Source organism: Patiria miniata, unplaced genomic scaffold (genome assembly GCF_015706575.1).
Source record: "Patiria miniata isolate m_02_andy unplaced genomic scaffold, ASM1570657v1 HiC_scaffold_10, whole genome shotgun sequence".
Classification (NCBI taxonomy): Eukaryota; Metazoa; Echinodermata; class Asteroidea; order Valvatida; family Asterinidae; genus Patiria; species Patiria miniata.
Window position 1 is genome coordinate 5,937,398 of NW_024037048.1, and position 144,179 is coordinate 6,081,576.

General features: G+C 38.1%; 2 protein-coding genes across 2 annotated transcripts; both read right to left on the bottom strand.

The window, feature by feature from the left end:
* Positions 1-436: 436 nt before the first annotated feature.
* On the bottom strand, positions 437-71,127 carry LOC119736275 (uncharacterized secreted protein ARB_06907-like). The gene is made up of 18 exons (XM_038210323.1): positions 70,814-71,127; positions 68,989-69,103; positions 68,020-68,076; positions 67,479-67,503; positions 67,033-67,129; positions 65,672-65,741; positions 64,339-64,526; positions 62,138-62,189; positions 60,804-60,851; positions 59,307-59,368; positions 59,082-59,168; positions 40,243-40,552; positions 32,854-32,961; positions 12,545-12,620; positions 9,982-10,092; positions 5,662-5,883; positions 3,217-3,386; positions 437-1,521 (listed from the first exon to the last, which is right to left on the bottom strand). The coding sequence occupies exons 1-18, from the start codon at positions 70,984-70,986 to the stop codon at positions 1,387-1,389; spliced, it is 2,106 nt and encodes a 701-aa protein (XP_038066251.1). The 5' UTR covers positions 70,987-71,127; the 3' UTR covers positions 437-1,386.
* A 1,056-nt stretch (positions 71,128-72,183) lies between these two features.
* On the bottom strand, positions 72,184-104,701 carry LOC119736285. The gene is made up of 11 exons (XM_038210334.1): positions 104,512-104,701; positions 102,839-102,943; positions 101,310-101,374; positions 100,099-100,220; positions 98,861-99,018; positions 97,266-97,355; positions 75,782-75,845; positions 74,062-74,128; positions 73,492-73,558; positions 73,180-73,207; positions 72,184-72,314 (listed from the first exon to the last, which is right to left on the bottom strand). Exons 1-11 carry the CDS (start codon positions 104,593-104,595, stop codon positions 72,184-72,186), a joined length of 981 nt encoding a protein of 326 aa, XP_038066262.1. The 5' UTR covers positions 104,596-104,701.
* Positions 104,702-144,179: the final 39,478 nt, after the last annotated feature.

The window sequence follows — 144,179 nt, forward strand, 5'->3', positions numbered from 1 at the left end:
ATTACAAGATTTGTTCAATCTTGAAGACAATAAAGGCGGTTCTGAATTTTAACACCGGGTTACTCCTCCGCTGATGAACCTTCATTAACACTATACTCAACGCTGTTCGAGAGCTCTGCAGAGAAAACAATTCACAAGCTTCCTCGGGCGAGACTCAAACCACGGGCGAAAATCCGGGGTACGTATGGTATAGCAGTAGGGCACAGGTTTCATGATCGTGAGGTTGTGGGTTCGAGCCCCGCCGTGGCCATGCGTGTTGTGCCCTCGCGTAAGGCGCTTCACCTCAATTACTCCTCTCAACCCAGGTGTTAAATAGACACCGGCATTATTCAATGCTGGGAAGGTAACAGACTCGCTGTGGAGGTGTGGGAATCCCCCCACAGCAGCATACGAGTCTGGCCCAATCAATAATGAAAGAGAGATGGGCACTCCGCTCCTGTGAACACAGGTTTATTTATTATTTATTTATTTATTAAATAAATTTAATAAGGGTGCGTCCCCTTTACCTTTAAATCCGGGGTGACAGAGGATACATTCCCCACCTTTTGGGGATGGATAATTGGATCATTCCACTATAGATTTGTGAGCTGAACAAAAAACCAAACAAAACATCGTTGAAACTACTCAAGAAAGTAAGTTAAATTTACACAACTAAAAGAATTGAGTGAAGCGCTCATAATGTACATATTATGTATCCATATATGACTAGACTGCTTGTACACCGCCGCTAGCGAGAGTTATGAAAGTACCAATTTGGACCCAATTTGGGATCCAACTCAGCTTGCGTAGTGCCTAGTAACCAGTTTTTCTAATCTTCTGTCACGTCGACAGTGTTGTTCTCGTGCCGTGTACACGTGCTAACACTCATCTCGTACATTCGTGAATGACAAATGCTGTGTCAGTCACATGGAATATGTTGTAGTTAATCTGTAAACTTGTGATTTTCGTTCAGTCCAAGGCTGGACAGATGTTTCCGCATGAAAGTAACTCGCTTTTGATTACCCTAACAAAAGTTTAAATCCTTTGTCTTACCGATTGCTGAATCCCAAGGCACAACAGCCCAGCAAAGTTTCCGATTAATTTGTTGCCAATTTGACCCAAAATGGCATCCACAAATCACGGGATCACAGAAAAAAAAGTACTTCACGTCGCAGCTCCCTCTATATACGGCTCTGAACAGACTATGAACAGCATCAGCTAGTAACAAGTGGTGTCCAGTCCCCCAATTCCCCGCGCTTTTCTTGTCTAAGAAAGTTTCAGGATTGCAGCGCATCATCCCCCACTCCAACCCCCAGTCGTCGGCTTGGATTTACGCCACTGATGACTCGAACCCATCATACCTCCTGCTTTGATAAAAGTGCAGAGGTTCTAACCTCTCATTCAGATTCAGCACGTACAGGAAACCAGTTCTTGTCTGAAGTCCCAATGGTTTCCCCAGAAGCCTGTGCATAGGTATCCGCCGGGTCCCTTGGATCCAAACCCTGGGCCGGTCAGGACAAAGTCTGGGATCAGGTTTGAGAACTGTAAACAGGTAAAGAATGTATGGTCTTGTATTAGAATCCCATGTGTTGTATCCTGGGAATAATTTAAGCAGCTTTGTAATAAGTCAATCACAGGTCATCCTCCCAGGTGAATTATTAGTCAATCACAAGGCACTGCAAGTCAACTGCGAACCAATCACAAGCCAACACAAGTCAATCGCAAATGTTATCATAAGTCAATCACAAAGCTTATTGTAGACCGGTCACAAATCAATCTCAGGTCATCACAAGTCAATCGAAAGCCAGCACAAGTCAACAGCTCCGTCACAAGTGAAGCACAAGTCATAGATCATAACTCATCATACAGGTCAGTCTTAAGTCATATAGATAAGTTCAGAAGTAACAGAGGGTGAACTATAATGAGTGTCTGTACCAGTTGATTGGAATTGCTGGTGACTGTGACAGTGGCGGATCCAGCATTTAGGGAAAGAGGGGACACCGGAAATGAAGGCGAAACACGAACATACAAACGGGCATATATTTGCTCATGAGGGTGAACATTTCTGTCTTTGAAGTGATTAAATAACAAGATGACAGCAGGAGAAACAGGGAAACAAAGACAAGACGTACATGTACCTCAAGAAGAGGGGGGGGGGGAACTGTGACAATGGGGGGAGGCCGCTACTGCTTGACTTGAGACTGGATGACTTATCACCGAGATGTGATTCACTTGTAATGACTTATGACTCATCCAATGCAACTCTGACAAGACGGACACAAAACTAACAGAGGGTGACCAATGACAACAGAGTGTATTTCCATTCGAATTGCTTGTCACTTGACTTGAGACTGATATGCAACGGAGGGGACACCCCTTTTTGTGTTGGTCATTGTGTTCCCGGAATCTCAGGAAATGTTTTGAGATATCTAGGGGGACGTGTCTGGTAACAATAGTCTAGAGTGTGTTTATAGGGTATATATAGGGACACTGGGGTACCCCTCTGTCTCACATCGTGCGTCATGGTATATTAGACGGGATGTCTTGCCACTGAGCTGTGATTCACAGTTTGTAATGACCTGTGGTGAATTATGTCTCCTTGATTGCAACTTTAACCAGCAAGGCGAAAAAAGGAATGCAAGGGGCATGTCATTTACTGTCAACGAACCATGCAGTGCCAAAAATGAGTAACAGGTCACAACACAATGATTGCAATTTGACCAAACCACTTAATTGATTTAATATTAGGGTTTGCCCTTCGCTGACAATTTGTACAAGCATTATATACTCAGTGGGGGCTGAGCTTGGACGAACAAAATCACGAGCTTGCTTGTGTGGAACTCAAACCCACTTAGCTTGGAGTGGCTTAAAATAAATATTTGTAGTGCATACGCTTTTAAACTGAAACCCACCAATAATCTTTAAGCAAGACATGCAAAGGATACCAAAGTATTAAAACCAGCAGGGCACAATTTCATGGCTCTGCTAATCACAGAATTCCGAGCTTACGATCACCATTTTGTGCTAATAACCATGCTAGCAAAAAAATCTGTGCTAACCCTGTAAGCACAGAATCCTTAGTTACGGAATGTACGAATGCACAGAAGCCAAAATTCCTCGCTAGCACGTGAAATAAGCTTACCGTAAGCACAGAATTTTCTGCTATAGTGAGCAGGGATTTTTCGCCAACGGTAAGCAGAGCCAAGACATTGGGCCCTGATTCCAGCTGTTACTTACAGGGGAGCGTGTCATGGGTGGGATGGTGGGGCTAGCCAGATGCACCACATCTTCGATTCCTTGGAGGGAGTTCCCCATCAGGACCAAGGCAAGTCTACCGTCGTGATGGGGAGCCAGAAACAGGGCCCCAGTTCTCTTCTCTTTGAATACACAATCGCCAAGCTCAAGGCCTAAATATCATGGATGTAAAAAAAAAAGGCCATCTTTTAGTGTTTAGACTGGAAGATTTGGACAAAAAATGGGGGGAAATGCTTAGTCTCAATGGATTTTTTTCTAAGAACCTTCTCAGATCCTCTGTATTCCTCCACTGTGTTAAAACTACTTTTGCTTTCAAGGTGCATCCAGCTTCATATAAAGTCAACTAGTCTGGGCTCTACCTTTCCGAATCTTGCAAAATCCTCACGGTGGATTTCTAAAGCAGAAATCTGGAAGGGTTAGAGTTACAGTTTATCAGTGCAGTAAAATTCCTTTGCTTTGTTTTGTTCAAGGATGCAGAATAATAAAGCTGTACAATCAGGTGAGAGAATGTATCAGTAAAATAAAATTAAAAAAATTGGGGGTGTGTGTTTCAGTAATTTATCAACACTCGAGAAGAAAATATTTACTTGTGCCATCTGACCACACAAACACACCCAGTTTTGATTGTGTGATTTGACATGGAATATGACCCAATGACGTGTATGACGAATGTCATGTGTCCATTACATCAACAGTATGCCGAGTGAAATCACGTCATCCAAAACCCTACATTATCTGTAAAAAACGCACATCTTTGTTTTGAAATTTTGAGTTATCTTTTGGGGGAATGTTGATTAAGGTCAATCAAGTTGTTTTCTAGCCTAGATCCTGCCTGTTTCTTTTATAAGCAGCACTTTTTTTTTCAATTCATGTTGATCAGTTCCTGTCTGTATCATCAGGGCTTTACTGTGACGGCAGTACTGTTTCATAGATTCAGAGTCTTGTCTGACCAAGGTAATGTCATTTCATGGTTGGGGAAACAGGCAGTGATTTCAGCAACAACAAAAAATTGCCAGTCAAAAGATTCATTAAGTGTTCGGCAGAGTGCAAAACCCGAAGATTAGGTCGAGTTACTGAAAATACTAAAAAATATGGCAGGCACATTGCCATGATGAGCATCACATATGTGATGTTTACAAAATACAAAGACTAATCGAAATCCGAAAGAACAAAAATCCAAACCTGTAAGAATGGAGCCCCAACTAAAAAAAAAAGCGATCCTGAATTTGCCTAGCCCTTAATTTTTTTTTTTTTAACAAGATCAATTAAGTCTGTTTGCCCATTTACATGTAATTAACAAAGCATATAAAATACACCACTATCCCTTAGATCGAGCACGAGGAATATGAATTTTATATATTTTTCAATGACTGGTAAGTATTTATTATTTCGACAACTATACAATGTATGCAATTGATTATGTTTGATTCCTTCAATATGCTGAGATCACAGACCATTTACGCAGTGCCTCTCCTACATACAATCATACAATCACACATACACTGCAACTTTATGAGGTCTTTGGAAGGCCCTTGTTAGCTAAACGTTCAGGAGTTTGAATGGTGCATGACACAATCACTAAATAGTCACAAAATTAAACATGTGCCCATCCTTACTGAGCGCATACTTCCTACCTATATGTTAAATTCTTATATGAAAAGATGTCGAGATGAAGTCATACACAATTTGACAACAGCAAAACCACACAGACGTTGTATCTTGGCACACCTGGCACTTGTGAGTGGCAAAGTGGCCGCTCGTTTGGCTCCCCACGGGATGGGGCTATTGTTGATTCCTCTCTGATGAGAGCGTAACGCAACAGCAGCGTTAGAAATTTCTTATTATGAGGGGGGGGGGGGGGGGGGACGACGGGGGAACCTAATGAGTTGCATGCAAATGTCTAAAGGAACATCTCTGACTGAATTCCATCAACACAATGTGGTGAAAGGCAGCATATGTGAAGGTCGACAACACATACAAGCACTCATATCACCCCCGTGGAGATTTGTATGGTTTTAGTTTGCGCCACAGTGGTGGAACTTAGCTTTGAAAATGGTTGTGCATCAACAACAAAAATGCAAAAGAGAATAAGCTACAGATATGGGTCCATTTTCGTGGTTCTGCTTACCTCAGAATTATGCAATTGTGATAGCCCTTCAGTTTATGCTGTTTTATGCCAAATTGTCCAAGATTATGTCTACAGTAGTAGGACCCCGACTAATGAAACCTCATTGGAACAAGGTGGGGGATGGGAATTAATAGTTCTAACCACTTCTTGGTTTAAGACTTGACTGAAATAGACCAATAGGTTTGCGGAAGCACCATGAACTCGAGTGTCTTTTGTGGTTCTGAAAGGAACCAGTTTGGAAACTCAATATTTGATCATGCAAACATCCAAGTCTTATTAACAAAGAAAAAATTGCTAACCATTTTCAGTTGCTGTCAGAGGTACCATGTTCAGGAACGTCTGTGCCCATGAATTTTCAGACGGCCCACCAATGACGATCAGATTGTGTGAAGCTGCAATCTCCTCGCTCAGCGTGTGGTCCTGCGTTACCATGGCAACCGTATCCGAGGTAAGGTAGAAGAGGTTTGCGACGTAAACGGCCAACTGCAGCAGTTTGGCACTCAGAGATTTATCCCTTGTCCCTGAAAGACGGAACAAATTTTTTTGGAAGTAAAAACTCATTAAAAACATCATACACTGTAGCTGAACAGGCAATGAACAATTACATTAGCCAGTTTGTATAATAGAAACAAAAAATTAGGTGCAAACATTAGGCACTGCATTAATCTTACTGTACAAACTTTCATGTCTTTGGATATATGTACGTTTTCATTTTGGAATTTTTACCCTATAAAGTACAAAATTAAATTAAAATCCATTCAGAGTTTGCTACCAAAATACAAACTGCCATGGTCAGTTATGAATATTAAAAAGGAGATAATTTAATGATGATTTGATATCTTAAAAAACTGCTTATAATGAACTGCATTTATGTGTTTCAAATGTGAAATAACATGAGTAAACTTTCCCAAGATTCTAATTCGGTTTGAATGAAGACATCATACCAATTTGTTTACACCCGAATGAATCTCAGGCAATTCAAAAGCACGCATTTTATTGCCGAAGGTGTTCAGGCTAAGACGACAGTTTCATCTTGCTGCATTCCTGCAAAGCACCAAATGCAAGTGGCTTTTTTTTTTTTGCAACAGAAATTCCATCATCACGAGTTGAAGATCTTATCAGATGTAATATATTCACGCTTGGGGTGCATATGTGCCTTGTGGTTCACAAAGAGCAATGGGTCTTTCTAGCGGCCCTCGGAGGAAAAAAAAAATAATGGCGCAGATAAACCACCCACCCTACAGCTGCCAAGCCTCCCCGACAAATTCAATTCCCGGCCCTTTGACAAATCTAATAGATTCACTGGATGCGATAAGGGTGCTCGTTTTGCTACATTCAGCGGCTATCGACATGGGAGTTTCCCCACACAGTGAGGGAGAGAAAGTCATCTTGTATTTGAAGCAATCACAAAAACATGTATTAATGCTTCGTTTATGTAGGGGGTGATATAAACATTGATAACAAAGTTTTAATTAAAACATCATGCCATTTTTATATTGTGCCTCAGTAAGTTTTCAGCTGATTTCTTGAGCATTTTTTTTCTCAATAAATACCAATTTTACAAAATCTTAGACATACCATTTATGTAGAATATAAAATTTCAGAGCAGAGTGGCATGAACTGTTTACTTTCTTTCACTGCCCAATGTACGCAATAATGCTCATTCACACACTGTAGTATGAGTTATTTAAAGGGAATGTACATCATTGGCTTTTGTTGTAATTTTCAGAAATGAACTATTTGAGGGGTTAGTATAATAGATCAAATATTGTTACACTGACATGTTTGAAGTTTTGTGTTCGAAAATGCTGGAAAAACCAAAAAAAACAAAAATGTTCAAGTAGTCTGGTTCCTTGACTCCACTAAAGATAAAATGGATCAATTTATAGATGCCGGAAAATTGTAAGGTAAGGGAACCAGTCTAGCTGGCCTGCACCCGTTCATGAACATAAGCAATAGCAAACAAAATTTGGACTGAAAAAAGTGTAAAGTTGGAGCAGTAGTTGAAAAATAATTAGGTTTTTCCAACGGTGGTCGGCCGACCACCGTTGGAAATGTATACAAAAATACAATTTTCTTGAAAATGACTTCACACCAGGTGCCATAATTTTACAGGATGCTTTAGACTGTCATTTACCAACATCCTAGTAAGGTATTTCGTAAAAACTTGGTAGTTTTATTTTTCGATGTTTGCAAATGTTGTATATTCCCTTTAAATTGAAACTAATTACAGTCATTTGGCCTCGAATTGGACATAAAACTTGACACGACTATTGGTCCCAGAAGTGTGCAGCTTGTAATGTTTCTCTAAAATGAACCGGTCTCAGTAAAAAGTAGATTGACACAAGTACAGCACATGGTATTGATGATGAGCAAATATGAAATGTGTATTGCTGGTTGAACAGGTATACTCAGAATAGCCTCAGTTGTGCTTATCGTAGACTTTCTCATGCTCACCGTAAACATGGCAAAGCAAGAACATCATCAATGCTCACAGCGCCTCAGGAAATAAAGGTCACTGGGTTTAGAATTACCCCTAGATGAGCATAGAAGAAAAAAATGCCCATTACAAGGGATTCAAAGCACATAGGAGTGTAAGATGATCACAGCATCACACAGGCGTATACCCAAGACAGCGAAATGTCAGCCAGAATATATACTAGCAAAATATAGTCCATGGGCAGCTAAAATCCACACTGTTGTGGCTATACACAAGGAAGAACTTGATCTACTAAAGCTGTCATGTGAAAAAGATATGAAGATCTTAAGATATAAGACTCGTTTTCCCCCCGAGTCTGGTGCTTATGGTGTAGCCCTCGGTACAACACAGCGGTATTTGTTGGGTGCAATTAGAAAGCAAATTAGGTTTTTGCCCTTCACTGACGTTTAAACACTGTATACTCAGTGTGTTACCTCCTGAGTGAAAGTTGGAAAAATCACTTGGGTGGGACTTGAACCCACGACCTCCTGCTTTCTAGTGCAGATGTCTTACCACTCGACCACCGAGCTAACGGGATCGGTTGGCTGGTTCGAATCTGATGTACATAGCAGCGGGTACTGCATAAACTATTACATGTAACTATAAACTAAGATGGTAACACACTGAGTATACAGTGTTTAAACGTCGGTGAAGGGCAAAAACCTAATTTGATTTATATCATCCCGACGCAAAAAGTCCATCTTATAATAGCAATTAGAAAGCTTGAGGGATATTAAGAAAAGGCTCTTGGTGTACTGATTTTGACCTTAAATTCCCCCCCCCCCCCTCCAAAGTAGTGGGGATGGGAAGTTGGGGATTGTATTGTTTTTCCAAGTAAATGACAAAATCGGGCTCCTCAATTCATATGAGCTGAAATTTGACCCATGAAGTAATTCACCACTGTAGTCTAAAAGGTAAAATCCTGGACGATTGATGGACCACACTTCACTCTTAGCATGTTTGAACTGAACAACAAGACAGAAGCATAGATTTTTGCTGTTTAGATCATGTTAGTTTAGATCATATCATGTTTAGGCATATCCCAATTGAGATTTTTAGTTTTAGGAAATTTAAGCAACAGCACAAATACCCTTCCTGTTTGTAACCATTTTAATGAACCCACACACAAAAATGGTTGTTTTTTTGCTACCGACATGATTTAAAAACATACAAGTGGAAGTCATACTTGTACTTTCTACATGCTTCCATATAATGAACTCACGATCAGTAAAATCACGGAAACAAATTGCTCTTACGGGCTCCATAGGCAGTAGCGGATCCAGAGGGGGCACACCTGGGGGGGCACAGCTCGCAGCCCCCCCCCCCTTATTTTTCACAGGTTTCCTTTCTTTTCTGAGAGGTATGTCTTGCCTTTTTTCCCTGTTTCTTCTGCTGCCAACTGGTTGTTTAATCACTAAAAAGACAGGATTTTTTTCCCACATGGGCAAAAATATGCACTGCCTGTATGTCTGGGTTTCGCCACCATTTCGGGTGCCCCCTCCCCCTTTCTGTAAATGCTGGATCTGACTAATAGTACAAGAATAAAGGGCTATACAGGGTGAGTAAAAACAACGAAACCCAAATGTCAGGACCATTGTTTTAGTAAAGTTCTGCATGTAGCACTTCCAAAATCTGGGATATGAAAGCCCAATTCATAAGCTTTCTTTTAGTACAAGAATCTTTCAAATCACTCCTGTAGTTTTCAAATTACGGAGTTTTAAACACAACCGCCGTTTTAAGGTTCTGTCCACAGATCACAAAAAAGTTCAGTGTTCTTTCAGCAAATCGAAAATGAATCACACACATCCTTAAGTGAATTGTTTTCGTTTTGCTGAAAGAACACACACATTTTTTGTGATCCGTGGACAGAGCTTTAAAACGGTGGTTGTGTTTAAAACTCCGTAACTTGAAAAGTACCGGTACATGAGTAATTTGAATGATTCTTGTACAAAAAGAAAGCTTATGAATTGGGCTTTCATATCCTAGATTTTGAAAGTGTTGCATGCAGAACTTCACTAAAACAATGGTCCCGACATTTGGGTTTCATTTTGTTTGACTCGCCCTGTATGGCACCTAATGGAACTGCAATTAATAAGAACCGTTTTATATGTACGGTACATTGTATATGATCTGTGCATACCTGATACAATGAGGAACGGATTTTCAGCTACCCTCCTGGCTGGCCCAAGGTTGGCAGGACCTCGGTGTGTCAAAGATGCCAATGGGTCTTCACTGTAGACATCCCACGAACCTAGCAACAAATGAAAAACAGGATGAATGATTAAGGCAATATCAGTGAATTTTTTTTTCAAAGGGGGAGCTGGCTTACACGTAGGTGTTTAAGAAGTCTGTAACAAGTAAATCAGAAGTCCATCCACAAGTCTGGTCGCAAAAGTGGGACAATAACTGAGCAAAGCCTTTGTCACAATATGTTTGAACGGTTTCTGACTTGACTTCAGGACTTGAGAATTAGTGATTATCTTGTGATGGACTTGTGAAGACTTTTGTGGACGTGTGATGGACTCGGCTACAACACTGGCCGATTTGTAAAGTTTCCAGTTTTTTGTTCAAAAATGGAGTGAGTGAGGTGTTGATCAACACAAAAAGCGACCGCTTAGTGGGAAATCGGGGGAGAGGGGTGCTTGTGGGTTGCACCCTCTTTTCAGCCTCTGACTAATGCAATACTAGTAAAATGGGACCAGAAATAATAAATGAAATGTTAAAGTTCCTAAATTTATTTACAAATTGCCTTAGAATGCAGGAGAAAGCATCGTAGATTTCAACATTTTCTGGGGATTAAATGCCCTCAGACCTCCCTGGCAGGGTGTGCCTTTACTCACCCTCCCAGGCGCGGATCAAGGGGGGGGGGTCCCAAAAATCCCAGGTCTGTCAAATTTCTTTTTTTTTTCATGAAAATTCCTTAAATATAATGTGAACCCCCCCCCCCCACACCAAGAAAAATGAAACTGGTAATAATGTCCGCCTGTGCCCAAAATACAGACAGAGCCAGCTTGGTTAGGGGGGTATTTGTACACTATTCTGTAATAAAGTGTTAATAATCGTCGGATTTGAACAGCGCCCCCATTGAAATTATGGTTATTATCTCGATTTAAAACAGCACCACCACCAACCAGCAGCAGTGACACTGTGCAATGGAAGTTCTATTCACCGTGCAATGGAACTTCCATTGCACTGTGCGCTGCGCACCGCGCGCGTCGTGCGTTGGGACGAATAATTCAATAACATGTGATCAATGATCCACCAATCAGATGACGGGGATTTATTCAGGTGTTGTATAATACATAATATTTTTAAATAACCCACATATAGGGAAACTATTTAGGTGCATTTTAAAAGTTGAACAAGGAAATTGACTGGAGAGGGGTTTGAATCTTTATTACTGGTGCTCTACCAACTGAGCTATCCAGCCCTATGTTGGTGGTTCCCCATTTTGTAAATATCTTTGTTCAAAGGCACTGAGCCAGAAACCTGCATATGTCATGAAGCCATGGATCATAATGTCATGATGCAAGCAACATTAGCACTGCTACAAACCTTGGAAATAGCAAACGGGGATCACTCAGAGAGGATACTGTTTTTGTATTTCAAATAATCAACTTTATACAACACCTGAATAAATCCCCTTCATCTGTTTGGTGGATCGTTGATCACATGCCATTGAATTATTCGTCCCAACGCACGGCGCGCGCGCGGCGCGCAGCGCACCGTGCAATGGAAGTTCCATTGCATGGTGAATAGAACTTCCATTGCATGGTGTCACTGCTGCCGGTGGTGTCGCTGTATTATATTGAATCTCAAAACCTATTGAACAGTTTCCATAAATTAAATATGATAACCTTGTCGAACTTTTAAACAGTTTTAGCCTGAATAAATTGGCTATTAAAATTCAACCAATCAGATGACGAGGATTTATTCAGGTGTTATATAAAACAAATAATGAAGGTTTCACGTTCGTGCAATGGAACGAAAAATTTCACAGCTCATGAAATTATTCTTACCATTGCACTCACAAACATTCATTATTTGTATAATAATACCACAAGGGAAACTGACTAGGTGCATTTACAAATAATTGTAATTGTCAGATAGCTCATATTACAGGCTGGTGACAGGGCGTTCTCCATTGCCGCCCCCCCCCCCCCTCCCCTGCTTATGGAATAGCCTACCCATCCCCATCGGAAATTCTAGCAGTTTGTCCTTCAAAAGGCTCTCAATCAAGACCCACCTTTTCCCCAAATCATAGCTGGTTGTCCTCTTTTCTTGTCTTCTTTCCCTGTTTTTATTCTTTGTATCCTTAGGCAATTTTGCCTTCTATAAATCCTATTATTATTATTATTATTATTATTAGTCCTTTGGGAGACACATCGAATATGATTAGGGGGACATTTCAATGTCTCTGTAATTCCATATCCCCTACTTAGAGGCAAAATGTATTGTCGCAAATAGGCTAGATCGTTTGCTCGTTGTCGAATTAGTAAAAATACCCGAAATTCGTGGGGGTCAGGTAAGGTAAAATTGGGATTATTAGGGGTCATTAAAGTTGAAAAAAAAATGTGTGCACCAGTCTATGGGAATGTCTCCCTAATACCCAATTCTCGGTAATTATAATTATCATTATTATTATTATTATATTAACTTAGGTCTGAATCCCTATGTCTGAAAATACTGAAGATTCAACATACCCTTGTCATTCCGGCAAATTCTCATTTCTTGTTTTGGTTCCCCAGTGCCATGAAAGCAATGCTGTTGGCCATCAACCTGTTGAAAAGCACAAATAAAAAGTTTAGTGCCACTATATTTAGACATAAAACAATTTTATTTAGACATAAAACACCAGCTGAAAACTGCTTATTACTGAAATATATCAATTCATACAGTTAGAGGGCTTGAAGTTTTTTTAAGAAGCAGAATCTTTCAAAAGAGAGATCTTAAAAATTTTTTTTTTTTTTAAATCCTTCTGAAATTAAAGCACTATACTCAGTGTTACCTAGGCTTGCGAGAAACATCAACAAGCGTATTTGGGTGGAATATGAACCAACGACCTCCTGCTTGCTGGTGCAGGAGTCATACAACTCGACCACAGAGCTTGCCAGTGTCGGTTGGCTGGCTAAATTCTGACAACACTGAGTATGGGCTCCGTGCACCAACAAAAGAGGGTGCGTTTTTATGACTTTTGAAAGCCCCTTGGACAGGACACCGCGTGTGCGTATTGGTCCGCGCGCAAAGTACGCACGACTTATTTATTCTGAATGTGCACAAAGCTGAGCTGCAGCGTCTTCGCGCGTGGGCGTCGGGCGTCGTCGGCGCACTAATACATTTGAATTTAACTTGCGATCTCCCAGACTAATTCCCGCCCCCAATAACTTTGGATCATTCGAAATACCCAGTGGATGGACCGGGAACCAGTCTAGGTCTCCCCCAACTCTCCCATTCTGGCCGTTGATGGGGTACATATGCACGGAGCCCATACAGTGTTAATAAAAATACTTTGGTGAAGGGCAAAACTCAATATTGAATTCAAATTCCCCCAACACAAATTCCATCCTATAAAAACGCTCACCCACACATTTTTTCTCTAGATAGTCTGTGAATATGTCCAGCAGTGTTTATTGTTCTTACTGCCTTCTACCAAATATCATTCATCACAAAAAAAGCAAGATATCCATAGCAACAACGGAACAATACCCATGGCAACCGCATCCTAGTCTCTGTGCATACCGGCACTTCACAATGGATCAATTAATCCATCTAGCACATACATTGTATGAATACATGGCATGGGTGAAAGTTTTCATAGTGGCACAAAAAGTGCCTTAGGCCAAAAAAAAAAGTCTCCGGTTTCTGGTATGCGCGCGCGTCGCCGTAGCCATGCGCGTCGGCAAAATGAAAAAGTTTTTTTTCAATGAAAGATGATGTCTCAAAACCGCCAAACTCACTGGTTTGACTGGAATCCTGCTGCTGCACAATTTTAACGTGTTTTTAGATGGGGTTATGGTCGAGAATAAGCTTTATGTGGCCTCTCTGGACTCCCATATATTTGCACTAAGTTTAGTCGGGCACCATTTGCAGTCATCAGCCGACATTTGAAGCAAAAAAATCAGGTAAAAAAAAAAAAAGCCGCGTCGCCGCACCACTTTTGGGGCAAGCTCCATACCAGAAACCGGAGACTTTTTTTTTTTGGCCTTAGAGTCAATGGTGTCGAATAAGGTCAACACAAGTGGATTTTGACTTAATTTTTCCATAAAAAGAAGTATTTAGTGGCTATCATCACTTAGGAGGCTACTTTTAAAATATCACTTATACATGTAGCAGTCACTATTTGTATGCTGTATGCTATAGACCAGAGTTGCAATTAAATCAACTAGTCTGAAGTCGAGTTACAAATGATTTGTGACAAATGCATTCCTTGATTGTCGTTGTCCATCTTGTTTTTGTTACCTGACTTTTGTTTTGAAATGTAATTGACTTGTGATTGCATGACTCAATTACAACTGTGTTATGGACATTAGATGCTCTTCAGTTTGTGACCACTCACGCGAAACTTCCGTGTATACACAGCATGTCATGAAATATACACAATTACTACACCTCATACATATTAATGACTGAGATCTGAATTCTTGCTTGTCCATTCACCATCACGTGGATGCTGCTAGTTTTGCTATTTACAAAGCCTGCGTGTGAGGATTCACACACAGAGTACATTGTATGCAAGCAGTCGGCTATTGCATGGGTTACACAATAGTCTTACTACGCATGCGCTTTAATTATAAGCAATCGTGGAACTATTGCACACAGGGGGTAGTGCACACTTGCGAACCTTGCCCTATAGACCTATATCATGCTGCCACCATTTTAGTCATGTTCCCTGTATCCAATAACAGTACTGAATGGTAATTTTTTTGTGCAAAAAGGAACCAGACTATTTTCCCTTCCAGTCTTGCTTTGGTTATGTTGATTTGAATGGGAAAAATCAAGATGGCCGCAAGATAACTGCAAGATGCACAACTTGACAAAATTTCTCTATATTGGTATGAGAAATGGGAACTATTTGTCAACTTCCAATATCCTGAGTAGCGAATATCAACTAGCCAACCTTGCCAAACCATGTTATATTTTGTAAATTGAGTTTATCTTCAATGTGCAAACAACTCTTTCATTGTCACCGTCAAGGGAGATACTTGAGTTCACAAAGCACCAGCAAAAGTAATTTTAGAAGCAGCAACACAGTAACACCAAAAGCTGCAGCAGCAGTTGCAGCAGCATGTAGCAATAACAGATGCTTTACATTGGCAGCAGCAGCAATTTCAGTAGTTGCAATATGCAACACAGAACAGCAGCATCTCCCAAGGCAAAACAACACAAGGCAAGCCAAATAAAGCTGGTCCCTGAGCACACAAAATGCATGCAATTGATTCAGAATGGCCATTCACTGTCTTTTTTGCATGCACCTGATCTATGTGATGATGCAATTCGGGCGATTCACAATGCAGTGCGCCACCAAGAGTTTGCCACGGAGAGTTAATTTTTCCCAGTGCATTGTGGGAGATGGTCGACAAATTCGCAGCGCGGGACATTTGAAATTGTTAGTTTTTCCGGCCAGAAAGTGCGTAAGCGTATGATTCGGGTATCTGTTTGCCCTTTCCTGTTTTTTTTATCAATATGGAGTTTTTTTTGTAAGGCGGCAGCACGCTTTGCCCCATCTATAACAAATTAGCTCAAGTTTTCTACTGACACTCATTCAAATGGGCCATGTTGACCGTAAACTTGAAAAATGGATTCTCCATGGCAAACTCTTCGTGGCGCACTGCATTGTGAATCGCCCGAATTGCGCCCATTCATTGCCATTACAGGGTAATCCTACACAATAGTACTGCCCAAGTAACAAGTGACAGTCAGTCACTCGGTGCAGTGAACGGGATATACAGGTGCAAAGTGGACATTAGGCTGGACTAGTCTGGTTCCCTGACGCCATTTTCCTTTGCATGGACCTCAAAAATGGGTCTGGTAACTAGCGGTGAATCTGGCATGCATTGCCCGGAATTCCAGGTAATGTATGTTAACCATACGACGTCCGTAGGCAATGTCTGCGCCCAACCAGCATGTTGCAAATGACCTGGCCACGAATGTGCATTTTGGGAGGTAATGAGCTTCGATTTTTTGCTGAATATCTCTGGCAAATCAATAAGAGAGAGAGAGATATTGCTGTTCAATATTTACAACCTATCTAGTTGAAATGCTTGAAAGTTGCTTTCATGGAGACACTGTTGATTTTGTGTTATTTTTGTGGTAAGCACAAGTTTCCTGATAATCGTGAGTCCAATCACCAGCGTCGGATTTGCACAAAAGTTGAACAGCGATTCAAAAATAAACAAGCATGATGCGCACGCACAGAGGCGATCCAATCAAAGGCTTTAAAAGGGAGCTAGTTACCGGTCCCCATATCTTGGGGGGGGGGGGAGGGGGGGCAGGAAACAGTCTACCTCTGGACCACCTCTCTTGCTTAAATTTACTTCAACACTAGCTCGTCCAACAGGCCGCACAATATGAATCAATATACATGGACTCATGTTTCACTCATAAAGTCTAGTCATCTTTTCAGTGTCCCCATGCATCATTTTATGATTATGTGCAGGGAAATCAATTTGAATGTAATAAAGCATGCCGCTCTGGCCATCGATGACACCCTCAACAGCACCTAATGGCTACCAGGGATGACAGAATCCTGTGAACTGATGGGGTATTAATTTTAAGAATCATGCCCCAGGGAGTTTTTCTCAAGATATATTGCTGCTGTAGCTGGTACTTTCTTTACCATAGTGTAGAGTGATAAATTGCCCAACACCTAAACAAGCTAGCCCAATGATGCATGCACAAACTTAAAAGATTGGCCCAATATGCATCACCATGCATCCTCTTTTTGTCTTCAAAAACAATGCAGTTCCTCTAGTTTCTTCATGTTTATAGCAAACTCTCTCTGTGTTGGAGAAAACACTATAGGAATATATCACACATGGATTTTTTACTTTAATAATCATTTGTGACCTTTGGAGATACCAATAATTCTAAATATTGCAATTATTTAAATATCTTGATCAAATCTGTCCAGATACATGTATGCAGCTTTGAAGTATCTACGACTAAATTCAGGAAAAGAATCGGTGCTCTGCACTCTTTGAATGGCTGTGACAGAGTGACGAAGAAATGTGCGGTTCCCGCAAAAAGAACCGTCCCCACACAAAAGCGGCACATTTCATTGGCTGAAGTTTTATTAAACCCCATTTGGGATCCAGGTGATTTTTCATTTTACAAAACATAATCCGCCCTTGAAGGAAAGACGCCATTGCACGACCTCGCATCAATGAATTACAAGCCGCGCTGTCCGATAAAAGTCGTAAAAGAAACAGGATATACATGAGTATGTTTTCTGAGTCAACAATTAATTTCTTGAAGTGAAAATGTGGTTTTCCAGGTCTCACTAAGACCTTTTAAAGACAATCTGAGATTCAGTTCAACCCACAAAAAGTTCATTTGAATGCCAATTTTTACCTTTTTCATGAAAGACAAATAATAAGTCTTAATTTTCTCATAAAAGCTGGCCTCGACTCGTATCTCTGACATTCCAAATAAAGCATCAAACAATTGCAAGTTCTCAACTAGAATGCTGTCTTCAATGAATGCTAAGACCTCAACTTTTATTTGCTCTCAAAAATTGGCAGAACAATAATGAAGGTGATCACAGAGCACGGAATCATTCTAACAAATTATTAATCAACTGACCTGCAGATACAATTATTATTGTTAATACCAGTTTGTCATGAATTAACATCTCGCAGCTCAAGTGACTTTCAAAAAGACAAACAAATGATGCATATTAAGCCAACTGAACCAAAAGAACCGACCTAAAGCATAAGCCTATTAATTGGTTGTTCTATAGGCCTAACCTCAGGGTCCAAAGTTTGGCATTTTTCCTGTCTCTACAGCCTGTCTCAAAAAAAAATGGTACAATCAGAGAAAAAAAATGGTTAAATAAGAAATTTCAAAATAAGTCATTCTTACTTGGCATAATATTAAAGAACAAAGACTGGGCTTTCCAATAGTGTTTGTTTGATCTTATTTGCTTTTGTCAATTCAGAGATATAATCAATTTAGTGTGATACACCAAAATCGATTTTGTGCCACTTTTATGCATGGGCAGAGTTGTTTCGAGTACTGTGCCATGCTGTCTTGAAGCTCACAAAAGATTGCAACTTAATTGGCAAAAGAAACAAACTCGATTTTTGTGTTCCGTAGTAAACTGGAGTTATCTCTGGATTGACAAAAGCAAATGAGATGAAACAAAAAGTATTGGAAAGCCTGGTCTTTTTCCGTTAATGTGATGCTCAAAACGACTTACTGATGTTGAGATTAAATATTGAACAAAAAATCGTTTTCGATTGTACCATTTTTTTTAGACAGGCTGTATTACCTCGGTACTTTGTTATTTACAATTCAAGTTTCATTCAGAATGGCTCAAACCGATTTTGTGTTTGTTGGGTAGGTAGTTTGCTACTCAAAGTCACTCTTGGAAGACACCTGTATGAAGAGGTGCATCAAGTATATAAAATCAATATGGCACATGTATCGGTAACAGGGACAGGAAAAAAAGGGGGACCTCGATTTTATGGAATGACCCATACATAAAAATTAAATCAATTAAATGCATTTATGTCCCCAACTTCTGAAAACATTCTGAAGGCAAAAAGGTTACATGTTAAATGACACATCTAACTCTTTCATAATGAATGTAAAAGGCTCCCTTGTGTAAGAGACCTTGTATACTGCACAATAACCAGGTCAGGTACTCATTTTACAGGTGCGTGTGCCTGCTTTTTTTTTGATATTTGTGAACTCATCATTGGTCATTAGAAACATCGAGTGTATATGCACCTCACTAATGTCTTTGGACTGGGGTCACCAGATTAGTAATTAGGCATGTAACTGGGAATTTGGAAGATAAAAAAACCCGGGGAAATTCCAAACCCTACAAGACTTCGTACAGTATTTTTCAATTTGTAATGGCATTCATGAGAAGTAAAAGGTGAGGAGATCAGCGGATCCGTGGAAAAGTAGCATGCCTGAGTAATTAGTTGGTTTATTACTTGTAAAATGAAAAGCCTGAGGATAGAAGTTTTTTCACTTGAATGCTTGAAATACCTGTGTGTGCAATTAACATGTACCTACAATCGCAATCTGAATACATACACATTGTTGTGAACTTACATAATGTTCTTCTTAAAATTATGTAAGTTACAGGTTTAAGGGGAGCAACAGGCATGCAACTGGGAATTTAGGGGAAAAAACAAGGAAACTCCAAACCACACAAGACTTTGTACAGTATTTTTCAATTTGTAATGGCATTCTCATGAGCAGTAAAAAAAAAAGAAGAGGAAATCAGCGGATCCGAGGAAAGGTTGCATGCCTGGAGCAAGAGGCAGGAAAGGCATCCTGAAGAGAAGCAGCATGGGGGAAAGCTATAAGCTCCGTGCATGAACAGCAGATGGCACTATTTGACCACTTTTGAGAGCCCAATGGACACGGGGCACACCGTGTTTGCCTACGCACATACTGAAATATGTATCTTGTGGAGACATTTCTTTGTTCTCGTGTATTAAAGTTTTTGAGTTTGAAAGTGAAGTTTCAAAATGCTCTTATTTTAACCAGAATTAATTTCCTTGTCTGAAATTCGGACTTAATATCCCTTTTATAAAACTCTTCTATTTGCGACCCACCTTGGAAATTCCTAGTTTTTGAGTACAATCCATATATCTATTTTGTGAAAAACTTGTATAGACGTATCTATAGAAATTGCCCTGTGGAGACGTATACAATCTTTTGTTCCCAATTGTGTGCATGTCTCCTGAGGGCCCGATGTATCAGATTCTGCGGGTTCGCACGTGTAACCGTGAAAAATGACACACTTAATAATACTCGTAAAAACTAAAGACTCAATGGGGATTTACGAATAAAACTAAACTAACCTCAGGATCATTGAAGGGGACTGTCGCGAGGAAATTGAATTAACAGAGACACAGACACAAATTCTAGATTTCAAACCAAAAATGACCCCCCAAAAAGAATGTATTTACAAAAACCTTAAACCCAAGAAAATTGAGACTTAAACCCTAAAACCTGAAACCAAAGACTTAAAAATAACTAAAAGCAAAGACTTAAACCGAAAACCAACACAGTGTGAATAGTGGATCTTTAAAGACACTCAAGCAGGAATAAAGTCAAATGACTCCAACAGCAGATTAACTTCAAGCAGAAAACACTCTCCAGGTAGGAGGAACATAAATGTATATAGAACTTGTCTCTGCTGGTCTGCTAAGTAAACTGAATGAAGCTAGAACATGTGGCAGCTTATAAAGGGGGGAAAGTACATGCGGGCTTAAGTAAACAAACAGGGGGACACACTACCAACAAAAAAGGCGGGGGAATCTTGAGTGACTAAAATCTTTTTTCTAAGGGGAGCTACTCCTATACAATACACTTTGCATTAAATACATGAAAATATACAAGATAATCTTGGCTTTGCCACACACGCGTACATACATACATGTACATGTATGCCGTGAAGTTTGCACAACTAATTTTATTCCGAATGTGCACAAATCAAAAAAGGCGTCGTGTGAGCGTCAGACGTCATCAGCAATTTGATCGTCTCGCCCAGTGCTCTCCCCCAACTCTCTCTTTGTAACTGTTGATGAGGGGGTACTTTTGTGCGCGGAGCCCACTTCTGGTAGCTTAGTAATTTCACTCCACCCTTTAATGGCTACAGGGTAAGATGCTGCATGCCGGGCATGGCATTAACCCTAACTCCCCAGCCTAATTTACTAGGAACCATACCCATTCTGGCAAATGCCAACACCCACATGGGAAATTGTACACACACACTGTTGGACTTAGTCTCTGGAGGTATGCCAACCCCAGTGTAAAAGACCATCAGTTTAGGGGTACTGTACCTATCCCAACAGATTTAAACAAACCTGCTGTTGAACTTTGATGGGTTGAGTTCGGTTAGGGTTAAAGGAAATGAACACTGTCAATCTCATCACGCTGCTGAGCATGTTATTTTTGGCTATCTAAGACTCTGAGACATGAGTTAACTCATGAATGTATTCAGACTCAATCGGCATTTGATCTCGCTGGGGACATTTCATACATGTATGCAGTGTCATTCCCCCTACCCCATCCCTCTTGCCGCATGTCCATTGCCTAGGCAACATGCATCCTTCACAGGTAGCTCATTGTAGCAGATATTAAAATTATGTATTACAACATCGATGTAGATTGCTACACAAGAGCTTGCAGCAACATACCTGTATGTAACTCAAATTCAGTGAAGATTATTGAGGCCATCCAAACAATTTTTTTCTCCCGCTATTAGTTTTCAACTTCTATACAAAATTCATATCCTTAAGATTAATCAGGCTGTATTGTGTTGATTAATCAATGTAAATTTTATTTGACCCCACGCGAAAGCCAATCGGAGTCGACTTTAGGAATTCAGACGTCATTTCGATAAATGTAGACTAAGCTGTTGATTAATCAATTTGGCTGACATGTTTTTGATAGAAGGCGACCGCTGAATGGTCAGAATGTCCAGGTCGAGACGCAGTGTTTTGTTTTGCATCGCCGAATCTGCTTGCATATCATAGACCCTTGCTGTGCAAGGGGATATTCCATAGACTACATTCACACCTGGAATCTATACTGTATCATGCTCTACCGAGCAAGTTTTCCATATTCCTTTATTAGCTGTCTCCCTATTTGTTAATGCCTTTGCTAATGACAAAGTAGGTGCTTTAGCCAGGAATCGAGACTCGATGTTTAAAGTAACATTGAAAGTGCTGCAATTCTGAGGAATTCTTGTTGGAATTGCTAGGCCTAAATGATACAGCTTTTTGTTACAAATAACTAAATTAGGCAATAATACTGGATACACCACAAAACAGAATTTAAGCTAAATCATAAGCTAGTGCGCACTGTATGTAAAACTTTGACCGGATAACGAACAGAAAAACATACGCAGCATGTTACTACTGTGCACATAACGTGTGTGTACACAGCACGACTTGTGCCACATATATACCAAGGGTCAATGGACGCCTCCATTGTACCTCAGAGGCAACCTCGTCCCCAGGGTATTGAAAAGTACGCGCCCATCACTACCTGCTCTCTCACCCTGGTATTGGATCATTTGCATGTGCAAGATTTTAAAACACGTATGCAAATGAGGAACAGTCTGGTGCCTGGATATGCGTTACATTAGCGTTTGTTTTTGTATGCGGTGTCTGGGGTAAAACACAGTCAATTCGTCGCAGCGCAAGCACAGCGTGAGTTACGAAAACACAATTTTTAAAATTAAACTGTTATGATCTTATCGAGACAACATGCAGTATCATATTTCATATTAATATGAGCAAATTGGAAAAGGAAATTAGTATTTTCGAGAAGGCGTGGACGAATGATCGCGAAAACACGTACTGCACGTTGTGATTAATAGCACGAAGTACACGATAAAAATCCATTACTAGCCAATTGCGGTATCGAATCAGGATACAGGAAGAAAGTTTCCTATCCAGGGCTTACTATTGGAAACGAGGGTGGAAATAAAGTGAGCAATGGGGACGAGGTTGCCTCAGAGGGATTACAACAAAATGTGGCGCAAAACAGCGCATGTTTATATTACAAATGTTTGAATTTTATAAAGTATTTTGACACTCACTGCTTCTCCAGTACAATTAATGCATTGGTTAGAGATACAGAAACGAAAAACTGCTTTCAATTGGTTAAATACCCCTGTTATAAACAACAGTAAATTGAAGGACTGTATTTCAGATCCCCTTTTCGTATATGGTGTGATCCTACTGAAATTACCACAACTCCCAAAGAGAGGAGTGCCGTGATTGGATTGGAAAAAAGCCCTTCTTTACCCCTCCTCCAATTAAAATAATTCTTATATTGTTGGAAAGAGCATTTCATACAGCATATTCTGCTGTGCAATATGGCTCGGTGCGATAAACAAAACGATTTTGCTGTTCGATTTTAGTGACCCAACCCCCAGGAAAACTGCCAGAAAACGTGTTGACTTCCATAGGAAATCAAGATGTTTTCGTGTTTATTGGCATTTTTCAACTCAAAAAGGCCCATCCTGAACATGCTATATATTAAAAGTGTGATCATCTTGCAGAGTATGGTTTTATGCTGAGCGATATGGTTAGATATGTAACGGGCGAAAGTTCGGAAGAGGTGTACGTGCGTTTTCGTGACGAATTTACTGTGTTAAGTAAGCACAGTGTCATGAGGGCCGTTGAGCAATTTTGTCTGCAAGTTTCTCATATGCAATTTCAAGACTCAGGGGGGATGGAAATTTCACTGAAATCTGCTAGACTACCGGTACAGACGAAATTAGCCATCCGAACATACCCTCAAATTACATGAATTATGTAGTTTGACAATGTACAGCAACATAGTTTGAGCATTCCAACTTACATTGTAAGAACACTGTAAGCCCTAATCAGCCTTTGTATTTTTAACTTAAGCCTTGCCAAATCCTACAAATCCCCTACTTTGCAAAAAAAAACAAAAAAAACTATATTCCCATCAGTATATAATAACTTTCGAGGGGCATTGAGTCTAATGCAAAGTCCTCCAAACTTGAACATACCCTCAAATTACATGAATTATGTAGTTTGACAATGTACAGCAACATAGTTTGAGCATTCCAACTTACATTGTAAGAACACTATAAGCCCTAATCAGCCTTTGTATTTTTAACTTAAGCCTTGCCAAATCCTACAAATCCCCTACTTTGCAAAAAAAAACAACCAAAAAACTATATTCCCATCAGTATATAGTAACTTTCGAGGGGCATTGAGTTTAATGCAAAGTCCTCCAAACTTGAACATACCCTCAAATTACATGAATTATGTAGTTTGACAATGTACAGCAACATAGTTTGAGCATTCCAACTTACATTGTAAGAATTAACACTGTAAGCCCTAATCATCATTTGCCTTTTAACATAAGCCTTGGCAAATCCTACAAATACAAATACAAAAAAACTATATTCCCATCAGTATCCAATAACTTTCAAGCCAGAGCACTGAGTTTAATGCAAAATCCTCCAAACATAACCTCAAATTACATGAATTATGTAGTTTGACGATGAACATGTACATACATGTAGTTTGAGCATTCCAACTTACATTGTAAGAACACTATAAGCCCTAATCACCCTTTGTATTTTTAACTTAAGCCTTGGCAAATCCTACAAATCCCCTACTTTGCAAAAAAAAAACCCAAAAAACTATATTCCCATCAGTATTTAATAACTTTCGAGGAGCATTGAGTTTAATGCAAAGTCCTCCAAACTTTCTCATGAATTTTAGTAGGCACAAAATAGTTCTATAACCAAATACCAGTTACATATGTACAATGTGGGAACCTTTCATAAGCTTTTTAGCTAGCCGCCTGTTTCTGCTAAGCAACTCCATGGCATTGGTCGATGCAGAAAAGACCTCAGCACATCAGTTACAACAAACCTCTTGGTGTGCTAGAGTTGTAGTTCCCCTTAGGCATGTTAGAATAATTTTAGTCTTAGTTTAGATGTCCCCTTCCTATTCTTGGTAGTGTGTTCCCCTATTTGTTTATTTCAACCCACAAGTCCCCCCTATATAAGCTGCCACTTATAGTTCAGCCAGCAGACCATAGAGACAAGTTCCTGTCTCCTTTGTCCCATCAGACTTCAAATATGGGGACAGGTAGCTAGCATCCTGGCCAAATCTTGCTGGGCCCCAACCCCCCGGCCCCCTGTCAATGGTGTCTCTCATTGCGTGCTCCATCAGCTGGAGAGAACAACAGGGGTGAGTGGGTGACCGCGTGGAAGGCTAAGGTTATTTCCAAGAGTCCCAACTATTTTGGCCGGGATTGTAGCAGTGAATCTGACTACTTTAGGAGGCATATACCTATTTAATGTAGGCTACTTCACTCAATTTTGAGCAAAGTGAGCATTGCACGATTGTAACAAAATGCAATACAATACAATTTTTTAGCATGTGAACGACTAGGAGCGTGCACGACGCAATAACTTGAATGCTCACGAAGTAAGTAATTGGAACGATGATTGACAATCATCTTCTTCAACCCTAAAAGTAGCCTTTAACAATTTCCGATCAGATTACGTTTTAGATAATTAGTTAGACCACAACCTTCCTTAATAACACTTTTATCAAGGTCATGTGTTGGTGCTGTTTTGTATTTTAGTTCAAGAGACTCGGGTTCACTGAATGAAAACAGTGATTTTACACACAACACGGTGATTATTCTGCTAAAACTACAATAAAATCCTAAAAAGTGCTGGCTTTCTTTTACATACAAATTCATTATTTTATATCAGAGTGAAGTAGAATTATGTTCTTTTCCTTATATTCTAAGAAGGCAAAGCGCTTTTCCTCTTTTCAATGGTGTACAAAAATGAAACCGAGGCGCAGTTTTTGATGGCGGAAAAATCAGCGACTGCATGGACACTTGAAAAGAAGCACTAACAAATTGATATGGGGGTTTTTACTGTAAACATAAAAACAATTTCTGAACCTAATCGTTAGAAATTCATATTTTTAAAAAACTTGTTTCGACTTTATGAATGAAAATACAGTATGCGGGTTGGCCGGAAGTTAAACAAGTATGGATTAGCTGCACCAGCACCGCCATCGCACGCGCGTAAACCACATGTGAATAACTCGCGCTGTTGAGCCCCCAATGCCGGACTCTTGCCAGCTCTTTTTCAATTTTGTCCTTTGCTGTAGAAATTTGTCTGTTGATTGTGAAGGAAGATCGTCGTTTGTGTAGCGAGTGCGCATTTACATTGTTGTATTATTAGCATTGGAACGTAATCTCTTCGCGGTCGTTGTCCTTTGCTTCAAAAATGACGGAAGATACGTGTAGTATTCACGTAGTCTCTTCGAAGCCGTTCGTTCTTCATTGTCAGTTCTTCTTTAGGAAATTGGTTCCTCGTTGCGAGTTTTGTCTTTTGTTACTGTAGTGTCTTCTTTGTCCTGTGACTGGTGATGTGTTCTTTGATGGCTGCTAACGTCTTCTGAATATTGTTTTTTTTTTTTTTTTTTTGTGTCTCTTGCTGTTTGTTACTGTACCTCGATCTTTGTTAATTCCATGTATACTTTGTTCTTTACAAATTTTGTTTCTCGTTTGTGTGTGGTTTAGTTATTCTTTGGTAGTGTTTTATCGCTGCGTGTCGGTGTTTGTCCTCTGGTTGCTGCTTTTAATTTGACCTTCAATTCTTGGTGTGTCTTTCGTTGTTGTTATTGTTGTTTGTCCTTTTAGCATTTGCTTAATTTTGGCTCTTTTGGCCACTCATATTTAGTGCGTCCTGCTTGAGTCTGCCTGTACTTGTGGGGTCATTGATTTTTGTCAGAGTGTGCTTGAAAGTCAACCTATTTCACACTATGTTCGCTTCAGTTTTTTTTTTTTTACCTGTTTCGATGTACACACCGAAACAGCTCTTGTTTTTGTTGTCTTTTTTTTTCCCTTTTTCTTTTTTTCTTCTTTTTTTTCTCCACCTTTCCCCCATAGGATAACACGTGTTTTCGTTCTACACAGGACTTTGGGACTTTTTTTCACATCCATTCGACTTCAAACTTGGTACACACTTAGACCACCATCTGAAGATTCAGGCTGAATCATGACGTCATTCAGTGACGTCATCACGTATCACGTGACGTCGTCCGAAAAGTGCATAATTATTTTAAGGCTAGTGACTGGCTAGTGAAGTGACTGGGGCAAGTTGATGTCCACTTCAGAGAGAGCCCTGATTCTAAGTCCGCTTTTTTTCCTAGTAATTGATGACGAGAGAAAGCGGGAAGGCAGCTTAATAAGAATGGCAAATTTACTGACCAAAGTGCAAGTGGCAAGGTACACAAATGTGCTGCACCAAATGAAAAATGAGTCTTAATCAACATCTGCTTTGAATACTATCCTAGAGCTGGGGGAACTGTATGCATATTCACCCTTTCTGGGTTGGAACGCCCTTCTGAGCAGTTTCTCTATTTCGACGAGTACAATTGTGACGATAAGTAAATACACCTTATGCATACTTCCCATGAATTCATAATACATTGTTGAAGTGTACACGCACTTGTATATGGACAGGGCACTGTACAATACTATAAATGTGCAGGTCATGCATACAATGTATCGGCACATGTACATGTACATGTAGGTAGAAATTCATACAATGTATATATGTGACCCGCTCTGCAAAAATGAGTCTGATGTCGCATAGCTTGAATTCCAGCTTTCACCACTTTTAAATGGAAACAGTGAAAATTTGCTCAAAATTTGGATTTTGTGTTTTTGTTTTATTTTGGTTGTTTGATAGTTTTAGTTCAGATATCTTACACAGAAATTTAAATGTTGTAAGAAAAAGACTAACAAATTTATGATTTTTGGTGATTTTCTTGGTTAGTAACAGTGTATTTGTAATTTTTAAACCCTTTTTTCTTCATTGAGACATTTCTTGCTTTGCAAAAACTTGACAGAATTAAAAAAAGGCACAACAGTGCAACCAAACGCCCTAGAGAGGCCCATGATATACCAAATGAAAGCTTATTTCATTCCCATTTTATTAATGTAGTTAACTCAAAATGTCAGTTTTGCCACAACAGACTCATTTTTGTGGAGCGGGTCACATATGTACATGCACGCCATTAAAAATTTGTTATTGAACTACCCCTGAATGTATTTGAAATATGTCAATAAGTTAAAAAAACAAACCAATTACATAATTGTATAGTACAAGTGTGAATAGTTAATAAAAATATATATTCATATTTCAATAATTAATTAAAATTTGAAATATCTAAATAATCGGCACACTGCCCTAGTATTCAAGTCCTTTGATTTCTCCTATGTGGCCTGATACACATTTGTGCCTTGCAATTAAAAAAAAAAAAAAGTCTTACTGTTCTGAGGCTTCACTGTTAAAAGTTCCAGGCTTTCACAATGCCTTAAAGACCTGAAGTGCTTTATCAGTCTTTTTAAAGATGCGTTCCCCGTGCTCTTTTCGAGTTTCACCTCGGAATCTAGATTTGTTTTTTTCAACTGCAATTAAATAAGGCTTACGGTTGAAAGTTTATTGTAAGCTTTCACGATGCTTTCACTTTGCCAGTCTATTTTAAAGCATCCACATGTGAACAAAAGACACATTTGGGGATCAGGTTGGCGCAGTGGTTACTGTGCTCGCCTTCCACCGCAAATATAACCCGATTTCGAATCCCACCTGGACCAACATGTGGACTGAGTTTTCAGTCCCTGCCTTATTCCGTGGGTTTTCCCCAGATTATCCTAACTGGGGTTTTCCTCCCACCTCTAAAACTGTAATTTCCTCTCATTGTCTCCTCTCTAAACCCAGGTAGGGAATGAAGACAGATGGATCTTATACTGCCAAAGGCATATTGCGCAATATCATATAAAAAAGCACCATGAAGGAAAAAAAACCCTATGAAATCACCCCCCTCCCAGGTACAATAAACATAAAATTCAACAGACAGCATGAGATTCACTGTCACAGGCCAAGCACCATTAACGAAAAAAAAAAGTTTTTTTTTAAAGGAGGTAGACCAAAAAATTATGGTGTTTTTTTTTTTTTTCGTCAAAGTCTCCTGGAAAAAGTTTTGGAAGCAGTTTTGACAATAACCGCCATATCAAATACATCTTGTTTACAATATGTCATTACCCTGGCTGGTTTGGAGTGTTTTACATGTAAAACCTTGTTTTCTGTCCCTCTATCTCCTCTCTCCTGTCAAACTGTCCAACCCCCCCCCCTCCCCCCGCCCATTCCTTCTCGCATCATTCAGTCACGTCAGTCTTGTCTAGTCATACTTTTCTTTTAACATTATTGGTTCCTTTTCAAATCAGTTCTTGTTTACTTTATGATATACATGTATATTTGCTTTGTCATTGTTGGCCGAATAAATAATAATAATAATAATAATCAAAGGGGAAGAAATAAGTTTAATCAATGATTCATAAATACCTAAGACAGTTTACGCATTCCTATTGGTCGACAGCCCGTCACGTAGCCGGTCTTAAACAGATGATAAAGACATGGCTAGCTGGTCTTAAACACTTTTCCAGTGTCACATGAAATTTGGACTCCCATGAAATCTGGTGCCTTTTAACGTTTCATTGGTTGAATTAACGTTCACATTCCTCACGCATGCATGCCCAATGTACTACCAGTGAATCAGTATTTCATTGTCCGAATCGCGAAATTCACACTACACCAGCCCAGCTGCGTTTTGCGCGACATCGCGCAGTACGCGCAAGCCAATGTCCTTATAAGGTAACAAGCTGTGGAGGGGCATTCCATATTATAGTCAGAGGGGTGTTTCGTAAAACATGAAGTAAAAATTGTTGAACACAAAGGTTGGCAATGTCTAGTTTTTGACATGTTTTGATTTTTGGACCAAAAAGATTTTTTTTTGACATAAAAGGTATTTATGAATGGGAATACATGTAAATATGTGTTTGGTCGGTATTAAACACTCTGTTTAAGACCGGTGGGGAGTCTGGATGGACTGGATTGTATAGAGTGCATGCAATCACATTTAGTAGGTCTGCATGTGTATTTACTTTTTAAAAATTCAATACCATTCACTTTTTTACAAAACTTGTATGCATGTTATTGTTTACCCTAAGTTTTTGATTTCCCTCAATTCCATGTTGTAAATAAAGCACGACCTACATGTACATTGACAAAAGTGCCATAATAAACTATTTCATGTTCTATTTGTTGACAAAACTCAACCTACATGTATTTGGTTAAGAGTCTACCTGATTTATGGAAAATGGTGTTCATTAAAACATTTGTAAAAAGGGATCTTGTCTTCAAAACCTGCCCGAAAATTATGCAAAAGCCGCAGTTGAACATAAGAAAAACAAAGACAAGAATTGGAAAGAATAACGAGCGAACAATTAGTGCAAACAATGTTTAGCCATGTTGCATTTAATAGTAAAAATTAGTACCCTACTAAATACAATGCCATGTGCTACTTGCATTGTTTTCATATGTACATGTATGTAATTGTACAATTTTTTTCTGTTTTTAATTTCCACCTGATTCTAAACAAAGCACGACCTATATTTACTGACATGGGAAGTTTTTAATTTACTTTTATGCGGGCTGTGACGACAAACGTTGCTCTATTTGCTTCTGTGTCAAACTAGTGGGGGTTTTTTCCGGACCTTTCATTAAATATGTTAAAGCTACAGTCCATCATTTGCAGCTCTATCCAAAAAGTAATGATTTAATTATTGTTGAAAAGCATAGTTGGTATACAGATAGTAATGGGACTAAACTCCCTGTGAAATTATTCTTTCTGGCAACAGTCATGTTGAAGAAGTCAATGAAAGCAGGCCATTCCAACGGTGCCTCTACAGACGCATTCTTGGAAATTTCCGTTGTATATGTGTACATGTTTGATTGGCTCAAACCATCACATTTGTACAGTCTTTGTACATTTTGGACTGACTCCCCTAATGACTCATTGACTGACTGACTGACTAACTCCCCAGCAGCAGTGCTATCTTGTGGTTCAAGACCAGTAAATAAACTTCCATTGACCCCAAAGATAAATGTTCCCACGTCAGAAATTCGGGAAAAATACTCACAACCCTCCTAGGTGTTCGAGACACACATCAAATTAAAGCTTATTTCATCCTCTTTCATTTTTTTTTCAATTTACCTGGGGTTAACTGATGCTTTTAGGAGAAATTTCCATCCGAAGATGATCACCCCTTAAAATAGTCCTGAAGCCGATCGCCATTTTGAAAAACGATGCCTACACTCCATTGCAAAATAGAGCGCTTTTAGGGCCCCAATTTCATCCAAATTGAACGGAACTACAAGCTCACAGTCCTGTGCACGGCTTCCACCCATATTTTTTACAAACCCTCCAGTTCATGGCCCACAGTGTGCTCAAATACTGAAGATTTTGAGGGCATGCAAATCGTGATTTGGCCGGCGTAGGCAATTTCGGACCAATTTACTGGCCGGCAACCTTTATAGGAATACTGCGTAACACCAATGAATGGGCAATTTGTGTACACCAAATGCGTGAAAAGAAGTTTAAGTGAATAGCGGCACTGAACAAATAGAGTTTTGTGCACTCTGGGACCAGTTCTACTAGGCTTGGCATGTCTTATTTAAAATTGAAGATAGTTTCAAAATCATATCCTAGCATATCGAGCCTGTTGGATACCACTATTTCCGTCTTAAAAAAAGTATGAGCTGCTTCGATCATGTGTTAATTTTTAGGGTAAAAAATAATAGGTTAAATGGCCTGGAAGTGTTTTGCCAAAACAGAATCCTGCTTTTTCCTGAAACTAATTACTCTACTGATATGTGAGTTCCGGTATTTAGTTCCTGGTGATGTTGATGATGAGTTACCTTATTTACGCTTTGGTACACACCTGTACACTGCAGCAATGCATGCAGGGTTTTAGTACAAACCATCAATCAATATCTAGACCATTAACTCTACCATCCGGTTCACTAAAAATAACCTGTTTATTTGGTCTGACCATATTAAATGTTTGCCAGCAATTACATGTGAGGGTGATTTGCATGTTTGTTACACAAGCGTTAAAGGGGCAATACCGTACGGCCAGAAATCCCTGAAAATATTATGTTTTGGATTGTTTACCTATCCTACATAGGTAAACAAAGGTATTTCAAAGGTCTGGCTGAAGGAAAATTCACAATCAGGGGTGTGAGTGACCACTTATAAAAATAGCTGAAAAAAGGTGTGAAGAAGCTGAACTTGGGATATCTCCTATACTTTTGTACACAGCAAGTGAGGGAAAAAGCTGAAAAAAGCTGAAATCCAAAAAAAAAAAGAAGCTGAAATCATCTTAAAAGCTGAGATTTCACACGCCTGGAAATTAACATAATGTCTTACCAGTCCTGAGAAACAAACGGAAAAACCCGGTTGTTTACATCGAACCGGCGGACATTTCTTGGCGTACGCATGCGTATTTCCATTCAATATACATAGGGTATACACATTGTGTATGTGTCACATAATAGTAGGCCAGCCAAATGTGGAAAAGTTCTCTTGAGAATAATTTCACGCCATTTTTTTTCAAATCTTTGAACCATAACAAACAAGATGTGGATGGATGCCATCGTTAATTTTGACCCTAAATATATCTAATTTACATAAATCTTTAATAATTTGGGTGTATCTTTTGTTTTTTTGATTTTTTGAAAATTGTATTTTGGTGATTCTACTTAAAAATCCTTACTTCAATAACAATCTCTAACGCAAATAAGCGACTGAATAATAATGAGGATATAGTAACGATCCAAAATGGCTCCTATTATACCCAAAAGTTGCGAGCATTTTTAATTTGTCCCCAGATATCTGCAAATAGTCTTGCCAAACCACAGTATTGGTGAGCTTTAAACTCACCAAGTTGCTTACTGGCACAGTTATACCCTATTAAAACCTCATGGAAAATCATGTGAACAATGATGATGTTGTGATATTTAGCCCAGCAAACAAAAGCGGGGAAAACGAGGTGTCTGTTAATTGGCCTAATTAGTAAAGGAAATTCCCAAAATTATTGGAAAGAAATTTAATGGATAAGAAAACACTTTGGCACTGACATAATTATTGCAAACAATTGGGTTTTCATCGGGGGGGGGGGGGGGGGGTTCCTTGAACTTATTCAAGTTTCTCACTTATTCAAGTCTCCACTGCTACCAAAATTGGATGGAACACTCTGATTGGATAAGAATCAGGAGGATATGAATATTTATATTACACCTGTGCCTGCATTAACCAATCACCTGTCAGAGTGGAGATAAAAAAATACTTTCCAAATTTATTTTCTTAACCTGAAAATTCAAAAACCTTTGGATTACCTGAATCTCTCGTTCTCTCCAAGGCAGCAAGAGACGGCCAACTTCAGAAAAACTAAGAGCTGCCACATTGCCTGTTGTGAGACGGGCCTGCTTGCCACTGAAACGTATCTGCAAAGATGAAGCGATAAGCCCACGCAATTTAAAATCAGCGATCATCACCCCAGGTCAATTTGGGTAACTGTCTTTTGATCTACACTCTGTTTTTCATCTGATAAACAAACAATTTCTGCAATATTGTTTGCTTTAGGAAAGTGGGTTGGCTAATTTTAGAAAAAAAAGGTGAGATGACCAAAGCAGGGCCCATGCATGCTAGTGGGAAATTTCATTAAGACTTTCGTAGTCTGAAGGCCTACAAACCTATTAAAATGCATTTCAACAGCAAGGGTGCGTGAAATTATGCACCAGCTGTGCTGGCCTGGAGCAAACTTAGGATGCAAACTGGCCAATCCTTGGCTACAATAGAAGATCCATGAGGAAAGAAATGCACCAAATAAAACACACTGTAAATGAGGAGAGTGTGAGGTTAATTAAACTGAGCTCATCAGCACCAATTTGAAATTTGATTAAAGAAAGTTCTCGACTCATTTTTTTTTCTCTCACAATACTATGAACTTTACCAAGGGCGTCTGAAATACTTTTGCAGCCATGAACAAAATCTGCAATGTGGTATGGTGGTTTAAAACCATGAAATCCAATTCCAACCTTAACACACGTTGGTCGTCGATCAGAAAATATCATTAATTGTTTCTGCAACAATCCAAAAAGGGGAATCTTGCCACTTATATTAAGCCAGATTGATAAAAGGACTTGAGCTAGAGTGCTTCAATGAGATCTTCCGTTCTCATTTCGCTCAGCAACATATTCCTGAGATGCCAATTACATGTATTATCTCCCAATGTTCAATGATAAGAACTTACTGAAGGTTATTTCCTTGTGTGAACATCTCTGGCAAAAGGGAACCTACATGCATGTCATGTTACACATTTACACAGAATATGCTACTAGAGGTTGCAAAAAAAATCGCGGCATTTTTTTTCTGGTACCAGAGGGCCAGTTTTAAGTGTCCTTTTTGCACTTATCTCACTAACTGACAGTCGTTTGTGACGGTTTACCCCGTAATTAACCTATTGCGGTAGAATCGCGTTAGAGTCGCGTCAACGCAGCGTGTGAAATATTGTCCAATTACATGATATACAAATAGACGCAGAACGCGCAAAATCTGAGACAAACAAAACTTAGTGTACAAAAACTCCATAGGGTTGTCTAAGGGGCGTGGCTAACTCGCAAACGGTGATAGGTCAATACCAATGAATGGGCTAACTCCAGTCCATTGTATAGACCAGATGCATGAAAAGACTTCCACTGAATATTGTGTGTCCTGGGAGCAGCCTCACTAGGTTTTCCTTGTTGTGTTAATAAGCAAATTGTTTATTCCCAGTGAGCCTGACATATGATGACCTATAATTGGTACAACAATGCATACCAAATCAAATAAAACTGATAATATCAAGGCGACATATGACAAATATTCTATAATTGTAAGTTACGGCCAGTTCATATTTGGCACAAAAGCAGAAGCAAACTAAAATTTGGCAACTGTTTCATGGCAACTGTTTCAACTTTGGAGAATGTTAGCAAATTTCTATGCAAATGGTTGAAATATTATTTGGATGTATGTATGCATGTTGTTTTTTTTTCTTTTCATTACACTAGATGGATGCACAGCACACTGTTTCGCCTCAGGTTCCATGCATCCCTTGGGTGAAAAAGTTCACGTACCGTGGTCCAATTGTCAAGAAACAGCCAAAGATTGTTAATTAAACTACTCAGAAATTACCAGGAGGGTAAATACGTGTATGATTACCTTCAAGGATCGCAACCCACCTGTGTCGATGATGACTCAAGAGGAAATTTGGAAAACAAGGACATGACTTAATAACTTCAGCAAATAGGAACATTTACAAGAGAGTTGAAGAGACTGACCATAAACCACATTGTTTAAGTTACGAAATGCACGCATCATTTACACTGTAAATTAACAACACAAATGCATTGATAATAGTCTGGTGCACAACAAGATTTAACAATTTTTGGGGGGATAACCACGGCAGATAAATGCACACAAGTATAGGGGGGACGTGGTAACCGAATCTGCATTCTGTGTGATTTTTCATTCAATTTTAAAAAGATTGAAACTTTCATTTGCACACACATTGGACATACATGTACAAGACACCTAAAACACTTCGCTGTCCAAACGGTTTTGTTTTTTTAAATGCTACTACAGAACACAACAATCTCTTCAATTTTGCTGGTACCCCGCTATGTTTTTGCACGCATACGATGAAACGTTTATCCCGAAAGCAAAATCGTCAAATCTTGAAGTGCAAATGCGCAGTTGGAACACCTAATTTGTTTATTAAATGCTATCTTTATGTACTAGGGTACTGTAAAATAAGGCAGTGGCAGATGTTGAAGTCCAATTGTTTAAGGGAGGGGATATGGTGGGGATGAGGCATTACAGTCAAGCACACAAAATAAAAGACCTGCACTGATGCAATGAATCAACATTTGCAAGAGTGTGTGATGATGTTATTCAGGAGCTTTTAAAAGGAACTTTGGGATTTGTTCCCACTATGGAAATAATTAAGAAGGGGGAGGCAGGGGCTTGTTAGCCATCCCAACCACCCTTTGAATCTACCCTCATACGCATGCATTGTAGTTGGTAAAGCATCCCAGAAGAAACATCACACTAATTACTAGCTGTGCATCTTACATGCATGTACATGGCCTTTTATGTAATGGAATTTGTTTTAATTTTCATCTCATTGAGAACACCTATTTAACAGTGTATTTTCATCCGTCACACAACATACATACTTTGTACAGCTCCTTAGGCCTTTTCACACTATCGTCTCCCCTACCCGTGTACACTGGTACACCGTTAACAGAACCGGGTCCCATTAAACACGGGCAGGCAAGGGTACCGTTCACACTTACATCGGGTCGGCTATGGACTAATCCAGCGAACAAAATTATCAGCTGAATGCCACCAGGTTTTGTTTTCAAAATTCAGGCCTCCAAAAAGTGAAAACAAGGCTTTCAATGCCATGCATCCCTGGCGTGTAAAAATAACTACATATGCACGTTCCACATCAGAAGTTAACATCTGTTTAATAAACTGATGAGAAGTAATTACAAGTACTAGCAAGGCCAGGACCTTCACGGATGGCAATCCAGCTTGATCTAGAGATCGGGAAAAAAATAAGGGCGTGAACGAACCAAAGGGCTTTCACACTGTCCATATAATCTTTGTGTTTTAAGGAAACCTTTTCTCACCAGTAAGAATCCAACATTGCTCCTATGCAATGGTAATATCCAACCCAGGTCTGACCAGTGTTGAGAGGCTCTCCCCAGGTAGAAAATCCAACATGTAAGCTCAACCTGTGTGCACACTGGTGCACAAATGTAAGTGTGAATAGTATGCCTTGCTGCATGTGGTTGATCTGTAGGACCTGGTTCGGCTTACAGAGAACCCATGTTGATTTCAACACTTGCTGTACGTGAGACGATGGTCTGAAAAAGCTTCATAAGACAGCAACATTAAGGGAGACTATGTCACCCGCAGGCGGGATCTCCTATGGCAACTCCGGTCTCCCTTATCCATGATACAGGCAGCCAGCTCTGCTGAGGTCTCCACCCCAGCAGCTCTCTTTAGGATGACGTAGCTCGTCCTCTGTCCTCCCCTTCGCTTGTTGGCCTCATGAGTCGGTTCCCACAGCACCAGTGGGCTTAGCGGCAGCTTAGGATGCCTGTGGCAGTGTTCTGTATATGATCTTCTGTGAGATCCGCAGTCATGGCAGTAGCTTCCTTGGACATGTGGTCTCTCCTGTAGACGTTGAGCACCATCCTCAACATTCTGGTAAAACTCCCATTGAGGGACTTCTGGAGGGTCAGGTTTAGCGTCCAGCCTTAATAACCCCATAGCAGGATGGACTCCACTGTGGGCCGGAAGAAACTGAGCTTGACATCCTTGGACATGTTTGAGCTCCATAGGGTTTTCATTCCATTTAGAGCCTTCCAGTCAAGGCCTTTCCTTAAAGGAGAGGCCAGGTGGTACACCCTGGCCTCTACTTCAACCTCTGAAACAGTTCATTATTCAATGAAAGAGAAAGCATCATTGACATACATGTACATGTACCGGTACATGTAACTACGGTAGGATGAGCAGCCACACACTCCAAGGAAGCCAAGCTAATCCACTGTTAACCTTTGAGCATCCCCCGAATCACTCCTTTTGCACTTTTAAGTGTAGCTGAACAGTGTTTGCCAGGATTTGCTACAGGTGTGTAAAAGGGAAATGCAATCTTCATTTAAATAACTTAAATGACAATTTTTTTTCTGTATAAATGTTGTCCTTGTATGTGTTAGTTTATAGATCACAGACGGGTGTATCGCGGTGTGGTCAGTGTGTGTGGTCAACCACTGATCGATCATCCTGCTGTTAGCTTGGGGCTGAATAAGTGTGTTGTGTACGTACCGTACATACAATCATTTACAATAAACAGCAGTTTTTACAATACATATTGTGTTTGCTCGCACATGATGTATGCACGTTGCTGTCTACGATGGGAATGAGATACGTCCCAATGTTGGTGGCGTTTTTCTGTCGTCACCCAAAGGGAAAGTTTGTTGATGTCTTTTGAAAGAACCAGTTTCCCTTGGAGTAACGGTCTCTTGGCTTTATCATGAATGTATGTTTTAGTTGCCAAGGTGTTGCGGTTAAAATAATAAAACACATAAATAAAATCTTGAATAAATCTTGAATAACAAGATATAACAAATCAGCAATCATAAGAATGTTAACGTACATGTGTAAAAGCTTCTACCTGTTAGTGTCATTTTATGTTTTTGATGTTATTCAAGATTTTATTTAATGTGTTTCATTATTTTAACCAACATTTCTTATCCAATTCCTACATGTAATCTTAATCAATCTTAACCCCACCCCCCTATTCTCTTGCCAACCTCTTCCCTAGCCCCAACATTACCAAGCCCCCCCCCCCCCCCACCACATTCCCTTGTAATATTTTAAAGTTACGTTTTCTGGTGTTTTTACGTTTACCGATGAGATCATGGCTTTTAATATTTTACTTTGTTGATTTTGTTTTAACTTTAATATCTTAAGATGATTTGATACATCTATGCAACTATTGTAAAATGACCGTAATTCAGCCTTCTGGCTGCCATGTGTCACTGAATAATAACACCAGGATATATATACCAGGAGACCAGGGTATACCATAAACAAGAGATCGTTGCAAAGCGCTGCTGACCAACCCATCATAAAAAAAATGGTCTGCAGAGTGGGAGAATAACGATAATGCCCTCAAAGAACTCCTGTCACCTTCTGAATTAAGTACCAGCTGGCTTCGACCTTCCCAGAAAAAGCTGGTGTTGCCTAAACCGCCTCCTCGCAGGCCACGGGCGTACTGGCCACATGCTACACAAGTGGCATATATGAAGCCAACACCTGAGTGGGGCTGCATGCTGATCAGACAGCGAGGCAGTCAATGAAAACTGGAAGGTGGCATTGTTCGTCTGGCCAGCTGTGACCCGATCGCGACACGGTGGCTGTTGGACATGGACCTTGATATTTGATTTGGTGTTGCATACGAGAGAGAGAGAGAGGGGGGGGGGGGGACAGAGTGCCCAATTTATCAAACCATTTACATGTACAGTACATGTATTTGAAGGTAACATCCATCTTCAAAATGTGCATCTGTGTACATGTTTATCATGTGCAACTCTTTATGGGGTTTCTGCTGGTTCCAGAGAGGGCCAGCCTATACATTGTCCTCCTTTAGTTGTACATTACCTATCTGACTACCTAGCTGACAGATCCACTGTCGTGCACCTTTGAGCTGGGCAGTGCTATTGTATAGGATTACGCCATATGGCCCCTAGCACAAGTAACCAATGGTTAAACTAGAACGGCGAAGCCGCCATGGCTCGCTGTCCAAGGCAGGAAGGGAGGCTGAAGGTAGGGTTGGGGATGGGCATGATGGAAGGGGATCAGGATTCTTGTTGATGTGCCTAGGTGTAGGGGTCAGTTTTTAAATGTCAACATAAAAAGTCAACAGATTACCTAATAAATACATGTGTATATAGGTTAGCCGTCACTGTATTATGGGGGAGTTTTCCATTGTTAGGGTAATTAGGACCCAGTTGTGGATTTTTGCAGCCCCAACAGTGTTTTCTGCTCCCCATACTTGTATTACCATGGGAAAAATCTTGTGTAGTCGCCACAAATGCAGAACAAGAATGGGTATACATGTACATGTAGACACAGCACCATCACCACCTCCCCCAAACCTTACCCCATCCAAAAACCTTACCCCATCCCCAACCCGCCCCCTCCCCCTCCCAACCCCCTACCCACACCCATTCCATCCTCCCCTAACCATCCCCACCCTATCACCTACACATCCCAACCCCACCCAAACTCCAATCCCTATCTCCTTCCCCTCCCCTGACCCAACCCCCTACACCCACCTACCCTATCTTGGGGGAGACCACTCGGAAGATCTCTTGCACATATTGCTGAGGCGTCTGAAGCTCACGTGAAGACATCATGGGTTACATTGTAATTTGTGTAGATTCCGAATAAAATATTGTGCATACAACGAGTAATAAGCGTGCTAAGCAGTACATGCACCCAATCTTCCTCCACTGGCGCTCTCAAAAGTGGCAAAAAAGCACCATCAAAAAAACAACACCTGAGGGGCGTGTAGCACCCTCGGCTTCGCCTCAGGTGCTTATATGCGCCCCTCGGGTGTTAAAAATGCCATATCTCACATCACAGCAGTCAACAACTCTTTTGTCCCATCGCACCAATAAGTCAAAAAGATAAATGTTCTTGACTCACAATTCAAGACATAAATTAAATCACTGCAGTGTAACCTTTTGATTACTGTGAACTTTCCTGCCAGACTGAGACTTGACCTGCATCCGCCTCAGCCTCTGTCTTGCAGTTATCAAAGATTTCACCGCAGTGATTACATTTACTTCTTGCATAGTAGGTTACAAACCTTTATCCTTTTTATTTATTGGCGCAATATAACAAAACAATTGTTGACTGCTGTGATGTGGGATATGTCATTTTAAACCCCTCGGGGCGCATAGCACCCTCAGTTTTACCCTATGCATCCCTTGGGTGTTAAAATCACAGCAGTCAACAATTGTCAATTGTTGACTATTGTGACATGCGTTCTTACACCCTCAAGAATGCATGGCTCCTTCCGCTTCACCCTGGGTACCATAGTCCCTCGGGTGTAAAAAAAATACAAGTGTAAAATGGGAAACTGATAAAACAAATGGAAAACTCACTTGCACTGTGCTCATTCTAAATGGCACCTTCTGTCGCAGGACTCGAACCCCAAAAAGTCCCTCCCCCAACGCTGGGTTCACCACACTGAGTGTATAATCTGTCTCCCCCTCTTCTATCAAGTCTGGCACTCCTTTCTGACTGTATCTCTGCTTTCCAATGCTGGGGGCTGAGGGTGACAATTCCCCGGATGTGCAGGTGTCCGTAGTACAAGACGATGCTACATGGGTGCCTTCCCACGACCGCCTGGCAACTTGGTTGGTGAAGTTGCGTAGTTGGGGGTCGTTGACTGCACCCCCATCATTGGTTTTCCTGCCAATCCAAAAAAAAATTGAAAATTAGTCAGGCTCCCACAATAATATCATATACGTGTATGTTTACAAAGACAAGGCATATAAAAAAGACAAAGGCTCTCGGTGCTAAGCCATTGTATGAAAATGAAGACTTTTCTTTTTCAATCCTGTCAACAAAAGACAGCACCGAGGTATTCCGTTTCATTGCCGATTCAAAATTCATCAATGCAAAATGACTACCAATATAAAACTAGTCACATCATCACAAATTGCTGGTGTTAATCAATTGCCTACACATACCAGTTTTTGCTTGCTATTTTTTTTATTTTAGTAAACACTTCCTTCAAAAAACACAAGTCTGATTAAAAAGTGATCCATGGTTGCGGGCCCCTATACTTCATCCCATCTTACTCTAACACGTAATAGGTTGCATGTATGATTACACCCCTTTCCGCAAGAAACATATATATACTAAATGGGATCATATAATGATTTACAGTTATACTTCTTTCTCTCAAGAGAAAAATAAGTTATACTTCTTTCTCCGCAAGTAACTACATGGGATCATATAACAATTTACAGTTACACTTCTTTCTCTCAAATCTCAAAAATCTCTGTTCCCTTTTATTTTGTTTTAATATAAGCCCGAGCGCCATGGGCGTCCCCAGGATTTTTTGTAGGGGGAGGGGGGCCAAAAGGAACTTTTCCCTAAAAAATCCTTGTACTTTCTCTAGCATATTTTTTTGAGGGTGGGTGGGGGTACATTTACCCACCCCACCCCCATTGACACCCCTGCAGATGCCCATTTTGTTAAATGTGTATTAAATCAATAGCAAATATGACTTCACACTTCTTTTTTTCTTTTTTTTCTGTCTTTTTTTTCGGGGGGGGGGGGGGGGGGGGGGGGGGGGGGGGTTTCCCGGGGGGAGGTGGGGGGGGGGGGGCAAGCGCCGCCCTTGCTCCCCCCCCTCCCCTCGCGACGCCCATGCTGAGTGCCTTATAGAGAGAAATTATTCCCCCTGCAAACCATGCAAAATAAAACACAAAACAAAACCAGCCAGTACAAACCAATATGAACATTCAAATTATGCACACTCCTGATCCTAGCTCCCCCCCCCCCCCGGATTTTTTATTTATTTTTTCAATTTCATGTTTAAGAAACACTGAAACTCATGAGTTTCAAATTGTTTTATTAATTAATTGAAAGGTACAACAGCACATGCACGTATGAATGTAACACGAAGTGAGATCTGACATGTTTGCAGGGAATTTTGAGGTATCATACATGTACATGTACAAGAAAAGTAACAGTGCACATGAATGACACCACTACAGGTATTTACTATTTTAAAACGCTTGAAATACTGCAATTGAAGGAGGACCTGCACATATTCTTGATATCAAAAGCCTCCTTAACATGTACATATAACTTTCATTGTAACCTAACTCAAAAACCTACTTGGTGAACCAGAGTTCTCAGGCCATTCAGTTATTATTTATTATTATTATTTATTAATTTTTTTATGGGGGGAGGGAGACAAGAGTAACACAAGTGTACTGTGTACATGTACTAACACAACCCAATTAGTGTAGTCAGAGGTCCATATATGTAGAAAATAAATTTTATTTTTGATGACGTTCTAGGTGATCAAAATTAGAAAGACAAATACATGCCATCTGCCACAATTGTAAGTAATAGGTTTTCAATAAGCATCATGATCAATAAACATTAATACATGGTGCCTACACACAAAATGCTTCAAACCTTTTTAAGTTGCGAAGGAACGTGCCTAATGCAGAAACTCTGTGGTCAGAATGGCACGAATGCATAGAGTAAATCGATTTGAAAATTGTGTTACAAGAAAATTAGTTCTCAATTAGTCCTAATTAAAATGCCATGAAGAAAAGAAATTCATTAAAAGATTTCAATTAAAAGATTTCAGTTAACGATATCACAGATGTATGTATCTATATGAATTGCAGACTGGTGATATCAGATGCTGTAATGTCACATTTGAATATCAAAACGTACAAAACCCCACATCTTTCTTTAAAATCATCCCACTGTCCATGTAAACTTCGGCTTCGAGTGTAAAACAAATGACAGGTCAAGTCAGCCACATAATTAGTAACCTAATTATTATGGGGTGAGTGCGCAGGTCAGCACAAGTCATACACAAGTCATTCCCAAAATCATTCGCAGGTCATCTAGTCTTGATTCAATTGTCAAATTGTTCCTAAGGATTGAGACATTCCTATATTATTGTTCATCCATATTACTTGTGACGTTATTTGTTGTTTTTTTTTTACTTGTGACTGACTTGTGAAAGACTACAAGTGTGACACGCATACATTTCCTGGCTCAGAAATGCACACATTTATTCCATTCATTGTTCTAAAATACATTTTGTATAGGTCCAGTATAGGTTTTCCCGGCCAATTTCATGAAATGTTCATTCATTAGCTGAAAATCGGGCATTCCTTTTCGTCTGAATTTAAATGCAAGTCTTTAATTCCATTTCAATTCAACAAAAGTTTAATCGTTTTCATTGTCCGTGCATTCGGTTTTGAGAAACAGACGGCCAATTACGTTACCAGTGCATTCATTTACGTAAGCATACCTTTTCTAAATTGATTTCAGGTACAGCTAATTTGATTGACGGTATCAGGTGCCGATGGCATTAAACTAAAACTTAGTAAAAGTGAAACAGAATAGTGAAAGTTTGAAATCGCCCTCTAAAGGGGAAAACGAAGGCTTGTAAACAAACCTGAATGGACATAAATGAAAGGTGGTGCTCAATCACTTAATTGATTGAACTGAAATGGAATCGAATGCTCTGGCAGTGAAGAGAAATTCTCGAATTCAGACGAAAATGAATGGCAGATTTTGAGAAGTACATGAACATTTAAGGAAATTGGCCGGGAAAACCTATAATAAGTTTCACACGCAGTGCTTGTACTGGTCTAGAGAGAGGGGGAGGGGGAGGGGGCATGTCCCCCTCGCCCATTCGCGCAACCCCCCCCCCCCCATTACGCCACTGTTCATAGTTAATCTTGTTACATTACTGATTTTGTCAGTGTTAGGAAAACGAATGCATACTGTTTATGCTCCAATAGAAAGTGTGATTTTGCCTTAACATTTGATGCTACATGTTCTTCTGACAATTAAGGTATTCTACATACCAAGTACTACATGTAGGTTTTAGGTATAATGTAACAAAGCTATTCCGGTTGCAAGAATGTTTCATTCTGAGGATATATGTGTGACTGATCACTGATATTAAGACTGAGCAATACACATTTTAATTGTTATTATTCATAATCTTTTACATCATCACTTTTTTCACATAGCCTAATAAATCATGCATGCAACTGGGAATTTAGAAAAATTATGAAATTCCAAACCACGCAAGTTTTTGTCATGTTCGTACAGTATTTTTCAATTTGCATTCATTAGAAGGAAAAAAAAAACGAGGAAATCAGCGGATCTGAGGAAAAGTGGCATGCCTACTATCAGCAGACCAACATACCCAACACTGACAAATCTGTTATGCATGTACAAAGTACCTCACAGTGAGAAAATAGATTTAAAGTTATGTAGAGTAATATTCAAATGCACAGACCTGAATTGCGTCAGTTTCTAAAGTGGATCTTCAGTGAAATTGAATACAGTGAGCACTGTCGAATAAACAGAATTATAAATTCATTCCCTTTGTGGACCTGGGATCCTTTTCCTCCAATTTTGTTGATTGGTTTGCAAAATCTACTTTAACTTTCACAGATGACATTTCCATAGGTACAAAGGCTGGCCTCGATCTGGTTAGCAAGTAAGCCACAACTGATGAACACTTACCATTCACTGGGGAACAGTAATTGATTGAATGCACAAAAGCCGCAAATACCGGTAAACGCAGAAAAGCCGCAAAAACTGGTAAACATCCATCTACAAGGACACCTGGTTAAGTATTCCTTCTAGTTAAACTGTGACTAGAACCGTTCTTCAGAACATTCATGCTAGCGACCCGACCGACTTTAACTGATCAAATTGTTGAGCTCCGGGGGATTTTGATTGGATCAAATGAACAAGTATCAAATTTTCCATTGGGAGGAGATGTAAATTTTAATATTGGGTTTACCCTTCACCTACTTATACTTTGTCCAACTGATCAAGCCCACCGACCCTGGCAAGTTCTGTGGGTTAAATATCTATAGTCTATACAGGCCAATTTTACGGCGCTGCTAAGCACAAAAATTTGCTTAGCACAAAAAAATTCTGGCTTATAAAAGTAGGTTATCAGCCAAAACTCTGTGTGATTTTCATGCTAAGCAAACAACAGCTGAATACTAATCACAAGCAATATACATCACGTGGAGTTTTGGCTGGTAACCTGCTGTTACAAGCCAGACTTTTTTGTGCTAAGCGAATTTTTGTGCTTAGCAGCGCCGTGAAATTGGCCCTGCAGGTCTTTGGTTCAAGTCCCACCCAAGCAGGATTGCGATTTTTTTTTCTCGCGAGCTCTCCGACAGCAGTAACAGTATGTCCCAAAAAAAAGTGTCTGACTGTTTTCAAGATAACTTAAAAACCATGAGGTCAATTACATGTACACGCATGAACATATTTGGTTGTGCAGATACTCCTAAGCCTCAGCCTCAACCCCTATGAGTTTCGTTTAATTTCAGTCATGCATTGCTGCACAATTGTCAATTGAGCACAACATTTTTGGACACTGTGATCATGGAGCTATAAACACAGCTCCATGCTGTGATCAAGTTCTATGCCTTAATCAATCCTGCTCAGTGAGAAAAGAAGGCTCATGAATGCGGTGTGGGATTGGAATCTTTTGCCCTTGAGCCTTACACTGATGTCTTGCCACGATGACTGATAGCCAGGCAAATGATTCCAATCCCATCTGCAGCCCTTTTCACAACATGATGGATTTTACACAGCTTACTAAAACACAGTTATGAAATTGAATAAGGCAATTGGAACTTGGTTACAAGTGTCCAAAATTGTTGTTGTTATCAATTGTGTAGTGATGCGTGACTGAAATTTAATGAAAATCATTATGGGGTCGAGGCCAAGGCTTAGGAGTACCTGCACAACCACAATTTTCAAAATTGACCTCATGGTTTTCAAAAATAGTCAGACAGACATTTTCTTGGGGGCATCCTGCAGATCTCTTTCACTGCAGCAATCTTTGAGGAATGCTTTTCCATGAGGATATAACTGAAAGGACCCTCTTTGAAGTCATTACTACTAAATAAAAAAAAAAAACATGTCAAAGATGGCTGCTGAAAGCAAAGGGTCTATATTGTGATTACAAAGCAATGCTGGTGAAAGACAAATCTAATACTGAATTGACCTATTCGCCGTTTGCAAGTTAGCAACGCCCTTAGACAACCCTATGGAATTTTGTGCGCTAAATTTTGTTTGTCTGAGATTTTGCGCGTTCCACGTCCATTTGTACATCATGTAATCGGAAATTATTTTCACAAGCTCCGTCGACGCGATTCTGCCGCGGTAGGTTAATTCTAATCAATTCACTTCTTCTGCATCACTGCTGACGATGACCTACACCCACGTACATTTGACACCAACCTGCACCATTTTCATCCAGAGCCAAATTTAACGGCCTTACATCCAATTACAGAAATAAAAGTCTGCTCAAATGACATCAACTTCAAGTGAAATAAATGTCATCGGTCTAATGGCCACTGAAGGGGTTCAATGGCCACATAATAGACTCTGTGCACGAGCACCCCTCAACGGTTGCAAAGAGAAAGTTTCTGCAGACCAGCGGGACTAGGGACTCTTGAACACATTTCTAAATGACTCTGGCGATACACGTTTGTGCACATTAAGAATGAAATTAGAATTACATTGTATTGTCAAACCACAAGTGCTACAAACTTTGGAAGGGCAAAAAACACACCCACACAGCCCAAATAAATTTTCAGAGTGAAAAAAACAAACAGACAAAAAAAAAAAAAAACGAATCCCCCAAGTCATAGGCCTTAAATCTCAAACCCAGGACGAAGCAAAGATTTTGAAATATCCCACTCCCCCGACACCCTGCTGTATCCTGGATAATGACTCGTAGTATACATGTTCATTTTAAGAGAAGGAATTCAAGTTTTGATTTGGTAAATAAAAAGTAAGTGAAATTTTAAATACTGTATTATAACAACACTACATACAATGTATTTACAAAGGCTGCAATCTCGTCTCGTCATGTCTCCAAAAGCGTAACATACGGCCCAATCAAACACGGGTAGGCAAGGCATATATTGTTCACACTTTTAACACCCATGTACACAGGTCATCAGTAGATTTTGGATTTTCTACCCAGGTACAAGATCTACCCTGGCCCGACCAGGTTTGGATTTTTCCCCGTGTAGATCAGTGCCAGACCCGTGTATAGATGCACTGTTGCATGGTTTCTTACAAAAGTGAAAGAGGTCCAACACGGCATATTTTGGGGGTTGTACATGGGAGAGGCACTAAGTATTCATCATGGCCCAGTGGCATCTGAAACTTTTGAAGGGCCATTCTTTGGTCACTATGTGACACACAATTGGGCTCGTCTGACTTTTGAAGTTTGCCCTTGTTAACTACATACATGTACATGTACATCTGACATATTACTTTCACTGATTCATAAGGTTCGTAATTTTTACTCCCTACCTCAGAGTATGGTTTCCACTTTCACAAATTGTGTCAAAATATTAGTGAGGGGTCATCAAAGTTTGGTCACGTGTGTGACATCAGACGTAAACATTTTATCGGGCCAATTGGGTTTTGGGATTGGGTTTTCAGTCCCTACCTGATTCCGTGGGTTCCCCCAAAATATTCTTCTGGGCTTTTCCTCCCACTTCTAAAACTGTATTTCGTCTTATTGTCTCCTCTCTACAGGTTTCTTCAGGCTTGAGAGCTACAGTGCCTACATGTAGGATGCTTTTGAAAAAACCTTGGTTTCATTACCACAAATAAATAATAAAAATAAATAATAATAATAATGTCTTTAAAAGTACTTAGATTCGTAACAAATGTGTATGTCTTTCTTAAAACGAATCACACCAGTGAAATTGCTTAAAAGCACCTTAATGACAAACTCAGATTATATTACATCTGTAAACTTGTTATTATTAAATGGGAAGCTTTTCTAATGTATGAGCAAGTATTATTTTGATTGATCTGGTTTCACAGAGTGCAATCTACTGGTCATTTAGCTATCTATTCATCTCCATTACTGCCTTTGACCCATCTCCATTACTGCACGTTGCATAGCACGTTGACCGGCACGTGCTGCAACACGTCAGGTGTGAAAAGCTGGGCCCACAGGCCTGGGACAGAACATCTCATGTTTGGCAGGAAACGTCACGGAAATCAAAAGTTACATTGTGACGATTTAACCCACTATTATCAGCAGAATACCAATATACATGTACAACTTTTATCTAAAGTTGTGCTTGACCAGAAGGGCTAGCCTGTTTCCTCTGGGTGACTGAGTGACTGAGTGACCAACTTACTGACCGACCAACCAACCAACCGACCGCCTGACCGACCAACCAACCAACCGACCGCCTGACTGACAGACTGATCAACCGACTGACTGACAGACCGACTTTAATAAACTGAATAACCAACTGACTCGTTGACTCACTGTGTCACTGATTTAAATTCATGTAATGTCATAAAACTGATACAGAGAAACAGTGGCGCACCCAAGGGGGGGCCCCTCGAGGCTTGAGCCCCACCCCCCAAAAAAGAGGTTATCATTTATTTTTTTAGCCCAACGATTTGACCTTCGTGATATTTTGGCCTATTTTCAAGCAGTAGAATAGGAGTGTAAGTGGCGCCACCAACGTCAAAATAGTCCCCCCCCCCAAAAAAAAAAAAAAATTCTTCGGTGGCCAAAAAATTTTGGGAAAATTTTTGACAAAAAGTTTAACTTCTATTCTAAAATTTGAGAACAAAACATTGTGAGGCCCCCCCCAAGCTAAATCCTGGGTGCGCCACTGAGAGAAAATGCTGTTCAACAATCAACCTTCGGACAGGAAGAGTTAGATTCTTATACCTTGTTTTTGCTGGAACCAAAGAGCTTTTTTCCATCTAACTGACTGACTGAGTCACTGATAAATACGGTAGTGTTCTAAACTGAGTACTTTGAGTCCAGCAGAGCTGTACTAGGCAAGCCTAGACATGTGGGCACATGTGGTCTAGCGGTAGAGCACAGGCCCCATGATCGTGGGATTGTGGTTCGAGCCCCGCCGTGGCCATGCGTGTTGTGCCCTTGAGTAAGGCGCTTTACCTCAATTACTCCCCTCAACCAGGTTTAAATAGGTACCGGCATTATTCAATGCTGGGAAGGTAACAGGCTCGCTGTGGAGGAGGTGTGGGGATCCCCCACAGCAGCAGCATTACATTGAGTCTGGCCCAATCGCTTCGAAAGAGAGATGGGCACTCCGTTCCTGTGAACACAGGTTCGTCCCCTTTTATTATTATCTTTTCTTTCTTTATTTTAGAGAAGTTGACTTATTGGCATGATAAAAACAAAACATATGTTGACTGCTCTTGTGATGTGGGAACATGCATTTGTTTCCCCGGTCCCTGAAAGAGTCAGGCTATGGGCTCTATGCGCAAGTGCTCCCTCATCGGTTAAAAAAGGAGAGTTAATTAGAAAGGCTACTGGGATGCCAGATGCTCACACAAAGATGGCTTTGTGCACCTTCATAATAAAATGAGTCGAGCTTACGACATGAAAACCGTATGTGAATCACAAGGGATTGGTACCTATTGGGGAGTCAGGTTGGCACAGCGGTACTTTCCTCGCCTTCCACCGCTGTGACCCGGGTTCGAATCCCGCCTGGGCGCGTAATTTTTTTTCCTAGGAGGGTTAGGGGCAATGTCATGAATAATTCAGTTTTTCTTTTGAATCATTGCAAGACTTAGGTTCTCGTTCTATTTTCCCCTTAATTTAAAATTATCTCAGTGATAAATTTGGAGAAGAAAAATAGCTGATGAAAATGAGCAGCGACAACGTGGATTCGAACCAGGGATCTTTGTATCCATAGCTCATCTCGCTATCCACTAGGCTACTGTGTGGTAGCTCGACGACAACTGTTCTTTAAAATGCTTTAATGTATTGTAACTAGTTGAGTAACTAACAACAATGCTGTTGATGTCATTGTCCGTTCTCATGGATAAACATGAATTATTCATGACATTGCCCCTAACCCTCCTAGGAATAAAAATTACGCCGCCTGGGCCAATATGTGGATTGGGTTTTCAGTCCCTGCCTGATTCCGTGGGTTTTCCCAGAATATATTCATGTGGGCTTTTTTTTCCACATCTAAAACTGTAACTTCTTCTCATTGCCTTCTCTCCACATGTTTCTTAAGGCTTGCGAGCTACAGTGCCTAGGGCGCGTTTTGTTTCCACGGTTCCAGATAGAGCCAGGCTATGGGCTCTTTTGAATAATCCTTGGTTTCGTTACCAGAAATGACTACAAATAATAATAAAAATAATAAAAGTGTCAGATAAAAAATTTGGAATACGCTACAAAAAAACTTGGGAAATTAAAATATCAAAATATTATCTTCAACCCTCCTATACTTGTAACTATCGCAAACTGTCAAATAACTAAACCCCTACCTCTCTGGGTAGCTTTTGTACAGGCTGGTCACTAACTACCGAAAAATTAAAGAACACTTAATGTTTTACATAAATCAGTCTTGGGATTGGTATTAAATTGAAATAACAAACATTAAATGTGATTGAAATAAATTTTAAAAAAAATTACAACATCAAAATATTATCTTCATTAATATTGAACACTTACTATTTCACATAAAGCAATCTTCAAATAAAAAAAAATTAAAAAATTTTAAAAGCCTGGGCAAAAAAAGGCCATATTTTTTCAGGTTTTCTCTCGGCGTGTTGTACCAATGGGCTAAACTGCACCACTTTTGGCCACAATTAATTGATGGGGATTTTTAATTTCCAGGTCATCGAGACCATCCATGGCAACTACCAAACAGCCAATGTCAAACACAAACCGGTAACCATGACAATATCAGTCCAATTAACACGGTCGGCTGTGGGCCTGGACTTATAGAACCAAACCGCATCAATTATTGCGTACATTGACAGTCGCCTTGCTGAAGACAGCGTGAAAAATTCATATTTCATCTGTGGTGCATGTAAGCGTACTTCTTAATTCCAATCATCACAGAAGCATTAAAACGCGGTGTAGATAACTCATGAGTTTTCAAGACAGCAAATGGAATCTTTGAGGCTAAATGACCAGAACTAATCAAATCGATGACTTATTACATCTTCAGAAAAGTTATTACAAAATATATTATATAAAAAAATATCAAAATTACCGAGGTTCACAACTTCACAGACATCTCACAATTGAAATCCAATATATATATTACACACTCAGTGCATGTGATCTGATACACCGTGCCCTCTGTAGACATGCACACAATAGGGAACAAAAATATTGTATACATCTCCACAGGGCAATTTCTATAGATGAATACGTCTCCACAAGGTTTTCACGAAATAGATATATGGATTTTACTAAAAAACTAGGAATTTCAAATGTATGTTGATGTGTCGCAAATGGTAGAGTTTTAGAAAAGGGATATTAAGCACGAATTTCAGCCAAGAAAATTAATTCTGGTTAAAACAAGAGCATTTTGAACTGTACTTTCAAATTCGAAAACTGTAGTACATGTACATGAGAACAAGAAATGTCTCCACAAGGATACAAATTTCAGTATGTACGGTGCTAATGGCGGTGTGCATGTTTTTCGCTACAGTAAACAGGCATGTACCTGTACATGTACATATGTATATGTACGCACATACATGCATGCATTCTATCTTAGGCAGAACAGTTACTATTTTCAGACTGTAATAAGTGCTCCTGAGACAAAGAAAAGAGACTAGAAATTAAGACATTTCAAAACTACAATAAATGTACACTAATCAGTAGCTTAAAGCCTCCCCATCTTCTCTTAAAGTTTTCCTTTGTTAACGTCATCTCATCCAAATTTCCCCCTTTTTTTATTGAAATTTCTGTCATAATTCTTTAAACGTGTTAAATGTTTGAGCTCAAAAATGTTCAATAATAGTATAACCAAATATTTTCAGAAAAAATATTGAAAACCATTAATTAAACATTGTTTTATTTCTAAAATGAGTGGAGGAGGGAATGAAAAATGTAGCTCTGGTATTTGAGAAAGCTACAATGTAGTGACATCCATGTACTGTCTACAATGTACTAATGAGATTTATGTATGTTTGCCACACTTGAAAGTCTGTGAACTGTTTCTCACTGCTATATACATTGTGTCCCAAAATACCCACAATTTTTTTTTTTTTTTGCGAGGCTCTAGCGTTGGCGTGGAAACACGTACCGGCACTGTTTTTTATGCCATTTTAAAACTTGGAATCTGAACTTTATCCCCGGCGAGTATTGGTTCGATACTTAAAACAGTTTTAAAATTGTTCGTGTTCAAATAAAGGCAATGAAAACAAACTCAACTGATTTCAAGGAAAATCGATGATGCAGTACATCAGATGCAAACTCGAAACACACTTTGAGCGCGCTTTTTGAATAGTTACGTCTTGCATGTGAATTCCAAAAGAGACTCAGAATAAACTTAAAACAAAAACAAAATTGTGAATTTATTTAAGGTGTAGTCTACATGGTGAACCATTTCCACATTAGAAACAAATTTGCATGATTGATTTACCTTGGATTTGGTTGAGTTTGTCTTGGACATGTCTTTATTTGAACAAGAATAATTTCAAAACCCTTTTGAAAATCAAACCAATACTAACCAAGGATAAAGTTAAGATTCCGAGCTTTAAAATGATATAAAAATAATGGCGGTATGTGTTTCCGCGGCAACATTAGAGCCTTGCAAAATAAATGTTTCAAGTATTTTGGGACGCGCTGTACTATTAAGCACAAGAGGTGTGTCCACAACTTGATCGCCCACACAGAGCAGGCAACAGGTGGTGAAGGCATGCACTAACGGCTAAAGCGGGTAAGGGAAAGCTTCGTCCACCTGATCAAGCCAAACAGGACATTCGGATCTACACCAAAAATCGGTGTTTTAAAACTGTATTGGAACTTGGAAGTTGCTGTATTTGAAAAGTCAGCATTTAAATCATCAGATAGAAAAAAAAAAAATTCTGAAATGTGGCAGAATTCTGGGACATACAAATAATGTGTTGTGTTTTACTCCTTTCTAGATAATTTTCCACAAGTATAACAACATATTTCACCTGTTAGTTGATTGCAATAGGACCGATAAAAGCTACTTTTTGAGGTGATTACGTCTGGAGTTATTTTGACATTGGGAAAAACATTAAAACATTCCTTAAATTGCATAACCACAAAATACACTTGAAAGAGTCATTAGAATGTAAACAAAAAAGGCGACTTGCACAAACGCTTGCAAAGACTTTTATTTGCAGACACTGGCTACATCATCAGGCCATTCCTCAATATATCAATTAATATAAAAAGTAGCAACCCCACAAATGTATTATCTACATGTAGCAGCATAAAAGACAGGCCCCCACCACCCCCTTGCAATCAAGGATTGAACAATCCAGCCACTGCACCAAAGGCCTGTGGTCGGCTTCATACTAATAATTTGGGCAAATGTAACAAATGGATTTCCTAACCCCCTTATTTTGTGGTTATTTGTTGATTTCATCAACACATTTGTTGATTTCATCAACACATAACCACAGAATACACTTGAATGATGTTTCAGACACGAGAATGATGGAAGCAGTCATTGGGTTGTGAACAAAAATGCGACTCACACTGAAATTTGCAACGCCTTTTATTTGCAGACACCGGCTGAATCAGGCCATTCCCCAATATTAATTCATATACAAATCAGCAACCCCAACAAAGCTGACGTAAACACAGCCCCCCCCCCCCCCACCAACCCTACCCCCTGCATTTTGCCTTGTTACGAATCAAGGATGGAAATGCTTTCTAAAGGTTTCCTAATACCAACTGGTTTACGACAATGAAACCGCACACAATCCAGCCACTACACCAAAGGTCTGCGGTCGGCCTCATACTAATAGCTTGTGCAAATGTAACAGCCTAAATGGATTTCCTAACCCCCCCCCCCCCCACATCCTGCTTTCCTTTTTACCATTTTTAATTGGAAGCGAAGGCTACGGGCATTGAATGGGACATTATGGCATACAGGTCAGCAAACAAAAGGGCCTCGTTGGTGACCAAACATCATTCAATTAGGTCCCCACAATGCTCGCCGGCAACTCAGCGTAATTAAGGTTTTTATTTATATTACTGTCTGACATGCTGAGGGTAAGGGGGAAAACATACAGCCCAATTATAATAATGTCCCGACAGAATACGTTATCAAAAAAAAAACTAGCAGTATCAGCATATGCACATGGAAACGTAAATGCATTTTTGATGTTATTTGAAATGTGACATACGCAAATTAATGAACACATACGCAAATTAATGAACATATAGGATTATATTACATTTGCTTGCCTTTAATGTTGTTCTTATTAATTTTTTCTTTTGTTTTGTTTTGTTTTTGTTTTTGGTTTTGTTGTTTGTTGTTGTTTAGTTATATTCTGTTTTGTTTTTGTTTTGTTTTGTTTTTGTTCATTTACTTTTCATTTATATATTTATATTAATATTGTATATATTTTGATAAAGATCGATTAGACATTTCGAGCATGGGTAAGCAGGCTGTAGGGCTACAGTGTTTAAGTACACTTTTGCTTACCCTGGCCGGTTTGGAACGTTTTATTGTCTTTGTTTTCTGTCCCTCTATCTCCTCTCTCCTGTCAAACTGTCCAGCCCCCCCCCCCCCCCCCCCCCCCCCCCCCCCCCCCCCCCCGCCCATTCCTTTTCGCATCCTTCAGTCACGTCAGTCTCGTCTAGTCATAATTTTCTTTTAACGTTATTGATTCCTTTTCAAATTTCAGTTTTTGGTGACTTGTATTATATGTATAAATGCTTTGTTATTTTACTTGTTTCACTTGTTGGCCGAATAAATAATAATAATAATAATAATAATAATACGCACATTTATGAACACATAGAACTAAAAGCCATTTAGAATGTTCCTTTGAACTTATTGGGTCAATTTACAATATATTTACACTTACTTGCTTGACAAGGTAACAAATTTTGTGTAACAATTTAAACACATAATTTTTTTAACTAATCTGCAAGGCAGGTATGATATCCTGTTTGTGTTTAAAATGATCAAAAGTAAACATTATCAAAGGAAATTATATTTCACAATGAGAATTAAAGAACGCAATTTTCCAATCCGATTTACATTATTTGCACATATCCATACATGTTTATTCTTAGAAAAGTTATCAATACATAGGCCTAGTGTTTCCTGTGTTAAATATGTTTATAAAACATTTGTGAATTATAGTGAAACTAATTTTAGATACCAATAATTACATGCAGCAGAGCAGGTTTTTCTATTTACATATGTGTACATTGACAAAAGCTTGAAATTGTACAAAGACTTACATGTACAGCCTATTACAGCAAGGTATATTATTTAAATGTTTAAGCAGCATAATTGTCCACATTAAAGGGAATATACATCATTGGCTTTTGCTGTAATTTTCAGAAATGAACTATTTGAGGGGTTAGTATCATAGATCAAATATTGTTACACTGACATGTTTGAAGTTTTGTGTTCGAAAATGCTGGAAAAACCAAGAAAAACAAAAATGTTCAAGTAGTCTGGTTCCCTGACTCCACTAAATATAAAATGGATCAATTTACAGATGCCGGAAAATTGTAAGGTAAGGGAACCAGTCTACACATGTAGCTGGCCTGCACCCGTTCATGAACATGTAACCAATACCAAACAAATTTTCGACTGAAAAAAAAAATGGTAAATTTGGAGCAGTAGTTGAAAAATAGTTAGGTTTTTCCAACGGTGGTCGGCCGACCACTGTCAGGGTGACTGTTGGATTTTTTTACAAAAATACCATTTTCTTGAAAATGACTTTACACCAGGTGCCATAATGTTACAGGATGCTTTAAACTGTCATTTTCCAACATCCTAGTAAGGTATTTCGTAAAAATTTGGCAGTTTTATTTTTCGATGTTTGCAAATGTTGTATATTCCCTTTAAGCCATAAAATCCACACGAATGCTCAAAATAGTTTGTAGGGTTTCATCTCACAAATTCTATTAAAAGTTTTAGTAGCATCTCCACCATGCAAAGCCTCTAATCTTACTTAAATGTTTGAAGTGAAGGGGAAGTTGATAAATATGGCTGGAAGTTCACACCAAGTGGATCCTCCATACTCATAAATATGTTGATGACATTCTGATAGACCTGTCTAATTATCTTGGCAAAAAAACAATTCCAGGGTAAGTCCGAAAGTTATAAAACTGGAATGTTTTTGATAGAAGTTCATCTAGAGGAGGCATTTCAAAGCCAATGGTCAGCGAAGTTACAATATTTCTTTTCAATTTTGAAATAAGTCAAAATCAATGTTATGGCAGATTTTCACTTGGACTAAGTGATCTAGTTTTCATATCAACAAACTGTGTTAACAGGTGGCACAGGACTGGTCCCAGCCCCTACATGTATAATTCCTACTGTTAATGAAGCACAGCCCTAGAATTGGATATATCTTGAATTTTTAATTTCTCCACCTCAGCAGTAATTCTAACACCTAATTACACTCTGTACTTAAAGTCAAAGATTTTTGTCCTGAATGCAAAGTTGAATAATCCAATGGATTAGTTGCAATCAAAGCCAAGCAGGAATATCAGTCAGTAATACAATGAGACTGTCTAAATTACAATTCTAATTTAATGGAAAATTCTAATGTAAATTTTAGAAGCAATTCAAGTTCTGACAGGACAGTCACTTCATGTGTAACAGCTAATCTCTCAACAAAAAGAAGGTGCATCTGAATTTCAAAATACATTTACACAGAGCTTGAATCGCTCTTTCAAAATTCTCAAATTAAATAAATTGTCCCAGCATGATGCATTCAACAAAATGGCTGGACAAAAACTACGAATAGGTTTTGTTTCGTTGTTAGGTTTTTATGTTAGAATTTTGTTTTGTTCTGATTTTTGTTTTCAGTTGAAATTGACTTGTGGTTTAAAAATTTCCAAAAACGAACATCCAAGTCTCCAACACAATGTAACACATAAGAGATACACCAACTCTCCATACTTACTACAACCTAATGCACAATAACAACTACACTGTATGAATAGGTTTTGTTTCGTTGTTAGGTTTTATTTAAGAGTTTTGTGTTGTTTTGTTTTAATTGTGTTCTGATTTTTGTTTTCAGGTGAAAAAGACTTCTGATTTAAAAGTCCTAAATATGAACACTCCAAGTCTCCAACATAATCTAACACCTATACACCAACTCTCCATACTTACTACAACCTCATGCATAATAAAAGCTTGAAAGTCCGGCACTGATATTATTCATTGAATAATATTGATATTTATTCAACACATTTAGTGCTGTGTCACTTGCTGCATGTACTTCCTATCTCATTCTACCTAATGTATTACAGTTACACACAGTCTGTTGTGCTACAAATGCCTAACTTTTCATCAGAATAACACTAACATATTTTGCCTAACTCTGTGTACATGTACCAACTTTTAGTAGGCCTTTTTACTGCCATTTTTTGTTTGGTGTCTACTTCTAGTTACTGCCCATGCAAGCAAGTTTGGTTGTAACATGTAAATTTATACAAGTAGAAAAGTAAATAGGTAGCTTGATCAAAACTACCTTGCCTAACTTTTATTCACTTGACTAATGCAATCTAGTGTTGTGCAAACCTGACCCGAAACCGAAAGCGATCCAACCCGAAACCGACTTTAGGTCGGGTTGTGTCGGGTTGGTTTTTCCATCATTTCAGTCGGGTCGGGTTGGTTTCGATTTTGCGTAAATGCGATTTTTGGGTCGGGTCGGGTCAGTTGAGCTATTTTTAAAAAACCCAAAATATCTTAAACCAAAGCCCACCCCCCCCCCCAAACAGTTTGCAATTCACACAGTGCAATATTCATTGCAGAGTCACTGTGCCCAGTACGACCAAATGTGGTTTGAGGTCTATCCCGCATGGTCTACAACATGTAGGCCCACCAGTAGGTCACGTTGTGAGTACCCCTGATTCAGTTACTGATAGATGACGATTTTCACACGACGCGGGTAAGTTCAGGCACAAAAAGTAGACACAGTTGCCCAAGCCAGATATTTGGGGGTTTTGGGGTCACAATTTGGTTTCAAGTTGGTTTTTCTTGAATTTGTGTCGGGTCGGGTCAGTTTTAGGGAGTTCAGATTGGTTTCGGTTCTGATTCAATTTATATTTATGTTTTGGGTCGGTTTCTCACAGCAAGGCACAACAAGCAGAATATGCCTAACCTTTCTATCTTGTGAGGAGCAACGATAGAATGCCTAACTTTGGACAAACCTGTATGCACAACGAATTGGGTTTTGAGGTATTCTATTCTTAGGTTCATATTTATCCAATCTGTTTGTTTATGTTAACTGTTATGGCATAAGACAAATTCTATCAATACTCAGATTAATATCTCATATTTTACTGAGTGCCATGCTCATTTGCATGTCACAAGCATTCTCTATTTGAGGTGCGCGTGTAATTTGAAAACCCTATTGGTGCAAGGAGCACTGGTCATGTGTGTACCAATTGTGCGTGAGCATAGTACCACCTCACGCAATGGCATCTAATTTTGGTTGTTGGTTCAGTCTAAAGACAAATCCGGTAAATAACAACAACAAAAAAGAAGATGCTGTTTACAAAAACTTGATGTTTGACCATGATGTATGTTTGACTGATCCCCTCTCTACACACCATGCCAGTCTGGGGCAATATACCATGAAAAGTTAGTGGCAGTTGCAAGGGAATAGTTTTTCATGACCACTTGCAACATTGTACAATATAATATGGTTTGAGGGTGGTATTGGAAGTTATTGGAAGTTACTGGAAGTTGACAAACTAGTTCCCAAGGCAAAGCCGATGGAAGTACATGTAGTTTGTCAACTTCAGATACCAAGGTGAGCTAATCTAGGACTATCCACCCAAAATAAACCATGTTATATTTGTTTCACTAAACCTCACACATCTTCACCGAAATTGTCGATAGTCAAGTGCATGTTCATTTACCCTGTGCGTGAATCCTTGCATTCGCACCATAGACATATAATAAAACCTAGACACGACATTTGCTATTGCGCCTGTGAGCAAAATGCTGCGCGTATAGAATAACTAAGAAGTATGCGCGTAAATCGAAGCCATATGCATGACATTCGCGCGTCGCGTAATTAAGCCACATGACGCAGCCCGTTTTGCTCACAGAATTCACAACGTAAAAGCAGATAATGTCGTGACAGTGAATGGACCAGTAAGAATTCGACTCTCGCTCGTGAATATGTATTGAGATAGAGTAAATATGTAAAAGAAAGCACGCTTCATGCTACTTACCACGTATCCCACCACCAATGCTCCTTGCCTGCTATCTCACTGTAGGTTGTGTTCACATCTGCTTCTTTCAGAAGTCGAACCATTCGCCTGAAAGGAATTTTTGAATTTTCAAATTTATATTTTACTGTAGGGCTACAGTGCTTGTACGCTTAAGAAAAAAAGCTTAGATTCATGACCAGAACGAATTGAAATACGTAAATAACCTAATAAATAACATGCCATTACCTTACAAAGTATGGATGCACCGTTCGATCCTGTGCACCAATTCTTGCCAGAACTGGAATTCCCTGACGAAAGAAAAGAATTAAGTTGTCAAGTGAGAATTATGCTCTTTGAGTGGTGATGTACCATGGCCTCATGGCATGGAGCATTGAACCGTGCGTGCGTGTGTTCTTGGGCATACACTTGTCAGTAATTGCCTGTCCCTAACCCAAGCGTTACATGGTTACCTGCAAGAACTAGAGCAAGAGTGTTTGAATTAGCTCTGAAACAAAATGGAAGTATGGAACTGTATATGCCCCAGGGAGCTGTGATGTGGCTTTTTGAATGATTTGCAAGACCAGATGAGCAGGGGTACCGGTAATCTTGGCCGAAGACGTCAGTGATCAACAGTGATAGTTGCAATGTTCTGTAGCGCCCTTGCATAATTGATTTTTTACGTTCTCTCACTAACGTCTTGGTCATTTCGTAGCAATGGGGGCGTGGCCATTTTATGTAAATTGGCCCGTCTGTATGAATTTGAACAAAACGGCAGTTCCCATTTGCCACAGTAGTCCCGCCTTCGCACCCTTATCACTGCCTCGCGAATGTTTACACCCGTTGGGCGAGCCATCGAACCATTCCTCAATCGCTGATTGGTTCCCATTTCGTAGCAATGGGGGCGTGGCCATTTTATGTAAATTGGACCGTCTGTATGAATTTGAACAAAACGGCAGTTCCCATTTGCCACAGTAGTCCCGCCTTCGCACCCTTATCACTGCCTCGCGAATGTTTACACCCGTCGGGCGAGCCATCGAACCATTTCTCAATCGCTGATTGGTTCCCTAGGAAAGCCATATGATATGCTGGGTCACCGTCACCGTATGTACATGTATATAGCCCATACAACTGTTGGGCGAGCCTTTGAACTATTTCTCAATCGCTGATTGGTTCCCTAGGAAAGCGATATGATATGCTGGGTCACCGTCACCGTACGTACATGTATAAAGCCTGTATGTTTACAACCGTTGGGAGAGCCTTTGAACTATTTCTCGATCGCCGATTGGTTCCGTAGGAAAGCCTACAGAGAAAATAAAGAAAAAGTTGAACCGCTGATACGAAATGGCCAAGACGTTAGTGCGAGTAGGCCCGGTGGTCTAATTGTTGTGCCATTAGAAGGCGCACTATGCACCATCCACTATCGCTCACTAGCATCTTGGGCCAAGACTAGGGTACCGGTAGTTTCATCATCAATATCATATCAATATCATATGTCCTCTTTATCAATTCACTTTATCAAGTTTGTAAGTCTACTGATGTTACAGTCGAGTCTTCCTCATTTCCAGATGAGGATGAGAAGGGCCCAGTCTCTCTGAACAATTTTAGAAAACCCATTATTGATTCAATCTCTGGTCTGGTTGAAACATTGACACAAGGTAGTTTCCAACAAAACCAATGACTCAAATGCAGCACATGCATCCAACTACATGCCATTCTTTGCAAAAATTCAAAACACAGTCCTACCTTCAGATTAGAAGCATGTTTGTCTGCATCATTTTCGGCAACACAAGCCTGCAATGGAGACAAAAAGACTACATCACAAATGTGTTATGGTTATATTTTCCCATTCAACTATAATAAATAGTAGAATATTTCCAAATGTGTCCTGGATACTGACATTTGGAGAGTATGTGCATGACTGTAGAACATACAAGATGGAATGTAATTTGAACGATGAGCTCTAAATGCAAAACGAGATTACAACAAACACCAGTGCACAATGAACACAGAATTATAGGCATGGTGAGAAAACGTAGAAGCGTATTCTGTGCATTGTATGCACCGAGCAAAATGAAATGCTCATTTACTGATTATGTGTATCGGTTATGGGCGTATCAGCTTCATTTATGCATCAGTTTCTAAAGCAAAAGCACATATGCAAATAGATGAACAAAACCTGTACAAAGTTTTGAGTTTTCCATAGGTTTGTTTATGTACACAAACATGAAGCAACAGGCTTACTTTGTACATTGTGTACAACGAGTTAGCTCTTGAGTAATTTAATACATCAATGTTTGTTCCACAAAGGTTTAAATCTTCGTTAATCCAAACAGAATACACAAGGCATACTGATGTATCAGCTGGAATATTGTCTTATTTTAACTATACAGGGTGAGTAAAAAAAACGAAACCCATATGTCGTCACCATTGTTTTAGTGAAGTTCTGCAGGTAGCACTTTCAAAATCTAGGATATGAAAGCCAAATTCATCAGCTTTCTTTTAGTACAAGAATCATTCAAATCACTCATGTACTTTTCAAGTTACGGAATTTTAAACGCAACCACCGTTCTGTCCACAGATCACAAGAAGTAAGAAGCAAAAACGAAAACAAATCACATAGGGATGTAGGTGAATTGTTTTCATTTTGCTGAATAACACATTTTTTTGTGAGCCGTGGACAGAACTTTAAAGAGGTGATGGTGTTTTTTGTACAAAAGTGATTTAAATGATTCTTGTACTAAAAGAAAGCTTATGAATTGGGCTTTCATATCCTAGATTAAAAGAAAGCTTATAAATTGGGCTTTCATATCCCAGATTAAAGTGCTACATGTAGAACTTCACTAAAACAATAGTCCCAATATTTGGGTTTCACTTTTTTTGACTGACCCTGTGCAGGTATGCATCACTATAATACATTATCTAGCCTGGATTTAAGTTTTGTTGGTTCAGCACTCACAAACAGCTTGACACTATTATCAAGTTTCAGAAACAATTTTGTTCCTTTTTTTTAATAACACCTTGCCATTTAAAATGCATATCCAATTCCTGCAAAAATATTAAAATACTGAGAAAAATACCTCCATAATTGCTTTGATGGCAGGATCTGTATAGCTTGTACTCAAATCATGCCTAGAAATAAAAGAAAAAAGTCGAGAGCGAATTACAAGTGCTACATTCCATGTCAAGTTTATCAAACAAAGGAACACAACTGCTACAACATCACTTAGTACTGTTCAATATGCAGTAATCATCATGACATGCACAATAAGCCAGTTCGGTATTTCAGCTGCGCATGCATGCGCACAATGATGTGGGTCACAGGTCAATCGGGTTTTATATCAAAGAATTTATATCATCGAAGGCGCATGAATGCGCTAGAAGACGGTCGCCCGACGCTCATGCATTAATTACATGCAAGAATGGTCATTCGCATAACATCACGTCAGCGATTTTATCCCAAATGACCTTTGACCTGGACTACTTCATTGAGAAACTGAACTTGCTTATTGAATAATAGAGAAGTTTTGCAACTGAGGATACTGTTAGTACACCGAGTACATAATCAGTTTGCGTGGTCTTGTGACGTCATATACGCAAATTGCTATCCGCTAGGTGTATACACCATATGTACACGGCACGGTTATACATCGCCAGCTACGCATCTGTGGAAAATGCATGGTGAATGGTCCAATTCCAGCCTCTTTTCTGATAAATAATTTAAAGCTATAGTCCATCATTTGTAATTTGTGCATTTTGTTCGTTTGAAGCAACAAAAGGGTTCAAAATCTAATGAAGGATACTGAACAACTAACCTGATGAAGTTTCAGCTAAGCTTCAGCTGTACATTCCGAGAAAAACAGCATTCTAATAAGATCTCAATATGAAATCAAAAGTTACTGAATCATGTTTTGAATTGCAGCTATACGCGACGTAGCGCACTGATCCGACGAATTATAACAACCGCGCGCGTGTGTGCGTCATTCCAATACTTGTGCGCGCTGTGCTGAATAACAAAACAAACTACTAATTTAAATTTTCCTACGGTGCTTCTTAAGAATTACCGTTGGAAATGCCTTCTTTCGTTGATTACTTCAAAATGACAGCTTCCCAGAAGGAATAATTTCACAGGGAGTTTAGTTCCCTTACTATCTTTCAACCAAGTTGTTTTTCAACAATAATTACGCCAGTTACTTTTCGGATGGCTGCAAATGATGGACTATAGCTTTAACCATGTATGATTTGAATGAAAGAGGATGAATTACTGAACATAGATGTACCATTTGGGGGCGGATTGCAATAACTGGTCTTAAAGCTGTCAATGCGCACTAGACAGTGTTAAAGCTCTGGATGTCAGTCGGTGTCGTTCAAATGACGTCATGTCCTACAGACCAGCCACGTGCATCGGCATTTTGAGCGTCAACTTGTATAACGCGCATCGGCTGCGTCGTATTTCGAACACATTTCGAGCAACAAGCGCACGTGTTTGGAACATTTTCAACTCTGCGCAAATGCGTGCTTGATTGCGTAAAATACGCAGTTGCAGTTCTCCTACAGAGACAGCCATCATTGAGCGAGCCCTATAAGTAAGACCATTGCAATGACACGGTCTAAATGTTAAGAGAGACTTAAAATAGTTAGCCTGGGTTGGGCTGGCTTAAAACAGTCTATAGTTGGGATTTGTTGAATTATTCTTTCCCACAAAGTTTTTTTCTTCAGTTGATGAGTGTTTAATAATCTTAACATAGCAGAATACTTCTTGGAAGGAGGATTTTCCAGGATAGAAAGCATCTTCTAGAAAAATGTAATGACACTGAGTTGTGTTGCAATTTCAAAAACAATTTTCTCAACATAAAGTCTCGGAATTGACAGATTTGATTTTGCATGATTTGAATCACATAAACCGCAAAAATCGTGCAGTCTCCCTGGTATTTGCCCATAACCATGGAATGTTTGTGAATCGTTACTCTAAGCAGGCTTAGCTTATTGCAATGTGTTATGTTTGGTGTCTTAACCAAGACCGTCTTAGAGCAATAGCCGGCTTAAATCTGACTGGTTTAGCCAGCCGACTAAGACCGCGTTATTGCAATCTGCCCCAGGAGCCAACCTTGCGGTACTACTTCCCTAAGGCTACCAACCAGCTGGCAGTCGACATTGTTGCGCACCCGGTGTCTACTTTTCTTTGACCAATGAAAAAAGCGCATTTGACCTATAAATATGTATGAGGTGTAACAAAAACCAACCTATGTATCATATCATCAACATGCTCTTCAGAATTTACCGAAAAAACAAATTGCTGTCACCGTATTCCTCCTTTTTGATCCAGCCAGCCAATGAGATGACAGCGAGGGCCCGGTCAGGGTAGTGGGTTGCTAGATGCCACGCTCCGTGACCTCCCATTGAGTGACCTGCAAAGATGACACGTTGGGCATCGGCCTTGTTCGGTATCCAAGCGGAGTCTTGGGTCAACTGTATAATGACAGGAGAAAAGCCAGATCCTACAAAGTGAGTCCTATGTATTTTTTCACTTTGTGTGAAGGGAATAAATAAGTCTGTTTAAGACCAGTTTGGGGAGTGGACGCGGAAAATGGACCGAGCCAAACGGCGACCAGGCCCCTGAGCCGGTCTCAAACGGACTTGTTTAATACTAGCCAAGCACATATTTATTTCCATTCATGAATACCTTTTTGGTAAAAAGTCAAAACAAGTCAAACATATCATTTCCAACAATTGTGTTCATAGTTTCACTCCATGTTTTTCGAAACACCTCTAGCTACGCTAAGGTATGTACCTCTCCCAAGTACATGTAGTCATAAACAGCTCCTAGGCCTGTTATGGAGAATGGTGCATGTGGCGCGTACTACGCAATGTGGCGCAGAAAGCGAAGGTGCCGGTGTAGTGTGAATTTAGGGCTCTCGAAATATGGACTCATTGGTAGTATTGCACATGCCCAAGGGAAGATTGTGAACATTCAACCAATAAAAAGGTAAAAGAGACCAGACTTCATAGGAGTCCAGATTCATGTGACACCGGAAAAGTTAAACCAGCTAGCCGGTGTTTTATCAAACATTGAATAAGATACGGCGATACGACAGGCTCTCAACAAATAGGAAAGGGTTACTTGTCCTCGGTATTTATGAACATGTCCTCGGTATTTATGAACATGCATTTAAGGAACATCAACATTTTGGTATTTTCATCAAAGTGACATCTCAGTGATGAAAATATATGGACTTTCTTGTGAGAGGAAAAGTTGACATTTCTATTTGATTCCCAATGTGCAAAGATTGACTGCAAGTGCTTGTATCTTCAAAGTATTTGAAGTTGGGTCGGGTTTAGGATTATGAATCCTTATCCATAAATCTGCATCAGAAGATTTTACTAAGTTCTTTTTTTTTTAAATTCCAACTCCTGATCAGCATTTATATTTCTGAGAGCCATTCTAAATCCTCCCATCCAACATCTGTGGGCAAACACAAATGGCACATTCTTTGTCAGTTACAGGACAGTCATGTAGGCCGGCCCTTTATATACAACAAGAAATACATCAATGAAACTGCACCAATTATAAAACCCGAGGTTGCAACCAGAAAACACCTTTGGACGAGCCTCACCTTTTGCAAGATCTCCAATGCTGTCATCGCTGTTAGAGCTCCTGGTCCCTCCCAGTTGTGAGCACCATGCCTGGTGATGAACAGTCAAAGCATAAATGTTTACATTCCATACCAGTAGCTAGTGTGGACATTCCTTTGTTTTTCATGTAGTTATGAAAAACCTGTCAAAAAACTCATTTTACTCACACTGTGAAAACTCTTTCAACCCAATTTTATTACTAAGATTCCCTAACCCCAAAATGACTCCAAATCTGTTTCCAGAGAGGGGGAAACCTTGTGTGGACCAGGGCAGGGAAACCTGGTTTATGTGGACATCTTTGTTTGGAAGTACACACAGTGAATGCAATACTTGTACAATCAACACACTGTGATCGTTATTAGTAAAGTGGCATCACACTCTAGCACATGTACCGCACGTTTTTAATTTGAGGCATGCAATTATTTGAAAAATGTGTTGGTCGAAGGAGTAACGTGAGTGTGCGGGTGCATACCATGTACACATGATCATGGTGCGACCTCCACAATGGCTTCTAATTTGGAATGTCAGATAAGTCATTTGACACCATGCACTATCAGTGGACTTCCCTTTGTGACTACTTTTGAAAGCTCAGTGGCAGGAACACACCACATGCACACCCACTCTTGTTTTACTATACTCCCAAGGACAATGCTTTGTGTTTCCCTTTGTCCCAGTAATAAAACACTTTCACATAGACTAATACAAGCACACAACCTACTACAGAGGACCGTTGTGAACAAAAGACCCAACACCCGAGGACTGAAAGGATTTGTTTGTTCTCCTTTTGTGTGTCGGTCCTCGGGAGTTATGTAGAACACGTACACCAAGTGTGTATTTGCCTGCAATCGGCGACCCCCTATTGTCCCTCTTTTGTCTGTACATTAACTTTTTAGGAAGACCTCACATATGTTTTGTACACGATCGTGCCAAATTGGGGACCTTCAGGAATTGGGGACCCTATTTTCCTCTATCGTTCATCGTCCCCTATTGAATGCAGAAACAAACTCATACTGGTTTGTGTGTGTATGTCGTGAAGCACGCACAACTTTCCTGTTGTAACCGTTGAGGGGGTACTTTTGCACCGACCCTGGCCAACAAATCTATTTCTTCCAGGACCCTTCCTGATTCTGTGGGCTCCACCCAAAAATTGGGGGTTTCTCTCACTCTTCTAAAAATACAATTTTTTTTCATCGCCCTCCACAATTTTTATCAGACTTCTGAGCTACAGTGCATTGGGATTTTCAAAGTACACTTAATATCATAACCATAGACAAATAATAATTACTGAGAAACTATTCTTCTTAAACCTTCACAAGCATGACAAGAGGACTTCTTTCCTTACCTAGTGGGTGCTAAAACCCATGCTGTTTCCAGTCCAAAGATCCATCTACCATCTTGCATTCTTTTATACCCATCAGCTTGATTTTGAGCACCAACTCCTACAACGTAAAAAAAAAAGACCATTTACAGATCAGCAGCCAAATCCATGCAGTTGTTGGGGTATGGATTTCGATTCAGGGTGGTTAGGGTTAATGGTGCTCAGTCATTAATGAATGCAGGGATGAGAGTATATATTAAGGTATTATAATAGAAAGCTGCTTAGACTACATTTTATGATGCCACATTGACAGAGTTCAAGGTCATAACCTTGATCAAACCCTGCAATTGTTTGTGGATTACTTTTGGTGGCTTATGCACTTATCAGAAGAGCATTTCTAGGATACAAGTTACATTCTACGATACATATATTAGAATCTGAATGGCCTCATGATCTGAGAAAAATATTACCTGTGCCATGAAGACTTATTAACACCTGTACGAAGAAAAAAATATTTAAAAAATGTTAGGTCTTGGTATTTTACACCACAATTATTTGGGCATTTCAATACTCATTCAGTTGATTTTGGTTAAGACCAGAGCTGTAATGCCTCCAACTCATGACTTGACGCGAGTCAACTCAACTTGTAATTTTTAGTGACTCAACTCACCACGAGTCATTAACAGCAATTGACTAAACTTGACTCAAGTCACTCACTGCAAGGAAATGCTTGTCAGCTCTGGATTGTATTAACTACTTGACATACTATGAAATACTTGTCAGACCAAAGCTGAAATATAACTCTGTAAGCGTCAAGCTCGGCAATCTCACAGAGCAAATCGCAGGATTAACTGAAGGAAGTTGACCACAAAGTTGACAAGTGGCCTCACATTGTATTGTGAATCACTCTGACTTTGAAAACAGTCTACATGTATGTGTGATTTTAGCACAGTTTGAACAAAGCATGTCATGAATACAGATCAAAATCTCATATTATTGTCAGCATCTTACCGGGCAAACATTATTAGGGCAATCCTCTAACGGTTGAATGGCAGCAGCAAGCTGGACCTACACATACACATAATATTAAACATAAACAGTCATTAAACATAAAAAGAATGTTAAACATAACAAACAGTTCCATGATATAAGCTAATGATTGCATTATCTGCTCCTATATCAGATTTAAACCAGCCAGCACAATCTGGCAAGCTCACTGTTTGAGTGTTGAAAGTCTGCACTAGTAAGCAGGAGGTGGTGGGTTCAAGTTGCACCCAACCAAACTTGTGATTTTTTTTCTAACAAGCTCCAAACAGCACTCAGTATAAATATACTATTCTGAGCATGCTAGTACACTGTAAATGGATGGAGGCCCCCTTCAATGGTGGAAGTATTGTTCAAGCTATGATACATGTTTAGAAAAACTGCACTATGATGGATTATCTAAAGAATAGCTGTCACAGTGCTCGCGCGCTGAAAGAGGTCTCCGTAAGTATACAGCTCAATGAACATGAATACCGTGCTCGGAATTGTCTGTGCACATTTTCTATAAATTACATCAGTGAAGGATACATGCCAAGCCCAATATTTAAAATCACGAAGGCAGGTTCTTCAAACACTGCAACCTCACCAAATAGCACAAAGTCTATTTGACTGAACAGATGTAGAAACTTCCAGGCTGGCATATTCGTGCTTTTGTAAATTACCATAGTAAGACCATTATCACCAAAAAAAAATAAATTTAAAAAAAATATTGCATTCAAATCAAGCAAATACATGTACACCTCCTTCAACGAGAAACATTTACCCAAATGTCAACATACATGTTACAAAGATGAGGCCCAAAGATAAGGAAGAAGTTCTTGGTCAAAACGCTGAGGTTCAAAAGAACATTTTGTGGGGTGAAGATAAAAAGTAAACAGTGACTTGGATGGTATATACCGTATATGTACAACTCTATCTGCCAATCAATAAACCTACTGAGCCATCGTGATCAAGGAAAGTGAAGAGAAAGGACTCTCCCGCTTTGCGACACCTCAATGTAACAGTCAACTGCTTGGAGCCACTTCCCTGTGAAGTTACCTCCAGAACAAATCTACAAATGTAGAAAATTATAAAAATGACATTAAGCCTAAAAGGGCAGGGGGAGGGGGAGACGAATCATAAAATCTAAAAATAGCATTTCGTACAAAATGATAAATTCTCAGAGAACTGAAAAATGCTTTTTCTATTAAAGTCCATTCGCAGATGGAAGTGCGGAATGTTTATGACCCATAATTTCAAAAGGGTTTGTCTGATTACAGAAGCTGATGTCTTTACTAGAACATCATATTTCACAAAAATCGGAAGTTGCATACCTGAATGGATCTTTCCTGAGTGTGATCTTTCCTTATATATGGGTCTTAAGTTCCAAATAAACAATTGGCATGGGACAGTATGAGGGCAACATAGGACTGGAATTAGGTGGCATGGGGTGGCAATGGGGCAGCGTGGCATGGTATGGGGTTGTATGGTATGATATGGGGTTGTATGGTATGATATGGGGTGGCATTAAAGGTATAGTCAATCAATTGTAATTTCTGCATTTTGTTCGTTTGAAGCAACAAAAGTGCTCAAAATCTAAAGAAGGGTGCTGAACAACTAAACTGATGAAGTTTCAGCTCAGCTTCAGTTGTATATTCTGAGAAAAACAGCATTCTAGGATCTCGATTTCAAATCAAAAGTTGCTGAATCAATTGTTTTAATTGGGCTTGAATTCAGCGTCCGAGACATGTTCTCTCTGAGCTGATTGCAGCTACGCGATGTCGCGCACCAGTCCGACGAATTATAGCAACCGCACGCGCGTGTGCGTAGTGCCAAAGCTTGCGCGCTTCGCCGAATAAAAACTTCCAACGGTGCGTCTTAAGATGCACCGTTGGAAAGGCCTTTTTTCGTTGATTTCTTCAAAATGACAGCTTGCCAGAAAGAATCAATTCACAGGGAGTTTAGTCCCTTTACTATCCTTCAACCAAGTGTGTCTTTCAACAATTATTACGTCAGTTACTTTTTGAATAGCTGCAAATGATGGACTATAGCTTTAAGACAGCATGGAGTGGCACTTGGACGGAATGGGTGGCATGCATTGTGCGGCTAAAGGGGGTATGGTGACCACAAATTCGTAGCCTTGTGGAGACTCACACACAATAGTGAACAAAACATTGTAAAGGTCTCCACGGGGCAATTTCTATAGATGAATAGGTCTCCACAAGGTTTTCACGAAATAGATATATGGGTTTTACTCAAAAACTAGGAATGTCCAAGGTGGGTTGATCTGTCGCAAATGGAAGAGTTTTAGAAAAGGGATATTAATTCCAAATTTCAGCCAAGGAAACTAATTCTGGTTAAAATAAGAGCATTTTGAACTTTCACTTTCAAAATTGAACACTTTACTACACGAGAACAAAGAAATGTCTCCACAAGGATACAAATTTTGGAATGGGTGTGGCATTGTGTGCATGGGGCGGTATCGGGTGGCATGGGCTGGCATGGGATGGAATGGTATTGGGTGGCATGGGACAGCATTTGGGGGCAGCGGTTGGGCATGAGGGGGCATAAGGGGGAATGTGGTGGCATGGTACATGTACATGAACCATGAATGTCATGAAGGTAACAAGCGGTGGCATGGAGGGGCGAGGGGGCATTGGAGCGTCATGAGGATGGCTTGGGATGGCATTAGGGTAGCATGGGATGGCACAGGGTTAACATATTGCAAGTTTGCATCTAACATGTGATTGATTCATGGAATTTCAGGAGGCTCTGTACTCACGATGTCTCACCCGTGCATCCTTGAACATCTCGTTCTTGTGTCTGCCATTTGAAAGTCACAGAAACTGGTAGAGTCTGACCGGGGGCTATATTAGTCTGTAGTCCTGACTCCCTCACCTGCTGAACCACCACGGCAGGGCTGTGCCTCTGGCTCACCAGGCTAACTCTGAGCATGAGAAAAGTAACCAATGAGAATCAAATTTTACAGGCCTGCTCAGCAGAATTTCACCTTTTAATGGGATAAGCAAAATTCCGCCATGGACCAGTCATAAGCAATAAGCCATTTGCAAGTTAAATTTGAATAAAATCTGGAACGCCGACTTAATCTAATGCTTTGCATGTTTTAACTTTGCATTCTCCCGACCAAAGAGACTGTTACTATATCACATGATTCGGGGCAAGCCTTATGCTAGCAACCCCCAGCTCCGGCATGGCCTGGTGTCTTTGTGCCACTCTCTCCCATCATGAACAATGTATTGAAGCTGGGAGTCTCTTACGTAACTATGCAAGAGCTTGCCCAAATCCTGTAATTAGCAACAGTGTCTTTGGTCTGGAGAATTCAAAGTTAAAATGCACAAAGCATTCTGATGAGCAAGTCATGAGTGTACCAGATGTTTTTTTGTAAATTTATATCTCAAAGGGTATAGGTGTATGGCTTATTAACATTGCATGACATTGTGGATGATATCCTATTTTTGCTAAGCAGGTATCTTCTGGGTTTTTTGCAGCTCTTTGATGTTAATCCCAGGACATCCACTGGCCAGCCTGCACTCCTGCACAAAAAAGCCATTGGGTCACAATTCCGGGTCATTCATGACAATGATCCAACATTTCAGCAAGTAAAATTGGCCTGTCCCTTCAGTGCCTTACTAAACGGACAGATAGAAGACCCGGTAGTCCTTTTAACCTAGTGCGAATATAAACAAATTTGACAAAACAATACATTTTACAGCAGAAAGTGGTCCAAAGTTGGAATGGGTTCAAGTACATTTACACCACTTATATTTATTGTTGATGCCACTACATTCACTTTCTACGAAAAGTATGAATGAGGCTTTGTCAAGCAATATCTGTTGACCCATGAGCTCCTTGCGCTACCAAAAGAGGGCGCCCTTTTACCTAACAACGACGTCCCATGGGCGGGACATTTCGCTGGTTGACGCGCACCGTTCCTTGTGTGTGACGCACGTACACCAGGGGATTTGTTCTATTTACACACAGTGGCCGCCCTTCGGGGCAAATAAATTGCAGTCAGGCAAGATGGCGTCGGTCGGTCACCCCCAACTGTACTTCCTTTGCCGGTGATGAGGGGGTGCTTGTGAACAGAGCGGATAGCCCTTTGTAGTTTTGTATTTCTGCTCCCAAATCAACTTACCGGACATTCTTGATCCATTTATCAGACTGCAGGTTGGTGACCGGTATAGCCAAGATGTTGCCAAATATGTGTCCTTCAACAAGGTCAGGTAACATGGTTGGCTGGTGAACTTCAAAGCTGTCTGAACCTGGAATACGGATAGTGAAGCAAAACATGGACATGATGGAATGGAAAAAACATTCAAATCTTGATCAGCAATTTTGTCAAGTCCGTAGCAGTGCAGCCCATCAGGGACACAGCGCAAAGTTGTCAGGTCAGCAGTAGCACTGAGAAATGTGTTTGGCATAGTTCAGTTGAACAGGTTGTCACCTGACGTGAAACTAGACTTGCGGTGTGACTTGTATGTGTTTGATTTGTTATCATTTGCGGAGACTTGTGATAACCAGCGATTGAGTTTTGATGACTTACATTGTACATTGTATGATAAGTTGTGATTGGCTTGACTGTAACACAAAGTACCGATATAAATTAGTAAATAACAATTTAAGAAAAATCTAATTAACAAGTTATGATGGATGAGTCCGTGTCAAGAGGCACTATATAATAATAATTTGGTTTTTTTTTCATTCATTTGTTTTTTATTCCAACTTGGAACACACCCCTTAACCCCAAGGAGGGTTACTTCAACATTTTAAACCTGAATATTTAAATATAATGGAGTCTTATATAGCGCACGTATCTGCCAACAATTAGGTACTCAAGGCGCTAATACATATGAATTTATTTTAAAGACCCATTTTATGTAGCACCTTATTATGTGCTACGGCGCATTAAGCAACACTGCTAGAAACACCGGGGCAAACCCCTTCTCTTAGCGACAAGCGTTACTTGGTTCTTTTACGTGCATTACACAACTGTCATAATTAATTTCTTTAAAACTTTTACACAATAGGCTGTCTAAATATATTTTAATGGCTGCTGTGAGGTAACAGCACACATGGCAGTCTTACAAACATGTACTTTTATAAAACTGCATGATGGTGCAAACTTACCGGCTGATTTAAAACTGCATTTTACAACCTTGAAAACACAAAGCACACATAAGAACACAAATTTACAAACTGAAATCTCCTGAGACATTAAAAAAAAAACACAAACTGAATGTCATTTACAGCAAATTGACAGGTCTAGGACGTCGGGTAAAAAAAGTAAGTAGCTTGAGGAACACATCATGCATGCATTAAATTATTCAACTCACATTTTTGCCATAAATTTGGTGATTATTGTGCAAGCAATTTTGACAGACCAACAAAAATAACATTGAGTGGCGATTCAATAAATAAACAAAAACTTTGCCTGCCTACCTGCGTTTGTTTTGCTCTTAATCTGATGTAAACAGTGTGAATCCCAGCTGATAGCGAAACACTAAACCTACAAAGAAACACATTAGAATATTTAAAAATGGAACAGACATGTGGCCCTATGGATGTTCTGTGCAAAAAAATAATGTTAAGAGAAGATAATCAAGTAGACTGTTTAAAAGAACTTAGACCAAAACCTTTAGAAAATGAGTATTCTAATTATAAAATACGTAATGGCATGTACTTTATGATATGTGCACTGTGGCATATGAAGACACATCCATTATACTGAGCTGGCCATTAATTAGAGGCTGTAGACAAAAGAGAACATTAAGTGCAACTTTCCTCATCAACATAGATGCACAAATTAGAAATTACTTTCTTTTAGTTCTGGTAGATTTTTACAATACATGTACTTATCTCTTATACAAGCTTAATTTGTCCATTACCATGACAGTTTGGGTGTAAAACAGTACAATTAAAGTAAAAATGTAGATCTCCCTAGATATCTGAATTTTGTAACAATTAAATGGTCACATTAAACAAAACACATATTGGATGAAAACTACTCACCAGTACTGCTCCCGTCTATAGACATCAGCAGCTATGAACATGTCAGCAACAAAGATTGTGTGTACACCTGTATGAAAGGCAATCGAGAGCAGAATTCAAAAACAAGTCTATTTAGGCTGTGCATTAGACTTGGTGCCAAGTCGCCTAATGTTCACGTACGTACGGTACCGGTTACTAATTCCACGCACGCAAAATATCACTGCAATGCGCGCAGCCTGGTTCCCAGACCAAATGATGCTGACTATTAATTTTCAATAACGGTCTTGGCGAAAATGTTTTCTATTTTGTACACAACATATGGGAGTATTTTGAATCGTTGGCGAATTCTATGCGAGCATTCTGATTGGTTCAGATTCCAGCGTGTATTCTAGGCCGCTACGGAAGGTCATTCTCATTACTTCGAGGGTTTGTGCTTTGTGTTGTGTAACATTCCAAATTTTGTTATAGGGCATGCACGACTCAAATAAATCAAATATATTGATCACAATGATACATTTATTTTTATACACAATTGACCTAGCTGAGTGATTTGGCCGTTAAACGTCACCCGATCTGCAAACATGTCCCGACGTATTGAGAAGAACTCCCCATGTAACGGAATGAACGAATCCTCATTTGCATTGCGGTGCACCATTGGATCTCATCGCAAAAATGCACTGCATATGTATTGTGGTGCAAACATATATGAATAACGGTGCGAGAACGTAACCTTCAAGTCGTTAGATATGTCGCAACCCAGCCGATTAGTACTAGTCTTATACCAGCCGCGCCGATGGAGTTCGACTGAAGTTCTCAGACAAAATACGACTATCTAACGACTTGTCATCAAGTCTAGCCGTGCATATAGGCATTTCTGGAGTACTTTTCTAAGGTATCATTTGGTCCTGATTAAAGGCATGTAGAAACATTAGGCGACAAGTGCCGCAAAAATGCACAATAAATTCAAACACCATTGCAATGTACAGTAAAGGGTTCCCTTCGAATAATATGCCAGCAAATACATGTATGTCTCCAATCACGTAAAAAATATCTATTGTGAGGACCGAAAGTAGTCTTTAAATGTACTTGGGTTCATTTTTAAGCTTTGAGAATTGTTTCATTTGAAGCATCAAAATTGCACAAAATCTTCAAAGTTTCAACTCGTGAAGTTTCAGCTCATACAGTGGACTATACATTATGAGAAACATTTATGCACAATTTCGGGGTCTTGTAAATAGTTTCCATTGCCAACGTACATAAAAAAAAGCCTTCAATGATTTCTTTTCTTACAAACGCTTTCATTTTAATGCAATATTTAACAGGGTATTTGATACTATCCCTATCTTCACTCTGACCAATGTTTTTCCATTAAATTGGTTGGTCCGTTTCTGGGGTATTTTTCCTACCTGCCATTAAGTAGGACCAAATGATGTACCTTAGAAAAATTTGGGTAAACGTTCTTATTTTTATTGTTCCCAGTGACTTGGATCCATACAACAAAGCTGCAAATATTTCAAAGCAAATTTACGCGCTAAGCATCAGATGAGAACCAGTCCTATTCAACATAGCATATTGCATTTTAGTTTTGCTTGTTACTTATTCACAGATTTATAAGCAGCTTATAAATCTGTGAATAAGTTGCTTCCTGAAATTATCACAAGACTGACAGTCTAATTTTCCTGCTCAGTTTCTGACTTTTTAGAAACAACATGAAAATCATAAAAGTCTGGAATCTACTCACCTAGACACTGGACAATGACGTTCTCATCTTTGCCATTCACGGCAAATTCACCAACAAGCCAGCCCTGCCAGAATTCAAATATGAAACAAAAGGAAGAGATAGTCACCTCATTCAATTAGGGGCAATTTTAGACAACAATAATAAAGTGCCCTGGAAAGGGCACACTATGCCCATCATGGCTCTATAATGAAGTTGCAGCCGCACCAACTACCGCTAAAGCTTAAAGTCAGACACACTTTTACAGATAAACTATATGTAGATGCCTTTAATTATCATTTCACACACTTGCATACCGTACGATCTAACAAAGTTAGGCAACATGTAAGTAAAACAATAATGTTGGATCTTACTTTAAAATATTACTAAAATAAAGGAAACACAAGCTTTCTTGCCAAAAAAATAACAAGGAAAGGCTGATTTGTTTCTAAACATTGCTAAAAGTGAACGTACATGTGTTTTTGAAGTTGGTATGAAAAGAGACTTTTTACTGATAAAACCTATATCTGTTGACTGAATCTTGCTGATAATAGTGTAATACTGTTCAGTATATTACAAATGAGAAAACATTACCTTGTGGGTCAGTGGTAGTTTCACTATACTTATCGAGGAACAAAGAAATTATGAAAATCGTCTTCAGAGCTGGATATATAATAAAAAGGCAGGTCATGTAAGCGTCAAAGTGCTCTTTTTTACAAAGTATTGTGGTAAAATGCTTAAAATAACATGTATAATTACATGTACATACAATTTCCTTTTAATCAAAGGGTCAACTTATGTCTACGTACAATAAAAAATGATTTATAAACAGTGTCAAAATAACATTCTCACTTTAGACCCATTTTGTGATTTCTTTAGTAAACGTATGAACAAGCAAAGATGGAACCCTCCTCATCAAAACAGCATGTAGCCAAACAAAGATGGCAGCCTTTACAACAAAATACAGAATGTGGAGTGCCATGGCCTAATGGTCTGGAGCACTGAATTCATGGTCTACGGGTAATTCTCCAGGTTGTGGGTTCGAGTCCAGCCTGGGGTAAATTGGGCACCTGTGAGGGCAGATATGGTTATTGTGATTGATTTTATCTGCTTTGCGCCAAAATGGCAGCATCCTGATGTATACTCTCCAGGGAGCTGAGATGGTATTTGGAATGTTTAATTGGTCCTATGAACAGGGTAACAATGATTAGCGCCTTAAGCACCAACACTGGTGGATATGTGCACTTTATAAATATACATGGTTAGCATGAGAAAAATGTAACGGTTAAAGGTGCATCATGTGCATCTTTCATGAGGGATCAGGTATCTTTCATCATTCTTTGGGATCTCTCTTTGGGGACAAATCTTGGGATATCTTTCTTGGGAATCTTTTGGAGGGATCTTTATAATTGGATATTTCACTTAGATCTTTCTTGGGGGATCTTTCTTGGGTAATCTTTCTTGGGGAGCTTTCTTGGGGATCCCTTTTGGGGAATGTGTGTAACTCTAGCCTTCCCGCTGTCTGGGAGTCTGCAAGTTTCTCTTGAAGTCTAGAATTATCCCTTCAAGTCACTGGGTATCTCTTGATGTCCTGAAGTACCTCTTGAAACTTGAAGGATTTATTGAAGTCTTGAAGAATCTCTTGAGGTCTTGAAGTGTCCCTTGTATAGTCTTGAAGTACATCTTGAATTCTTGCAGTATCTCTTGCGGGCATTACAGTATTTCTTGAAATGTTGAAGTCTTGAAGTATCTCCTGAAATTTTGATGTGTCGTCAAGTCTTGGAGGTTTAAAGTATCTCATGAAGTCTTCAAGTATATCTTGAACTAATGAAGTGTCAAGTCGTGAAGTATCTCTTGATGTCATTAAAATGTCTTGAAGTATGTGTGTTGAAGTTTTGAAGTATCTATTGAATAGTGGAAGGGCCTCTCAAAGTAATGTATCTCTAAGTCATGAAATAATCTCTTGAAGACGTGAAGTATCACTTTAAGCCTCGAAGAATATCTATAACACTTAAAGTCAAATTATTTTGAGCCATCTTCCAGTATTGAAGAACATCTTGAAGTCAGGAAGTACCATTTGAGGTCTTTACTATCTCATGCAGTCATGGAATATCTCTCTAAGTCTTGAAGTATCTATTGAAGACTTGGAGGTTTGAACTATCACATGAAATATAGAAGTTTTGAAGTATATATTTAAGTCATGAAGTATTTCATAAAGCCAACAAGTATCTCTTGAAATGTTGAAGTCTTGAAGTAGCTCTTGAAATCATGAAGCATCTCTTGAAGTCTTGAAGTATCTCTTGCAGTCATAATTATTTCAAGAAGTCTTGAAGTATCTTCTGAAGACTTGACGGTTTGAAGAATTAAGTCACACAGTATCTGCTGACGTCATAGAAGTATTTCTTGAAGTCTTGAAATCTTTAAGTATCTCTTGACGTCGTGCAACATCTATTTAAGTCTTGAAGTATCTCTTGAAGTCATAGAGTATCTATTTATGTCTTGAAGTGTCTCTTGAAGTCATAGGGTATTTTTTTGCACTCCTGAAGTAACTCTTGAAACTTTGCAGTATATATTGAAGTCTTGAGGAACCTCTTGATGTCTTTGATCTCTTTGGGTGTTGAAGTGTCTTTCGATGTATTTACGTCTTGAAGTATCAAATAGTTTTGAAGCATCATGTCATGAAGTATCTCTTGAAATCTGTAAGTATCTGTTAAATCATGAATTTGCTTGAAGTGTCGAAGCCTTGAAGTATCTCTTGAAGTCCTGAAGAGATACTTCAAATCTCTAGAAGTCATGAGGTATCTTCTGAAGTATTAAATTCTTGAAGTTTCTCTTATGTCTTGTAGTATATATTGCAGTCTCAAAGAATATGTTGAAGTCTTGCAGTATCCATTGACATCTTGGAGTGTTGAAGCATATCTCCAATGAAACATGTGTCAGGTCTCTAAAGTATCTGTTGTAGTCTTGAAGTATCTTTTGACACCATGAAGTATTGCTTGAAGTCATGAAGTGTCTGTTGAAGTTTTGAAGTATGTCGTGAAGTATCTCTTGAAGTCATGTAATACCTCTTACAGTCATAGAGGGTTATCTTATTTGAGGTTTCTTGGGGCATCTTTCTTGGAGAATCTTGCCATCTTACTGTCTAGCAAATTTGCCGTTCCAGCAACATTGCTGTCTTGTCTTTCCATCTTGCTGCCTGCCTATCTCTCATAAGGCTTGATGTATCTATTGGAGTGTCTCTTTGAGTGTCTCTCACTGTCTTGCCATCTTTTCATTTTATCGTCTTGCTATCTTGCCATCTTGCAGTCTTGTCATCTTGCCACATAGTTATATTTTTGAAGTCTTAAAGTCGAATTATCTCTCAAAAGTCTTGATTTGTCTCTTAGAGAGTCTCATGAAGTGTCTTTTAGAGAGTTTCTGGGAGTCTGTCTTGGACTTGAGTTGGAGTGTCTCTCTGGGTGTCTGAGTGTTTCTTGGGGTGTCTCCTAGGGTTTCGCTTTGAGCGTCCCTTGAATTGTCCATTGAAGTGACCATTGAAGTGTTTCTTGAAGTCGCTTGAAGTGTCCCTTTAAGTTCTCTTGAAGTGACTCTTCAGGTCTCTCTTGAAATATCTTTCAGTCTATCTTGAAATGTCTCTTGGAGATTTCTTGAAGTGTATCTTGAAGAATTTCTTGAAGTGTCTCTTAAGTTATCTAAAAGTGTTATTTCAAGTCTCTCTTGGAATCGCTATTGAAGTGTCTCTTGACGACTCTCTGGAAGGGTCTATTTAAGTGTTCTGAAACTGTCTCTTGAAGACTCTCTTGAAGTGTCTGTTAAAGATTTCTCTTGAAATATCTCTTTAAGTGTTTTTTGGAGTGTACCTTGAAGATTCTCTTAAAGACTCGTTTGCAGACTCTTGAAGACTCTCTTGAAGTGTCTCATGAAGTGTCTTTTAGAGAATTTCTGGGAGTTTACCTTGAACTTTGAGTTGGAGTGTCTCTTGGGGTGTCTTTGGTTGTAACTCAGGTGTCTCTTGGAGTGTTCCTTGAATTGTCCATTGAAGTGACCTTTGAAGTGTCTTTTGAAGTGATTTTTTTCAAGTGTCTCTTGAACATCTCTTAAAATCTCTCTTAAAGTGTCTATTATGAAGACTTATGAAGACTCTCGAACTGTCTTTCGAAGACTTATGAAATCTCTCTTGAAATTTCTCTTGAAGTCTCTCCTGAAGTGTCTCTTGACGATTCTCTAGAAGTGTCTCTTCAAGACTCTCTTGAAGTGTCTCTTGAAGACTCTCATGAAGTGTCTTAAAGTTATCTTGAAGTGTCTCTTGAAATCTCTCTTGAAGTCTCTCTTAAACTCTTTTGTGATGTCTCTCTTGAAGTGTCTCTTGACGATTCTCTAGAAGAGTCGTCTGAAGATTTCATGAAGTGTCTCTTCAAGTTTTTCTTGAAATATCTCTTTTAAGCGTCTTTTGAAGTGTCTCTTGAAGGTTTCTTGAGTGTATCTTGAAGACTCTCTTAAAGACTATTTTGAAGACTCTTTTGAAGTGTCTCTTGAAGACTCTCTTGAAGTGCCTCATGAAGTGTCTTTTAGAGAATTTCTAGGAGTTTGTCTTGAACTTTGAGTTGGAGTGTCTCTTGGGGTGTCTTTGGTTGTAACTTGTCCATTGAAGTGACCCTTGAAGTGTCTCTTGAAGTCTCTTTTTAAGTGTTCCTTTAAGTTCTCTTGAAGTAATTTTTCAAGTGTCTCTTGAATATCTCTTTAAATCTCTCTTGAAGTATCTCTTTGATTGTTTGAAGTGTATCTTGAAGACACATTTGAAGACTCTCTTGAAGACTCATGAAGTGTCTTTTAAGTTATCTTGAAGTGTCTCTTCAGGTCTCTCTTGAAATCGCTCTTGAAGTCTGTTTTGAAATCTCTATAGAAGTCTCACTTGTAGTCTCTTGGCGATACTCTAGAAATGTATCTTAAAGACTCTGATGAAGTGTCTCTTGAAAACTGTTTTGAAGTGTCTGTTAAAGATCTCAGGAAGTGTCTCTTCCAGTTTCTCTTGAAACATCTCTTTAAGTGTCTTTTGAAATGTCTCTTAAAGGTATCTCGGAGTGTATCTTGAAGATTCTCTTAAAGACTCTTTTCAAGACTCTCTTGAAGACTCTCTTGAAGTATCTCTTAAGTTATCTTGAAGCGTGTCTTGGAGACTCTCCTAAAGACTCTCTTAAAGACTCTCTTATCTCTTCAAGTCTCTCTTGAAATCTCTCTTGAAGTATCTCTCAAGGTGTCTCTTGAAGACCCTCTTGAAGTGCATGTTCAAGTCTCGCTTGTTGAAATTCCGCCTGTAGTCCCTTTGAAGTCTCTCTTAAAGTATCTCTTGAAATTGCTCCTGATGTATTCTTCTGAAGTCTCCTGAACTCTCTCAAACTCACCAGCTGTCTCTCTTGAATTCTCCTGAAGTCTCTAGTAGTCTCTTTTATTCTCTTTACGTCTGTTCAAGACTCTTGAAGTCACTTGAAGTCTCATGATATCTCTTGAAGTCCCTTGAAGTCTCTTGGAGTCTCTTTTATGTCTTTTAAAGTCTTGCTTAATGTCTCTAGAAGTTCAATTGAAGTCCTCTTGTAGTCAACTGACTTGAAGTCTTCTTAAAGTCAATTGAAGTCCCTTGAAATCCCTGAAGACCCAAAAAGATTTTTGAAGTCTTGCTTGAAATCATTTAAAGTGTCTTTAAATTTCTGGGAGTCTCTTTGTACTCTCCTTAAAGTCTTCACGAAGTCAATTTAGTATTGTAAAGTCCCCAAAAGCCCCGAGAACTCTCTTGAAGTGTCTTGAATTCTCGTAAAGTCCCTAAAGGCACACATAGTCTTGAAGTCTCTAGAGGCCCCTTTAAGTCTCTGGACGTTCCTAGATGTTCTTTAAAGTCTCTTGAAGTCAATTGAAGTTCTTTATAGGCTCCTTGAAGTCTTTTGAAGTATCCAAAAGTCCAACGAAGTCGGTTGAAGTCTTCCTGAAGTCACTTGAAGTCTTTTATTGACTATTTTAGTCAATCGACGTCTCCTGAAGTCCTATCAGGTTGCGTCATGTTGTGTGAAGTCTCGTAAGATATTTTGAAGTCTCTTTATGTCTTTTAAAATCTCTTGAAATCTTTGCATGTCTTTTAAAGTCTTTTTAAATATCATCAAGTGCCTTCCAGTTTCTTAAAGTCTTGAAGTATGGGGGGGTGTCTTTCTCTTGAGATCTTTCTCGGGGGTATCTTTCTGGAGGCTCTTTTTTCGGGGGATCTTTCCTTGGGATCTTTCTTGGAGGATCTTGTTTGGGGATTATTCTTGGGATCTGGACCATCTTGCCGCCTTGCCATATGTCTCAGGGCATTGCTACCTAGTCGTCTTGCTATCTTTCGATCTTGCTGTCTTGCATCTTGCAGCCTAACTTAATCTTTTAAAGTCTTGACGTCGAAGTAACCCTCAAAGTCTTGAAGTGTCTCTTGGAAAGTCTCTTTGAGTATCTTGAGTTCTTGAAATCCGGAACTCTTGAATTCTGGAAACATGAAACCATTTTGAAATCTTGAAACCATCTTGAAATCATTAATCCTCTTAAAATTTTGTAACTGTATTGAAATATGGAAACATCTTGAAATCTTAAAACCATCTGGACATCTTGCTGGAAACCTGAAAACCACCATGATATTTTGAAACTGTCTTCAATTCTTGCAAAAGTCTTGAAATTGTGAAACTATCTTAACATCTTGTAACTGTCTTGAAATCTTGAAATGTCTTAAATCCCGATGCTGTCTTGAAATCCTGTAACTGTCTTGAAATCCTGTAACTGTCTTAAAATCTTTAACCATCTTGAAATCCTGAAATAATCTTGACATCCTGGTACCGTCTGAAAATCTTGTTATCGTCTCAAAATTTTGACGCTGCCTTGTAAGTTTAAAGCATCTTCATGACATCTTGAAATCGTGCTGAAATCTTGCAACCATCTTGACATCTTGTAACAATGTTGAAGTCTTGAAAACTTTCTTGAAATTTTGAAACGTCTTGAAATATTAAATCCATCATGAAATCCATAAACCATCTGGACATCTTCATACCATTTTGTAATCATCTTGACATCTTGTAACCGTCTTGACGTCTAGTAACCATCTTGAAATCTTGTTACCGTCTTGAAACCTTGCAACCGTCTTGAAATCTTGGGGTCCTTTCTTTTGGATCTTGCTTGGAAGGATCTTTCCTTGGGAGACTTTTCTTGGACGGTGCTTTGTTGGGGATCTTTCTTTGGGGTTCCTTATTTGGGGATCTTTCCTGATGAATCTTTCTTGGGGTATTTCTTGGGGGATCTGTCTTGGGGGATCAGTCTTGGGGTGTCTTTGTAGGGGATCTTTCAATAGGGAAATTGTCTTGGGGATCTATCAAGGAGAACCTTTGTCAGTGGATCATTTAAATATTCAAGGTTAGCACTTTCAAACTTTAATCTCTTTCACCAATTTTTCACACTGCTCATTTATGTACTGTACACTACTGCTCTGAGCAACAATGCAACATAAATTATGCTTTTGTAAGGCTCCGTGTACAGTTTCTGTACAGCTTTTACAGCCTGGCTTTATATCACTTGCCCAATGTCGATCAGCTCTCTAGCTCAAACAATCTTTGCTCAATGCCGATCCTCTCAGAAAGTCTCCAAGCTGCTACTTGTGCCTGCATCTTGACAACTGCATCTTTGTAGCAGTACTTCACACCTTTAGTCTTGCCTCTGCTGGGCTGCCATGGGTTATTGGACAAGTCAATGTTTCTCTTGACTCCTTTCTGTACTTGGCTCGGGTGAGAAAATACATTAGATGGTTATGTATACATGTACATGTATATCATAAGTATTAATTCACATCTGTATTATGATGCCACTTCACTTGTCACAGAAATTAAGTCAACTTTCCTACAATCAAACACAGGGGAGTATGAAATGGTAAAAAAAAAAAACAGTGAAAGATAATGATCGCGAAGATTACAAACAGTGAAGGGAAACTTGTGGTGCTTCTGCTACACATATGGTACATGTGCATTCCCACCAAATTATCCAAGAATTATCAAATTTATCTAGGCATGGGAAGACAAATACAATCATTGAACAGGTTATAAATGAGTAAGATTAGTAATTAAAATAAATCATCAAGTTTTCCAGATCCTACACTGTCTTTGTACTCTCCAACACTTATCAATGATGCAAAGTATGAAGTTCGAAGTCTTGAAGTCTTAAACTGTGACCTTTTAAAGTTTGACATCTTGGAGTCTTGAAGTTTAAAATCTTGGAAAATTTTGGAAGTCTTGAAGTCTTGAAGTCTTGAAATTTAAAGTCCGGAAGTCTTGAAATCTTGAATTCTTGTAATCTTAAATTGCGACCTCTTAAAATTTGCCTTCTTGGAGTCTTTAACTTTCAAATCTTGGAAAATCTTAGAAGTCTTGGAAACTTGAAATCTTGAAATCTAAAATTATGACCTGTTGAAGTTTGATGTCTTGGAGTGTTGAACTTTCAAGTCTTGAAAAATCTTTGAAGTCTTGAAGTCTTGAAGTCTTGAACTAATCTTGAGGTATTGAAGTCTTAAAAGACTTGAAGTCTTGAATGTTTGAACATTTAAATCTTGGAAAATTTGGGAAGTCTTGAAGTTTGAAGTCTTGAAGTTTGAAGTCCTCAAGTCTTGAAGTCTGAAGTCTGAAGTCTTAAAATCTTGAAATTTTGAATTCTTAAATTGTGACCTCTTGAAGTTTGCCGTCTTGGAGTCTTGAACTTTCAAATATTGGAATATCTCAGAAGTCTTAAAATCTTGAAATTTTGAATTTTGAACTCTCATATTATGACCTCTTGAAGTTTTAAGTCTTGAAGTCTTGAACTTTCAAATCTAGGAAAAACTTGGAAGTCTTGAAGTCTTGAAGAAGTCTTGAAGTCTTGAAGAAGTCTTGAGGTATTGAAGGCTTGAAGTCTTGAAGTTTGAAATTTTAAATTCTTGGAAAATGTAGGAAGTCTTGAAGTTTTGAACTTGTACATCTCGGAAAATTTCGGAAGTCTTGAAGTCTTGAAATCTTGAATTCTTGAAATCTTAAATTATAAAATCTTGAAATCTTGAAGTCTATCTTGAGATACTGAAATCTTGAAGTCTGAAGTATAAACATTGAAGACTTGAAGCCTTAAAGTCTTGAATTCTTGACTTCTTGAAATTTTGGAGAAATCTTGTTGTCTTGAAATCTTGTAATCTTGGAAAATTTAGACAAATCTATAAAACCCTTGGCATGTTGAAATCTTGACATCTTGAGGAGTCTTGAAACTCTTAAAGTCTTGAAGTCTTGATCTTAAGATCTGAGAGTATTGAAATGTTGAAAAATCTTTCTTTTTTAACTTGGAAACACTTGGATATCTTAAAATTTTGATGACTTCATGTCTGAAGTCTTAAAATCTGGAGATATTGAAACTGTTTCAACGTCTTAAAACATCTTGATTTCTGGACAGCTTGACATCTTGAAATCTTGGAGTCTTGAACTTTTAAATCTTGGAAAAATTTTGGAAGTCTTTGAAGTCTTTAAGTCTTGAAATTTGAAGTCCTGAAGTCTCGAAGTCTTGGAATCTTGAATTCTTGTAATCTAAAATTATGCCCTCTTGAAGTTTGAAGTCTTGGAGTGTTGAACTTTCAAGTCTTGGAAAATCTTTGAAATCTTGAGGTATTGAAGACTTAGGACTTGAAGTCTTGAAACTTTGAACATTTATATCTTGGAAAATTGGGAAGTCTTGAAGTTTGAAGTCTTGAAGTCCTCAAGTCTTGTAAGTCTGAAGTCTTGAAGTCTTGAAATTGGAAATCCTGAAGTCTTTAAAACTTGAATTCTTGTAATCTTAAATTGGGACCTCTTGAAGTTTGCCATTTTGGAGTCTTTAACTTTAAAATCTTGGAAAATCTTGGAAGGCTTGGAAACCTGAAATCTTGAATTCTTGAAAACTAAAATTATGACCTTTTGTAGTTTGAAGTCTTGGAGTGTTGAACTTTCAAGTCTTGGAAAATCTTTGAAGCCTTGAAGTCTTGAAAAAATCTTGAGGTATTGAAGTCTTAAAGACTTGAAGTCTTGAATGTTTCAACTTTTAAATCTTGCAAAATTTTGAAAGTCTTAACTTTCTTGAAGTTTGACATCTTGGAGTCTTCAAGTTTTAAATCTTGGAAAATTTTAGAAGTCTTGAAGTCTGAAAATTTGAAGTCCTGAATTCTTGAAGTCTTGAAATCTTCAACTCTTACAATCTTAAATTGTGACCTCTTAAAGTTTGCTGTCTTGGAGTCTTGAACTTTCAAATCTTGGAAAATCTTGAAAAATCTGGAAGTATTGGAAACTTGAAATCTTAAATTATGACCTCTTGAAGTTTGAAGTCTTGGAGTCTTGAAGTTTTAAATCTTGGAAAATTTTGGAAGTCTTTAAGTCCTAAACTTTGAAGTCCCTGAATTCTTGAAGTCTTGAAATCTTGAATTCGTGAAATCTTAAATTGTGACCTCTTAAAGTTTGCCGTCTTCGAGTATTAACTTTCAAGTCTTAGAAATTTTGGAAATCTTGAAGTCTTGAAGTAATCTTGAGGTATTGAAGTCTTAAAGTTTATAACTTTTAAATCTTGGAAAATTTTGAAATTCTTGAAGTCTTGAAGTATTGAAGTTTGAAGTCCTGAAGTCATGAAGTCTTGAAATCTTAAATTCTTGAAATCTAAAATTATAAAATCTTGACATACTGACATACTGAAATCTTGAACTGAAATCATATTGACATACTGAAATCTTGAACTCTTGAAATATTGGGAGAAATCTTGAAATCTTGTTGTCTTGAAGCTTTCTTGTGATCTTGTAATCTTGGAACATCTAGACAAATCTTCAAAACCTTTGACATGTTGTATTCTTGACATCTTCAGGAGTCTTGAAACTCTTGAAGCATTGAAGTCTTGACGTCTTAAACTATTAGAGTATTGAAGTCTTGAAAAATCTTTCTTTTTTTAACCTAAAAACACTTGGCTATCTTGAAATCTTGATGTCTCCCTGCTTGAAGTCATAAAATCTAGTCATATTCAAACTGTTTCTTAAGATCTGAGAGTATAGAAATCTTGAAAAATCTTCCTTTTTTAACTTGGAAACACTTGGATATCTTGAAATCTTGAAGTCTTCAAATCTGGAGATTTTGAAACTGTTTCAACGTCTTAAAACATCTTGATATCTTGACAGCTTGACATCTTGAAAGTTTTCAGTTCAATGTATGAAGTTTTAAGTCTTGGAAGTCTTGAATTCTTGAAATCTAAAATTGTGACCTCTTGAATTTGCCTTCTTTGGAGTCTTCAACTTTCAAATTTTGGCAAAGTCTTGAAGTCTTAAAATATTGAACATTTCCTGAGTTTTTCTGAATCGTCTTGAAATCTTGGAACTTCTTGAGTCTTGCTGATTAAAATCTTGCAATCGTTCATCCTGCATCATCTTGAAATCATGAAATTTTGTCAAAGTTTTCCTGGGAACTCTTCGAATATTGAAATTAACTGAGTTTTCCTGAATCCTCTTGAAATCATGGAGCTTCTCGAGTCTTGCCTATCTTGCAATCTTTCACTCTGCATCATCTTGAAATTTTGAAATCTTGTCAATGTTTTGCTGGGTACTCTTAAAATAATGCAATGTCATGAGTTTTCCTGAATCCTCTTGAAATCTTGGAGCCACTTCAGTCTTGCTGATAAAATCTTGCAATCTTTCACTCTGCATCATTTGAAATCTTGTCAATGTTTTCCTGGGTACTCTTTAAATATTGAAATTTCCTGAGTTTTCCTGAATCCTCTTCAAAAAAAAATTGCTGAGCTTTACTGAATCCTCCTGAAATCTTGGAACTTCTTGAGTCTTGCTTATTAAATCTTGCAATCTTTCACTCTGCATCCCATCTTGATATCTTGTCAATGTTTGCTGGGTACTCGCATAACATATCGAAATTTCCTGAATTTTCCTGAATCCTTTTGAAATCTTGGAGATCCTCGAGTCTTGCTTATTAAATCTTGCAATCTTTCGCCGTGCATAATCTTGAAAACATGAAATCTTGATAATGTTTTGCTGGGTACTCTTTAAATATTGCAATGTCCTCAGTTTTCCTCAATCCTCTTGAAATCTTGGAACCACTCGAGTCTTGATGATTAAATCTTGCAATGTTTTACTCTGAATCATCTTTGAATCTTGAAATCTTGTAAATATTTTCCGGGGTACTCTCTGAAAATTGAAATTTCCTGAGTTTTCCTAAATCCTCTTGAAATCTTTAGACTTCTTGAGTCTTGCTGATTAAATCTTGCAATCTTTCACTCTTGCGTCATCTTGAAATCTTGAAATCTGTCAACGTTTTCCTGGATACTTTTAAAATATTGAAATTTCCTGAGTTTTCCTGAATCCTCTTGAAACCATGGAGCTTCTTGAGTTTTACCTATTAAATCTTGCAATCTTTCATTCTGCATCACCTTGAAATCTTGAAATCTTCTCAATGTTTTCCTGGGTAATCTTAAAATATTGAAATATCCTGAGTTTTCTTGAATCGTATTGAAATCTTGGAAGTTCTTCAGTCTTGCTGCTTAAATCTTCCTGGGTACTCTTTGAATATTGATATTTCCTGATTTTTTCCTGAATCCTCTTGAAATCATGGAGCTTCCTGGGTACTCTTAAAATCCTGAAATTTCCAGAGTTATTGTGAATCCTCTTGAAATCTTGGAGCTTCTTGAGTCTTGCTGATTAAATCTTGCAATCTTTTACAGTGCATCATCTTGAAATCTTGTCAATGTTTTGCTCGGTACTCTTAAAATACTGAATTTCCTGAGTTTTTCTGAATCCTCCTGAAATCTTGGAACTTCTTGAGTCTTGCTGATTAAATCTTGCAATCTTTCACTCTGCATCATCTTGAAATCTTAAAAAACTTGTCAATGTTTTCCTTGGTACTCTTTAAATATTTAAATTGCCTGAGTTTTCTTGAATCCTCTTGAAATTTTAGGAATTCTGGAGTATTGCTTCTTAAATATTGCAATCTTTCACTGTGCATTAGCTTGAAATCTTAAAATCTTGAAATCTTGTCAATGTTTTGCTCGGTACTCTTAAATTATTGCAATGTCCTGTGTTTTCCTGAATCCTCTTGAAATATTGGAACTTTTTGAGACATGCTGATTAAATCTTGCAATCTTTCACTCTGCATCATCTTGAAATCAGTCTTGAAATCTTGTCAATGTTTTCCTGGGAAATCTTTGAATTTTGAAATTTCCTGAGCTTTCCTGAATCCTCTTGAAATCATGGAGCTTCTCGAGTCTTGCTGATTAAATCTTGCAATCTTTCACTCTGCATCATTTTGAAATCTTGAAATCTGGTCAATGTTTTGCTGGGTACTCTTAAAATAATGCAAAGTCCTGAATTTTCCTGAATCCTCTTGAAATCTTGGAGCTTCTTGAGTCATGCTGATTAAATCTTGCAATATTTCACTTTGCATCATCTTTGAATCTTGAAATCTTGTAAATGTTTTCCTGGGTACTCTTTAAAAATTGAAATTTCCTGAGTTTTCCTGAATCCTCTTGAAATCTTTGGACTTCTTGAGTGTTGCTAATTAAATCTTGCAATCTTTCAATAAGCATCATCTTGAAATCTTGTCCTTGTCTTCTGGGTACTCATAAAATATTGAAATTTCCTGAGTTAATCTGAATCATCTTGAAATATGGGAAGTTCTTGAGTCTTGCTGATTAAATCTTGCAATCTTTCATTCTGCATCATCTTCGAATCTTGAAACCTTGAAAATGTTTTCCTGGGTACTCTTAAAATATTGACATTTCCTGTGTTTCCCTGAATCGTCTTGCAATCTTGGAAGTTCTTGAGTCTTGCTGATTAAATCTTGCAATCTTTCATTCTGCATAATCTTGAAATCTTTAAATCTTGTCAATGTTTTCCTTGGTACTCTTTGAATATTAAAATTTCCTGAGTTTTCCTGAATCCTCTTGAAATCATGAAGCTTCTCGGGTCTTCCCTATTAAAACTTGCAAGTTTTCACTCTGCATCATCTTGAAATCTTGTCAATGTTTTGATGGGTACTCTTAAAATATTTAAATTTCTTGAGTTTTCCACAATCCTCTTGAAATTATGGAGCTTCTAGAGTCTTGCCTATTAAATCTTGCAATCTTTCATTCTGCATCATCTTGAAATCTTGAAATCTTGTCAATGTTTTCCTGGGTACTCTTAAAATATTGACACATCCTGAGTTTTCTTGAATCGTCTTGAAATCTTGGAAGTTCTTCAGTCTTGCTGATTAAATGTTGCAATCTTTTTCTCTGCATCATCTTCGAATCTTGAAATCTTGAAAATGTTTTTCTGGGTACTCTTTGAATATTGAAATTTCCTGATTTTTTCCTAAATCATCTTGAAATCATGGAGCTTCTCGGGTCTTGCCTATTAAATCTTGCAATCTTTCATTCTGCATCATCTTGAAATCTTAGAATCTTGAAAATGTTTTCTTGGGTACTCTTTAAATATTTAAATTTCTTGAGTTTTCCTGAATCCTCTTGAAATTATGGAGCTTCTCGAGTCTTGCCTATTAAATATTGCAATCTTTCATTCTGCATCATCTTGAAATCTTGAAATCTTCTCAATGTTTTCCTGGGAGATCTTAAAATATTGAAATATCCTGAGTTTTCTTGAATCGTATTGAAATCTTGGAAGTTCTTCAGTCTTGCTGCTTAAATCTTCCTGGGTACTCTTTGAATATTGATATTTCCTGATTTTTTCCTGAATCCTCTTGAAATCATGGAGCTTCTCGTGTCTTGCCTATTAAATCTTGCAATCTTTAATTCTGCATCATCTTGAAATCTTGAAATCTTGTCAATGTTTTCCGGGGTACTCTTAAAATATTGAAATATCCTGAGTTTTCTTGAATCCTCTTGAAATCTTGGAAGTTCTTGAGTCTGGCTGATTAAATCTTGCAATCTTTTTCTCTGCATACTCTTCGAATCTTCAAATCTGGAAAATGTTTTCCTGGGTACTCTTTGAGTATTGAAATTTCCTGATTTTTTCCTGAATCCTCTTGAAATCATGGAGCTTCTCGGGTCTTGCCCATTAAATCTTGCAATCTTGCACTCTGCATTATTTTGAAATCTGTTCAATGTTTTCTTGGGTACTCTTACATGTAATTAATGCAATGTCCTGAGATTTCCTGAATCCTCTTCATATCTTGGAAGTTCTTCAGTCTTGCTAATTAAATCTTTCAATGTTTTTCTCTGCATCATCTTCGAATCTTCAAATCTTGAAAATGTTTTGCTGGGTACTCTTAAAATATTGAAATTTCCGGAGTTTTCCTGAATCCTCTTGAAATCATGCAGCTTCTAGAGTCTTGCCTATTAAATCTTGTAATCTTTCATTCTGCATCATCTTGAAATCTTGAAATCTTGTCAATGTTTTCCTGGGTACTCTTAAAATATTGACACATCCTGAGTTTTCTTGAATCGTCTTGAAATCTTGGAAGTTCTTCAGTCTTGCTGATTAAATGTTGCAATCTTTTTCTCTGCATCATCTTCGAATCTTGAAATCTTGAAAATGTTTTTCTGGGTACTCTTTGAATATTGAAATTTCCTGAGTTTTCCTGAATCCTCTTGAAATCTTTGGACTTCTTGAGTGTTGCTAATTAAATCTTGCAATCTTTCAATAAGCATCATCTTGAAATCTTGTCCTTGTCTTCTGGGTACTCATAAAATATTGAAATTTCCTGAGTTAATCTGAATCATCTTGAAATATGGGAAGTTCTTGAGTCTTGCTGATTAAATCTTGCAATCTTTCATTCTGCATCATCTTCGAATCTTGAAACCTTGAAAATGTTTTCCTGGGTACTCTTAAAATATTGACATTTCCTGTGTTTCCCTGAATCGTCTTGCAATCTTGGAAGTTCTTGAGTCTTGCTGATTAAATCTTGCAATCTTTCATTCTGCATAATCTTGAAATCTTTAAATCTTGTCAATGTTTTCCTGGGTACTCTTAAAATATTGAAATATCCTGAGTTTTCTTGAATCCTCTTGAAATCTTGGAAGTTCTTGAGTCTGGCTGATTAAATCTTGCAATCTTTCATTCTGCATCATCTTGAAATCTTGAAATCTTCTAAACGTTTTCTTGGGTACTCTTTAAATATTTAAATTTCTTGAGTTTTCCTGAATCCTCTTGAAATCGTGGAGCTTCTCGAGTCTTGACTATTAAATCTTGCAATCTTTCATTCTGCATCATCTTGAAATCTTGAAATCTTGTCAATGTTTTCCTGGGTACTCTTAAATTATTGAAACATCCTGAGTTTTCTTGATTCCTCTTGAAATCTTGGAAGTTCTTGAGTCTTGCTGATTAAATCTTGCAATCTTTTTCTCTGCATCATCTTCGAATCTTGAAATCTTGTCAATGTTTTCCTGGGTACTCTTTGCATATTGAAATTTCCTGATTTTTTCCTGAATCCTCTTGAAATCATGGAGCTTTTCAAGTCTTGCCTATTAAATCTTGCAATCTTTCATTCTGCATCATCTTGAAATCTTGAAATCTTGTCAATGATTTCTTGGGTACTCTTAAAATATTGAAATATCCTGAGTTTTCTTGAATCCTCTTGAAATCTTGGAAGTTCTTGAGTCTGGCTGATTACATCTTGCAATCTTTCATTCTGCATCATCTTGAAATCTTGAAATCTTCTAAACGTCTTCTTGGGTACTCTTTAAATATTTAAATTTCTTGAGTTTTCCTGAATCCTCTTGAAATCATGGAGCTTCTCGAGTCTTGCCTATTAAATCTTGCAATCTTTCATTCTGCATCATCTTGAAATCTTGTCAATGTTTTCCTGGGTACTCTTAAAATATTGAAATATCCTGAGTTTTCTGGAATCCTCTTGAAATCTTGGAAGTTCTTGAGTCTTGCTGATTAAATCTTGCAATCTTTTTCTCTGCATCATCTTCGAATCTTGAAATCTTGTCAATGTTTTCCTGGGTACTCTTTGAGTATTGAATTTTCCTGAATTTTTCCTAAATCCTCTTGAAATCATGGAGCTTCTCGTGTCTTGCCTATTAAATCTTGCAATCTTTCATTCTGCATCATCTTGAAATCTTGAAATCGTGTCAATGTTTTCCTGGGTACTCTTAAAATATTGAAATATCCTGAGTTTTCTTGAATCCTCTTGAAATCTTGGAAGTTCTTGAGTCTGGCCTATTAAATATTGCAATCTTTCATTCTGCATCATCTTGAAATCTTGAAATCTTGTAAATGTTTTCTTGGGTACTCTTAAAATATTTAAATTTCTTGATTTTTCCTGAATCCTCTTGAAATGATGGAGCTTCTCGAGTCTTGCCTATTAAATCTTGCAATCTTTCATTCTGCATCATCTTGAAATCTTGAAATCTTGTCAATGTTTTCTTGGGTACTCTTAAAATATTTAAATTTCTTGAGTTTTCCTGAATCCTCTTGAAATGATGGAGCTTCTCGAGTCTTGCCTATTAAATCTTGCAATCTTTCATTCTGCATCATCTTGAAATCTTGAAATCTTGTCAATGTTTTCCTGGGTACTCTTAAAATATTGAAATATCCTGAGTTTTCTTGAATCCTCTTGAAATCTTGGAAGTTCTTGAATCTTGCTGATTAAATCTTGCAATCTTTTTCTCTGCATCATCTTCGAATCTTCTAATCTTTAAATTGTTTTCCTGGGTACTCTTAAAATATTGAAATTTCCGGAGTTTTCGTGATTCCTCTTGAAATCATGCAGCTTCTCTGGTCTTGCCTGTTAAATCTTGCAATCTTTTACTCTGCATCATTTTAAAATCTTGTCAATGTTTTACTGGGTACTCTTAAAATAATGCAATGTCCTGAGTTTTCCTGAATCCTCTTGAAATCTTGGAACCATTTGAGTCTTGCTGATTAAATCTTGCAGTCTTTCACTCTGCATCCCATTTTGAAATCTTGTCAATGTTTGCTGGGTACTCTTAACATATTAAAATTTCCTGAGTTTTCCTGAATCCTCTTGAAATCTAGGACCTTCTTGATCTTGCTTATTAAATCTTGCAATCTTTCACCGTGCATCATCTTGAAATTTTGAAATCTTGATGTTTTGCTGGGTACTCTTAAAATATTGCAATGTCCTCAGTTTTCCTGAATCCTCTTGATATCATGGAACCACTCGAGTCTTGATGATTAAATCTTGCAATCTTTTACTCTGAATCATCTTTAAATCTTGAAATCTTGTAAATGTTTTCCTGGGTACCCTTTAAAAACTGAAATTTTCTGAGTTTTCCTGAATCCTTTGAAATCTTGGGACTCCTGAAATCTTGTCAATGTTTTGCTGGGTACTCTTAATTAATGCAATGTCCTGAGATTTCCTGAATCCTCTTCATATCTTGGAAGTTCTTCAGTCTTGCTAATTAAATCTTGCAATCTTTCATTCTGCATCATTTTGAAATCTTGTCAATGTTTTCTTGGGTACTCTTTGAATATTGAAATCTCCTGAGTTTTCTTGAATCCTCTTGAAATTATGGAGCTTCTCGAGTCTTGCCTATTAAATCTTGCAATCTTTCACTCTGCATCATCTTGAAATCTTGTCAATGTTTTCCTGGGTACACCAGGTACTCTTAAAATATTGAAACATCCTGAGTTTTCTTGAATCGTCTTGAAATCTTGGAAGTTCTTGAGTCTTGCTGATTAAATCTTGCAATTTTTTTTTCTGCATCATCTTCGAATCTTGAAATCTTGAAAATGTTTTCCTGGGTACTCTTAAAATATTGAAATTTCCTGATTTTTTCCTGAATCCTCTTGAAATCATGGAGCTTCTCGTGTCTTGCCTATTAAATCTTGCAATCTTTCATTCTGCATCATCTTCGAATCTTGAAATCTTTCAAATGTTTTCCTGGGTACTCTTTGAGTATTGAAATTTCCTGATTTTTTCCTGAATCCTCTTGAAATCATGCAGCTTCTCGGGTCTTGCCCATTAAATCTTGCAATCTTTCATTCTGCATCATTTTGAAATCCCTTCAATGATTTCTTGGGTACTTTTTAAATATTTTTATATTTCTTGAGTTTTCCTGAATCCTCTTGAAATTATGGAGCTTCTCGAGTCTTGTCTATTAAATCTTGCAATCTTTCATTCTGCATCATCTTGAAATCTTGAAATCTTGTCAACGTTTTCCTGGGTACTCTTAAAATATTGTAATATCCTGAGTTTTCTTGAATCCTCTTGAAAATCTTGGAAGTTCTTGAGTCTTGCTGATTAAATCTTGCAATCTTTTTCCCTGCACCATCTTCGAATCTTCAAATCTTGAAAATGTTTTCCTGGGTACTCTTAAAATATTGAAATTTCCGGAGTTTTCCTGAATCCTCTTGAAATCATGCAGCTTCTCGGTTCTTGCCTATTAAACTTGCAATCATTTACTCTGCATCATTTTAAAATCTTGTCAATGTTTTCCTGGGTACTCTTAAAATAATGCAATGTCCTGAGTTTTCCTGAATCCTCTTGAAATCTTGGAACCATTTGAGTCTTGCTGATTAAATCTTGCAGTCTTTCACTCTGCATCCCATTTTGAAATCTTGTCAATGTTTGCTGGGTACTCTTAACATATTGAAATTTCCTGAGTTTTCCTGAATCCTCTTGAAATCTTGGACCTTCTTGAGTCTTGCTTATTAAATCTTGCAATCTTTCACCGTGCATCATCTTGAAATTTGAAATCTTGATGTTTTGCTGGGTACTCTTAAAATATTGCAATGTCCTCAGTTTTCCTCAATCCTCTTGATATCATGGAACCACTCAAATCTTGATGATTAAATCTTGCAATCTTTTACTCTGCATCCTCTTTAAATCTTGAAATCTTGTAAATGTTTTCCTGGGTACCCTTTAAAAACTGAAATTTTCTGAGTTTTCCTGAATCCTCTTGAAATCTTGGGACTCCTGCATCTTTCACTCTGCATTATCTTGAAATCTTGAAATCTTGTCAATGTTTTCCTGGGTGCTCTGAAAATATTGAAACATCCTGAGTTTTCTTGAATTGTCTTGAAATCTTGGAAGTTCTTGAGTCTTGCTGATTAAATCTTGCAATCTTTTTCTCTGCATCATCTTCGAATCTTGAAATCTTGAAAATGTTTTCCTGGGTACTCTTTGAATATTGAAATTTCCTGAGTTTTCCTGAATCCTCTTGAAATTTTGGAGCTTCTTGAGTCTTGCTGATTAAATCTTGCAATCTTTTACTCTGCATCATCTTGAAATCTTGAAATGTTGTAATTGTTTTCCCTGGTACTCTTTAAAAATTGAAATTTCCTGAGTTTTCCTGAATCCTCTTGAACTCTTGCGACTTCTTGAGTCTTGCCTATTAAATCTTGCAATCTTTCACTCTGCATCATCTTGAAATCTTGTCAATGTTTTCCTGGGTACTCTTAAAATAATGCAATGTCCTGAGTTTTCCCGAATCCTCTTGAAATCTTGGAACCACTTGAGTCTTGCTGATTAAATCTTGTAATCTTTCACTGTGCATCATCTTGAAATCTTGAAATCTTGTCAATGTTTTGCTGGGCACTCTTAAAATATTGAAATTTCCTGAGTTTTCCGGAATCGTCTTGAAATCTTGGACTTCTTGAGTCTTGCTGATTAAATCTTGCGATCTTTCATTTTGCATCATCTTGAAATCTTGATATCTTGTCAATGTTTTGCTGGGTACTCTTTGAATTTTGAAATTTCCTGAGTTTTCCTGAATCCTTTTGAAATCTTGGAACCACTTGAGTCTTGTAAAGAAGTCTTCAAGTCTTGAAATCTTGGAAAAATCTTGACAATCTATGAAAGTCTCGAATAGTCTTGATACTCTTTACATATTGAAGTCTTAAAATCTTGGAAAAGTCTTCTTTTTTTTTAACTGGAAACTCTTGGATATCTTGAAATCTTGATGTCTTGAGGTCTTAAAATCTTGAAATCTTGAATCCTTGAAGTCTTTACTTAATTGTGACCTCTTGAAGTTTGACGTCTTGAACTTTCTGATATTAGAAAGCGTTGAAGTCTTGAAGTCTTTAAGTCTGAAAGTCTACATGTATGAAAGTCTTGAAAAATGTTGATACTTTTTACATTATGAAGTCTTGAAGTATTGAAATTTTGAAGTCGTAAATCCTGGAAAAGATTTTTATAATAGGAAACTCTTTGATATCTTGAAATCTTGATATCTTGAAATCTTGACATCTTGAGTCTTAACATCTTGTCATCTTGAAACTGTCTTTGTCAATCTAGATATAGAGGTGAATAAGTTGTTGTAGGGCAGCAGCTAAAACCTTGATGATCCTGGTGGACAATCGTGGATAATCCAAAACTGCAGAAATATACTACTACAATCACACTCGGGTTGTCTCTACAAAGCTGTGAAACTGCATTCAGTACTTAGCGTTGCGCGAATACAGGTAATTTTTATGGTATCACTTTGTCGGGGTGTGCAGCATGGTATATTAAGCAGTGGAGTCTTATGCACATGCCCCCCCCCCCTCTACCCATAAAATAAGAAATATATTTACCTGCCATTCAGTAATCGCCAATGATCCCAGCGAGGTGACAAGCTCACTGAAGTTGATATCTGGTGTTATCTGCAATGGCTGATGCCCATTCTACACACAGAAATAACAATATCAAAACAAAGTTTGAGAATAACATGGAGGCAAATGAGTGCTTGAATGTAAAATGTTATTGATAAATCTTACATGTACGTCTTGCTTGAGGGAGCCAGTATGGTGTACAATTCCTTAACCCTAACCATCTTGAGTGATTTACTAGGAACCTTCCTCATTCTTGCAAAATCAAACACCATATGGTAAACCCAAAACCCAAACTTTTGGACTCTGATTATGGTGGTTCATGTATGCCTGACCCCATGTAATTAAAAAAAGTATAATCAGTTTACTACTCTAGTACTCACTCCAACAGATTACAACAAAACATGCAGTTGGATTTTGTTAAAGGTAAAGGTTTTTCCATTGCACTGTCTCACTGTGAAATTCCCTGCCAGAATCCTGCTTTCCCCTAAAAGTGAAACGTCCTAACCTAACTCTTTGCAATACTTTGCATATTTCTTTCTTTCCTTGAAGCTGCCAGCTTGACCATGCTGACTGGACTTTGGCCTTTAGGTTGACACATTTCATTTTATAAGCCAGCATACTTAGTTTTCCGTGTCATTTCTAAAGTTGATTAGGCAATTTTGGCCTCCGGATCTTTCAGAACAGAGAAGGTTGGGGTTTCCACAAATACAGCATGGTTTGAGGGGAAGAACTACCTAAAGTGTTGGCTGTTTACTTTCTGATGCACAGGTGAGGAAAGGGGTCAAGATCACCCTACATCAGAATTATTTAGGGGATTCTTCCCAGAAAACCCCATGTTTTATTTGATTTATTACACCAGATACATTTTTCAGATTCATTTACAAAACTGGAGACTATGTGAAATCAACCCTCCCTTGAAATGCATCATTTGTCTGTTGTGAAGGTTCAAGCATGAACCCCACTTCACTCATAAATTTGCGAGTGCAGAGTTATGAGTCTAGGAGCTAATACAGGAACACTAAGGGCAGTTAATTCCATCATCAACACCACGAACTGACACTTAGTTGCGCGCGAGTGACCGGCTAGCACGCATACTTTACAGAACCACGTTATTTTGGTTTTCATGAACTGACATCCATGCGCGCAATCCGTACATTTTCGTTTTCACGAACTGAAACCGGTCTTAATTTCACCAGTAAAAAGGTTTTTAATAAAATATGTGTGTATATAAGCCCACAAGTATACGGATGGCTTAAATTCGTTTCAAACCTTTCAAAGCGCTTTTCTCCAAACTGTATTTTAGCCACATGCTAGCGTTTCAGTTCGTGAAAACCAACATTGTTCTATTCCACGTCAGTGTAGAAAGTGCGCGGGCACACCAGTGACACAGTTTGTGAAATCAGAATTATTGATTACGAGGTTTTAACGACCTTACACATCACAGCGCATGCATGTCAGTTCATGAAAACAGTGACGATTTTTATTCCTTTACACTTTGGAACATCGACCAATAAAAGAAGCACATTTGGTTCATAAATATGTATGAGGTGTAATAAAAGGGCATACCATCCACTCACTGTTTGTTGGTAAGTTTTCCACTGCACCTCTCCGCCTGGCACCAGCTCCGAGTAGAAGCTGGCCTTCTTGTTATATCGCTGGCTGGCTGCGGTGACGATACCTCCCCATGATTCAAGGGGGTCGGCGTCAACTTCGTTCTTTCCAATGACAAATGGACCTGAAGATAGGAAGGGGAAAAAGCGAGGTTAAATTTGGGATTGAAGAAAACTTGTCCACACGCCCCTGGGCACAAAAACAAAAATTCCTTTTTTTGTTGCGCCAGTGCAACAAGGTCTTGTCTCCTAAAATGGCACAAATGCAAAACGCAAGTTTCAGAATGGCAAGAGGTCGTATCTCACTTAAAATAACCCAGATGTACAGGCGATGTCAGTGGACGTCCAGATGCAACCTTGTTGCACGGAGTGTATTCGTGCGAGATACTACTTTGTTGCAGAATGGAGTTACGACCTTGTTGCACTGATGCGACGTTTTGTGATGTCATCAGCAAAATAACAGATGCATCATCATGTTAACTGCATAAATGCATATATATATTTGATAACTAATACAGCCATGTACGCCGAATGCGTACAGAAGCAGAGATTTCTGCTGTTTAGGTTGTTACTTATCAATGTGTTCTGGTAGTAACTGTAAACACACAAATGAAAGGTATAATTGTTGTATCTCCACATTTACAAATTGGTGCTTGTATCGCCACATTTACAAATTGGTGCTGTGGTCCAATGGTTACGGCGTTCGAATTGTGTGCCGTGGCACATGGGTTCGAATCCTGACCGTGGGAACATGGTGCTTGTGCTCTTGAGCAAGGCACTTTACCATTATTCCTCCATCCTTCGGATGGGATGTAAAGCTGTAGGTCCCGCGTGTTGTGTAATGCACGTTAAAGAACCCAGTAACACTTATCGCTAAGAGAAAGGGTTTGCCCCGGTTTTTCTGGCAGTGGCTGCAATATGCACCGCAGCACCTTATAAACCCTTATAAGGTGCTACATAATAGGTCTCATATTTTTCTCATCAACGTCATTTACCTGTCTTGAATAACAGACATACGGTAATTTCTAGCGCCTTGAGTACCTAATCGTTGATAGATACGTGCGCTATATAAGACTCAACAAATTCAACAAAGAAAACCAATATGTTGTGGTGAGTGGCTGCCATCTTTTGCATGCTGACATTGATAGCGATTGGGGCCACATTTATTTTTGTGCAAAATACTATAAATACAAGTGAAAACCCACCAATGAAATGCCAGGTACCGATGAAAGATGTGACTTTTCCTGAGAGCTTTGCTGCTTGCTTGAAGCATGTGCTTGCCTTGCTCTTGTCTTGCTGCGCAGCAAACAAGCTTCCCAACTCAGACCTGTAGGAACAGAACACAATGAAAAGCTCAATCACAGATTTCCGAGAGAGGCATAATAAGCTGTTTGCATTGGATTTTTCATTGGTAAAACTTGACAAGAAGAGAGGATGGTGAATTTTCCTGAACAGCCAAGGAAACATTCCTCTTGGTTACTATTTCCGAGTCCAGTCGTTGCTTCAAATGGCCAAACTGGGTCTGATCAACATGATCACATCAATTTTCCCAGGACAAAAAGTCCAGTCCAAACAGAGCAAAGCAACATGAGAAAGCTATGCACCTGGGCACAGCATAAAGGTCACACAGCACAGGCACACAATGTATGCAAACATGGAGGGAGGGCATGATTTCTGTGTCCGGCCAATTGTTTCTTCACGCACTGCGCTTGGTGTGTTTTCATTTCTTTTTAGTGAAATTCATGGTAGATATAATAGAAACCATGCAAAGAATCATTCCTGGGGAATATTTTCCCAAACCAAAAGTCAAAGTATGGACCCTAGCATACAATGTAGACGCTGCAGTTTCACTGGGATTTTTATCTACGGAGGCTTAAGACAAAGTAAAAGTTGGGGAACTTTACTTTATAAGTGGGAGGAAAATACATGTGAAATGGTTAAAACTCACTTTATAGCATAAAGCACATCTCATTTTGAGGAGGACACTTCTGATTCTCAGTGCGGCACATTGATTACAACTATGATGCACTACAGGTACATGTACCAGTACATGTATATTCTTAGCCTGGGAAATTCTCTATTTTGGGGGGTGAAACACCAACATTAAATTATGACGGTACATGTACACATTATGACATAGTGAGAACACTGCACAGCTCCAAATAAATTCCCTTAGTATCGAGGGGATGACTACATGTAGTAACACTTACAACATTGCAGTTTGAAACTTGTTTTTTGAAATCATGGGAATTCACAAGTTCATAAAATTGTTGACCAGAGAGTGGGGTGCGTGAAAGTTGAAGGAACTACATGTACAGCAGAAAACAAACAAGACATACAAAGACAAAAGTCAAAGAGTCACGCAAATAGACACAAACAAAGACATGACCACTAGATTGAGAAGTTTGTGACTCACCATGCCCAGCCATTTTCAAGATTTGCACTGAGTGACTTGAGCAGACACACTTTCAGCTTGTCTACCTGCAAGATATCAAAGGCATCAAGTATTACACTTGCATATCTCATGCTCTAATCCAGGCATGTCAGAATACATTGAACTTTACAAACATGTACATGTACATATGTAGGTAGTGCACACATGTACATGTACAACTCAATTCATCCACAAATCCTCTTCACAAGGATAAACAACTCATCTGAGCTTGTGTACAAAATGTACGGAACGGTTTGTCTACATGCGTGATTTACCGCGTCTGTGCATAGAACAACGCATAGAACATGTAGAACAAATATCGCCAACAGCTGGCGTCCCAACAGAAATTTGACCACTGAAAGACTGCAGTCACACGTCGAGACTCGCAAGTGCCATATCATGCCCCTAACCAGAAATTTGGGGAAGTTGTTTATCCTTGTGTAGAGGATCCGTGATTCATCCAGTCTCATTTCGAGAGACGAAATATTTCAAATGAACAGTGACAAGTGAATTCCTTTGTCACTGTTCATCCCGCCACTCGTTATCTTAAATTGTGATTGACTTACCGGTATATAATTTTATTCAAAGTTGGAATCAAGTCATTCACAAGTCAATTCACAAGTAACAGGGGATGAAAAGTGTGAGTATACAATGTGACTGGACTTGAAGACTTGTGATTGACTTGTGACTGACTTGTGACTGAATTGTGACTGAATAGGGCTCAATGACGGCCATCTCTGTAGGAGAACTGCAACTGCGTATTTACGCAATCAAGCACGCATACATAACACAGTGGGGAAAATGTTCCAAAGACGCGCGATTGTTGCTCGAAATACGACGCAGCCGATGCGCGTTATGAAAGTTGATGCTCAAAATGCCTATGCACGTGGATGGTCTCTGTAGGAAATGACGTCATATGAACGAGATCTATTGCGATTGAATTGTGACTGAATTGTGTTGAAATCTTGATACGCAAACGAGTGCAAACGAATCTGGAAATTTCACGAAAATAGACATCTAAAAAAGGCAGCACTTTCTGATTAGCCTATAAAGAGGGTGAGTATGCTTCTAAAGCAAAAATAAACTACAAACTAAGCATAAATGTGAAAATCGAAATGGAAAGATTTCCATATACGAAGTTCACTAATTTTCCTCTGTATTGACTAACAAGCCCCCAGATAGCAATTTCATGTCATCAAAGTCAATTTGAGCAGTGAGAAAATACAAGCATTTTCTTAGAAAACACTTCAAATCTCATAGGGTTTGTACACAGGGTGTTGAGTGAACTTCGTATATGGAAATCTTTCCATCGAAATTTGACAAAGTTCTTCATGTTTTTTGCATGTTCCAAGTGTGGCCTTTATTTACGGAGGTATAGTCCAGTAAATTGGCCACATTTATGGGGCTAGATCATTCGCAAAGTGGGTGATCACCCAGAAAGCGGGCGACTTGCCAACATGGCCAATGGGAAGGGGGCCAAAGGGAAGCAAAGCCTCGTTATACGTACTGACCTTTCCATGCAGTCTCAGCTTAGAGATGATCAATTGTTGACTACTTTTGCAACTGTCCAGGTCCACATGTTTGGTTTCTTTTTCAATTAGTTGTACAGCTGACTTCTGAAAGAAATTGAAAAGATTTACGTTAGTGGAGATTTGTAAATGGGAAAGTTACACATGAACACCGACGAGCCAGGGGAATTGCCTAATCCATTTCAAATAACAGAATAACATTTTTCATGTAGCCCCATTTAAACACTGGGGAAAAAAATTGCAACCTGAGGCCGTTTTTTTTTCTTCATACAGAAAAAAAATGTCATACAGGCTATCATCTCGATTAAAGTCATTCAATATGTTGCAAAAATGATGATAAAACATGAATCTGGGACTGAGAAACATTAGGAAATACTCTGAACATTTTCTTGACTCTCCATATACTTTGTACACAATTGCGGAAGTGGCGTCAGGTTTCATCATTTTTTTCCAAGACCATTACTGTAGATGTCTAGTTATCCCGCAGTGACTTCATCGGGTAAATAAAAGTGAAATATTTTTTCTCGGGGATTACCTACAGGTTAGTCCGAGTAACTTTTAACATTTGGACATGGTCTGGCGATACTCCTAGAACTATGAGGCTCCGCGTGAGCGGAGCCTCATAGATCAAGAAGCCCGCAAAATTGCCTGCAGCACAAAACACTAATAAAGTACAAAAACGTCCATCAAAATGCAGCCATTTCACACAGAACCACTGCACAGTTTGCCCCTATACTCCGTACTTTATCTCTTGACATACTCACGTATCTTGTGCGGAACTAACATAGGTGGATTCTGTCGGTTTTTAGGCCAAAATGATGAAAAATATGCCCTTTCCGCACTGAGCCAACCTGACACTTGAAACGTGCACGCATATGATCGAGCGATGATTTTCGGTTCGCTCGGAGCGCGCCGCGGGGGGTAAGGTACAAGCGAAATGATGTGCATGCGTACAAGTGCATGTACCGTACCCCCCGCGGCGCGCTCCGAGCGAACCGAAAATCATCGCTCGATCGATCATAATGCGTGCACGTTTCAAGTGTCAGGTTGGCTCAATGCGGAAAGGGCATATTTTTCATCATTTTGGCCTAAAAACCGACAGAATCCACCTATGTTAGTTCCGCACAAGATACGTGAGTATGTCAAGAGATAAAGTACGGAGTATAGGGGCAAACTGTGCAGCGGTTCTGTGTGAAATGGCTGCATTTTGATGGACGTTTTTGTACTTTATTAGTGTTTTGTGCTGCAGGCAATTTTGCGGGCTTCTTGATCTATGAGGCTCCGCTCACGCGGAGCCTCATAGTTCTAGGAGTAGTCAGGTAGTCTGGCGATAGTAGGGTCCAAGTTGAACTGCTGCCATCGCTGCCATTCGAACGATGTTACGGGTAAATTTAAATAAACTTGCGATTTATGAACAGGACTTACACTTTACAGGAGTGTTTAGAACCTGATCACATTTCACTTTCTGTGAAATTTCAGTTAAAACTTTTGCTCTACTAGGTAGGTGCTACAGGCGAAAAATCAAAGTACACCACGTTGGGGGCCGCGCCTCGTTAGGGTACACCATCATGACCATACACATGATACAACACTGACACTGACAGTGACACTGACAATACAACTAGGCCCTAATATTAAATAATAATAATACCTACCTGAACTAGGTCCTTTTTCTTGCAATAAACTGTCAGCTGGATATTTGCAAGCAAGAGAGAAATGAACAATCGGCTGATAATCATGACTGCTAATAAATCTGTACCTGGCCTTCTAAGGGGATACGAGTTAAGATTAAACAAAAATCTGGTATTTTAACTACGCGAGTAGAGTCAGTAGACACGGGGATTGCATGCACGCGCGAATGTGACGTGTGTGCAATGCATGCACATTTGAATGCAAGAAAAGGAGACGTCTGGGTGTTACATTGCCAGGAACCTGACTGCTATGGTGATTACTTTAAATAGCGCGCCTTTAAATTTCAAGTTGATGTTCTCAGCTCCATGCGCCATGGGCGTGGCCTACTAAATATTGCAACTGCCAAAAATCGGGGGAAATACACATAACTACATCAAGTTAAAGCCAAATTTACTCTCTTTCTCTTGACTCTCTGTTCAGTAATAGAAGGTTGAACGATGACTTCCCCGGTTAGATGACTTGCAGTCCTGCAAGCCCATTTCGAAAATTAAAAATATCTCCACTCAATTGCAAAATACAGAGATTTTCTGGTATCGTTTCATCCCAAATTTTCCAGAGAAATAGAAAGACCATAGTCGAGACGAACTCTCAAACGAAATAATTTCCAGCAATGATCTTTTTCTAGTGCAGCCATAATGCACATGCGTCAGTTGGTAATGGACTGGCTCTCGGACTAATCATTCCCTTTAAAACAAAATTTCCTGAAAATAACCAGTGAGCTATAGCGGACACCGTTCACATGACATTTTATTTAATACACGTTCTGTATAGAAACCGTTGCCGCCGGCCAACCTAAAAATGTTTTTTAATGTTATTTTGCCCTCATTAAACAGTGTCACTTTCCTGAAAGTTCACCCCGGTGTCGCGCTTCCGGGCCCCTTGAATAGGAAAATTAACGTGCAAAAATAGTTAATATTTGCACTTAGTTTTTGTACATTGACATTCGTAAGAAAATCACCCTCGAGCATCTCCAGTGGAAAATTGAAAAATCCCCTGACGTGAAAGCGAAATATAATTGAGCCAAAAATTGACCTCTCACTTCCAAAAATCTAAAATGTGGACTATAGTAGAACTCGGTGTAATTAGTAAAAAGATGCAAATTTATGAAATAATGTTGTGGCTGTCATTGGGTGAAACTTAAATTGAAACTTAAATAGGAGACTAAAATAACTTTTAGAATATATACAACTTTTTGGGAATAAGCTTGAAGAGCTCATTAACATTACTAAAAATCTATAAAAAAATAAAATTAAAAAAAACCCGCATTAGGACTGCATTCATGCCAGCCCGACCAAATCTAGAAAAAAAACTGGCCTTTTTTTTCTTCAAATTGGACCCCCAGTTTAGTTATTCTGCATTTTGTTTGCAATCGATTACACATCCATGAACGGGTACAAGCCAGCTAGACTGGTTCTTTGACCTAGCAATTCCCCGACATTTATAAATTGCTCCGTTTATTCTTAAGTGGGGTCAGGGACAGGCGCGGTTCTAGAACCAATATTTTTTTTTTTTTTTGGGGGGGGGGGCTAGCACGGTGGATCAAGAATTTTTTTCAGGGAGGCGTGCTGAAATGTTGACCGGTTATTTTTTCCAGACACTTAGGCCTCCGAAAATCAATAGGGGGGGGGGGGGGGGCATGCCATATTTTCAATGGGGAGCGCCAATAAAATCCTAAAATCATTCACACTATAGTAACTAATGCACCCTTGTCACGGCTATTTAGGGGCAGACCGTTCGCATGTACATCACAATCATCTTTTTGCTAATGCAATTTTTTTTTACGGAATTTATTTTGGGGGGCTAGACAAAATTTTTTTTGGGGGGGGCTACAGCCCCCCTAGCCCCCCCCCCCCCATCTCCAAGTGATTTCTCATTTTGGTTAGCTACACTTTATCCACATGGAATAATATAACATTACGAGAAATGTATGCTTTGAAAAACGTATACATACAAGGTATTTTCTAATATTGCGCGTGAAAATGCTTTTGCAATGTTGCGAAACATATTGCGATGTCGTGAAATACATTATTTACGTCTTTGATGGCCTTTCAGGGCCACCATAGTGGTTGAGTCAGTACCTCTCGCTGAAGCAGTAAAATAACGCCGCCATTTTCGAAGTCTTCGGTCTCTCGCCCGAGGAATACAAGATATAATGTTCACTGATCAGGATTCGTGGTGCCTGGCCATGAGGACCCATGAAGAAGCAGACCCAGGAAAATGAAAGTTCATTCAGGTAAATGTTAATATATAAAACTGACAAGATTTCAAGGCATATTAATGATCATAACTGCGCAGTTTCAAGATTTCAAGGGGATAAAACTCAGGTAATATCAATACAATACCGAGAAAGCTAAACTCGCACCAGAGAAAGTTAAGATCGATGCAGAGTGAAACATTCCAAGATTTAATCAGCAAGACTCAAGTCAAGAATTTCCAAGATTTCAAGAGAATTCAGGAAGTCTCAGGGAATTGACATATTTATAAAGAGTGCCCATGCAGGAAAACATTTACAAGATTTCAAGATGATGCAGAATGAAAGATTGCAAGATCAGCAAAACTCAAGAGGATCCAAGATTTCATTACAAGAGGATTCAGGAAAACTTAGGAAATTGCAATATTCAAAGAGTACTCAGGGAAAAATTGACAAGATTTCAAGATTTCAAGATGATGCAGAGTGACAGATTGCAAGATTTAATCAGCAAGACTCAAGAAGTTGCAAGATTTCAAGAGGATTCAGGAAAACTCAGGAAATTTCAATATTTTAAGATTACCAAGGAAAACATAATCAAAGATTTCAAGATGATGCAGAGATTTAATTAGCAAGACTTAAGAAGTTGCAATATTTCAAGAGGATTCAGCATCACTCAGGAAATATCAATATTTACAGGAGTTCCCAGGAAGACTAAGACTTAACATTTACATTTGTTACACTATCATTTGTAAAGGGTACCAGGGAAACATTTACAAGATTTCAAGAATTCAAGATGATGCAGAATGAAAGATTGCAAGATTTAATCAGCAAGACTCAAGAAGCTCCAATATTTCAAGAAGATTCAGGAAAACTCAGGAAATTTCAATATTTAAAGGGAACCCAGGAAACATTGACAAGATTTCAAGATTTTAAGATGATGCAATTGAAAGATTGCAAGATTTAATCAGCAAGACTCAAATAGCTCCAAGATTTCAAGAGGATTCAGGAAAACTCAGGAAATTTCAATATTTTAAGACATTGACAAGATTTCAAGATTTCAAGATGATGCAGAGTGAAAGATTGCAAGATTTAATCAGCAAGACTCAAGAAGCTCCATGATTCCAGAGGATTCAGGAAAACTCAGGAAATGTCCATATTTAAAGGGAACCCAGGGAGACATTGACAAGATTTCAAGATTTCAAGATGATGCAGAGATTTATTTAGCAAGACTCAAGAAGTTGCAAGATTTCAAGAGGATTCAGGAAAACTCTGGTAATTTCAATATTTTAAGAGTAGGCCTACTCAGGTCAAAACATTGACAAGATTTCAAGATTTCAAGATGATGCAGAGTGAAAGATTACAAGATTTAATAAGCAAGACTCAAAAAGTGCCAAGATTTCAAGAGGATTCAGCATAACTCAGGAAATTTCAATATTTACAGGAGTTCCCAGGAAGACTAAGACTTAACTTTTACATTTGTTACATTATCATTTGTAAAGGGTACCAGGGAAACATTGACAAGATTTCAAAATTTCAAGATGATGCAGAATGAAAGATTGCAAGATTTAAACAGCAAGACCCAAGAAGCTCCAAGATTTCAAGAGGATTTAATAAAACTAAGGAAATTTCAATATTTAAAGGGAACCCAGAGAAACATTGACAAGATTTCAAGATTTTAAGATGATGCAAGTGAAAGATTGCAAGATTTAATTCAGGAACACTTAGGGAATTTCATTATTTTAAGAGTACCCTGGAGAACATTGACAAGATTTCAAGATTTCAAGATGATGCAGAGTGAAAGATTGCAAGATTTAATATCAAGACTCAAGAAGCTCCAAGATTTCAAGAGGATTTAATAAAACACAGGAAATTTCAATATTTAAAGGGAACCCAGGAAACATTGACAAGATTTCAAGATTTTAAGATGATGCAGAGTGAAAGATTGCAAGATTTAACAAGCAAGACTCAAGAAGCTCCAAGATTTTCAAGAGGATTCAGGAAAACTCAGAAAATTTCAATATTTTAAGAGTACCCAGGTCAAAACATTGACAAGATTTCAAGATTTCAAGATGATGCAGAGTGAAAGATTACAAGATTTAATCAGCAAGACTCAAGAAGCTCCAAGATTTCAAGAGGATTCAGGAAAACTCAGGAAATATCAATATTTACAGGAGTTCCCAGGAAGACTAAGACTTAACATTTACATTTGTTACATTATCATTTGTAAAGGGTACCAGGGAAACATTTACAAGATTTCCAGATTTCAAGATGATGCAGAATGAAAGATTGCAAGATTTAATCAGCAAGACTCAAGAAGTTGCAAGAATTCAAGAAGTTTCAGGAAAACTTAGGGAATTTCATTATTTTAAGAGTACCCTGGAGAACATTGACAAGATTTCAAGAATTCAAGATGATGCAGAGTGAAAGATTGCAAGATTTAATCAGCAAGACTCAAGAAGCTCCAAGATTTCAAGAGGATTATAAAACTCAGGAAATTTCAATATTTAAAGGGAACCCAGAGAAACATTGACAAGATTTTAAGATTTTAAGATGATGCAGAGTGAAAGATTGCAAGATTTAATCAGCAAGACTTAAAAAGTGCCAAGATTTCAAGAGAATTAAGAAAAAGTCATGAAATTTCAAAATTCAAAGAGTATCCAGGAAAACACTGACAAGATTTCAAGATTCTAAGATGATGCAGAGATTTATTTAGCAAGACTCTTGAAGTTGCAAGATTTCAAGAGGATTCAGGAAAACTCAGGAAATATCAATATTTACAGGAGTTCCCAGGAAGACTAAGACTTAACATTTACATTTGTTACAGTATCATTTGTAAAGGGTACCAGGGAAACATTTACAAGATTTCAAGATGATGCAGAATGAAAGATTGCAAGATTTAATCAGCAAGACTCAAGAAGCTTCAAGATTTCAAGAGGAATCAAGAAAACTCAAGAAATTTCAATATTTAAAGGGAACCCAGGAAACATTGACAAGATTTCAAGATTTCAAGATGATGCAGAGTGAAAGATTGCAAGATTTAATCAGCAAGACTCAAGAAGCTCCAAGATTTCAAGAGGTTTCAGGAAAACTCAAGAAATTTCCATATTTAAAGAGAACCCAGAGAAACATTGACAAGATTTCAAGATTTCAAGATGATGCGGAGATTTATTTAGCAAGACTCAAGAAGTTGCAAGATTTCAAGAGGATTCAGGAAAACTCTGGTAATTTCAATATTTTAAGAGTACCCAGGTCAAAACATTGACAAGCTTTCAAGATTTCAAGATGATGCAGAGTGAAAGATTGCAAGATTTAATCTGCAAGACTCAAGAAGCTCCTAGATTTCAAGATTTCAAGAGGATTCAAGAAAACTCAGGAAATTTCAATATTTAAAGGGAACCCAGGAAACATTGACAAGATTTCAAGATTTCAAGATGATGCAGAGTGAAAGATTTCAAGATTTAATAAGCAAGACTCAAGAAGCTCCAAGATTTCAAGAGGATTCAAGAAAACTCAGAAAATTTTAATATTTAAAGGGAACCCAGGAAACATTGACAAGATTTCAAGATTTTTAGATGATGCAGGGTGAAAGATTGCAAGATTTTATCAGCAAGACTCAAGAAGCTCCAAGATTTCAAGAGGATTCAAGAAAACTCAGGAAATTTCAATATTTAAAAGGAACCCAGGAAACATTGACAAGATTTCAAGATGATGCAGAGTGAAAGATTGCAAGATTTAATAAGCAAGACTCAAAAAGTGCCAAGATTTCAAGAGGATTAAGAAAAAGTCATGAAATTTCAAAATTCAAAGAGTATCCATTAAAACGTTGACAAGATTTCAAGATTTCAAGATGATGCAGAATGAAAGATTGCAAGATTTAATCAGCAAGACTCAAGATTTCAAGATTTCAAGATTTCAAGATGATGCAGAGTGAAAGATTTCAAGAGGATTCAGGAAAACTCAGGAAATTTCAATATTTTAAGACATTGACAAGATTTCAAGATTTCAAGATGATGCAGAGTGAAAGATTGCGAGATTAAATCAGAAAGACTTAGCTCCAAGATTTCCAGAGGTTTCAGGAAAACTCAGGAGATTTCCATATTTAAAGAGAACCCAGGGAAACATTGACAAGATTTCAAGATTTCAAGATGATGCGGAGATTTATTTATCAAGACTCAAGAAGTTGCAAGATTTCAAGAGGATTCAGGAAAACTCTGGAAATATCAATATTTTAAGAGTACCCAGGTCAAAACATTGACAAGATTTCAAGATTTCAAGATGATGCAGAGTTAAAGATTGCAAGATTTATTCAGCAAGTCTCAAGAAGCTCCAAGATTTCAAGATTTCAAGAGGATTCAGAAAAACTCAGGAAATTTCAATATTTGAAGAGTACCCAGGAAAACATTGTCTAGATTTCAAGATTTCAAGAGGATTCAGGAAAACTCAGGAAATTTCAATATACTAAAAGTACCCAGGAAAACATTGACAAGATTTCAAGATTTTAAGATGATGCAGAGTGAAAGATTGCAAGATTTAATCAGCAAGACTCAAGAAGTTCCAAGATTTCAAGAGGATTCAGCAAAACTCAGGAAATTACAATATACTAAGAGTACCCAGGAAAACATTGACAAGATTTCCAGATTTTAAGATGATGCAGAGTGAAAGATTGCAAGATTTAATCAGCAAGACTCAAGAAGCGCCAAAATTTCAAGAGGATTCAGGAAAACTTAGGAAATTTCAATATTTTAAGAGTACCCAGGTAAAAATATTGACAAGATTTCAAGATTTTAAGATGATGCGGAGATTTATTTAGCAAGACTCAAGAAGTTGCAAGATTTCAAGAGGATTCAGGAAAACTAAGGAAATTTCAGTATTTTAAGAGTACCCAGCAAAATGTTGACAAGATTTCAAGATTTCAAGATGATGCAGAGTTAAAGATTGCAAGATTTAATCAGCAAGTCCCAAGAAGTTCCAAGATTTCAAGATTTCAAGAGGATTCAAGAAAACTCAGGAAATTTCAATATTTAAAGGGAACCCAGGAAACATTGACAAGATTTCAAGATTTTAAGATGATGCAGAGTGAAAGATTGCAAGATTTAACAAGCAAGACTCAAAAAGTGCAAAGATTTCAAGAGAATTAAGAAAAAGTCATGAAATTTCAAAATTCAAAGAGTATCCAGGAAAACATTGACAAAATTAGTAGATTTCAAGATGATGCAGAGATTTATTTAGCAAGACTCAAGAAGTTGCAAGATTTCAAGAGGATCAGGAAAACTCTGGTAATATCAATATTTTAAGAGTACCCAGGTCAAAACATTGACAAGATTTCAAGATTTCAAGATGATGCAGAGTTAAAGATTGCAAGATTTAATCAGCAAGACTCAAGAAGCTCCAAGATTTCAAGAGGATTCAGAAAAACTCAGAAAATTTCAATATTTGAAGAGTACCCAGGAAAACATTGTCTAGATTTCAAGATTTCAAGAGGATTCAGGAAAACTCAGGAAATTTCAATATACTAAAAGTACCCAGGAAAACATTGACAAGATTTCAAGATTTCAAGATGATGCAGAGTGAAAGATTGCAAGATTTAATCAGCAAGACTCAAGAAGTTCCAAGATTTCAAGAGGATTCAGGAAAACTCAGGAAATTACAATATACTAAGAGTACCCAGGAAAACATTGACAAGATTTCCAGATTTTAAGATGATGCAGAGTGGAAGATTGCAAGATTTAATCAGCAAGACTCAAGAAGCTCCAAAATTTCAAGAGGATTCAGCAAAACTCAGGAAATTTCAATATTTTAAGAGTACCCAGGTAAAAACATTGACAAGATTTCAAGATTTTAAGATGATGCAGAGTGAATTATTGCAAGATTTAATCAGCAAGACTCAAGAAGTTCCAAGATTTCAAGAGGATGCAGCAAAACTCAGGAAATTTCAATTTTTAAAGAGTACCCAGGAAAACATTGACAAGATTTCAAGATTTTAAGATGATGCTGAGTGAAAGATGGCAAGATTTAATCAGCAAGACTCGAGAAGTTCCAAGATTTAAAGATGATTCAGGAAAACCCAGGAAATTTCAATAGCCAAAGAGTACCCGGGAAAACATTGACAAGATTCCAAAATTTCAAGATGATGCAGAGTGAAATATTGCAAGATTTAATCAGCAAGACTCAAGAAGTTGCAAGATTTCAAGAGGATTCAGCAAAACTCAGGAAATTTCAATATACAAAGATTACCCAGGAAAACAGTTACAAGATTTCAAGGTTTCAAGATGATGCAGAATGAAAGATTGCAAGATTCAATCAACAAGACTCAAGAAGCTCCAAGATTTCAAGAGGATTCAGGAAAACTCAGGAAATTTCAATATACAAAGAGTACCTAGGAAAACATTGACAAGATTCAAGATTTCAAGATGATGCTGAGTGAAAGATGGCAAGATTTAATCAGCAAGACTCGAGAAGTTCCAAGATTTAAAGATGATTCAGGAAAACCCAGGCAATTTCAATAGCCAAAGAGTAGCCGGGAAAACATTGACAAGATTCCAAGATTTCAAGATGATGCAGAGTGAATTATTGCAAGATTTAATCAGCAAGACTCAAGAAGTTCCAAGATTTCAAGAGGATTCAGCAAAACTCAGGAAATTTCAATTTTTAAAGAGTACCCAGGAAAACATTGACAAGATTTCAAGATTTTAAGATGATGCTGAGTGAAAGATGGCAAGATTTAATCAGCAAGACTCGAGAAGTTCCAAGATTTAAAGATGATTCAGGAAAACCCAGGAAATTTCAATAGCCAAAGAGTACCCGGGAAAACATTGACAAGATTCCAAGATTTCAAGATGATGCAGAGTGAATTATTGCAAGATTTAATCAGCAAGACTCAAGAAGTTGCAAGATTTCAAGACGATTCAGCAAAACTCAGGAAATTTCAATATACAAAGATTACCCAGGAAAACAGTTACAAGATTTCAAGGTTTCAAGATGATGCAGAATGAAAGATTGCCAGATTCAATCAGCAAGACTCATGAAGCTCCAAGATTTCAAGAGGATTCAGGAAAACTCAGGAAATTTCAATATACAAAGAGTACCTAGGAAAACATTGACAAGATTTCAAGATTTTAAGATGATGCTGAGTGAAAGATGGCAAGATTTAATCAGCAAGACTCGAGAAGTTCCAAGATTTAAAGATGATTCAGGAAAACCCAGGAAATGTCAATAGCCAAAGAGTACCCGGGAAAACATTGACAAGATTCCAAGATTTCAAGATGATGCAGAGTGAATTATTGCAAGATTTAATCAGCAAGACTCAAGAAGTTCCAAGATTTCAAGAGGATTCAGCAAAACTCAGGAAATTTCAATTTTTAAAGAGTACCTAAGAAAACATTGACAAGATTTCAAGATGATACAGAGTGAAAGATTGCAAGATTTAATCAGCAAGACTCGAGAAGTTCCAAGATTTCAAGAGGATGCAGCAAAACTCAGGAAATTTCAATTTTTAAAGAGTACCCAGGAAAACATTGACAAGATTTCAAGATTTTAAGATGATGCTGAGTGAAAGATGGCAAGATTTAATCAGCAAGACTCGAGAAGTTCCAAGATTTAAAGATGATTCAGGAAAACCCAGGAAATTTCAATAGCCAAAGAGTACCCGGGAAAACATTGACAAGATTCCAAAATTTCAAGATGATGCAGAGTGAAATATTGCAAGATTTAATCAGCAAGACTCAAGAAGTTGCAAGATTTCAAGAGGATTCAGCAAAACTCAGGAAATTTCAATATACAAAGATTACCCAGGAAAACAGTTACAAGATTTCAAGGTTTCAAGATGATGCAGAATGAAAGATTGCAAGATTCAATCAACAAGACTCAAGAAGCTCCAAGATTTCAAGAGGATTCAGGAAAACTCAGGAAATTTCAATATACAAAGAGTACCTAGGAAAACATTGACAAGATTCAAGATTTCAAGATGATGCTGAGTGAAAGATGGCAAGATTTAATCAGCAAGACTCGAGAAGTTCCAAGATTTAAAGATGATTCAGGAAAACCCAGGCAATTTCAATAGCCAAAGAGTACCCGGGAAAACATTGACAAGATTCCAAGATTTCAAGATGATGCAGAGTGAATTATTGCAAGATTTAATCAGCAAGACTCAAGAAGTTCCAAGATTTCAAGAGGATTCAGCAAAACTCAGGAAATTTCAATTTTTAAAGAGTACCCAGGAAAACATTGACAAGATTTCAAGATTTTAAGATGATGCTGAGTGAAAGATGGCAAGATTTAATCAGCAAGACTCGAGAAGTTCCAAGATTTAAAGATGATTCAGGAAAACCCAGGAAATTTCAATAGCCAAAGAGTACCCGGGAAAACATTGACAAGATTCCAAAATTTCAAGATGATGCAGAGTGAAATATTGCAAGATTTAATCAGCAAGACTCAAGAAGTTGCAAGATTTCAAGATTTCAAGATGATGCAGAATGAAAGATTGCAAGATTCAATCAACAAGACTCAAGAAGCTCCAAGATTTTAAGAGGATTCAGGAAAACTCAGGAAATTTCAATATACAAAGAGTACCTAGGAAAACATTGACAAGATTTCAAGATTTTAAGATGATGCTGAGTGAAAGATGGCAAGATTTAATCAGCAAGACTCGAGAAGTTCCAAGATTTAAAGATGATTCAGGAAAACCCAGGAAATTTCAATAGCCAAAGAGTACCCGGGAAAACATTGACAAGATTCCAAGATTTCAAGATGATGCAGAGTGAATTATTGCAAGATTTAATCAGCAAGACTCAAGAAGTTGCAAGATTTCAAGACGATTCAGGAAAACTCAGGAAATTTCAATATACAAAGAGTACCTAGGAAAACAGTTACAAGATTTCAAGGTTTCAAGATGATGCAGAATGAAAGATTGCCAGATTTAATCAGCAAGACTCAAGAAGCTCCAAAATTTCAAGAGGATTCAGGAAAACTCAGAAAATTTCAATATTTAAAGGAAACTCAGAAAACATTGACAAGATTTCAAGTTGATGCAGAGTGAAAGATTGCAAGATTTAACCAGCAAGACTCAAGAAGTCCCAAGATTTCAAGAGGATTCAGAAAAACTCAGGAAATTTCAATTTTTAAAGAGTACCTAAGAAAACATTGACAAGATTTCAAGATGATACAGAGTGAAAGATTGCAAGATTGAATCAGCAAGACTCAAGAAGTTGCAAGATTTCAAGACGATTCAGGAAAACTCAGGAAATTTCAATATACAAAGATTACCCAGGAAAACAGTTACAAGATTTCAAGGTTTCAAGATGATGCAGAATGAAAGATTGCCAGATTCAATCAGCAAGACTCGAGAAGTTCCAAGATTTAAAGATGATTCAGGAAAACCCAGGAAATGTCAATAGCCAAAGAGTACCTGGGAAAACATTGACAAGATTCCAAGATTTCAAGATGATGCAGAGTGACTTATTGCAAGATTTAATCAGCAAGACTCAAGAAGTTCCAAGATTTCAAGAGGATTCAGCAAAACTCAGGAAATTTCAATTTTTAAAGAGTACCTAAGAAAACATTGACAAGATTTCAAGATGATACAGAGTGAAAGATTGCAAGATTGAATCAGCAGACTCAAGAAGTTGCAAGATTTCAAGACGATTCAGGAAAACTCAGGAAATTTCAATATACAAAGAGTACCTAGGAAAACATTGACAAGATTTCAAGATTTTAAGATGATGCTGAGTGAAAGATGGCAAGATTTAATCAGCAAGACTCGAGAAGTTGCAAGATTTAAAGATGATTCAGGAAAACCCAGAAAATTTCAATAGCCAAAGAGTACCCGGGAAAACACTGACAAGATTCCAAGATTTCAAGATGATGCAGAGTGAATTATTGCAAGATTTAATCAGCAAGACTCAAGAAGTTGCAAGATTTCAAGACGATTCAGCAAAACTCAGGAAATTTCAATTTTTAAAGAGTACCCAGACAAAAAATTGACAAGATTTCAAGATTTTAAGATGATGCTGAGTGAAAGATGGCAAGATTTAATCAGCAAGACTCGAGAAGTTCCAAGATTTAAAGATGATTCAGGAAAACCCAGGAAATTTCAATAGCCAAAGAGTACCCGAGAAAACATTGACTAGATTCCAAGATTTCAAGATGATGCAGAGTGAAATATTGCAAGATTTAATCAGCAAGACTCAAGAAGTTCCAAGATTTCAAGAGGATTCAGCAAAACTCAGGAAATTTCAATTTTTAAAGAGTACCTAAGAAAACATTGACAAGATTTCAAGATGATACAGAGTGAAAGATTGCAAGATTGAATCAGCAAGACTCAAGAAGTTGCAAGATTTCAAGACGATTCAGGAAAACTCAGGAAATTTCAATATACAAAGAGTACCTAGGAAAACATTGACAAGATTTCAAGATTTTAAGATGATGCTGAGTGAAAGATGGCAAGATTTAATCAGCAAGACTCGAGAAGTTCCAAGATTTAAAGATGATTCAGGAAAACCCAGGAAATTTCAATAGCCAAAGAGTACCCGGGAAAACATTGACAAGATTCCAAGATTTCAAGATGATGCAGAGTGAAATATTGCAAGATTTAATCAGCAAGACTCAAGAAGTTCCAAGATTTCAAGAGGATTCAGCAAAACTCAGGAAATTTCAATTTTTAAAGAGTACCCAGACAAAAAATTGACAAGATTTCAAGATTTTAAGATGATGCAGAGTGAAAGATGGCAAGATTTAATCAGCAAGACTCGAGAAGTTCCAAGATTTAAAGATGATTCAGGAAAACCCAGGCAATTTCAATAGCCAAAGAGTACCCGGGAAAACATTGACTATATTCCAAGATTTCAAGATGATGCAGAGTGAAATATTGCAAGATTTAATCAGCAAGACTCAAGAAGTTCCAAGATTTCAAGAGGATTCAGCAAAACTCAGGAAATTTCAATTTTTAAAGAGTACCTAAGAAAACATTGACAAGATTTCAAGATGATACAGAGTGAAAGATTGCAAGATTGAATCAGCAAGACTCAAGAAGTTGCAAGATTTCAAGACGATTCAGGAAAACTCAGGAAATTTCAATATACAAAGATTACCCAGGAAAACAGTTACAAGATTTCAAGGTTTCAAGATGATGCAGAATGAAAGATTGCCAGATTCAATCAGCAAGACTCATGAAGCTCCAAGATTTCAAGAGGATTCAGGAAAACTCAGGAAATTTCAATATACAAAGAGTACCTAGGAAAACATTGACAAGATTTCAAGATTTTAAGATGATGCTGAGTGAAAGATGGCAAGATTTAATCAGCAAGACTCGAGAAGTTCCAAGATTTAAAGATGATTCAGGAAAACCCAGGAAATTTCAATAGCCAAAGAGTACCCGGGAAAACATTGACAAGATTCCAAGATTTCAAGATGATGCAGAGTGAAATATTGCAAGATTTAATCAGCAAGACTCAAGAAGTTCCAAGATTTCAAGAGGATTCAGCAAAACTCAGGAAATTTCAATTTTTAAAGAGTACCCAGACAAAAAATTGACAAGATTTCAAGATTTTAAGATGATGCTGAGTGAAAGATGGCAAGATTTAATCAGCAAGACTCGAGAAGTTCCAAGATTTAAAGATGATTCAGGAAAACCCAGGAAATTTCAATAGCCAAAGAGTACCCGGGAAAACATTGACAAGATTCCAAGATTTCAAGATGATGCAGAGTGAAATATTGCAAGATTTAATCAGCAAGACGCAAGAAGTTCCAAGATTTCAAGAGGATTCAGCAAAACTCAGGGAATTTCAATATACAAAGATTACCCAGGAAAACAGTTACAAGATTTCAAGGTTTCAAGATGATGCAGAATGAAAGATTGCAAGATTCAATCAACAAGACTCAAGAAGCTCCAAGATTTCAAGAGGATTCAGGAAAACTCAGGAAATTTCAATATACAAAGAGTACCTAGGAAAACATTGACAAGATTTCAAGATTTTAAGATGATGCTGAGTGAAAGATGGCAAGATTTAATCAGCAAGACTCGAGAAGTTCCAAGATTTAAAGATGATTCAGGAAAACCCAGGCAATTTCAATAGCCAAAGAGTACCCGGGAAAACATTGACAAGATTCCAAGATTTCAAGATAATGCAGAGTGAATTATTGCAAGATTTAATCAGCAAGACTCAAGAAGTTCCAAGATTTCAAGAGGATTCAGCAAAACTCAGGAAATTTCAATTTTTAAAGAGTACCCAGGAAAACATTGACAAGATTTCAAGATTTTAAGATGATGCTGAGTGAAAGATGGCAAGATTTAATCAGCAAGACTCGAGAAGTTCCAAGATTTAAAGATGATTCAGGAAAACCCAGGAAATTTCAATAGCCAAAGAGTACCCGGGAAAACATTGACAAGATTCCAAGATTTCAAGATGATGCAGAGTGAATTATTGCAAGATTTAATCAGCAAGACTCAAGAAGTTGCAAGATTTCAAGACGATTCAGGAAAACTCAGGAAATTTCAATATACAAAGAGTACCTAGGAAAACAGTTACAAGATTTCAAGGTTTCAAGATGATGCAGAATGAAAGATTGCCAGATTTAATCAGCAAGACTCAAGAAGCTCCAAGATTTCAAGAGGATTCAGGAAAACTCAGAAAATTTCAATATTTAAAGGAAACTCAGAAAACATTGACAAGATTTCAAGTTGATGCAGAGTGAAAGATTGCAAGATTTAACCAGCAAGACTCAAGAAGTCCCAAGATTTCAAGAGGATTCAGAAAAACTCAGGAAATTTCAATTTTTAAAGAGTACCTAAGAAAACATTGACAAGATTTCAAGATGATACAGAGTGAAAGATTGCAAGATTGAATCAGCAAGACTCAAGAAGTTGCAAGATTTCAAGACGATTCAGGAAAACTCAGGAAATTTCAATATACAAAGATTACCCAGGAAAACAGTTACAAGATTTCAAGGTTTCAAGATGATGCAGAATGAAAGATTGCCAGATTCAATCAGCAAGACTCGAGAAGTTCCAAGATTTAAAGATGATTCAGGAAAACCCAGGAAATGTCAATAGCCAAAGAGTACCCGGGAAAACATTGACAAGATTCCAAGATTTCAAGATGATGCAGAGTGAATTATTGCAAGATTTAATCAGCAAGACTCAAGAAGTTCCAAGATTTCAAGAGGATTCAGCAAAACTCAGGAAATTTCAATTTTTAAAGAGTACCCAGACAAAAAATTGACAAGATTTCAAGATTTTAAGATGATGCTGAGTGAAAGATGGCAAGATTTAATCAGCAAGACTCGAGAAGTTCCAAGATTTAAAGATGATTCAGGAAAACCCAGGAAATTTCAATAGCCAAAGAGTACCCGGGAAAACATTGACAAGATTCCAAGATTTCAAGATGATGCAGAGTGAAATATTGCAAGATTTAATCAGCAAGACTCAAGAAGTTCCAAGATTTCAAGAGGATTCAGCAAAACTCAGGAAATTTCAATTTTTAAAGAGTACCTAAGAAAACATTGACAAGATTTCAAGATGATACAGAGTGAAAGATTGCAAGATTGAATCAGCAAGACTCAAGAAGTTGCAAGATTTCAAGACGATTCAGGAAAACTCAGGAAATTTCAATATACAAAGATTACCCAGGAAAACAGTTACAAGATTTCTAGGTTTCAAGATGATGCAGAATGAAAGATTGCCAGATTCAATCAGCAAGACTCATGAAGCTCCAAGATTTCAAGAGGATTCAGGAAAACTCAGGAAATTTCAATATACAAAGAGTACCTAGGAAAACATTGACAAGATTTCAAGATTTTAAGATGATGCTGAGTGAAAGATGGCAAGATTTAATCAGCAAGACTCGAGAAGTTCCAAGATTTAAAGATGATTCAGGAAAACCCAGGAAATTTCAATAGCCAAAGAGTACCCGGGAAAACATTGACAAGATTCCAAGATTTCAAGATGATGCAGAGTGAATTATTGCAAGATTTAATCAGCAAGACTCAAGAAGTTCCAAGATTTCAAGAGGATTCAGCAAAACTCAGGAAATTTCAATTTTTAAAGAGTACCCAGGAAAACATTGACAAGATTTCAAGATTTTAAGATGATGCTGAGTGAAAGATGGCAAGATTTAATCAGCAAGACTCGAGAAGTTCCAAGATTTAAAGATGATTCAGGAAAACCCAGGAAATTTCAATAGCCAAAGAGTACCCGGGAAAACATTGACAAGATTCCAAGATTTCAAGATGATGCAGAGTGAAATATTGCAAGATTGAATCAGCAAGACTCAAGAAGTTCCAAGATTTCAAGAGGATTCAGCAAAACTCAGGAAATTTCAATTTTTTAAGAGGACCTAAGCAAACGTTGACAAGATTTCAAGATGATACAGAGTGAAAGATTTCAAGATTGAATCAGCAAGACTCAAGAAGTTGCAAGATTTCATGACGAATCAGGAAAACTCAGGAAATTTCAATATACAAACAGTACCTAGGAAAACATTGACAAGATTTCAAGATTTTAAGATGATGCTGAGTGAAAGATGGCAAGATTTAATCAGCAAGACTCGAGAAGTTCCAAGATTTAAAGATGATTCAGGAAAACCCAGGAAATTTCAATAGCCAAAGAGTACCCGGGAAAACATTGACAAGATTCCAAGATTTCAAGATGATGCAGAGTGAAATATTGCAAGATTTAATCAGCAAGACTCAAGAAGTTCCAAGATTTCAAGAGGATTCAGCAAAACTCAGGAAATTTCAATTTTAAAGAGTACCCAGGAAAACATTGACAAGATTTCAAGATTTTAAGATGATGCTGAGCGAAAGATGGCAAGATTTTATCAGCAAGACTCGAGAAGTTCCAAGATTTAAAGATGATTCAGGAAAACCCAGGAAATTTCAATAGCCAAAGAGTACGCGGGAAAACATTGACAAGATTCCAAGATGTCAAGATGATGCAGAGTGAAATATTGCAAGATTTAATCAGCAAGACTCAAGAAGTTCCAAGATTTCAAGAGGATTCAGCAAAACTCAGGAAATTTCAATTTTTAAAGAGTACCTAGGAAAACATTGACAAGATTTCAAGATTTTAAGATGATGCTGAGTGAAAGATGGCAAGATTTAATCAGCAAGACTCGAGAAGTTCCAAGATTTAAAGATGATTCAGGAAAACCTAGGAAATTTCAATAGCCAAAGAGTACCCGGGAAAACATTGACAAGATTCCAAGATTTCAAGATGATGCAGAGTGAAATATTGCAAGATTTTATCAGCAAGATTCAAGAAGTTCCAAGATTTCAAGAGGATTCAGCAAAACTCAGGAAATTTCAATTTTTAAAGAGTACCTAAGAAAACATTGACAAGATTTCAAGATGATACAGAGTGAAAGATTGCAAGATTGAATCAGCAAGACTCAAGAAGTTGCAAGATTTCAAGACGATTCAGGAAAACTCAGGAAATTTCAATATACAAAGAGTACCCAGGAAAACAGTTACAAGATTTCAAGGTTTCAAGATGATACAGAATGAAAGATTGCCAGATTCAATCAGCAAGACTCAAGAAGCTCCAAGATTTCAAGAGGATTCAGGAAAACTCAGAAAATTTCAATATTCAAAGGAAACTCAGGAAACATTGACAAGATTTTAAGTGGTTGCAGAGTGAAAGATTGCAAGATTTAACCAGCAAGACTCAAGAAGTCCCAAGATTTCAAGAGGATTCAGAAACACTGAGGAAATTTCAACTTTGAAAGAGTACCTAAAGAAACATTGACAAGATTTCAAGATGATACAGAGTGAAAGTTTGCAAGATTAAATCAGCAAGACTCAAGAAGTTGCAAGATTTCAAGACGATTCAGGAAAACTCAGGAAATTTCAATATACAAAGAGTACCTAGGAAAACAGTTACAAGATTTCAAGGTTTCAAGATGATGCAGAATGAAAGATTGCCAGATTTAATCAGCAAGACTCAAGAAGCTCCAAGATTTCAAGAGTATTCAGAAAAACTGAGGAAATTTCAATTTTTAAAGAGTACCTAGGAAAACATTGACAAGATTTCAAGATGATACAAAGTGAAAGATGGCAAGATTGAATCAGCAAGACTCAAGAAGTTGCAAGATTTCAAGTCGATTCAGGAAAACTCAGGAAATTTCAATATACAAAGAGTACCCAGGAAAACATTGACAAGATTTCAAGGTTTCAAGATGATACAGAATGAAAGATTGCCAGATTTAATCAGCAAGTCCCAAGAAGTCCCAAGATTTCAAGAGGATTCAGCAAAACTCAGGAAATTTCAATTTTTAAAGAGAACCCAGAAAAACGTTGACAAGTTTTCAAGATTTCAAGATGATGCAGAGTGAAAGATTGTAAGATTTAATCAGCAAGACTCGAGAAGTTCCAAGATTGAAAGAGGATTCAGGAAAAACCAGGAAATTTCAATATTCAAAGAGTACCCAGGAAAACAGTTACAAGATTTCAAGGTTTCAAGATGATACAGAATGAAAGATTGCCAGATTTAATCAGCAAGTCCCAAGAAGTCCCAAGATTTCAAGAGGATTCAGCAAAACTCAGGAAATTTCAATTTTTAAAGAGTACCTAGGAAAACATTTACAAGATTTAAAGATGATTCAGAAGGAAAGATTGCAAGATTTAATTAGCAAGACTCAAGAAGTTCCAAGATTTCAAGATTATTCAGGAAAACTCAGACTGAGCAAAATTAAAGATGAATCATATATATTTCATGTTATAACACTAACAAGATTTCAAGATTTGCAGATTTCAAGATATAACGAGCAAGATTCTGGAAGTTTCAAGATTACTAGCAGACTCATCAACATGACTCCAGTAATTTCAACATTTAGGAGTCGGGAAGAAGCAGACTCAAGAATATGGAAGACGGAACTTCAAACTGACAAGATTTCAAGGTATGATATTGAAGACTCTGCCAGTTTCAAGAATTCAAGGGGACTCGGGAAGACTCAGGAAATTTTAATATTTATAGAGTACCCAGAAAGACTCGGACTTTAGAAAATTCAAGATGATTCAGAGTGAAAAATGTCAAGATATAATCAGCAAGACTCAAAAGTTTCAATATTTAAAGGGGAATCAGGAAGTCTCAGACTCAATCAAATCAAAGGTGATTCAGATGCATTTTGAAGTTATAACATTTACAAGATTTCAAGATTTGAAGACGGATGCAGATCGAGAGAGTGCAAGATATAATCAGCAAGACTCGCGTATTTCGTATTATTTGGGGAAGGGAATGAACCAAGATAGCACAGATAAAACAAATAGATAATAAAACAAAATTAGTATACAATTCGCAGAGAAACGGATTTTCATTATTATGAAGGAAGTCTATAAGGGTGCCGACCAGTAAATCGGTCAGAAATTGCCTACGCCGGCCAAATCAAGATTTGCATGCGCTCAACATCTTCAGTATTTGAACATACTGTGGACCGTGAACTTGAGGGTTTGTAAAAAATATGGGTGGAAGCCGTGCACAGGACTGTGAGCTAAGTTGAAGTTCCATTCAATTTGGATGAAATTGGGGCCCTAAAAGTGCTCTATTTTTGGAGTGTAGACCTCGTTTTTGAAAATGTCGATGGGCTTCATGACTATTTTCAGGGGTTATAATCTTCGTATGGACATTTCTCCTAAAAGTCATCAGTTGACCCCCACTAAAATGAAAAAAAAACATGAAAGATGATTAAATAAGCTTTTATTTGATGTGTGTTTCGAACACCTGGGAGAGTTGTGAGTATTTTTCCCAAATTTCTGAAGTGGGAGAATTTACCATTGGGGTCTATGGAAGTTTAGTTACCGGTCTGCAACCATGAAGACGACTTATTATTAAGTCATTGTTATGACTTATATGTAATAATAATGACTTAGTATTAAAGGGAAAATACAACATTTGCAAACATCAAAAAATAAAACTACCAAATCATTTTGAAAAACCTTGCTGGACTGTTAGTGAATGACAGTGTAAAGCATCCTGTAAAATCGTGGCACCTGGTATACTGTCATTTTCAAGAAAAGTGGTGTTTTTGTATTAATTTCCAATGCTGGTCGGCCGACCAGCGTTGGAAAAAAACTGGCTTTTTTTCAAAAAATGGCCCCAATTGACCATCGCTCTTGTTTGCAATCGATTACACACCTATGAACGGGTACAAGCCAGCTAGAATTATTACTTATTATTAAGTCATAATTATGACTTGTACTCATAATTAAGACTTGGTATTAAGTCATAATTCTGAGATATCCTAAGTCGTAATTACGACTTAATACTAAGTCGTAATTATAAGACATGTCATAATTATGACTTAAAAATAAGGCATAATTATGAGATATGTCATAATTATGACTTAATGTCATAATTATGACTTAATATTATTATTATTTTTCTTTATTATTATGTCCTTTTAACGCTTCCGTAGGACAGAATATCCTGGGGTACACTATTTCCTAGGGAGATAATGTTCGGGGGACACAATATCCTGGCAAAACCTGGAAAATATGTTTTGGAAGAGCCCGTGTTTCATCCAAAGTGAAACCCGGCGCAACCTCGTTTCCATGGGTACGATGTTGCTGCCTGCGCCATGTTGTTATTTTCCATTATGCCTTGCGCGATCATAAGTTAGTGAAGGAACGCGCATGCGCCCGTGGAGTCGCGGATGAACCCGGCGCGATTCAGCACCGCGATTCGGCGGAAGCACACGTTTATTTTTTTCCACTAGTGCGGACACTTAAAGGAGCACTGCTGATTACGTTTGCCCCATGGATGCGCACGGGACAAATTTTTGAAGTGTTTAATCTGATCCCCAAAGAAAACCAGTTAGGTCAGAAAGTAATACCTATGTGGCGATTTTAGGGGATTTTCTAAATAAATAAAGCGACAAATCCTGGAGAAATTGAGAGAATAATGACCCGAATATTTGGGCCCCTGTACATTTGCAATGGATCACTTTCGTTTTTTGCTGCTAGGCCCATTTATGCGTATGCGTGCATAGCTATGAATTTATTAGTAAAAATGTCCGTTGAGAACAGTCCGTTTTGCCTGCGTCCTACCCTTTAATTCATTCTATGCAAATGTTTCATATGACGTGATTTTTTGCAAGTGATTTTGTTTTCCCGTGACACGATATCACTCCGCATCGGGCCCCGTAGAAATTGGTGCTTATACCAACGGTACAGCAGTTATAAAAGTCGCAAACCGAGGTCTATAATGAATCAGTTATTGCAACAAACGGCTTGAAGACAAAATCTCACCCGGGGATCGTGCATGTGGTGATTCCTCAGTTGTCTATGTTGAATTGCTGAATCGGGTAAGTCTTGATAAATTAGTCATACATTCTTTGTACTACTACTACACAATTCAAGGGTTGAGATCACAAATTTTACCCCAAACCAAAAAGCACATTGCCTTTTGGGCGTGTTCATTTTAATACGTTGAGCATACATAGCCAGCAATGTTTTTACAAAATGTTTTTTTTTTCTTAAACAGTTTCTGAATGTAGGCCTAAAATTCATTGTTAGTCTGTCTAAATATGGAATTAATTATTGCGTTTTGATACATAGAACATTCGTTACTGGCCAGTACTTTATTTATTTTTATAACTTTTTCTTAACTTTTAAAACGACAAAACCGTAAGTACACTTAATACGTTTGACAGATTCAAATGTTAATCAAAATGGAATACTTTTTATTTTCGTGAAATGGTACAAGAAAGACTTTGTACCGATTAAGCATGATGGTATACGGTGACGATTTAATCGCTTGAACAAGGTTGCAGGTCAGAAAATAGGCCCCAAATTGCCTACGCCGTGTATAACACTATAGCACTCTAGGGTTTGTACTAATGAAAAATCCCAGCTCCGAACCGGTATTTCAACATGTATTTCTGAGAAATTTTAGATGAAATTTCACAGTTGTAATGAAGTGAATTAATTAATCATTTAATTTCAAAATGGCGATCCGCTTCAGGACTTACTCCTCAAAAACCTTTAATATGATGTGTGATGTGAACAACTTGGAGATTCGTAACCATTTTCCCTTTTTTTTAAGTGAGGGTATTTATCATTGGTGTCTCTGGCAATTTATTAGCTGTTCTGTAGCCGCAGCCAGCCACCTATCACCAACTCGAGTACGCTCCCATTAGAAGTGCACTGTTCAATAACAAGCCCTAAAATTACTACAGTTGTGGAAGAGTGATGAATTAAATGAAACAATTCAATTCGATGAAACAAAATAGTTTAAAAAAAAAGTTGACTTGTTTACATGGCTCGGAAAACGTATCTCGACATTTGATATAAAAGAGCGTTGTTCGGTCTGTCGTATTTTATAAATCAAGGCCTTGGCACCGATTTAATCGCCAGAGCAACAAAAATAAGCCCGCATTGATGAAAAGGTAGCCACGATTGAATTTTTGCTTGGCCGTTGCCCCATCACGCGATATGAGATTAGTTTAACAATGGCTGAATGCAAGTTTCTCATTCGTGTGCTTCCCCCTTGCACGCAATCACACAAGGTTGCAGGTCAGAAAATAGGCCCCAGTTAAGTTGCCTATTTTCTTAAAGGGAACTGCGTCCTGGAAAGCGCCCAATTGGGTTACAAAACGCGATTTGAACCAAATAATAGTATTAGAAAGAACATTCAAAAGTATAATATAAACATCCACACAACTAACTGGGCGTTTTGTGTTATTTCTGCGAGTTCTGCGAGAACAACTTAAATTTCGGGGTCCACTTTTGCGACCCCAAGGAAATCGGGCTGTTCGTGCTAGTTGTGATATCAGCCGTGAAGTGTTCGCCTTTTGCGGACGTGTAAAAAACACATTCGTGCGTGTGCATTGGAGATGTGTGTAAAATTGATGTGACACACATCACACAACATGTATTGTACATTGAATGAAAACGTCAGGGAAAACGTATGCGTACTGCGTCGTGCCCGATGTAAACAACCGGTGGTTCTTTTTCGTCTTTTCTTGGGAACGGTGGAACGGTTAGACATAAGGTTGGTTTCCTTTCAACCCGATATCCAAAGCATGAAATTGGCGGGTATTTCGGGACGCAGTGCCCCTTTTAACAAAATGTTATGTGGCTTTTTCCTTAAACATTTTCTGAATGTAGGCCTAAAGCTCATGGTATCTGTCTATATGCGGTACTTAATTATTACGTTTTGATACATACAGCATACATTCCTAGCCAATACGTATAGCTAAACATATGTTGTGTGTAGGTTGGTTTGGGTTTTTGTTGTTGTTTTTGTCTGAACTAGTAAAAACGACAAATTTGACAGATTCAAAGGTAAATCAAAGTGGTATACTTGTTTTTCGCAAAATGATACAAGAAATTAAGAGTCTGTACCGATTATGGTATACGGTGACGATGATTTAGAGGCCACAAAGATGAGAAAAGTAGATATCACAAACTTTTGCTTGGCCATTTTGCGCCATGTTGAATGCCATATACTGTAATTCGATATGAGATTAGTTTAGTAATGGCTGAATGCGAGTTTTTTTCATTTGGGTACTTCCCCTTACCACGCAATCACTCAAGGTTTCAGGTCAGAAAATAGGCCCTAAATTACCTACGCCGTCCAAAAATCACTAGAGAGTTTTGTGGCATAGCATTTTATGGGTTTGTACTAATGATGAATCCCAGCTCCGAACCGGTCGACCGACATGTGAAATTTCACAGTTGCAACGGAGTGAATCAATTAATTATTAAATTTAGAAATGGCGATCCACCTATCACCAACTTGAGTACGCTCCCATCAGAAGTGCACCGTTCAATAACAAGCCCTGTAATTACCACAGTTGTGGTAGAGTGATGAATTAAATGAAACAATTCAATGTCAATGAAAAAAATTGACTTGTTTACATGGCTGGGAAAATCTCGACATTTGGAATAAAAGAGCGTTGTTCGGTCTGTGACATCAATTCAATATTTTAAAAATCTTTTCGGAAGTATTTTCATTAGAATTGTTGACACGGAGTTTTCTTTCGTATTTTATAAATCAAGACCTTGGCAACGATTTAATCGCTAGAGCAACAAAAATAAATCCGCATTCATTAGAAAAATATCCACGATTAAATTTTTGCTTGACAATTTGCCCCATCACGCGATATGAGATTAGTTTAACAATGGCTGAATGCAAATTTCTCATTTGGGTAATTCCCCTTGCACGCAATCACACACGGTTGCAGGTCAGAAAATAGGCCCCAAATTGCCTACGCCGTCCAAATCACTAGAGAATTTTGTGGCCTAGCACTCTATTGTACTAATGAGAGTCCCAGCTCCGCACCGGTCTTTTGACATGTAATTTTCTTCAAAAAAAAATAGATGAAATTTCACATTTGCAATGGAGTGAATGGATCATTTAATTTGAAAATGGCGTTCGATTCAGGACTAATTCCTGAAACAGGAAAAGAAAGTGCAAGATTACATAACCTTCAATTAATTCGATGTGCGACGTAAATAACTCGGAGATTCGTGGACATTTCCCCATATTTTGTTTAAGTGAGGGTATTTATCATTGGTGTTTCTGGCAATTTATTTACTGTTCTGTAGCTGCAGCCAGCCACCTATTACCAACTCGAGTGCGCTCCCATCAGAAGTGCACTACACTTTTGTACAATAGTTGGGTAAAACTAATTGTCTAATATAATGTCCACTGATGGAAGAACATTAGATGACGTTTGCTCCTTTTTACCCGAAAAAAAAATCAAAGCAATATAAATTGTGTAATATATACAGTTGTGGCAGAGTGATGATTTAAATTAAACACTTCAATGTCATGATGTAAAAGTAGTAAAACAATTTTGACTTTTTCCTACATAGCTACAGTGCCGCAGGGCTCTTGTTGAAACGGAAAACCGTTTTCTATATTGTATCTGTGACATTTGGAATTAAAGAGCGTCGTTGTTCGGTATGTTACAGAAATTCAGTATTAAAAGAAAAGGTTTTATAAGTATTTTTAAGTATTTTCAGTACAATTGTTGACAAGGTTGACTTGATGTCGTAATTAAAAAAAAATAAGGCCTTGGCAACGATTTAATTGCTAGAGCAACAAAAATAAACACGCAGTGATTAGAAATGTAGACCCGATAAAAGTTTTGCTTAGCCATTTTGACCGTTGAATGCCATAGTTTGATATGAGATTAGTTTAACAATGGCTGCAGTGCAAATTTCTCATTGGGGTACTTCCCCTTCGCACGTAATCACACAAGGTTGCAGGTCAGTTTTGTCCCCCCCCCCGCTTTTTTCTGGACTTGTAAAACGACAAGACCGTTAGTACATTGTGTGACAGATTCAAACGTAAATCAAAATGGTATACTTTTTTATTTTCGCAATGGTACAAGAAAGAGTCTGTATACGGCGACGATTTTATCACTAGAACTAGAAATATCAGGCCGCAAAGATGTGAAAAGTAGAACACAATTTCGGATATAGAGTTTTAAAAACTGATAAATGGGACATTGAGCTATCCATATGTGAATTTTTTTTTTTAAATATCACATGTGCAACGGCACCAAGCTCGAAAAGGGAACATTTATTGCGAAAAAGTAGTCACGTGACCGCGCATGCAATGAACGCTGCGGATAATTTGGTATCGCACTTACAATCCGGACATGAGGAGTGCCCGGAACGTTGGTGCGATACCAAACTTTCCGCAACGTGCGTGGTCACGTGACTACTTTCGCGATAAATGTTCCTTTTTCGAGCTTGGTGCCGTTGCATGTGATATTTTTTAAATATTGTCACCACCAAACAAAATCTATTTCTCAACTTATTATTATTTACAGTGATGACCCAGAGTTTTCGAAAACTTAAATAAAGATCACAACCAAGGAAGAACCAAGAGACTCTCAATTGATATTTACAAGTATTTATAAATAGCTTAATTAGTTTTTTTCAAATATAGGCCTATTTACAAATATTTTAAAAACAAGTCTGACCCCCCCCCCCCCCACACACACACACACACACACACCATGCCTTTTTAGTTACGGATGGTTTACGTGTGCCCCAAGGCTATTGCGCAATCACGATTTCTAGCAAGATGGCAGTATCCGCGAAACGGCTTATGTTTTTATGCCGTCAGTTTGAGATGAGTGCACACAGGTGAATAGGCCTGAATCCATCCGCCGAGTTCACGAATACAAATATACCCTCAAAAATTAATATTCTATATTAGAGAGTTCTGAGAGCCATAACATTGGGGAATTGAAGAGATATATGGCAATGAACCTATGGCCCGGACATGGGGCTTCCAATTCTGAGCTTTTTGGATGAAATTGGGCTCGACAGTGGCCCACTGTAAAAAAAAATCTTTTCAGAAGTATTTTCAGTAGAATTGTTGACACTTTGAGTTTTCCGTCGTATTTTATAAAACAAGGCATTGGCAACGATTTCATCGCTAAAGCAACAAAACTGAACTTTTGCTTGGCCATTTGCCCCATCACGCGATATGAGATTAGTTTAACAATGGCTGAATGCAAATTTCTCATTGGGGTACTTTCCCTTACCACGCAATTAGACAAGTTTGCAGGTCAGAAAATAGGCCCCAAATTGCCTACGCCGTCCAAATCACTAGAAATGTTTGTGGCCTAGCACTCTATTGTACTAATGAGAGTCCCAGCTCCGAACCGGTCTTTTGACATGTAATATTCTGGAAATAAAATAAATGAAATTTCACATTTGCAAGTGAATAGATCATTTAATTTCAAAATGGCGATTCGATTCAGGACTAATTCCTGAAATAGAAAAAGAAAGTGAAAGATTACATTACCTTTAATTAATTCGATGTGCGACGTGAATAACTCGGAGATTCGTGGACATTTCCCCATATTTTGTTTAAGTGAGGGTATTTATCATTGGTGTTTCTGGCAATTTTTTTACCGGTCTGTCACTGCAGCCAACCACCTATTACCAACTCGAGTGCGCTCCCATCAGAAGTGCACTACACTTTTGTACAATAGTTGGGTAAAACAAATTGTTTAATATAATATCCACTGATGGAAGAACATTACATGACGTTTGCTCCTTTTTACCCGAAAAAAAAAACAATCAAAACAATATAAATTGTGTAATATATACAGTTGTGGCGGAGTGATGATTTAAATGAAACATTTCAACGTCATGATGTCAAAATAGTAAAACAATTTTGACTTTTTCCTACATGGCTACAGTGCCGCAGAGCTCTTGTTGAAACGGAAAACCGTTTTCAAATTTGGAATTAAAGAGCGTTGTTGTTCGGTATGTCAAAAAAAAAATCAGTATTAAAAAAAAAGGTTTTTATAAGTATTTTCAGTACAATTGTTGACAAGGTTGACTTTATGTCGTAGTTTAAAAAACAAGGCCTTGGCAACGATTTAATCGCTAGAGCAACAACAATAAACACGCAGTGATGAGAAATGTAGACCCGACTAAGGTTTTGCTTTAATAGCCATTTGAATGCCCCGCATTGAATGCCATAGTTTGATATGAGACTAGTTTAACAATGGCTGCAGTGCAAATTTCTCATTGGGGTACTTCCCCTTCGCACGTAATCACACAAAGTTGCAGGTCAGAAAATAGGCCCCAAAGTGCCTATTTTCTTAAAGAATATGTTACTTGTTTTTTTTTAACATTTACTGAACATAGGCCTAAAACTAATGGTTTCTGTCTTTAAATGGTTCTAAATTATTGCGTTTCGATACATGAACATTACTAGCCAATACTTATAACCAAATTATCATGTTTATTTGTTTGTTGGGGTGTTGGGGTGTTTGTTTGTTTTTGTTTTTTGGGGTCTGTTTGTTTGTTTGTTTTTTGATTTGGGGAAGGGGGGATGGGTTTCCCCGCTTTCTCTGAACTTGTAAAACGACAAGACCGTTAGTACACTTTTCATTTGACAGATTCAAAGGTTAATCAAAATGGTATACTTTTGTATTTTCGAAATGGAACAAGAAAGAGTTTGTATACGGTGACGATTTTATCACCAGAACAAGAAATATAAGGCCGTAAAGATGAGAAAAGTAGATATCGAAAACTTTTGCTTGGCCGTTTTACGCCATGTTGAATGTAATAGTTTGATATGAGATTAGTTTAACAATGGCTGAATGCAAATTTCTCATTGGGGTACTTCCCCTTGCACGCAATCAAACAAGGTGGCAAGTCAGAAAATAGGCCCTAAGTTGCCTACGCCGTCCAAATCACTAGACCTTTTTGTGGCCTAGCACTCTATTGTACTAATGAGAGTCCCAGCTCCAGACCGGTCTTTTGACATGTAATATTCTGGAAATAAAATAGATGAAATTTCACATTTGCAAGTGAATAGATCATTTAATTTCAAAATGGCGATTCGATTCAGGACGAATTCCTGAAACCGAAAAAGAAAGTGAAAGATTACATTACCTGAAATTAATTCGATGTGCGACGTGAATAACTCGGAGATTCGTGGACATTTCCCCATATTTTGTTTAAGTGAGGGTATTTATCATTGGTGTTTCTGGCAATTTATTTACTGTTCTGTAGCTGCAGCCAGCCACCTATTACCAACTCGAGTGCGCTCCTATCAGAAGTGCACTACACTTTTGTACAATAGTTGGGTAAAACAAATTGTTTAATTAAACCACTGATGGAAGAACATTACATGACGTTTGCTCCTTTTTACCCGAAATAAAAATCAAAACCATTTAAATTGTGTAATATTTACAGTTGTGGCGGAGTGATGATTTAAATGAAACATTTCAACGTCATAATGTCAAAATTGTAAAACAATTTTGACTTTTTCCTACATGGCTACAGTGCCGCAGGGCTCTCGTTAAAACGGAAAATCGTTTTCAAATTTGGAAATAAAGAGCGTTGTTGTTCGGTATGTCAAAAAGATTCAGTATGAAAAAAAAAAGGTTTTGATAAGAATTTTCAGTACAATTGTTGACAAGGTTGACTTTATGTCGTAGTTTAAAAAACAAGACCTTGGCAACGATTGAATCGCTAGAGCAACAACAATAAACACGCAGTGATGAGAAATGTAGACCCGACAAAAGTTTTGCTTAGCCATTTGACCCGCGTTGAATGCCATAATTTGATATGAGATTAGTTTAACAATGGCTGCAGTGCAAATTTCTCATTGGGGTACTTCCCCTTCGCACGTAATCACACAAGGTTACAGGTCAGAAAATAGGCTCCAAATTGCCTATTTTCTAAAAGAAAATGTTACTTGTCCTTTTTTTGGTTTTTTCCTTCCCCCCCCCCCCGCTTTTTTCTGAACTTGTAAAACGACAAGGCCGTTAGTACATTATGTGACAGATTCAAAGGTAAATCAAAATGGTATACTTTTTTATTTTCGCAATGGTACAAGAAAGAGTCTGTATACGGCGACGATTTTATCACTAGAACTAGAAATATAAGGCCGCAAAGATGTGAAAAGTAGAACACAATTTCGGATATAGAGTTTTAAAAACTGATAAATGGGACATTTAGCAATACATGGGTGAACAAAAAAAATTTTTAAAAAATATCACATGTGCAACAGCACCAAGCTCGTGAAAGAGAAAATGTATCGCGAAAAAGTAGTCACGTGACCGCGAATCTAATGAACACTGCGGATCGCACTGACAATCCGGACATTAGGAGTGCCCGGAACGATGGTGCGATACCAAACTTTCCGCACCGTGCGTGGTCACGTGACTACTTTCGCGATAAATTGTCCCTTTTCGAGCTTGGTGCCGTTGCATGTGATATTTTTTAAATATTGTCACCACCAAACAAAATCTATTTCTCAACTTATTATTATTTACAGTGATGACCCAAAGTTTTCGAAAACTTAAATGAAGATCACAAGCAAGGAAGAACCAAGAGACTCTCAATTGATATTTACAAGTATTTATAAATAGCTTAATTAGTTTTTTTTTTCAAATATATGCCTCTTTACAAATATTTTAAAAACAAGTCTGACCTCCCCCCCCCCACCACACACACCATGCCTTTTCAGTTACGGATGGTTTACGTGTGCCCCAAGGCTATTGCGCAATCACGATTTCTAGCAAGATGGCAGTATCCGCGAAACGGCTTATGTTTTTATGCCGTCAGTTTGAGATGAGTGCACACCGGTGAATAGGCCTAACTCCATCCGCCGAGCTCACGAATAAAAGTATACCCTCAAAATATTCTATATTAGAGAGTTCTGAGAGCCATTACATTGGGGAATTGAAGAGATGTGGCAATGAACCTATGGCCTGGATATGGGGCTTCCAATTCTGAGCATTTTGGATGAAATTGGGCTCGACAGTGGCCCACTGTAAGAAAAAATCTTTTCAGAAGTATTTTCAGTAGAATTGTTGACACTTTGAGTTTTCCGTCGTATTTTATAAAACACGGCCTTGGCAACGATTTCATCGCTAAAGCAACGAAACTGAACTTTTGCTTGGCCATTTGCCCCATCACGCGATATGAGATTAGTTTAACAATGGCTGAATGCAAATTTCTCATTGGGGTACTTTCCCTTACCACGCAATTAGACAAGTTTGCAGGTCAGAAAATAGGCCCCAAATTGCCTACGCCGTCCAAATCACTAGAAATGTTTGTGGCCTAGCACTCTATTGTACTAATGAGAGTCCCAGCTCCGAACCGGTCTTTTGACATGTTATATTCTGGGGAAAAAATAGATGAAATTTCACATTTGCAAGTGAATAGATCATTAAATTTGAAAATGGCTATTCGATTCAGAACTAATTCCTGAAACGGGAAAAGAAAGTGAAAGATTACATTACCTGAAATTCATTCGATGTGCGACGTAAATAACTCAGAGACTCGTGAACATTTCCCCATATTTTGTTTAAGTGAGGGTATTTATCATTGGTGTTTCTGGCAGTTTATTTACTGTTCTGTAGCTGCAGCCAACCACCTATTACCAACTCGAGTGCGCTCCTATCAGAAGTGCACTACACTTTTGTACAATAGTTGAGTAAAACAAATTGTTTAATATAATATCCACTGATGGAAGAACATTACATGACGTTTGCTCCTTTTTACCCGAAAAAAATTCAAAACAATATAAATTGTGTAATATTTACAGTTGTTGCGGAGTGATGATTTAAATGAAACATTTCAACGTCATGATGTCAAAATAGTAAAACAATTTTGACTTTTTCCTACATGGCTACAGTGCCGCAGGGCTCTTGTTGAACCGGAAAACCGTTTTAAAATTTGGAATTAAAGAACGTTGTTGTTCGGTAGGTCAACAAAAATAAGTATTAAAAAAAAAAGGTTTTCATAAGTATTTTCAGTACAATTGTTGACAAGGTTGACTTTATGTCGTAGTTTAATAAACAGTGCCTTGGCAACGATTGAATCGCTAGAGCAACAACAATAAACACGCAGTGATGAGAAATGTAGACCCGACAAAAGTTTTGCTTAGCCATTTGACCCGCGCTGAATGCCATAGTTTGATATGAGATTAGTTTAACAATGGCTGCAGTGCAAATTTCTCATTGGGGTACTTCCCCTTCGCACGTAATCACACAAGGTTGCAGGTCAGAAAATAGGCCCCAAATTGCCTATTTTCTTGAAGAATATGTTACTTGGTTTTTTTTAACATTTACTGAATGTAGGCCTAAAACTAATGGTTTCTGTCTTTAAATGGTTCTAAATTATTGCGTTTCGAAACATGAACATTACTAGCCAATACTTATAACCAAATTATCATGTTTGTTTGTTTGTTGGGGTGTTGGGGTGTTTGTTTGTTTTTTGATTTGGGGAAGGGGGGATTGGTTTCCCCGCTTTCTCTGAACTTGTAAAACGACAAGACCGTTAGTACACTTTTCATTTGACAGATTCAAAGGTTAATCAAAATGGTATACTTTTGTATATTCGAAATGGAACAAGAAAGAGTTTGTATACGGTGACGATTTTATCACCAGAACAAAAAATATAAGGCCGTAAAGATGAGAAAAGTAGATATCGAAAACTTTTGCTTGGCCGTTTTGCGCCATATGGGATTAGTTTAACATTGGCTGAATTTAAATTTCTCATTGGGGTACTTCCCCTTGCACTCAATCATACAAGGTGACAAGTCAGAAAATAGGCCCTAAGTTGCCTTCGCCGTCCGAATCGCGAGAGCATTTTGTGGCCTAGCACTCTATTGACCTATGGCGGTAGAATCGCATTAGAATCGCGTCAACGCAGCTTTTGAAATATTGTCCAATTACACGATATACAACTTGACGCAGAATGCGCAAAATCTGAGAAAACTCCATAGCGTTGTCTAAGGGGCGTGGCTAACTCGCAAACGGCGATAGGTCAATTGTACTAATGAAGAGTCCCAGCTCCGAATCAGTCTTTTGACATAATTTTCTGAGGAATTTTAGATGAAATTTCACATTTGCAATGGAATGAATGGATCATTTAATTTGAAAATGGCGATTCGATTCAGGACTAATTCCTGAAACAGGAAAAGAAAGTGAAAGATTACATTACCTTTAATTCGATGTTTGATGTGAACAACTTGGAGATTCGTAACCATTTTCCCCTATTGCTTTTTTAGTTTTTATTGAGGCATTTATCATTGGTATCTCTGGCAATTTATTAACTGTTCTGTAGCCGCAGCCAACCACCTATCACCAACTCGAATACGCTCCCATGAGAAGTGCACTGTTCAATAACAAGCCCTGAACTGTAATATAAAAAAATGACTTTTTCCTATGGCTAGTAAAACGTTGTATCTCGACATTTGGAATAAAAAAGCGTTGTTCGGTCTGTGACATCAATTCAATATTTTTAATAATATTTTCTGAAGTATTTTCGGTAGAATTGTTGACACTTTGACCTTTCTGTCGTATTTAATAGAACAATGCATTGGCAATGATCTAATTGCTAAAGCAACCCAAATAAACCCGCATTGATGAAAAGGTAGCCACGATTAATTTTTGCTTGGCCATTTGCCCCATCACGCGATATGAGATAAGTTTAACAATGGCTGAATGCAAGTTTCTCATTCGTGAGCTTCCCCCCTTGCACGCAATCACACAAGGTTGCAGGTCAGAAAATAAGCCCCAATTTGCCTATTTTCCCAAAGGGACACTTCGTCCTGGAAAGTGTTCACCTTTTGTGGACGTGTAAAAAACGTGAATGCGACGGTTGAATGCGAGTTTCTCATTTGGGTATTTTCCCTTACCACGCAATCAAGTTGCAGGTAAGAGATATAGGCCCAAACTTACCTACGCCGTCCAAATCACTAGATATTTTTGTGGCATATAGCATTTTAGGTTTTGTACTATTGGTGAATCCAAGCTCCGAACCGGTCCTACTTTCGACATGTATTTCTGAGAAATGTTTGATGAAATTTCACATTTGCAATGGAGTGAATGGATCATTTAATTTCAAAATGGCATTCGCTTCGGGACTATTTCCTGGAAAAGGAAAAGAAAGTGAAAGGGATATATTACCTTTAATTTGATGTGTGACGTGAATAACTTGGGAGACTCGTTCAAATTTTCCCCAACTTTTTTTTAAGTGAGGCATTTATCATTGGTGTCTCTGGCAATTCATTTACTGTTCTGTAGCCGCAGCCAACCAGCTATTACCAACACCCATGAGAAGAGCGCTGTTATTGAGTTACACTGTCAAATTGTTAACCTGGAAAATATGTTTTGGAAGAGCCCGTGTTTCAGCCAAAGTGAAACCCGGCGCAACCTCGTTTCCATGGGTACGATCTTGCTGCCTGCGCCATGCTGTTATTTTCCATCATGCCTTGCCTGAACAGTGAAGGAACGCGCACGCGCCCGTGGAGTCGCGGATGAACCCGGCGCGATTCATCACCGCGATTCGGCGGAAGCACACGTTTATTTTTTTCCCCTAGTGCAGAAACTTAAAGGAGCACTGCTGATTACCTTTGCCCGTGGATGCGCACGGGACGAAAGCAATTTTTGAAGTTTTTAATCTGAGCCCCAAAGAAACCCAGTTAAGTCAGAAAGTAATACCTATGTGGCGATTTTAGGGGATTTTCTAAATAAATAAAGCGACAAATCGTGGAGAAATTGAGAGAATAATGACCCGAATATTTGGCCCCATGTACATTTGCAATGGATCACTTTCCTTTTTTTGGCTGCTAGGCCCATTTATGCGTATGCGTGCACAGCTATGAATTTGTAAGTAAAAATGTCCGTTGAGAACAGTCCGTTTTGCCTGCGTCCTACCCTTTAATTCATCCTATGTAAATGTTTCATATGACGTGATTTTTTGCAAGTGATTTTTTTTTCACGTGACACGATATCACTCCGCATCGGGCCCCGTAGAAATCGGTGCGTATACCAACGGTACAGCAGTTATATAAAAGTCGCAAACCGAGGTCTATAATGAATCAATTATTGCAACAAACAGCTTGAAGACAAAATCTCACCCGGGGATCGTACATGTGGTGATTCCTCAGTTGTCTATGTTGAATTGCTGAATCGGGTAAGTCTTGATCAATTAATCATACATTCTTTGATCTACACAATTCAAGGGGTGAGATCACAAGTTTTACCCCAAACCAAAAAGCACATTGATTTTGGGCGTGTTCGTTTTAATAAGTTGAGCATACATAGCCAGCAATGTTTTTACAAAATGTTTACGTGGCTTTTTTTCTTAAACAGTTTCTGAATGAAGGCCTAAAATTCATTGTTTCTGTCTAAATATGGAATTAATTATTGCGTTTTGATACATAGAACATTCGTTACTGGATTTATTTTTATAACTTTTTCTTAACTTGTAAAACGACAAAACCGTTTGTACACTTTATACGTTTGACAGATTCAAACGTTAATCAAAATGGAATACTTTTTATTTTCGTGAAATGGTACAAGAAAGACTTTGTACCGATTAAGCATGATGGTAAACGGTGACGATTTAATCGCTAGAACAAGGTTGCAGGTCAGAAAATAGGCCCCAAGTTGCCTACGCCGTGCATATAGCACTCTAGGGTTTGTACTAATGAAAAATCTCAGCTCCGAACCGGTCTTTCGACATGTATTTCTGAGAAATTTTAGATGAAATTTCACAGTTGTAATGAAGTGAATTAATTAATCATTTAATTTCAAAATGGCGATCCGCTTCAGGACTTACTCCTCAAAAACCTTTAATATGATGTGTGATGTGAACAACTTGGAGATTCGTAACCATTTTCCCTTTTTTTTTAAGTGAGGGTATTTATCATTGGTGTCTCTGGCAATTTAGTAGCTGTTCTGTAGCCGCAGCCAGCCACCTATCACCAACTCGAGTACGCTCCCATTAGAAGTGCACTGTTCAATAACAAGCCCTAAAATTACTACAGTTGTGGAAGAGTGATGAATTAAATGAAACAATTCAATTCGATGAAACAAAATAGTTTTAAAAAAAAGGTTGACTTGTTTACATGGCTCGGAAAACGTATCTCGACATTTGATATAAAAGAGCGTTGTTTGGTCTGTCGTATTTTATAAATCAAGGCCTTGGCACCGATTTAATCGCTAGAGCAACAAAAATAAACCCGCATTGATGAAAAGGTAGCCACTATTGAATTTTTGCTTGGCCGTTGCCCCATCACGCGATATGAGATTAGTTTAACAATGGCTGAATGCAAGTTTCTCATTCGTGTGCTTCCCCTTGCACGCAATCACACAAGGTTGCAGGTCAGAAAATAGGCCCCAGTTAAGTTGCCTATTTTCACAAAGGGAACTGCGTCCTGGAAAGCGCCCGATTGGGTTACAAAACGCGATTTGAACCAAATAATGTTATCGGAAAGAACATTCAAAAGTAAAATATAAACATCCACACAACCGTTGTTTAAAAACTGGGCGTTTGTGTTATTTCTGCGAGTTCTGCGAGAACAACTTAAATTTCGGGGTCCACTTTTGCGACCCCAAGGAAATCTGGCTGTTCGTGCTAGTTGTGATATCAGCCGTAAAGTGTTCGCCTTTTGCGGACGTGTAAAAAACACATTTGTGCGTGTGCATTTGAGATGTGTGTAAAATTGATGTGACACACATCACACAACATGTATCGTACATTGAATGAAAACGTCAGGGAAAACGTATGCGTACTGCGTCGTGTCCGATGTAAACAACCGGGTTTTTTTTCGTCTTTTCTTGGGAACGGTGGAACGGTTAGACATTAGGTTGGTTTCCTTTCAACCAGATGTCCAAAGCATGAAATTGTCGGGTATTTTTTCGGGACGCAGTGCCCCTTTTAACAAAATGTTATGTGGCTTTTTCCTTAAACATTTTCTGAATGTAGGCCTAAAGCTCATGGTTTCTGTCTATATACGGTACTTAATTATTACGTTTTGATACATACAGCATACATTACTAGCCAACACGTATAGCTAAACATATGTTGTGTGTAGGTTGATTTGGTTTTTTTGTTGTTGTTTTTGTCTGAACTAGTAAAAACGACAAAATCGTTTCAGATTTGACAGATTCAAAGGTTAATCAAAGTGGTATACTTGTTTTTCGCAAAATGATACAAGAAATTAAGAGTTTGTACCGATTATGGTATACGGTGACGATTTAGAGGCCACAAAGATGAGAAAAGTAGATATCACAACTTTTGCTTGGCCGTTTTGCGCCATGTTGAATGCCATATACTGTAATTCGATATGAGATTAGTTTAGCAATGGCTGAATGCGAGTTTTTTTCATTTGGGTACTTTCCCTTACCACGCAATCACTCAAGGTTTCAGGTCAGAAAATAGGCCCTAAATTACCTATGCCGTCCAAAAATCCCTAGAGAGTTTTGTGGCATAGCATTTAAGGGTTTGTACTAATGATGAATCCCAGCTCCGAACCGGTCGACCGACATTTGAAATTTCACAGTTGCAATGGAGTGAATCAATTAATCATTTAATTTAGAAATGGCGATCCACCTCTCACCAACTTGAGTACGCTCCCATCAGAAGTGCACCGTTCAATAACAAGCCCTGTAATTACCACAGTTGTGGTAGAGTGATGAATTAAATGAAACAATTGAATGTCGATGAAAAAAAATAGTAAAAAAAAAATTGACTTGTTTACATGGCTGGGAAAATCTCGACATTTGGAATAAAAGAGCGTTGTTCGGTCTGTGACATCAATTCAATATTTTAAAAATCTTTTCGGAAGTATTTTCATTAGAATTGTTGACACTTGACATTTCTTTCGTATTTTATAAAACAAGGCCCTGGCAAGGATTTAATCGCTAGAGCAACAAAAATAAATCCGCATTCATTAGAAAAATATCCACGATTAAATTTTTGCTTGACAATATGCCCCATCACGCGATATGAGATTAGTTTAACAATAGCTGAATGCAAATTTCTCATGGGGGTATTTCCCCTTGCACGCAATCAAACAAGGTTGCAGGTCAGAAAATAGGCCCCAAATTGCCTACGCCGTCCAAATCACTAGAGAATTTTGTGGCCTAGCACTCTATTGTACTAATGAGAGTCCCAGCTCCGCACCGGTCTTTTGACATGTAATTTTCTTTAAAAAAAAAAAAAAAGATGAAATTTCACATTTGCAATGGAGTGAATGGATCATTTAATTTGAAAATGGCGATTTGATTCAGGACTAATTCCTGAAACAGGAATAGAAAGTGAAAGATTACATTACCTTTAATTAATTCGATGTGCGACGTGAATAACTCGGAGATTCGTGGACATTTTCCCATATTTTGTTTAAGTGAGGGTATTTATCATTGGTGTTTCTGGCAATTTATTTACTGTTCTGTAGCTGCAGCCAACCACCTATTACCAACTTGAGTGCGCTCCCATCAGAAGTGCACTACACTTTTGTACAATAGTTGGGTAAAACAAATTGTCTAATATAATATCCACTGATGGAAAAACATTACATGACGTTTGCTCCTATTTACCCGAAAAAACAATCAAAGCAATATAAATTGTGTAATATACACAGTTGTGGCGGAGTGATGATTTAAATAAAACACTTCAACGTCATGATGTCAAAATAGTAAAACAATTTTGACTTTTTCCTACATAGCTACAGTGCCGCAGGGCTCTTGTTGAAACGGAAAATCGTTTTCGATATTGTATCTGTGACATTTGGAATTAAAGAGCGTCGTTGTTCGGTATGTTACAGAAATTCAGTATTTAAAAAAAAGTTTTATAAGTATTTTAAAGTATTTTCAGTACAGTTGTTGACTAGGTTGACTTGATGTCGTAATTAAAAAACAAGGCCTTGGCAACGATTTAATTGCTAAAGCAACAAAAATAAACACGCAGTGATTAGAAATGTAGACCCGATAAAAGTTTTGCTTAGCCATTTGACCCGCGTTGAATGCCATAGTTTGATATGAGATTAGTTTAACAATGGCTGCAGTGCAAATTTCTCATTGGGGTACTTCCTCTTCGCACGTAATCACACAAGGTTGCAGGTCAGAAAATAGGCCCCAAATTGCCTATTTTCTAAAAGAAAATGTTACTTGGCTTTTTTTGTATTTTGGTTTTTGTTCCCCCCCCCCCGCTTTTTTTCTGAACTTGTAAAATGACAAGACCGTTAGTACATTATGTGACAGATTCAAAGGTAAATCAAAATGGTATACTTTTTTATTTTCGCAATGGTACAAGAAAGAGTCTGTATACGGCGACGATTTTATCACTAGAACTAGAAATATAAGGCCGCAAAGATGTGAAAAGTAGAACACAATTTCGGATACAGAGTTTTAAAAACTGATAAATGGGACATTGAGCTATCCATATGTGAATTTTTTTGTTTTTTGGATATCACGTGTGCAACGGCACCAAGCTCGAAAAGGGAACATTTATTGCGAAAAAATAGTCACGTGACCGCGCATGCAATGAACACAGCGGATGATTTGGTATCGCACTTACAATCCGGACATGAGGAGTGCCCGGAACGTTGGTGCGATACCAAACTTTCCGCATCGTGCGTGGTCACGTGACTACTTTCGCGATAAATTTTCCTTTTTCGAGCTTGGTGCCGTTGCATGTGATATTTTTAAAATCTGGTCACCACCAAACAAAATCTATTTCTCAACTTATTATTATTTACAGTGATGACCCAGAGTTTTCGAAAACTTAAATAAAGATCACAACCAAGGAAGAACCAAGAGACTCTCAATTGATATTTACAAGTATTTATAAATAGCTTAATTAGTTTTTTTTTCAAATATAGGCCTATTTACAAATATTTTAAAAACAAGTCTGACCTCCCCCCCCCCCTCCCCCACACCATGCCTTTTTAGTTACGGATGGTTTACGTGTGCCCCAAGGCTATTGCGCAATCACGATTTCTAGCAAGATGGCAGTATCCGCGAAACGGCTTATGTTGTTGTTATGCCGTCAGTTTGAGATGAGTGCACACAGGTGAATAGGCCTGAATCCATCCGCCGAGCTCACGAATAAAAATATACCCTCAAAAATTATTATTCTATATTAGAGAGTTCTGAGAGCCATAACATTGGGGGATTGAAGAGATATATGGCAATGAACCTATGGCCCGGACATGGGGCTTCC

Coding starts and splice junctions, on each gene's coding strand:
- LOC119736275 (XM_038210323.1), bottom strand. CDS start 70,986: ATGCTCAGAGTTAGCCTGGTGAGCCAGAGGCACAGCCCTGCCGTGGTG. Junction 65,742..67,032: donor TGGGTTTTAGCACCCACTAG/GTAAGGAAAGAA, acceptor GTTCATCACCAG/GCATGGTGCTCACAACTGGG. Junction 62,190..64,338: donor GACAGCAATTTGTTTTTTCG/GTAAATTCTGAA, acceptor TTTTATTTCTAG/GCATGATTTGAGTACAAGCT.
- LOC119736285 (XM_038210334.1), bottom strand. CDS start 104,595: ATGATTATCAGCCGATTGTTCATTTCTCTCTTGCTTGCAAATATCCAG. Junction 97,356..98,860: donor GGAAAACTTACCAACAAACA/GTGAGTGGATGG, acceptor TTCTGTGTGTAG/AATGGGCATCAGCCATTGCA. Junction 74,129..75,781: donor CGTCATTGTCCAGTGTCTAG/GTGAGTAGATTC, acceptor CCTTTCATACAG/GTGTACACACAATCTTTGTT.